The sequence below is a fragment of the Tachysurus vachellii genome, chromosome 10 (assembly GCF_030014155.1).
Source record: "Tachysurus vachellii isolate PV-2020 chromosome 10, HZAU_Pvac_v1, whole genome shotgun sequence".
NCBI lineage: Eukaryota > Metazoa > Chordata > Actinopteri > Siluriformes > Bagridae > Tachysurus > Tachysurus vachellii.
In genome coordinates, this window is record NC_083469.1 from 19,766,149 (window position 1) to 19,910,327 (window position 144,179).

At 39.1% G+C, this 144,179-nt stretch overlaps 6 protein-coding genes across 8 annotated transcripts; 3 read left to right on the forward strand and 3 right to left on the reverse strand.

The window, feature by feature from the left end:
* Positions 1-6,558: 6,558 nt before the first annotated feature.
* cep170ba (centrosomal protein 170Ba) lies at positions 6,559-37,544 on the forward strand. Its single transcript, XM_060880172.1, has 19 exons — positions 6,559-6,812; positions 8,042-8,179; positions 11,816-11,905; positions 16,551-16,629; positions 17,055-17,113; positions 17,578-17,716; positions 22,336-22,449; positions 23,975-24,451; positions 25,866-26,719; positions 27,763-27,939; positions 28,949-29,078; positions 29,173-30,705; positions 31,196-31,424; positions 31,957-32,083; positions 32,336-32,458; positions 32,577-32,665; positions 34,302-34,395; positions 34,476-34,527; positions 35,765-37,544. Exons 2-19 carry the CDS (start codon positions 8,075-8,077, stop codon positions 35,959-35,961), a joined length of 4,668 nt encoding a protein of 1,555 aa, XP_060736155.1. The 5' UTR covers positions 6,559-6,812; positions 8,042-8,074; the 3' UTR covers positions 35,962-37,544.
* Positions 36,792-44,158, forward strand: LOC132852760 (5'-3' exonuclease PLD4). The gene is made up of 12 exons (XM_060880173.1): positions 36,792-36,925; positions 37,856-38,078; positions 38,180-38,264; positions 38,356-38,540; positions 38,771-38,954; positions 39,942-40,062; positions 40,174-40,301; positions 40,401-40,601; positions 42,747-42,886; positions 42,990-43,155; positions 43,317-43,410; positions 43,626-44,158. The coding sequence occupies exons 2-12, from the start codon at positions 38,071-38,073 to the stop codon at positions 43,823-43,825; spliced, it is 1,512 nt and encodes a 503-aa protein (XP_060736156.1). The 5' UTR covers positions 36,792-36,925; positions 37,856-38,070; the 3' UTR covers positions 43,826-44,158.
* Positions 44,159-46,066: 1,908 nt separating this feature from the next.
* On the forward strand, positions 46,067-50,014 carry srp14 (signal recognition particle 14). Its single transcript, XM_060880177.1, has 5 exons — positions 46,067-46,225; positions 47,737-47,809; positions 48,328-48,440; positions 48,616-48,648; positions 49,207-50,014. Exons 1-5 carry the CDS (start codon positions 46,202-46,204, stop codon positions 49,294-49,296), a joined length of 333 nt encoding a protein of 110 aa, XP_060736160.1. The 5' UTR covers positions 46,067-46,201; the 3' UTR covers positions 49,297-50,014.
* A 176-nt stretch (positions 50,015-50,190) lies between these two features.
* On the reverse strand, positions 50,191-67,489 carry xgb (x globin). Its single transcript, XM_060880176.1, has 5 exons — positions 67,179-67,489; positions 55,187-55,294; positions 53,996-54,116; positions 53,732-53,812; positions 50,191-50,330 (listed from the first exon to the last, which is right to left on the reverse strand). Exons 1-5 carry the CDS (start codon positions 67,328-67,330, stop codon positions 50,205-50,207), a joined length of 588 nt encoding a protein of 195 aa, XP_060736159.1. The 5' UTR covers positions 67,331-67,489; the 3' UTR covers positions 50,191-50,204.
* A 4,266-nt stretch (positions 67,490-71,755) lies between these two features.
* LOC132852767 (pleckstrin homology domain-containing family G member 3) lies at positions 71,756-118,522 on the reverse strand. Of its 3 annotated transcripts, none has more exons than XM_060880181.1 (19): positions 118,330-118,522; positions 109,873-109,940; positions 94,164-94,654; positions 88,484-88,584; positions 87,769-87,838; positions 87,625-87,671; positions 85,644-85,794; positions 84,860-84,991; positions 82,123-82,305; positions 81,593-81,685; positions 81,393-81,479; positions 81,276-81,309; positions 81,070-81,156; positions 80,535-80,576; positions 79,292-79,302; positions 78,750-79,040; positions 76,745-76,828; positions 74,690-76,175; positions 71,756-73,068 (listed from the first exon to the last, which is right to left on the reverse strand). In XM_060880181.1, the coding sequence occupies exons 2-19, from the start codon at positions 109,919-109,921 to the stop codon at positions 72,341-72,343; spliced, it is 4,167 nt and encodes a 1,388-aa protein (XP_060736164.1). In that variant the 5' UTR covers positions 109,922-109,940; positions 118,330-118,522; the 3' UTR covers positions 71,756-72,340. The 3 variants fall into 3 exon arrangements, with proteins under 3 accessions (XP_060736164.1, XP_060736162.1, XP_060736163.1); XM_060880179.1 differs by having other exon boundaries at positions 78,663-79,040; XM_060880180.1 differs by lacking the exon at positions 118,330-118,522 and adding an exon at positions 116,948-117,093 and having other exon boundaries at positions 78,663-79,040.
* A 3,088-nt stretch (positions 118,523-121,610) lies between these two features.
* spint1a (serine peptidase inhibitor, Kunitz type 1 a) lies at positions 121,611-137,695 on the reverse strand. Its single transcript, XM_060880186.1, has 11 exons — positions 137,471-137,695; positions 136,775-137,224; positions 135,735-135,892; positions 135,360-135,501; positions 128,141-128,311; positions 127,886-127,933; positions 127,521-127,652; positions 126,594-126,641; positions 126,295-126,477; positions 124,527-124,586; positions 121,611-123,294 (listed from the first exon to the last, which is right to left on the reverse strand). The coding sequence occupies exons 2-11, from the start codon at positions 137,169-137,171 to the stop codon at positions 123,104-123,106; spliced, it is 1,530 nt and encodes a 509-aa protein (XP_060736169.1). The 5' UTR covers positions 137,172-137,224; positions 137,471-137,695; the 3' UTR covers positions 121,611-123,103.
* Between the last annotated feature and the right edge of the window lie 6,484 nt (positions 137,696-144,179).

A 144,179-nucleotide genomic window follows, 5' to 3' on the forward strand; every position in this document is an offset into this window, starting at 1 on the left:
ATGAATTCTTGAATCTGATTGGTCAAAAAGTGTTGATTAAAGTTCTACAGCAGATGTGACCAAATCACAGTTTTATATCCATGTGCTTTTTTTCTAATGTTATTGTGTCTGTAGTAACTCTGTGATTTAATAATAACCTAATTAAAAATGTTTAATTTAACAAAGCAAAATCAATTGACATGGTCAAAGCCTTCTGTAAGGAGGCTATTAATTTTGATAATGAAAAAAGTCTCCAGTTTTAACAATATTGGCAGAAACCTCAGAATGGTGAAATTTGTGTTTTCCAATTTCAATTTAAAAAAAAGAAGCTTTTTTTTTTTTTTTGTCATTTCAAGCATATATAGCTGGCAGAGTACACATTAAAACAAAACACCTTTCCTCCAGGAGCAACTAATTACACTACAAAGACCTACACTGTACTACATAAAGGGCATGTATGCAAACAGTACAGTACAATGCAGGACCCCTTGTTGGCACCGGTGCTGAGTGCAGTGGTGTTAGATAAGCTGTTCCCTATCCAGACTGACTGAACCACCAAAGGACCAGAGATGGCAGAATCTCCCAGTCAGGAAGTCTAGAATCCAGTTCCAGAGGGTGGTGTTGGGGCCCAGTTTCCAGTCGGATGCTGAGGAATGATCATGTTGAATGTTGAACTCAATTCGTTCTTATGTGTCCTTTTTTTTGTCCAGATGGCTAACTGGAGGAAATTTCTGCAAGACAGAAAAATGTTCCACAACATCAATGACTATTGAAAAAGGATAGAAATTTTGTAAATAGTGATGTGTAAATAAGATCCAGGGAATTTTCACCATATCTCTGATGCTAAAAACAGTCCTAAATTGAGTCACCACTAATAATAAAGTAATGCTATGAGTACCTCCGATTCTGAACATTTACCTTTATGTCATTTAGCAGTGCCAGCAGTGTTTTTTTTTTAATAGTGCTAATGCTAATTGCTAATTAGCACTAATGCTAGTGCTAATTGACGTTTGTGTTTGCAGACAAGCACCGACTCAGATAAAACACAAGCTGGGCTGCTACATTTTTGGCTTTGTTATGACAAGCATGAATGTTTTAAATCTGGTTCAGGCAGCTACAGGAAGTCACTGGAGTGAACCTAACAATGTGGTGACTTGAAAGTTTGCAGATTACATCCTTCATTAAATGGACATGTTTAATATGCACTGTTCATCGGTAAACCAAAAGAATTGCACTTTTCTGTTTGTTATTTGCTCTGCTATAATAGGAATTAAACACTTTGGGGCTTTCTCTCATTAATACATTTCTTATAATAGCATTTCATTTCAATTTTCTTTTACTGTTTCTTTGGAAAACTTCATAGCTTTTACATCCTACCCAGAAAAACCACCAAAGGACCAGAGATGACAATGTTATTTGTTTGTTGGATCATTTTAAGCACAGATATGGTAGTGGAATGTTAGTGTGTTGAACAGGTCACTTCATTACCCACTCCTTACCTTATGTATCCCCTTTGTATTGGTATTCTATGCACAAGTATTTATTCTTCCTCCACCCTTCACAACTGTCAGGTTTCTCAACACCGTGCCTGATCCATTTGATGACTTGATACCAGCTGATTATACAACTGGAACTGGGTGTGTTCCTGCCTGCTTGGTGAGAAATCTAATGCTTTGTGGAAAAGTTCGCATAGCCCTGGTAAACAATAATGACACTGCTGCCTGTTTAACAAAGCCCTGTTGGTAAAACTGGACTTGCTGGTGGCTTGCAAGCAGCCCCAAGCATTATTCTGATTATTCTGGTAATATAAATTACAAAATCATTATATTATTTACATAATCCAAGCCCTCTAGAAAATATGTTTAAGAAAATTGTTTTTCCAAAAAAAAAAAAAAAACACTTGATTTACCCGCTTGAGTACAGAAATTCCTTGTTCTACTTCATCCATACTATGAGGATGCTATTTTCTAACACTTTATTTTCATGTTGGTATTTGGTGGGGAATTTGGTTGCATACATGTTTGTATTGGTGGGGTATTTGGTTGCTTACATGTTGGTATTGGTGGGGTATTTGGTGGCTTACATGTTGGTATTTGGTGGGGTATTTGGTTGCTTACATGTTGGTACTTGGTGGGGTATTTGGTTGCTTACATGTTGGTATTGATCGGGTATTTGGTTGCTTACATGTTGGTATTGGTGGGGTATTTGGTGGCTTACATGTTGGTATTTGGTGGGGTATTTGGTTGCTTACATGTTGGTACTTGGTGGGGTATTTGGTTGCTTACATGTTGGTATTGATGGGGTATTTGGTTGCTTACATGTTGGTATTGGTGGGGTATTTGGTTGCTTACATGTTGGTATTTAGTGGGGTATTTGGTTGCTTACATGTTGGTATTTGGTAGGGTATTTGGTTGCTTACATGTTGGTATTTGGTGGGGTATTTGGTTGCTTACATGTTGGTATTGGTGGGGTATTTGGTTGCTTACATGTTGGTATTTGGTGGGGTATTTGGTTGCTTACATGTTGGTATTTGGTGGGGTATTTGGTTGCTTACATGTTGGTATTGGTGGGGTATTTGGTTGCTTACATGTTGGTATTTGATTGGGTATTTGGTTGCTTACATTCTGGTATTTGGTGGGGTATTTGGTTGCTTACATGTTAGTATTTGGTGGGGTATTTGGTTGCTTCTTCACTCATCATAATCTCTGTCAACTTACACACACTCACACAAGGTGAAGAGGGCACCTGCAAACATCAGGGTTGTTTCACTGCTTTATTACCTCAAGAGAAGTTTGTTAGATGATTGAGCGATAGATTCAACATGGATGTAAATTTCAGGATCTTTGTGATCTGAAATAAATGGACACAGCTTTTTATAAATATAAGTCAAAAAGATGACTTTATAGTATATATATAGTATACTTTTTTCTTATAATATACAACATGATGTCAGGGGTGTTTGCTGTTGTACGTGATTGTGAAAAATACTATTTTAGTCTTCTGAAGGCTTGTACTGTATATGACCATACAGCTTTCTGTTCCCTGTCTGTTTTAGTCCTTACATATGTTATCTGGGCACTAGTTTGGGCACTTACTCTTGTACTTATTAAACACACTGCATAAGTCTGAATGCATAAATATTAACTACACAAACTCAGATAATCACCTCATGCTCACCTCAAGTTATACATTATACTTACTTAATTATGTATTGTTCTTGTAGATATGACTGTACACCATTTGGAGGCCTTTGTTTGCAAATTTGAAGTGTACGACTCCAGTAGTGAATCATTGTGTGGGTTGAATCACCTTGGATCACTGTGAGGGTTTTTTTTTTGTACTTTCTTAGTTACTTCTAGTTCCCAAAATGAAAACAAATGTCATTTTAAACCATAACAACTATGACTGTGATAAAGGCGATAGGATAAAGGTGAATGAATGAACGCATCAGAAGGTGCCACATAATCATCTGGTACACTTCACCATGTTGATTAACATAGCATGCATTTTGTGCCACATCACCCCAATTGTCCATCCCCATCAAACCAGTGTGCATTAGTTTCATATAACAGCATGGAAATAATCAGTTGTGTATTATTCCTTATATCTGAAATATTTATTTTTAGAGTTAGCACTTTCCAATTTTTCTTGTCAGTAAACAACGGTTTAAGCCTTATTAATGAAACTTATGTCACGGATGTTCCACACTATTAAATGTAAATATAAACATAATGTGTGTTCCTGTGGGTTGTGTTGTAAGCCTATTGGACATTTTGGTCTTGTTAACGGATGTTAAAGATTCATTGTCTCATGTCTTGTACATTATTGTCTGTCATGCACTGACACTTTTTTCTTATAATGTGCTACATGCTGTCAGGGGTGTTTGTTGTTGTACGTGATTGTGAAAAATACTATTTTAGTCTTCTGAAGTCTTGTATATGACCATACAGCTTTCTGTTCCCTGTCTGTTTTAGTCCTTACATATGTTATCTGGGCACTAGTTTGGGCACTTCCATACAATCCAAATTTTGGATTACATGAAGTGAAGAGGTATGACACATTAAAACACTGAAGATGTGACTGGGATGTGTATATTGCATGTGAAGCTCACATTAGGTGCTAATATAGGTGGTAATAACAGGTGATAATAACACTTGATCAGTCTAAGTGTCTTTGAGACACATTTCGAGAGCACTTTCTACACTTTCCTCATGGTCATATACTTGAAATAACAGGAGGAAAAGTTAATATAAGATAGAGTTCTACGTCTTTACAAATAAACAGAACAAAAACACAGACAAACTTTTTTATTGACAAATTATTGTGTCCTGTATTGTCATATTTGTTGTTCATGTCTCTATTACTTCCTATAAATACCAGCTCGGTCAGACTACATTTCCAGCTTGTATTTGGACGTGAATGAATGGACAAGTGTGAAACCCCAGAGGTTAAAAGCCTCTGTTCTCTCTCTCTCTCGGATCTGGATTTTCCTGCTTTTGGTCCCACATTGACAAGTACCTCAGTATGTTTCGGTGACGTCATCAGGAGCGACCTGCCAAGGTGGAGAATAGGGTTGCCAGATTGGTCAGATAATAATGAGTTTTTCTTCCGCTTTCTAACCCTGAATAAAGTTGTGTTGATTCTGTTTATTATTATTATTATTATTGTTGTTGTTGTTGTTGTTGCTAATAATAATAATAATAATTATTATTATTATTAGTAAAGAGCAATAAAATATTTTATTATTGTTTGTTTATTATTGTTGTTATAATGAGTATTCTTATTATTTTAATTATTATTATAACAACAGGGGGAACGGTGGCTTAGTTGTTAGCACGTTCGCCTCACACCTCCAGGGTCGGGGTTCGATTCCCGCCTCCACCTTGTGTGTGTGGAGTTTGCATGTTCTCCCCGTGCCTCGGGGGTTTCCTCCAGGTTCTCCGGTTTCCTCCCCCGGTCCAAAGACATGCATGGTAGGTTGATTGGCATCTCTGGAAAATTGTCCGTAGTGTGTGTGATTGTGTGAGTGAATGAGGGTGTGTGTGTGTGTGTGTGCCCTGCGATGGGTTGGCACTCCGTCCAGGGTGTATCCTGCCTTGATGCCCGATGACGCCTGAGATAGGCACAGGCTCCCCGTGACCCGAGGTAGTTCGGATAAGCGGTAGAAGATGAATGAATGAATGAATTATAACAACAATAATAAAATATTTTATTGCTCTTTACAATACAGATATTGCAATGAGTACCTATTTAATGCTAATGACTCTGAAGCGTCATAGACCCTTTATCTTTTGCTCTGTGTGTTGATTGTTGCCATGTGCAGTAAACTCTTTTAGCTGAGTTTAATGTTTAAGATGTTACGTTAACTTTAATAAAGAGCATGAGACTGGATGACCTGAGTAGTGTATCAGAACAGAACAGTATCAGCGAGTAATAATTGCATCTTGACTCGCACTTGTGCACACACTGAAGAAAATCACCAAGCTGCTCCTTCTATGCCCTTGTGCAAGGCCCTTAACTCTCGACTGCTCAGATTTATACATGAAATAAATGTAAGTTGCTCTACACAAGGATGTCATTGTATGCATCTAATTTACGCAACCTTTCAATCATTTTAGTGACTATGCTCATTGTTAAAGCTTTGCGAATTCATATCAGCTGCCCTTGTGATCTCTATAAATGATAATGTTTAAAGTCCATAGGATTATTTAATCAGGTTAAATGTATTGTAGGAAGATGCTGCAGTACAACCTCTTAATGATGGATCTCAATACTGCTACTACTACCACCACCACCTTCTCCTTCTCCTTCTCAGTTTTTTCTACGAGAGATATTCGACAATTGATAAAATGGTGGCCAGAAGGAATGAGTTATTAATAACTACCTTTATACCAAATTATTTCATATTACTGTTGGTTTAATTGACATGAAATGTTCAATGATACACACCTAATCATGGTCATGTTAGCATGTTGGTCTTTAGAAAGCTATGCTGTATCTAAAAAAAATGTGTTATTTGGCCAATATATATATCAAAATAGTTATTGTACTGTATGCCTTTAGCATTTTGTTACTGGTTTTGTAACAGAGTATTAATGTAAATGTTGTGTATGGTGAAATAAACGTGGTTTTTATGGCTGGTTCATTTGGTTAAGTTACAGCCTGAGGGAATTGTTTACACTATTTACACATCATACTGCACCTTTAAGGACACTTTAAGGACAATCTTTAAAAAACCATACACATTTATGCATACGTATATTTATGCATATGTATATTCATTATTTCTCCACTTATATTTTTATATTTTATATAGTTTTTTTAATATAGTTTATACTTTTTTATTTATCCATCTCATTTTGGTTTTGGTTTATTTATTTATTTTTTATCCTAAATTGCATTCCCTTATTTATGCTTATATACCGGGCAGTTGCAAAAAAGCATTTCACTGCATGTCGTACTCTGTATGTATGTGTGTGTATGCGACAAATAAAATTTGATTTGATTTGATTTGAATTTTTTTTTTTAGAGATTTGTAAATCTGGCAACCTTAGAGATAGGGCAGAGTGGTGGAGCTGGGAAGGAAGGAAGGGAGTGTGTGTGTTAGTTTGATCCACCTGGATGACAGCGGCTTTTGAACTGTACGTTTATTTATTTAATTGACCGAATAAAATGACTCGGTATTTGACGTGTAACAGCGTATAATGGGACACCAGTGCTAAAGCGGTTGCTTTTGACTTTTTCGAATGTCAAAGTCAGCGTCGTCTTGGAGACGCGTTTATTCATTTCCTGTTGCTGAACCTTAGCAACTTCACTTCCCGTCCTCGTTTTGGGTAAGTAGTATAGCGTGGTCTAGCGTGTAGACAGCAATAACGTTGCTTTGAACCCGTTAACAGGATAAACTGTGAGGAAATCTTGGTGTTCTGTTCATTTCTGTTTTTTGGAAGCTAAGCTAAGCTACGCTAGCTGTATGAACCTAGCCGTCCCTTATACCGACAGCTGCCTGGTTTATCTGTCAGAAAAACACACAGGATTTAACTTCCAAAGGAAAGTCACTAGTTCCTCTGAAACAATCCGCTTCGGTAATAGTGTGTTAGAAGAGAAGAGACTTTGCGCCCCAGAGCAACTTCCTCTGGATTCAAAGCAGATAATCAAATTGGAAAACCAGGATGTTCTCACATATACACAGATGATTAGGCTTCGTCCTAAACCGCGTTATCCAATACTAAATAGTGTGGAGCAAATATGACGTCATCTACGGCTTCCACCTGTTCTAGCGTGATGATGTGTAGAAGTGGTTAGTGCGATAGTGTGCGGTTTAGGACACGGCCCGTGTCCACTACTGACTTCTGCAGAAGTACAGATAACATCAGGGGTTTACTTCAGGTTTTTTTTTTTTTATTTGTTGTTATTGCTAGGTTTAGGCTACATGTTAAGGTAAAATAAAATAGGAAAGACCTTCTCTGAAATGTTGAAAAAGGTAAAAAAAAAATAAAAATAAAAAATGCTGAGATGCTTGAACTGGTAGAGAGAGAGAGAGAGAGAGAGAGAGAGAGAGTAAAATAGAGAGAGAGAATGTCAGAGAAAAAGTAAAACAGAGAGAGTAAGAGAGAGAATGTGCAAGAGAGTAAAATAGTGTGCGTCAATCAATTAATGAAGTCATCTGTCTATTATATGTGTCTTATATATGACAACAAACTAATTTAAACACATCAAACTTTTAATAATCAACTTTGTGATGTAATGAGGAAGCTGGAAGACCTTCTTGTAACAATGGTCTACCAGTTTGATGTGTGTTTTGGAGGCTGGTAGCCTGTCAGAGTAAGCCGGAGAGGTTTTTTTGATTGAAAGTCTGTACTGATGTTTAACAGGAATGAATCTGAAATACTCAAATCAAGAGAAATAAATGACCTCTTCTGTCCTCTTCAGGCCTCATGTGAACTGTTAAGGATCTACGGGAATTACTTGCTTTTGTACCCGTAACAATTGCAAGTACTTTGTATGTAATATCTGGTGTTTGTCCTTTAAAGGTTTACTGTAGTTATTTGTCTTTGCTGTGTAGGATGTTAAATAGTATTTGGCAACGTGTGTGAAGATGAGTGTGACCTCGTGGTTTCTGGTGAGCAGCTCGGGGACACGGCACCGTCTGCCACGTGAGATGATTTTTGTTGGCCGAGAGGACTGTGAGCTGATGCTGCAGGTGAGACCCTACACACACACACACTATACTGTTCTCAATGGAACTGGTAGAAAACACAACCCACCATCTGTGACAAACAGCACAACACTGCTTCTCCGTCATCTTCATCATCTGACACGATGCAGACGTACACTGCTGAGTTTTAAACACAAAACACCAAATCTCCCTCCAGTTTGTTTCAATTTAACACCAAGATGACAATTTTGTGTTAATTGACGTACAGTTTGCCATAAAGCTGGAACGCAGAAGGATAAGAGCTCCGAGGGTTTTGTGGCAAACTCCGAGGTTTAATGATGTGATCATAATACATTTTAAAATAGAATTTCTATTTTAAACCTCCCAACGAAGCCACATGGTTTAAGATGAAGTGCTAGTTGTTAAAACGAAAAGATTTGCATCATGACCTGTTATTACATGCTGCCTCGACATCAACAGGATTCATCGTAGATGCTAGATCATAAACAAAAAAAAATGGCAGAATGCCAACGTCTGAGTCGGCTGGAATAAAGTTTGGACACAGAAGATAAAACTCTAGCCAAAGAGGACACTTTAGAAATGAACTGGCTGATTTTCGTTCATTCTGTAAACAAATGAAAGCAAATGTCTCGAACGATCACATTCACTCAGTGCTCAGTGGCTCAAATCCACCTTTAAGCAGGCGATCATGATGTGGACCTTTATTTTGTCACATATTCATTACAGCACAATGAAATCCTTTCTTCTTATATCCCAACTTTGGAGGTTGAGGTCAGAGCTCAGGGTCAGCCATGATACAGCAACTGGAGCAGTGAGGGTTAAGGGACTTTCTCAAGGCTTGAACCCAGATACTTTGATCAACACTCCAAAGAACTTCATCACTTGAGCCACCACTACCCCACTTACTGCAGTGTCTTCAGGATTTATTGGTGAAATGAATGCAAAATCAATCAAACTCCACGATATTCTGAGGAGCTTGCAATTTAAAAAAGAATTTCCACAGATTTGCCTCCAGGTTTTATGACGTCATTACAACACAAATTTATCCAAAGCCCTCTTCAGTTCATGTGTGTCGAACAAGAATACGGTTATCATCGGTATCATATTGATCGAGTAGTTTTCAACAACAACAGCTACAGAAACACAGAAATCCTGCAGGCACTGCTTATTGTATCCACTGTAGCTGTCGTGATGACAGAAGAAGTACAGTAGCTCCACAGTTTACATCATCAGTCAGAATTCAGTTTCTTTATTTTAATTGCACATTTATTGCTTGAGTACATTGTTTTCATGATATTGTATGTTTTGCCTTTATACCAGTTTCAGTAGGTTTAGATTATAGACCTAGATATTCCAATCAGTAATAGACCTAAACCTCTTTTTTGCTCTTTATTTCTACACACTTTCTCTCTCAAGCTGTCTCTTTTACACACACTGTCTATCTGCCTCTCTATTTTACTCTGTCTCTTTTACACACACTGTCTATCTGCCTCTCTATTTTACTGTCTCTTTTACACACACTGTCTATCTGCCTCTCTATTTTACTCTGTCTCTTTTACACACACTGCCTATCTGCCTCTCTATTTTACTGTCTCTTTTACACACACAAAAACTCTGTCTCTCTCTCTCTTACACACACACTCTGTCTCTCTCTTACACTATCTCTCTCTCTCTCTCTTTCTCTCTCTCTCTCTCTCTCTCTCTCTCTCGCTATTTTACTCTCTTACTCTCTCTATTTTAGTCTCTAGTCTCTCCTACACACTCTCTTTTTCTCTTGCTCTCAATTGTACTCTCTCTCACACACACAAACGCTCTATTTTACTCTCTTGCACATTTTCTCTCTCTCTCTCTCTCTCTCTCTCTCTCTCTCTCTCTCTCTCTCTCTCTCTCTCTCTCACCCCCTCTCCCTCTCCCCTTTTCCTTTGTCTTTGTATTCCACACTGGAAACTGCTCTGGCTTTAAAACTGTTTATTCACTTTATTTTTTTATTTTTTTCCTCTCTCTGTGGTTAGATGAGAAAGTGTTCCTCATTACAGAGGTTAGCTGAATTTAAAACACACCTGATCTTTTTTACACACAGGGAACGCCTGTGCTCACTGCTACACAAACCTCAGCCTCTCCATTGTTTGTTTATTTTTTTACATGCTTATTCCTTATGCTCAGGTGAACACTGGTATGTTCCTAGCATGCCTCCTAGCCACAAGCCTCTGGTTGTGCTAAATCATGTCAACATATGAAACAATGCCCCAGAACTCTAACAGCAACTGTGGTTTAGATCCATGTAACATGAAGCTCCTGTTTGTTTTTAGTGACAAGTTGAAATGTCTTGAATGGTTGTTTGAGTTAAATTAGACTAAATTGCTCGACTTGGCTATAAAATGTCTACACAGTGTTTTTTTTTTTTTTTGTAAAACATATATATATATATATATATATATATATATATATATATATATATATATATATATATATATATTTTTTTTTTGCTGTGTACTGCGCAATTGGGCAATTAGTTGATATATATATATATATCAATATATATATATATATATTTTTTGCTGTGTACTGCGCAATTGGGCAATTAGTTGATATATATATATATATATATATATATATATATATATATATATATATATATATATATATATATATATATATATATATTAGATATAGATATAGATATAGATACATGTAAATATATATGTACCTGCACCTACTGGTAACTTGTTTGCCATGTAGCAATAAAAAATATACTAAAAACCTGGATTATTCTGGTTAGTCACATTGTACTGCTATTATTTTGAACAATACTGTAAGTACTATATAAGTGGGGCATTGGTGGCTCAAGTGGTTAAGGCTCTGGGTTTTTGATTGGAGGATCATGGTTCAAGCCTTGGCACTGACAAGCTGCCACTGTTGGGCCCTTGATTAAGGCCCTGAACCCTCTCTGCTCCTACTTTGACCCCAGCCACCAAGGTTGCGATATAAGAAGAAAGAATTTCACAATGCTGTAATGTGTATGTGACAAAATAAAGGCTTCTATTCTACTTATACTTGGTTCCCATTGAGCCCTGGTCTGCCAGTTCACAAGCCTGCTACACTATATGGCTAAAGTTTGTACACCTGTCAGTAACACACGTGCACATTTGTGGTTCTTCCCCAGCATTTTGCCCCAAAGCTGTAAGTACACAATTGTTAGGTATGCATTTGTATGCCATAGCATTAAGATTTCCCGTTACGCTTATTAAGAGGCCCTTATCAGCACGACAATGCCTCCGTGCACAAAGCGAGCTCCACAAAGACCAGCCCCGGCCTCAGACCTCAACCCCATCGAACACCTCTGGCATGAACTGGCACACCAGACTTTCCCGTTCAACATCAGTGCTTGACCTCACTAACACTCGCATGACTGAATGAGCACTGATCCCTACAGCTATTTTCCAGTTTCAAGTGGAAAGCTATTTCAGAAGCTTGACATGAGGTAAGGGGATTAAATCTCATATGGGATGTTGGTGTGGTGCGTGCGCACACACACACACACACACACCTGGTCGTATATTATCTATTGAATGTCTTTTGTGTTTTGCAATTAGTTCCTGGGGGATATTTAAAATATGGCAAGTTACTAAACCCTGTGTGTGTGTTTTGTTTTTTCCATAGTCTCGCAGTGTGGACAAACAGCATGCTGTAATCAACTATGACCCGGTCAGAGATGAGCACCTTGTTAAAGACCTGGGCAGTCTGAATGGGGTGAGTTCATGTGGAAGCCACACATCATTTGCCTTTTCTTTGTGTGTGTGTGAATGTGTGTGTGTGTGTGTGTGTGTGTATTTCATTAAATAGTTAAATGAATTAGTTAACCCATCATACATGTGGAACCTCCAGTGTATGTGCCAAGTCCCATATTCTGGCTAGTCGGAAGCCTAACTGACTACGGAAAAGAAAAGTGCTAGCTGATGTAATATAATAACGTGTGATGAAATCATTTACGTTACATTTACAGCATTTGGCAGACGTCTTTATCCAGAGCGACGTACAGAAGTGCTTAAGTCTCTATCATTGGATACATTAACTCTGGTTCACTAGGTTACATACTTAAGATACAATGAGTCTAAAACACTGTTCAAGGTTTTTTTAAGTGCTAGTTGAAGTGTTTCCTGAATAAGAAAGTCTTCAACCGTCATTTGAAAATAGCCAGTGACTCAGCTGTCCGGACCCCTAGGGGAATTTCATACCACCACCTCGGTGCCAGAACAGAAGAGAGTCTTGTAGTATACCCACCTCTTACCCTGAGAGATGGTGGGACCAGTCGAGCAGTGCTGGTAGATCAGAGGTAAGAGGGAGCTGGTGGGAGCTTTGAGATAAGAGGGAGCTGGTCCGTTTTTGGCTTTGTAGGCAAGCCAGTGGAGGGATCGCAGCAGCGGGGTGGTATGCGAGAACTTAGGGAGGTCGAAAACAAGCCATGCAGCTGCATTTTGGATCATTTGCAGAGGACGAAATCCACAAATAACATACATAACATTTTTTTTTTTAGTCACATCTTTTTCATCATGTTTTCATTGTTGATAAAATCTCAGCAAGATGTTGGCCAACATTTCAGTCCTGAGTTCTAGAGTGTTCATCAACACATACTAAAGATATTCTTCATTCCTGCTAGCATCTTTCTCATCTCTCAGTATGTTTGACTGTAAGGTGACTGCATGATGTGCTAGAAGATCAGTTAGCAAGCCAGTGGATTTTTGACCTGCAGCTTAGTTTGCCTTTTTCATGCCTTATCATTGTTTCCATGTAATCTCTGTGGCTAGGAACAAGACGGTGCACAGTAAAGTTGGTAAAAAAGTCGGTATTGTTTTTTTCTTACTCTTTCTCAGGTTATTTGAACCTGTTAGAAAATTAGACTCACATAAATCTGTCTGTTGCTTGTGCTGGTGATTTGTTCAGTCCTGGGATTTGAACTGTGTACTTCAGGATACATCACAAATGTTGTAGCTGTGTTTTATCTCTGCGCCTGAAGTAGCTCATTATTGATTGATTGATTAGTGCTGAGTGTTTAGTATGTGGAAGAAGTCAGTTAGAGTTTTTTTTTTTTTACTGTTGTCTATGATCTCCTGGTAATGGGAGAGTTGAACCTTATGTTTGGAGCTACACTTACACTGAATCTGTGCTGTTTTTTTTCTTTGTGTAATACGTATTACAAACACATTTATGGCATAGAAACGGTTTTTGTTTTTGCTGCAGCTTGTTCATAAAAATGACTGAAATCATTTGTAAGAAATAGAACATGATATATATATATCATATATCTATCTATCTATCTATATATATCTATATCTACCATTAGATGCATGTGCTTTTTATGAATTATCTATATTAAACATTTTATATACATGTATATAGTCTCTGTTAATGCTTCTGCATTTGTGTGTCTGAGAATAACCCCCATTTATTTATTTATTGTTTTAACAATTGCATGAACTTCCAATTGCATTTTGCAATTTTTTTTACCGTTCCCAATATGCTTTCAGTGTGTTTTATCAGATACTCTTTAGATTCATTCTGAAGCTCCTATGTAAATGTGTACAGACGGCAGGTCTCCATGCGTCAAAGTAGATTTGAAGGCTTCAAAGCTTCATTTGGCAGTCTATCATTACGTATTCTACAGAGAGGGCTTGGTAGACATTACATCTACATTTGCACCATTTGGCAGACACCCTCATCCAGAGCAATGTACAACAGTGCTTTTAAGTCTCTATCGATTAATACATTAACACTGGATCACTAGGTTACAGACTTATGATACCATTAGCCTAAAACTCATCACCCGCCGGAGATGCAGTGACGCTGTAGGCATGTGGTTCTGTAAAGGACACAACAGAAAGCACCTATAACACTTCTTTCTTGTCAATATTATTTTAAAACTTTAAGAAAGTCAATAAGCAGCAGTTAATATCTTGCTTTTTTTTTTTTCTCCGCTCCTTTCTGACCGCCTTTATTAAACTGGCAAACACTGTGATTAACACCTTAATGAATGCCGCAATTTAACTTTCACTGGAACAAAGGCTAACAAACGTTGCACACCCGGCTTTAAAGCCTGCCGAGGCTCCATTAAGTGTTTACCTCACCTCCTATTATACTGTTTCCTGCATGATGACACAACCTTAAATGCAGGCTTCTGTTGTTTTGTTAGGTGTTTGGTTGACAAGTTAAACTACTAGTCAGTGATTCTTCCCCTCACACACACACACACACACACACACACACACACACACACACAGCATCTTATTTTCCGTTAAATTATTTTTGACTTTTCTGAGGTAAGTAATATAATATACCCTTCACCAGTCATAAGTGGCTCCCTCAGATCTACCAGCATGGCTCGACTGCTGGCTCACCATCTCTCAAGGATTTTTTTTTCCAGCCCACACCGAACATTCACGCAGACAGTGACGACGTGTCCGTGTCAATTTTTAATCACTGATTTTACAAAATTTCTCAGAAGTTAATGGACAATCAAATGTTTGTGTTTAGGTTCTAAGTAATTGTTCTAACTTTGAATGATGTTGCTGATAAGAGGAGAACGAGTGTATCCACCACTTCAGGCTTGAGTAGAGTAGGAGAATGAGTGGTGGTGATAACAGCTGACTGTCCTGACTGGCATCACAAAGTCTCAGCTGAATGGTGGCTTTTTAGGTGATGCCTAAAAAACAAAAACAAAAAAACGATGTAATACTTTTACAAATCATTTGTGAAATGTCCATTTTTAAGAAGAATAAGAAAACAGCATATTTAATGACTTTCTTATCATCAGCATCTATTTATTTAATCAAAATTTTCATCCCATTTTTTTCTTTTGACCCGAAACTGAAAGCCATTTCATATCAAAAGATTTCGATAGCTTTCCTAATAAACCTTGTTAACTGATGTTAACTATATGCTAATGTTAGTCAAGTTCTAAATACACGACGCAAGTGTTGTGTGAGCTGGAAGGAGGGGGCGGGGCTTCCAAGGCCAAGAGCGTTCAAAGACACCTTCACAGATATATTTATGTCCGTTTGTCTGTTCACTCCTTTTTCTTTTTATTCTGAATGTGCTCTTTTGTCATTTTTTTTAGCAGGTTTTAATGTTCCTAATATGCTTTCAGGGTGTTTTATCAGATACTCTTTAGATTCCTTCTGAAGCTCCTGTGTAAATGTGTACAGACGGCAGGTCTCCATGCGTCAAAGTAGATTTGAAGGCTTCAGAGCTTCATTTGACAGTATATCATTACGTATTCTACAGAGACGGCTTATGATAACATCAGCCTAAAACTCTGTTCAGGGCTCAACAAACAGGGAAAAAGTGCTAGTTTAAGTATTTTAGGAAGACGTAGGTCTTCACCCGTTGTTTGAAGATCTCAAACATTTAAGGGAAGTCCATTCCACCACCTTGGTGCCAGAACAGAAAAGAGTCTTTCTGTATACCTGCTTCTTACCCTGAGAGATGGTGGGATCAGTCGAGCAGTGCTGGTAGATCAGAGGAAGAATCGTGTAGTGTGAGGAGTGATAAAAGCTAAGAGAAGTGATAAGGACAGAATCACCTGTCAGAATAAACCTGTACTTTAATTCAGACTTCTGATATTTTCTATAAAATGTATTGAATAGCTTTCTCTTTCTTGGCAGTCGTAGGCTCTTCTGCTGTCTCATCACTTGGCCTTTCGATAGCTAAGGAAGTAGCTCTCCAAAGACGTTTGTGTTTCACTCATTTTAGCTAGCTTGTAGGCTTAATTTTTGGTATCACATGACTGATAATGGAATGTGTCGAGCGTGTCAAAAGGAACAGACAGATGTTATTAAAAGAGAATTAGATTTTTGAAAATTCAACATCTTTCACAGTGTGATGATAAAAATTCATTATTTATTCTTTCTTTCCGACTCAGAACCAATTGACTCACAGATCGGTGCCGGTGTCCGGTGGCTGGAGACCACTGATATAATCTAATCAAAGTTAACGTTACTAGATATTGTAGCAGTGTAATATTGTAAAAAAAAATCTTGTTGTTCATACAAATGGAAAAAATGGCTTAACTGGATGTTTTGTGGAGTTTGATTGAAAGTTTTTGGTAAACAGCAGTAGCTTTTTTGTTCACTATGATTTCTATTTGGAAGAGAAAAGACCCAGTTATGAGTCAGACATACATAAAACCCAAAACAATTGCAAGTTGTCTGTTTTTGATGAAACAACATACTATAAAGTTCTGCATAATGTTTTTTATAATAATAATTAATAATAACGTCAAGCTACTGATGGGGTAATACCAATATTTGTAGCTCTACCATTCAATAATGCAAACTTAAGCATTTTTATATAACATCTGTGTGTGTGTGTGTGTGTGTTTCATCCTTTTCCTACTCTATAGACATTTGTGAATGATCTTCGCATCCCCGACCAGACCTACATCACCCTGAAGCTCTCCGATGTCGTTCGTTTTGGATACGATATCCTTTTGTCCTTTTAGCGCAAGTGCAATAGAGCTGTTCCCATTTAAAAAACTAAACAAATCTCTCTTAATGTTAATCCTCGCTTTGATATTCTGCTAAGATAAGAAAATCTCCTTAATGCAGTTGCGCTTAAAGAAAATAAATAAATAAAGGCTGAGCATGCAAGAAATTCTGTTTAGGCAACAGCAAGTGTAGCACCTTTCTTCATAATGAGCAGATTTCTCTCTGGCCAGTTTGCACAGCCAAGGGTAAAATTGTACAAGAGACAGCTTTATTCTGCAAAAGTCATGGTATAGAAAATAGAAATGTCAAAGAAACAAAGAAAAGCTTTCTCTTTATTTGTTGATTTAATCCTGTAGCTCGGTGCTGCTGCTCTTTGCTGTCTCATACTATGGCCTGAGTGCTATCTTAACTCTCCTCACATTCTCATGTTTATATCATGGAGCGAAGCCAACACAAAGTCCCAGAGGAGGCTCTCAAGGTATGTGCGAGTGTGTAAGTGTGGGAGCCCGAGAGTGATTGTGTGGGCGCCCGAGAGAGGGTGTGTGGGCGCCCGAGAGAGGGTGTGTGGGCGCCCGAGAGAGGGTGTGTGGGCGCCCGAGAGAGGGTGTGTGGGCGCCCGAGAGAGGGTGTGTGGGCGCCCGAGAGAGAGTGTGTGGGCGCCCGAGAGAGGGTGTGTGGGCGCCCGAGAGAGAGTGTGTGGGCGCCCGAGAGAGAGTGTGTGGGCGCCCGAGAGCGGGTGTGTGGGCGCCCGAGAGCGGGTGTGTGGGCGCCCGAGAGAGAGTGTGTGGGCACCCGAGAGAGAGAGTGTGAGTTTGAGAGAATGTGTGTTTGTGTGAGTGTACAGTATGCGAATGTGTATGTGTGCTTGCTTCCAGCTTATGAAGCACTATGTCATACACTTGCACACTTCAGTTTTGCTGTTGTGTGTTTTTTGGATGTCAGCATGAGAAGTACACGAGTCAGCTGCAGGTGGGTGTAAATCCTCTGGAGCTCAGGAAGACCGAGCAGGTGGATGAGAAGAGCAGCGCTGCAGAGATGTCGCTCTCCAAACAGGAAAAGAACGAACGCAGACCCAATACAGGTAACATCCACTACCTGACTTCTCTTTTCCATTTCCCCTCAATCTGGTGATCAGGAGGCAGCATGTGCTGTTACTGCATTATCATACTTTACTTCTTCAAATATCATACTATGTACTCTAGGGTCTAGTGTGTACATTTTAGAAGGGTAGTATGGTCTCCAATCGAGGCACCATTATCAACGAGTACTCTAAATGCATTGCACTGTGGTGCAGTGAAAATACACCAACATGTTTGTTAAATAAACCAAAAATTCTGACTTCAACTCTTTTGCCCTAATAAAGATGCCGTTTTTTACAAACGCTAACATGCAAGTTATTCCAAAGACTTAGCATAAAATACTGAGCGGCAAAACTAGCTTAGCTACCCAGCTACTCTAACACAGCACTGTCCTAATGTTAGCCAGGTAGAACTGCTTATTAGTTAACTTGATGTCCCTAGAATATTAGTCTGGGTTGGTTTACGGATCAGTTTACATACCAAACTGAGCACTCATATCTTTAACAAAATCTATAGCAGCTGCCCAGTTATTAATTGTTGGAGATGTTGCATTATGAAGTCAGGCTGTGGCACATTCCAAAATTAAAATATGTAAAAAGTAGGAGTGGCAGACAGATGGTCGGTGGATTCGTGGATCAAACCAACCTTTCCAAATTGGAGGCAGTCTTTTCTCTGCTGTAATCTAAGCTTTCTACCTGATCATCTATTAACAAAAATAAACCTAGGGATAAAGGCGTATCCACCATTAACAGTATGGAAAGAATATTTATCTCACACTTCCAAAAATACACATTTGGGATTGGATCGTTTCATCACGTAGGCTTTGCACATGTTAAGCAAATTTGATGGGCCAGACTTTTTGGCTTATAGAGTCGATTGTGATCTTTAACGTTACCTGACTGATGCCTTTGCTTAACTCTATCCACTCACTGTTTGGAAGGAAAAAAAAAGACCTCAGCTCATTCTTTATGAATTCACAGTAAATAATTTGCTTCTGTGCTTCACATGACTTTGGTTGCTTAGCCGGTCTTACTCTGAGGATTATTTGAATGTGGCTAGTCATCTGGAGGAAGCTCTGCGGGCTGCTTGCTGGATCTGTGAAAGGTGACGGAAGAACACTGGTCTAAAGGAGAACATGACCTTACCGTGCATTGTAGAATAGTGCAGCAGTGTTTGAAAGGAGTTGCTATGGGAGTGGATTTGGATTTGTGACCGCTTTCCTGATCAGAAAAGACGATTACTGTTAATCTGTGAAACCAAGAATGGTTCGTCTCAATGCTACAATCTACGAGCTTGTTAGATTTAATGATGAAATTTGTCCATAGTATTTATAGTGGCTTTGTTTAAACCCTGAAGAAATTATCTTTCCTTGCAATGTGTATGCTGATATTTCAGTATATGGTGTGTTAGCGATATTTGTAATGACCTTATGAACATTAGTATGTGGTTTATCAAGGAGGGAAAAACTGTCCCACACAGAGCCCTGACTTGAACACCTATGGGATGAACTAAACGCCAGAATGAACCCCAGACCTTCTCACATCAGTGTCTGACCTCACACATGCTCTTCTGGCTTAATCACCCCAAATCATGCTTTAAAATCTAGTAGAAAGCCTTTCAAGAAGAACTGAGGTTGTATTATAGCTGCACTGGGGACCAAATTCTGGATTGCGATAGGGTTAGGGTTAGACAATCTAATGCTCTGTAATGTTTCCTCAAGTCCACCAGATCCTTTCTTCCTCTTGGTGTCCTGTTGTGTAGAATGGGATTTTGCTTTCACGGCACATATTTTGGCTGTCTGTTTGAGTTTTTACAATATAGTTCCACTTATACCGTTTTTTTTTTAATGTGAGGAACAATGAGTATGTGTAGAACCAATTCTATTTATCTTTAATCATTAGCTTGATAGCTAAACTATTGTTTAACTTCACTTATAGATACTTGAGCGCTTGAGAGAAAAAAAGGAGAGTGATTCTAGACTCTGACTTATGGGGACACTACATATATCTACAATGTATACACACAGCAAACGTCCAGGAGCATATTGTTTTGGGAGAATATGAAAGGTGTTTCCTTTCCCTGTTTTGTGAGATCTGTCATTGTTTTACATCCTGTAATCTTTTCATTTCAACTGAATGAAGTTAGGCATGTCCTGAATTGAAATATATTTCTCTTCTGCAGCGGTTTTACATTTTAATACCTGTATATTAATGAAACGGGAGAAAATTCCATTAGTTCAGCAGCTTCATGGACATTTTGACACACTGATTTAAAGGTAGGGTCTCCGATTTTTGAATGCTTCAGAAAGCTGAGTCGGGCCGAAAACTAAACAAAAATCAAAACAAACGTGTAGCCAATGGGGCGGGTCTTGTCAATATGTGCGGAGAGAGTGTTCAGTGCGTGTGTGACATTAGCAGAAAGCGGTTTTAGCATTGACATGGTGGATAAAAACAAAGAAAGAAATCGAAGAAAGGCTTACGATAAGGCAAGAAGTAGGACGTGTTAATATAGGATCAGCTTTCCAGCGCTGGAGAGAACTGAAGGAGCAGGAAGTTGGCACATATTCACAGATTGGAGTTTCCCAAGTCAATAATTCCTGAGCTAAACGCTGTTACTACACAAATAACACCTCTTTTCTATCGTAGTAATGTAGAGACGCAGCTACAACCGTGTTTTGTAGTAACAGTGTTTAGCTCAGGAGTTATTGACTCAGGAAACTCCAATCTGTGAATATTGGCGCCAAGGCGCTTTTTTCCTTCTCGATAGGTGAGTAACGTTGGTTTTGCTTTGTTTCACAGAACTAATATATGCCGTCCTTTGCATGATTATGCTTGTGTGTCATTTTTGCTTGTTTGTTTATCTGCAATCGTATTGTTCTTCCCTTCAGCTATGATAGACACATTTCTTTCCATTAGTTGCCTGGGTTACGTATGTATGTGTGGGCGGAGCTATCAATACAGAGGTGGGACCCATTTGGGTTAGGGGCGTGTTTGTTTCGGTGATTTTATATGTCAACATTGGCTTTCAAAAATCGGAGACCCTGCCTTTAAGTCTTCAGTAAGCGTACTATGAATTAAGAGATCCTCCCACTGGTTGCCATAGTAGTAACGTTCTCAGTGGTTGGCGCAACTAGTATTCCACTCGACAACAAAACTGTTTTCTTGCAGCTTAAAAAACCCAATTCTGGATGGATATTTGGTGTTTGTGTATAAAATTCACCAGTGTATATCTGCATGAAATGTTACGAGATGAAGGAGAAGCAGGATGTGTTCTTTGCTCTACTGTCTGCACTCCTATTGGTAGTTGCTGCACCAAGTCACTTCATTTTAACTGGACACATCACTGGACACGCCCACATCTAGTCACCAATGGTCGCTGTCACTCTTTGCTGGAAGTCAACAGTTCTTACTTAAAATGAATGATCTCCTGTCGCTGACTTGCTGCGAACCGCTGTGTGTTGTGTAAATGTAGAATTAGGCATATGTCTGTTTTGCGAGTAAATTGTGTTTGGTAAGGTTTTGGACATCAAGGTTTTGGCAGATGCAGTGTTTGCTTGTTTTCTTAAACCATTGCATTTCCTTATCAGGAACCTGTACTTGGCAAGTCTAACCAGTCAGAAAAGTTTTTCCATGCTGTATTGGCAATATATATTCATGGTTTCTTAAAATTTAGCCATCAAATCATATTATAGGGAGAAAATCGCTATAAAACGTTTTTTTTTTCTTTTTGTCTTTTCTTGACATCCTGAGGATTTTCAGAGACTGTCATACAAATTCAATAGGAGTTTTAGAAAGTTTTCTTCAAGGCTTGTCTTTCCACCGGACTGTATCTAAGTTATTTTACATCCAAGTTTAAACAGATATGTTCTAGTCTTAAAGCCTGGCAAAAAAGTACTCCTAGTACCAGTTTGGGTAACATATGGCGCAGACACAGTGCTGACTCACACTCGGGTGTTGCCCAACCCTGCCCAAGTTCTCGCACTGGATAGATTGCAAACATACCTCAGTCCATTTCTGAATGAAATGTGCCAGCTCAGTGTTTATTAAAAAACTTCACGGTATCTGATTGCAGAACATGAAATAAAATAATAGTTTAAATTGGTGCTATGTACATCTATGGACCACGTGGACTTTTTGTCTGTGTCGAAGGTCCTCTTCGTCATGCTTCATGGTGTCACTGTGTTAGTCTGTTGTTTGTAACTGCTGAGTCATCTAAAGCAGCTTGTGTCTTTCTGTGTAGCTTCTTTCCACAGAGAGAAGATTCCACAGGGAGATACAAGGGCTACGTCATCATTCTGCTTTTAACTTGGTCACGCAGGATGCCATTGCAGTGCGGGTCTAGGCAGCATTTGTGTACACGCTGTAGATTCTTATCATTTAACTACTGTACAATGTACAAATCTTTTAATATATAAGGAGCATTCTTTGTTTTGGTCAGTTACTCAAGTTGTACCTGGATTAAACTCAAGCAGCTTATGGCCCTGCTGCAACCAGTAACAAAGTTTATGGGCTGCAGCGTTTTAGAGAGCGTTTAAGTGATTTAACCTCCATGGTGAAGGTTTCTATAAATATGTTCGCCCCTGGTTCTTACATAATCTCTCTTTTCTGTCTGTCACTCACAGAGCCAGCAGTCTTTAAGCCCACTCCGTTGTATGGCCAGCCCTCATGGTGGGGTGATGTTGATGAAGACCACAAGGGAGAGTCTGCTAAATCAAGCTACAGTCACAATAGTACAGGTCTGTAATTTTCTAACTACACATCCAAGCCTTAGGGATTTTGGTGCTAAACACTGAGCCGCTAGAAAAAAAAACCCTGGCGAATTCTGGAGTGTAAAGAAAGGCTTATTGATTAAAGACTGCTCTGTTAACAGCGAGCCTTAGTCTTGTGATGGATTAGCAGCTGTCTAAGCTGTAGCAAATTGAGGGGGCATTGTTTTCTTCTGACACAGGATCCAAATTGGCCTTCTCTGGTTTTATAGCTTAACCTCGTACACTGACGGATTTCAGCAGAGTTTGAGTGTACAGGAAACAGCTGGAGAACATACATTCACAATCCATGTATCTTAACAATGAAACAGGAGTTTCTATTTTTAGCACGTCAATATTAATCTAATACTTATACTAGATGCCTCCAAAATACAGCTAGTCCCTGAGTTACGAAGGAGATGCTTTCTGATAACCCCATCGTAACTAGAATATATCGCAAGTCAAACCATAACCTAGCCTAGCCTAGTATACTATAATAATTGTGGTTGTATACTATAATAATTGGGGTAGTATACTGTAATTTGTTAATAATCGAACAAATTGCAGCACATTTAGTTAATGCATTTTAATAGGAAATGAATATTACCGAGATTCTGTCCAACGTCTGTATACTTGAACAACATAGCATTTTTCTCTTCCTACAATTAACACAGAGACAACTGCACTTTGTCAATCGCTAGGCAGACTGAGGCGAGGTGGTAGCCCAACATATCATACCACAAAAGACTGCAACGATTGCCTGCTGCACGGTCTTTAAAATAGTTTTGCAATTTTGTTGTAGCGCTATTGTCCATCTTATCATAAGTTCGAAAAGTGGAACTATCGTAACTCGGGGAGTATCTCTACAAATTCAGCTATGGGAATTATAATGGTCTGCATCAATGATCTTTCTATAATACATTAATAATTCCGAGGTCTTGTTTACAGTTTACTATTATTTCACTTGATTAATTTAGCTACTTTTTGTACTAGGTAAGAGTTACTTTTATTTTTCCCCAATAAAATAAAATACTTTTATTTTAGTGTCCCGGGTAGAAGTGTCCAACTGTAGCACAAACATTTCACTGTGTAAAGATGCACATGAACTTGAAACCTGAAACTTGATACACTGCATGGCCAAATGTTTGTGGACACCTGACCATCTCTAATGCTTTTGTGGTTGAATAGGCAAATCCCCTCAGACATGTTCCAAAGTCTAGTGGAAAGCAGGGGAAGAGCAGGGGTTGTTATAACAGCAAAGGGGAACAAAATTTTTTAATGAGATATACAAAAGGCACATACAAGTGTGATGGTTAGGTCTCCTATGTACTTTTAGCCATATAGTGTATTTAGGGCATTCCTGTCTAATTTTATTACTATGCAAACAGGACTATGGACATAGCGTTTGGGCAAGGTCTATATATTTCAGTTAGCATGGACTGAAATGCAAAATATACTAGCAGGTCAGAGAGGCTAGTTTCCAGATTTGTGTTTATATGCTAATGTATTTGCACAGAGAAACTGAAGGAAGACTCCAGACAAGAGGTTAACGGACAGTCCCCTGAACATCAAGGAAAGACCATTTACTCCAGTCGAAGGGACGCAAGTTACTTTGAAATTACTGCCAAGGAATTGCAATTAAGGGCTAAAACTACAGAGCAAGAGGTCCAGGTGATCCCAACAAAGGACACAGTGAATAAAGTACCACCTACCCCCCCTGTAGTGCAAAGCCATGCCTCTTTCACTATCGAGTTTGACGATTGCACTCCTGGAAAGATTAAAATCAAAGACCACGTTACAAAATTCTCCTTCCGCCAACGCAAGAACCCCAGCAAGGAGTCACTCGTCACTCCGACGGAGGTGATGTCATCAGAGAGCAAGGTGGCCGATTGGCTGGTGCAGACCGACACAAGCGTGATGAGGAGAAGTTCCAGATCAGATGATCTCTACACCACTAAGAGTGACCTTTCCACAAGCAAAAATACTCTGAAAGGTAAGTAAATATTCCTGACAGTGAATTATGTACACAATTATGAAATTTGCCTTCATTAATATAGATAAACACTTAAGCTCTGCCATACAAATCACTTAAAAAAAAATCATTCGTTTTTAAGTCTTCACTATATGGAGTAGTGTGTAGGGCAGCAGTGAGTGAGAAACCACACTGAACTCTGAATACACATGCTTGAAGTCGGGCTCACACACTGCAATTTTGTCCACGATTTTGGTCGTCTGAGACAAATTTTGAAAATTCTAAAAGATGTCTAGAATCCTAGGGTAAGATCTGTAGTCTTTGACATGGTCACAGACAGCCGAATAATGGCCGTTGAGATCGTTTTTTTTCCTCTAATGAAGTTCTGGCAGTCAGAATATTTCAGACACTTACCTGCAGTGTGACATCTCCTACGACGAGCATCAAAAGAACCAGTAGGAGCTCCGAAACGGATGACGCACTTCGTGCAACAACTCCAAAACACCTCAGGAAAGTCATGTCAAAATGAGTCAGGTAGACGGTACAGCAAAATTAACGCTACAGAAAAAGACTTCTTGTGTGTGCATCTGATTTTGACGCATCTTAACTGTCGTACAGTCTGATATGAGGACAAGTGAGATCCTACAGTGTGACATGGGGAACATGTTCGCACAACCTGACAAGCAACAATTACGAAGGATTATGAAACATCGCGGTGTGAGTCAGGCTTTAGAGTCAGGTATGCAGAATGAAGTCAGGGAGTCTTTAACTTCAGAAGCACCTGAGATCACCAACCATCCTGCATCTCATGAGACCATCTAGAAAAATGACTGTGGGTTACACGTCCTCTTTAATTTATTTATACTTCATTGAGTGCTTTATCCTGGTCAGGTTTCTACGTAAATGTTTTGTTTTTTTATTTAAAAAAAATTCTTTTTTTTGAAAATATACGTTAGTCTATAGAAACAGCGCATTTAATTTTATGTGTATTTTAAATTATGTTTCACTCCAATAACTGATTGTATGCTAGAAAAAATGAAGACAAAACCATGGCTGTACTTGGCATTAAAGTGGAATCATTCCCAACAGTAGAGGGCGTAAATTCTCCCTTTGCTAGCTCTGTAAATCTCTATATTTTTGTTGTGGGTGGATTCAGTAGCTCTACGTGCTCACATTTATGAGGTTGGCTGGTCTGGTGTTCAGGTTACCAAAAATAAACCACTGGCAAATAAAGTATGCCCGAAATCAAGTAAAAAAATTAAACCTAATTATCTCCAATTTTAACAATTCTAATTATCCCCCATACTAGATATTTTAGCTAAGCAATTAAACCACCATGTTGACTAAATCTTTTTGGCTTAGGGATGTGTTTAGAATTTGTTGTCACACTGAGAGTAACCCCTGTGAGTCATGCTGATGCAACTGTCTTTCTTAGATGGACACCATCATTTGGATGGAACACAAAATGATTCTGAAGATCCTGTCTCAAGTCAGCAGGACCTCTCAAGAGAGTTGACACAACAAGAACCTTTCACTCCTCCAGAGAGGGAGGAACCTCCCGTGACCTCCACACCACGGTGTCAAACACAGTCTAAAACTGACCCCTATCAAGCATTTGCCATTAATTTCCTTGAAGATCACATTCCCAGAAGTCGCTCTCAGTCCTTTAACAATAACATCACTCCAGCGGAAACCCACGTGGCCCACAAAAGAAGAACAGAGAAGCCTATAGGATCTGTCCAATCTGGAGAGAGTTTACCTTCCTCAGCATTACCAAACACACCAACTCAGCGAAGTATTGTTCCTCTCAAAGGTTCTGATGGTTCTTCAAGAGCAGGATTACTGAGAAGAGAGAAGAGCGATCTTCTCGGCAGTACTTCAAACTTTTCTTCTCGCTCAGCTTCCTCAAAACCATTTGCAAGCGTTGGTCGCAAGTCCAGAATGGCACTGGATTTTATGACCGAGATTCTTAAGGGGTCAAAATCGAATTCCACAGCTAAATCAGAGAAATCACGCTCAAAAACCTCCAGCATAGTCTCTGTGGTAGCAGATCAATCTAGCCAATCTCAGCCCTCAGCCATGGATCAGACCCATGTCTTATCACCTTCCCAACAGCTAGACCCTTCAGAACCCCTAGTTACATCCACATCTATCAGTTGCACAGATGGGAAGACCCTTAAAGGTTCTAAGCAAGAGGAGGAGGACACCTTGAGTGATGCTGGGACCTACACCATTGAGACAGAGGGGCATGATAAAGAGGTGGAGGAGGCACGTAACATGATTGATCAGGTATGTTCCTTTTAAATCCACTGCTTAGTTGGAAGTGCCAGTGCCTATCAAATCCCCCAAATCCTCACCCCATATCCATACCCCCAAATGTTTCTCAGCTTATAAGGTAAAACCATTAGAGACATTTTACTCACCCTTATACATACATACATACATAATTTGTTCACACAGTTCCTTCTGCGCTGACGCTAAAATGCATGTGCACTTTAACCTGCTTGTTTGCGGATTTGCTTTAGTCAAATCAAAAATGTTCGTTTGCAGACCTGCGCTCTTGTACTGGCATTTCCTTCTTCTTGCACTCAGATTTTTGGTGCAGCAATTTGTTGACCTTGCAGAAAAGGTTACTGTGACATTACTCGTTATTCCGATGCCATATTGGTAATGCTTCCTGACAGTTATAGACTTAAATAACTTAATTCTTAATTAGATTCGCTTGTTATACGTAACTGAAGATGCTATCTTGGCAATAAAACTCCATTAGACACGCATGTTCATTTAAATTTGTAACTTTTAACAATAAACGTCACACAGCAGTTTTACAAAAATCCACATTTAGATTGATATCCATAATGCGCATTAACTTGCTGAAATGACACGAGGAAGGAACCTTGAGAGGAGCCAGACTCAAGAGAACCCATCCTCTTCCTCATCTGCAAACTAGAAAGTCAGTGAAGTTCTTGCAAAATGAATCAATTAAAATATTAAATTATAAATGAAATATTAAATAATTACATGTTTCTTTCTAAAATGGGTTGATTTGGGAGTATTCATGTGATCATGGGGACTTTTCTGTTTAAACACATTAAAATCCTACAAAATGATCCTTAATAATTTAATAGATAAGGTCTCGAAAAGATTATTGTTATTTTGCTCCAATGAGCTATTTTTTTCCGATCTATAAAAATATAAAAATATTTTTTTTTGATTTGGAGCTTTTTACAGACTGCTGGCATTCTCATATTTACTGACGTTTTCAATCAGAGTTTTGTCAGATTTTACATTTTGTTCTCCTCAAGCCATTTGCTATCCTTTGTTCCTGACAGGTGTTTGGTGTTCTTGAGTGTCCTGAACACAGCAGTCTGCCTTCAGCAGCATCAGAGTATAGGTCTGTAGAGGGTGACAGGGAGGCCCAGGATAGCCTTCCACTTAGAGAGAATAGTCCCAGCCCAACAATGGGTCATAATCCAGGCTGTAGGGACCCGGACATTGGTCCAGCACAGGTAACATTACACCTGGGCTCTAAATATTAATCATATGGGTCCATCTGTCAAAAACCCAATCAGCCATTGGCTTAATCTTCCACTGATTTTTTTTTTTCATGATTAAAGGGGGTCAAGCATCTATTAAATATGTTGATTGCCTTTATAAAGTGCTTGATTTGCTCTGATAAAATTCATTCTAACACATTTTTTCACTTATACTTAACATGGTCAATCCTTCAGATTCTTTAGTTTTGCATTGGCACTTCAAGACTAATATTGCAGTCTTTAAACAGGAGAAGTAGAAGTCGTCTTTCACACAATCAATTTTCAAAATCAATCCCCCAAATCAATTTGTGATCATAAAAACTTAAAAATAAATAATTCCATGTCATACAGTAAGTGACTTCATATTGTTTAGGTCTTTGAGCAATTCTAGGAGTTATCTCATGAAACAATAATGGCATGAAACAGATTTATTGAGTGTGATGTTTTTTAGTAAAATAAAAAATGAAAACTTTTAAACCTTTAACCTTTTTCCTGTTACTTTGTTGGGGAAACAGTGCAGCAGGGCAAAGATCTGAGCAATATTCTTTGCATTTTCTTTTTTTTTTTTTTTTTTTTCTTTTTTAATTATATACAGTTATTATTATCAGTATTGATAATATAACAAGACATGAATATTTTTAGGTGCTCGGCCTCCATTAATGCTTTTTGCAGCCGCATTTACTTTTATTTTCTTCTGGGATCTCAGAGTAATTTCTGTGATTTGGTGGTAGACTCTGCTTCTTTCCTTCATGTGGATTAGTTGGTGATGGGTTACATAAGTCAGAGACTAAATACCGTCAAGTTGGAATCTTTTTATTGACTGTGTGTAGAGAGCATGGTGATATAAATCAGTATACATTTTGATTCAGACTAATTCAGGATGCCTGACATTGATGGTAAATATTAATCAATTAACAGTTACAACATTTTGCCGGATCCAAGTTTATTGTAACTGTGTAGTCATTTTTGCCCCATTTCACAGGTGGGATCAGTGGTATTGACTACAGGAGAAACTAAATGGGCTTCACGTTGGGCTAGTTTAGCTGACAGCTATTCTGACTCTAGACCAATTTCCACACAAATCAATATGTCTACGCAGATGGAGCTTTCAGGTAGCAGTAAGATGTTCTTATTCGTGCTCATTTTTACATCAGCACACTTTGTTCAGAGCAATAATTTGAATCATTATTTTAACCTGTTGTTCAGGAGTCGAGCAAATTAACCCTCACTCGATGCATAACCGAACCAACGAGAGTCTGGGGGCAGAGGATGGCCAGACTTTCAGAGCACGACGAATTCTACCTCAGTTGCCTACAAGAGGGGAGGGTCAAGTGCCTCCACCTAGTATTCATGTGGATTCAGAATCTTACCTGACGTATGAAAGTGTGGAGAGAAACATAGAAGGTTCACTTGAAAAAGATGATCAGAAACTGTGTGTCACGGATGATCTAGATCCAGACAGTCTAAGTGATGCTAGCAAGTCAGATGATGGTTCCATCATAGAGCTGGGTAGAAGTACTAGCACTGGGAAACCAGACAGGACTTTGGAGGTTAATGTTGAAGCATCATCTAAGAAAGATTCAACTGCAGACAAAGTGGTAAAGGATCTGGATTGTTCCACAAAGTTCTCTACAGCCACCATAACTAGACAGCATGGCAGCTGGAAGTCTGGCGATTCCAGTCTTTCTCCACCTTGCAAGGATGCCTCTGCAGGCATGGAAAATGCTGTGTCCCTCATCAGACAAGAGAGCTTTACCAAACATCGGTCCAGCGACGACATTCACTTTATGAAATTGCCCCATATCTCAAGTCCGGAATCTGGCAATGATACAAATGCATTCGAAGGTGTGTGCAACCAGGACACTCAGTCTTACCTTAAAGAGACAGAGAATGCGCTTGCTGTTTTAGAGGCCAAACTCCATGTGCAGAAGCCCAACCATGCCCCTTGCCCTAAGGAGGACTCCCTTTCTGGAGAATCGGATGTAGACACGTCCAGTACAGTCAGTCAGCGTAGCAGTAAAAATTCTGGTACTTCTGCCCCTAAAAAGCCAGTGATCCTCACTGAGCTACTGAAAGGGAAAAGAACTCCTTGTCAGCGTGCTCAAGAGAATAACTTATCTGGAGATCCACAGTCCAGGAAGAACAGAGTTAGTTTAACAGACAGTAACTATAAAGAATCGACTTCTCGGGGCTCCATCTCACGTCAATGGTCTGATGCTGTTTCTGACCAGGAGTTCAGCTCCCAGCCTGTTCATAGAAAGTACACCGTACCGCTTCAGAATGAAAGCTCTAGGAGATCCAGCAAAAGCTCAGTGGCCCAAGCACTAATTCGCACTGCCAGCCTTAGTGCACCGAAGCCTACTAGGACGTCCATGCTGCGCCGCGCACGCCTAGGTGATGCTTCCGACAACGATGGTACAGAGACTGACCGCACCTCCCAGAACTCGGATTCCAATCCGTCTTCCACCAGAACCCAGGAGAGCAAGAAGCTTTCTCGTTTGGACATACTAGCAATGCCAAGAAGGAGAACCAGCTCTTTTAATACCCCCAGTGATACAGAGTCCTCGGCTGGTAGGACTGGCTTTGTTCACCGCTCAGAGGTCGAGTCTGGTTTTTCAGCACGTAAGGTTTCAGTACCTGACCCCAAGACTGGTACACAGAGGAGTTCTGGGACAACAGGCAGGCAACCAATCATCCGTGGGAGATCCAGCAGTGCAAAATATGTCAGCAGTACAGCCAGTGAGTATGACACCAGCATTTCAGTTAATAAATTATCAACAGAATGTTTTCATACTCTGTACAATTTCCAGATAGAAAACAAAGTGCTAATGTACTTCTTGTTATTCATGGAATTACTCTCAAATTTAAGACTTTGTGTTTTAGTCTTCATTTATTAATACCTGCATTACTACATAACAGTTTATTGAGGGGTTATTTAAAGGTTTTAAGGTCTCTGTCCTAGTGATTTTTTTTTTGCTAGGCCAGTAACTAACAGGGTTTTTAACTCCTACTCAAGTTTTCTATTTGATTGGGTTTCTATTACTAATTAAACTTTGTGGTCATTTTAATGCCCTTTTCCCCCCCAGTGTAACCTGGCGTTCTAATATTTTGGGTTTTCTTCTTACATATTTGTTCTCTTTCTTTCCTTCTTTATTTGTATCTTCTTTTACTACTTCTACTTGCCTTGGTGTTCCTCTCTTCCCTTGAAAATGAAATTCCTTGGGGCAAGGCTCCAGGAGGCGTCAGAAGGGCTCAGACTACGCCTCCACTTCAGAGGACGAGTATGAATCTAAACATAGCATCACTAAACATAAACGCTCCCACCATTCAGGAGCCTCGCACAGAACCCAGACTCTCGAACAGGTTCGGCCTCAGTCCAGAAGCAGAGACTCTGAAACGGAGGGACACGAGAGTGACAATTACCAAAACTGGACAACTCATAGTGCGGAAATCGCCAGGTAACAAAAGCACTTAAACACTTCAGCAACCAAGGATTACGCAGTATGTAAATATATTCATTTAAATATCATCAGTTGTATACTTTGATACATCAAATTATTCATCTTTATTTAATCGGTTACTATGCTTCGTGATGACTCATGAGCATTTTTGAGAATGTATGACGGTTGGTTTCATGCATTGCCTTGGAGGAGGAATGTTTTAGCCTCAACTTCCTCGGCTGGATAAGGGAGGGTTAAATGTTTAGGAAAAATAATGATTAGGATTTGTAGACAAATTAAATGGATTGCATAAACACCAGTATGACTTTAAGTACTTTAAGATTTTTAGAATATATATATATATATATATATTTTTTTTACGCACAGTGACTTTGTAAATTCTGAATGATGCAATAATTGCTCACATTATTGAATACTTGATTCGGCAAATTATTCCTGATAATATGAAGTATTAGAGCAAATGGTGCTGTAATGGTGTATAGTTTAGAGTTAATCATTTATTTACTTTAAGCCATGTTTATTCTGTTAGGCTGAGTCAGGACCTGGCTAAAGACTTGGCCATCCTGGCCCAGGAAATTCATAATGTTGCTGGTGATGGTGAATCTCAAAGTACTGCCTCTTCTGATGCTGTGGAGTCTGTATCTGCTAACAAGGAGGTAACCACTTGTTCTTCTGCATCTCTTCCATTTTTCTTTTTAGAACTGTTTCTTGTTTGTTTAAGATGCTTATGTTGTACGCTTCGGTTTTACTCCTTTCCTCCGTGTTGTCTCTTAAAAAGCATGGTTTGAACACTGGCACTTCCTGGTGTAAATACAAGAAATGAAGCTTTAACTCTGTTACTATCTACCAGTTGTGTGTATTTCACTTATTATAGAGGTTATTACATATCATACTTTACTGGCTTACAGTTACGTCAACAGATTCCTGAGACCAGCATGCGAAAAGTTCTACAAAGTTCAGCTATGGACAGAAATCCTGAACAGACTATTAATGATCAAGGGTTCAAGCACCAAAGCTGGAAACAGGAACAGGTTTTGATTTTTTTTTTCTTTTTCTTTCCCCAAACCATCATTTTCCCCCGCTGTCTGTTCTTTTGTTCCACATTCTTTGTCTGTAGGCATGCACTTAATTCCTTCTGTTTGGTTTCAGGTTGCTCTGGACAATTCCATGCTGAACCCTGTGTCCCAGCTATCCATGGCTATACGAGAAAACACTGACCAACTGACTGAGAAGATTAAGTACGTTATTCAAGTTTGGTTGCACATCTGATAAGCAGGAATACATGTTTAGCTTTAAAAAAAAAAACAATATATTTAAAAAAAAAAAAAAAAAAAATAAAAAAAAATATCATTCCTCCTATACCACATCAGTTGACCAGTGATTACAATGTTTAAGTTATTAATAAACACTAAAGTTGCACATTAAGTTGGTTTCATATCATAACTTTAATCTCTTTCTTTCTCTCTCTCTCTCTCTCTCTCTCTCTCTCTCTCTAAATGTGATAAGAATAATATTCACAGATAACGGTGACATAACAATATATATTTTTATATAGGAAAAATAATAATTGACTGAATATGTGCCTTAGGTTTCTATATCCAGTTGATTTAAAACATTCATCATTATAAAAGGGGGGGCAAGGTGACTTAGTGGTTAGCACGTTCGCCTCACACCTCCAGGGTTTGGGGTTCGATTCCCGCCTTCGCCTTGTTTGTGTGGAGTTTGCATGTTCTCCCCGTGCCTCAGGGGTTTCCTCCGGGTACTCCGGTTTCCTCCCCCGGTCCAAAGACGCACGGTAGGTTGATTGGCATCTCTGGAAAATTGTCCATAGTGTGTGAGTGCGTGAGTGAATGAGTGTGTGTGTGTCCTGTGTTGGGTTGGCACTCCGTCCAGGGTGTATCCTGCCTTGATGCCCGATGACGCCTGAGATAGGCACAGGCTCCCCGTGACCCGAGGTAGTTCGGATAAGCGGAAGAAGATGAATGAATGAATGAATGAATCATTATAAAAGTAAAATAACTGAATCCGTATGACAGTGTTTGAATGATTCTTAACAGCATATAATAAAGCTAAAGGGACGTTGTAAGTTAAGGTGTTGGACAACTGATCGGAAGGTCATGAGTTCAAATCCCAGGTCCTCCCAGGTCCACCAAGCTGCCACTGCTGGGCCCCTGAGCAAGGCCCTTAACCCTCAATTGCTCTGTTGTATAAATTGTAAGTCTCTCTGGTTAAGGGTGTCGGCTAAATGCTGTAAATGTAAAGCTGTGCATTAGGATGTAACTCTGTCTATGGGTGACATGACTGTTCCGTAGCTGAGCTGTCAGTCATGCAATTCCATGTGGCTTCAGATTTCAGAACTCAATCCTGATAACTAAAAGATTTATGTAGCCTAGACAAGCAAGGACATATAGGAGTATATAGGAGTGTGTTTATAGGAGCGGTATATAGGAGTGTGTTTGTGTGTGTATGTGCTTATTGGAGTGTGTTGGTGTGTGTTTTTGAGTGTGTGTGTGTGTATTAAGTTTGTGGTATTTACACGCATTTGGCACACTGCAGCATTTCAGTACGTCACTCAATGGCTTCCAGTATCTTACTAGATACTAACAAGATCCAATATTACAGTGCAAGTGGCTTCCTCAAACTAATAATAATCATGAAAGTCACACTGTCGAATGATTATACATCACATTCGTGACATTGCTTCTGCCATTTTTGTCCATTTTTGTCTACTTTTAATAGCCACCTTGTTGAGAATGATAAGCCTGTTAAATACACATGAGTGAGTGACAAAAACAGGTCCCTGGAATGCATCTGCTGTGTTTTATTATAGGTCTGAGTAACATTTCAGTCAATTCTCATTCTGTTTGCATCCAGGCTTTTGTTCCATAATAAGACCGAGGTGTGGGAGAGAGTAGAAACAATGCTCGATGCTGATGATGATTCTCCACCTTTGGAAAGTCCCAACAAGGTTTGTTTGCGTGTCTGTTTACTTTCTGTAGATGTATCCATGTTCCCTAAATTTTCATAACACACTACTTCTCTATTTAGGAAATAATGTCTATTATTCGAGATCTCCGGGGAATACAGAAGCGGCTAGAAGGTCAGTAAATCATGTGCTTTACGTCACACCATAGTACTTTTTTCGGGCATGACTTGGGCAGTCTGTTAAAGACTGTGATCTGTAAGGAATAAAAAACAATGGGATATGCTGATATAGGAATAAGTTCATGATGGGGTAGTGTGATCAGGGCGTATTTTCCTTTAACTTTATGTCCCTAAATGGTATATTCCTCTTATATAACACATTTACATTTACATTTACAGCATTTGGCAGACGCCCTTATCCAGAGCGACGTACATAAGTGCTTAAATCTCTAACATTGAATACATTAATGCTGGATCACTAAGTTACATACTTAAGATACCATGAGTTTAAAACATTTGTTCAAAGTTACAATGAAAAAGTGTCAAAGGTGGATTTTTTTTTTTTTTTTTTTTTTTTTTTTTTAAATGCGAAAGATAAGGAAAGAAGTGCTAGTTGAAGTGTTTCCTGAATAAGTAGGTCTTCAACCGCCGCTTGAAAATATCCAGTGACTCAGCTGTCCGGACCTCTAGGGGAAGTTCATTCCACCACCTTGGTGCCAACACTTTGTCAAAGATTGCAATTTTTATTTATTTGTTAACACTTTTATGCTTTTTTTCCTATTTGTAGTTACATTTAATGTTGTGTAACATTAAAAGAAAAGTTAGTTCACAAACTCTTCTCTCCTGAAAACCTTGTGGTGGAAACTTGCTGACCGTTAAAGTGCGCTCGAGGTCCGTTTTTTAAATGCGAAATATTCGAATCAAATCAAAATTTGATCTACATTTTCTGCTGTAAAATAGCAAACAAATTTTATACACACACGTATAGTCTGCTATTCAAGTTCCTGTGTAAGAGTTGTTACAACACTTTCACATTATAACACATTCTGACCAAAAGATTGGAGAATTCAGCAGCACTGTACTCAGTCTCTCCAGGATTTCACATTTTTCTCTTCACAGAAATGAACACAAAATCAAGCAAAATCGGGGTCATTTGGATGAGATTGCAATTTTTCAAAATTAATGCAGATTTGGGCCAAGACATGTCATGTGACATAATTGCAATGTGCATTACACAAAATCCCTTTACTGGTGAAAGACTTTTCTGCAAACACACTTTTTGCACACCAGTCTAAAAAAAAAATAATAATAATAATCTCCACGCAATCCTGGATTGACTGTGTAGTGTAGTACAAATCCAACAATCCAAATTATTGTTAGGTAAACTGCAATAACATCTGTTTTCTCTACAGTCATCAACACGGTCATTGAACCCAGTGGAAATGTAAATCCGGTCAAGTCTTCATCGGTATCAAGCAACTCATCAGCAGGTCAAATCAGCCTCAGAGATTCTCCCAGAGACTGGAGAGCCTCTGCTTCCCAGCGGTCTGCAGCATCCACAGCCAGTGCTCGACGCTTTGGTAGGGGGAATGATGGTAGGGTTCTGTAGCACGAGAGTAAGGACGTTGTTCGTCTACTGCCATGTCTATTAAAGCTGCTCATTTGTACACAATGGTGTAAGAATCAGTTCTTGGCGTGGCCTTAAGACTGGGGTCTGGTATTAATGTGCGCATTTATACTTGAGCGTGTTTATGAGCATGCGTGTACACTATATGCATGCTTGTGTGTGTGAGTGAAAGAGCACATCTTGCATAGCAATACAGGGCTGAGAATATTAAGCTAGTTCTTGCTTGAGTGCTAGGAGATCAGGTACAGTCACATCTGTGGGTGCCACGCTTGTACTGTATAATATTTATTATAACAACACTGTATTTCACTTGAATTATTTTGTTAAACAATCAGTGATTGAAACAAGGTGAAAATTATTTAAAAAAGCATTCAGCATTATTTAGGGTGTTTTATATGATGGGATTCAATAATAAAGTATGTATTACGTAAGTGGATTTGTTTTTCTTTACCACATCGTCACAAATAGTGAAGTATGCACTTTGATTCTTTTGTTAAACGCTAAAAAGCCAGTTTGTTTTAAAAACACCAAACCAGTTGATTTGTAATTCCTCCCTTCTGTTTTTGCAAGACATTCCTTGTTCTTTAAATCACTGTGTGCCTGTTGGTTTTAAAGCTGAAATATATTTATATGTGAAATTGATGAAACTATTGTATACTTATGACCATCACCAAAGTGTTCATGTACAATAGCAACACCCCGTGTCCCTCTGTATCTACCAAAACTTGTTCCCTGGTACTGTGTTTAAACAGAGTAAATACTTGGTGGGTTTCATTTTACCGAGAAATATAAAATGCACTGGGAAAGAGAAACTGAAACTTAGAAATCAAAGCAATAAGGAAACTATGCCACCAGAATTCCAGTAATATCTTGTAGGATCCTTCACCGATATCAGCTTATGATTGTTATTGTGATTAAAGACAAGCTCACTGACCACCTTTATTAGGTATGTATCATACACTATGTACATATATGCAATGATGGTTGTGTGCCTGGACAGTGTGAGTGTTGTGTTCTGGTTCTCTGTTTGAAAGTGAACACAAGACACTTCATTTACTGAATGTATTTAAAACTTTATACTCACTGTTGGTTAAGATGTGGTGGATATGAGGAGAAGAAATTTGACAAAGTTTCAGAATTTAGCCAGCAATTTTGTTTACTGAGACCTGCATTAATCAGTCTCAATATAAATTGCGTCATTGGTACAGGAGTTACAGGAGAAACGGATAATCGTACAAATAAAAGGGCTACTTATGGTTATGTGCCTGCTGACATGACCACAGATTTGCTAAATTTTCTAAATTGTCAGATATGAAAAGTATCCAGATATATAATGTTTTTGTTAAGCCAAAATACAGCAAAAATGGATGTTTTGTCATTCTAGTACTACAATTTTCAAATTTATGCAATGGTTTGATGTAAAAGCCTTTCCTAGCAGCTCTGTAAAAATGTACGGTCATCATACTGATATATATATATAATTATTTTTTTAATGATTTTGTATATATTGTAAATTTGTGGATTTTTTTTGTTCTTTTTCACAAATTAAACTGAAATTAAAAACATTTGTGTTTGCGAGTTTGCTAACTTTTATTACTTTATCACAGAACAGAAGTGTCACTGAATCTGATAGCCTTCTTGTCTGATATGCAGTAGATTTACTTTGGGGCTTTTAGGGACTTTTCCCCCTCAATAAAATGACAAATTGAGAGTCCACAAATTACAGCTGTAATGTGGTCTTTGGAAAGTCCAGAGAATTTTAATGAATTTCCCATAAAATAGAATATAAAGGCATCCCAAAAACAAACCAATGAAACCGTACATCTATGTGCTTTATAAAATGTAGACTTATAAAACATGAACATGTGTGTTTAAGGTATGCCGTGGTGATGGATGTAAGAGCTTAAATAGAAAAATGGAACAGCTGTACTGACCCCAGATGTATTATTGGCATGTTGGATGTTTGACATCGGCGAAAAACAGAACCGAAAAGAGGAAGAGTAACTAGAGAATCTGGTGCTTTAATTATTACATTATTGCTTGTGACTGATTCAGAGACGAGGACCGGCGCACAAGACCTCTGCTGTTATCATGTACTCGTAAGTCCTCTGTTTATTTTATTATTTGGAGAAAATCTAGAAAACACTTCCAAAGTGTTTTTGATGTTACGTTGATTTGGATCAATTTCAAATTTCTACAGATCATTCGAATCTACTTTTAAAGAGACCCATGAATTGTCCTCTCCATACACATCTTTACATGACAATTATGTTCCCAAAAAGCCGGTACGTAGAGTATTACTATTGTTTCAGGTTTTTTTTTTTTTTTTTTTTTCTACTCTTACTGTACCTTTATCTGTGGTCGTATCTTTTACAGCGTATGAGTGGACTTAAAACCTTGCTATTGGCCACAGGATGTGTGACGATCCTCGGGTGTTTACTCGCCATTGCTGTGATAGAGGTGATGAAAAATGAGGAAAATATTAACAAAGCTTTGAATCAGAGCACCACACATCAGCCAGAGCTACATTATGAACGACGTGATCATGTGGACGAGTGCAGGTAGGGTTACATCCCTGAAGAAATCATCCAACTCTCTATCTGGGGAGGTTCAGTCTTCAGGCAAAGTAAACAAAGTAGAATGTTGTTAGAAGGAACTTGTTCATCAGAAAACTTCACTGCAGATGAATATATACAAACCTTTGCTTTTAAAGTTATATAAAGGGCTATTTTTTCCAGTTGAGGTTTCTTCATGTTCTTCGATCTTTATTCACGTGACTCTGATTGGACAGGACTGTTGTGGTTGAGAGCATTCCTTTATGGATGGATTATGGAGCCAATGCCAGTTTTGGAGTGCCTCTGTACGAGGCGTGGAAAGACCTTCTGTCTACAGCGAGCAAGCAAATCGATATAGCCTCGTTCTATTGGATTCTTACTGGAGAAGACATCGGTGTCAAGTCCATCACTGACATGTTTGTGAGTAGTGACTCAGCTATATACTGTCAGTCTTTAACTGGATAAATGTAGCTCATGGAAATTGAATTCTTTATTGTAAAATAAAGCCAATGATGTTTATGCTGTCATGTAGCTGTTCATGACTAAAGAAGAAATGGGATATATTACAAATATCTACACATAACTGTCCTAAACATAATTATCTCCCCCCCATGACAAATATACATTTCATCCATTTACTTTTAATGTTATGCAACGGGGTCACGGTGGCTTAGTGGTTAGCACGTTCGCCTCACACCTCCAGGGTCGGGGTTCGATTCCCGCCTTCGCCTTGTGTGTGTGGAGTTTGCATGTTCTCCCCGTGCCTCGGGGGTTTCCTCCGGGTACTCCGGTTTCCTCCCCCGGTCCAAAGACATGCATGGTAGGTTTATTGGCATCTCTGGAAAAATTGTCCGTAGTGTGAGAGTGTGTGTGTGTGTGCCCTGTGATGGGTTGGCACTCCGTCCAGGGTGTATCCTGCCTTGATGCCCGATGACGCCTGAGATAGGCACAGGCTCCCCGTGACCCGAGGTAGTTTGGATAAGCGGTATGAATGTATGTTATGCAACAACTGCAAATCAAGTTTGTTCTTGTTCTAAAGAAGGCTTAAGTGACAGTGTTCATTGTTAAAAGCGCTTCACAATAAATAATAAATAAATAGATAAAAAAATCTGGTTGATATTAAGGCAAAAATGCAGCTTGCCGTATGACCAAGGAGACTCGTTTGTGTCAGAAAACTTAAATTTACAACTTTTGATACTGGAGACTCCTTCCTAAAAAACTTTGTTTTTTAAGAAATTTATTTTTTATTAATATGTGTGAATCATCTGCCTTACAAGTCCTCCTTTAAAAAAGAACTTGTTTTATACAATAATGCCTTGATATAAATCTACCTTACTATAACATCTGTTATTTAAATTGTGAATGTAAATGAATGTGTTGTTCATTCAGTGTATGTTTACGCTACAGGGTAGAGACATACTGGAAGAATTAAAAGCGCTGCCAAAAAAAAACGTGTCCGTGAGAGCTGTGAGCAGCATCCCTTCCGTGACGAGGAACTCCACAGACCTGGACATTCTGAGAGAACATGGTCATGATTCCTACATTCACATGTGGCTCTGCATTGAGTCTGTAATGAGACGTTAGCTTCATGCATTGTGTCTGTAATGAGGTTCTAGGTTCTCGCTGCTTCGTTTTGTAGGAGTCCATGTGAGACGAGTTAACTTTGGCAAACTGACCCGAGGAATTCTTCACAGTAAGTTCTGGATTGTGGACAAGCGACATATCTACATCGGCAGCGCCAACATGGACTGGAGAGCATTGACGCAGGTATAGAAGCCGAATCAGGGGATCAGCTCTGTGTTTGGTGGCATGTTTATAGACAGCTAACCCGTTTTACATTTATTTTTTATCTCTTTTTAATTGAAGGTGAAGGAACTCGGAGTGGTGATTTACAACTGCACCAGTCTGGCCACAGACCTCCATAAGATCTTCCAATCCTACTGGGATATGGGACACAGCAATGCTACGATCCCTGATCCCTGGCCCTCTTCTTATGACACGTCCATCAATATGGACCAGCCTCTTCATGTGAACCTTAGTGGTGTTCCAAGTAGAGTCTACATCTCGGTACATATTCTATGGCTTTGATTTTTTTTTTTTAACCGTGTGTGTGTGTGTGTGTGTGTGTGTGTGTGTGTGTGTGTGTGTGTGTTGGCTTAGCTACTTAGAAGTAGGTGTTCTAACTGAGCCATGTTTTTTTAATTTATTTATTTATTTATTTTTACATACTTGGGTACATACTGTAAGTAAGAACTAGGGATAGTCACTGATATTCAGATATTTGAATATCTTCAATTCATCTTAGCATTCGTTTAATTATTGAACGCTTAATAAAATGAAAAGACTTGTGCCTGAGTGTAATTTATAGTTCAGTTCACTGAGAGTGTGATCATAGAGAATGTCAGGCACCTGATTGCAGCTCACATTGAGCAATATGGCAATGATTATACATAAGGTTGTCTTATGATAATATTACTCAATAGCTGAGTGCTACTGTAGATAATCAGGACCACATTGTTCAGTTGTTTTTAAGGCAGTTACCAGCTAGTATTTTGTATTTGAGCTTAGCTCTAGCTCAACACTTTTGTTTTCAGGTGCTTTTTTTGATTATGCTAATGCAAAATATTTTAAAGAGAATGACAGATTTATTTTTCATATGTACTGTAAGTTTTAAATCTAGTCAAGTCAAGAAGCTTTTATTGTCATTTCAACCATATATAGCTGTTGCAGTACACAGTGAAATGAGACAACGTTTCTCCAGGATCGTGGTGCTACATAAAACAAAGAGCTAAGGACTTGTAAGTAGTCCTAGCCACATAAAGTGCAACTGTGCAACCTGGTGCAAACAGTGCAGGACAAGACAGACAAGACAGTGCAGGACAAAAGACAGTGCAGACGAAAAGTTACAAGACAATACAAAAAGTACAAAAAATACAATACATAAACGACAATAAAACCGTAAATAAAACCTTAATAAAACGTAAATAGCACCGCATTGAATCCGGAGTGGCCGCTGTGTGCTACTGCCGTGCCGCCATCCTGCCATCCTGCCATCCTGCTACATGTATCCCTAATGAACATGCAGGGGATTCTTCCCTTGATACGAAGGAGATTATTCAGATGATATGAGAACGAAACCTTGAGAGGAAGCAGACTCAAAAGGGAACCCATCCTCATCTAGGGAAATCCCCACAGCCTCCTTAGAACATCTACTGGAAAGCAGCCCCAGAAGATTGGAGGTTATTATAACAGCAAAACTGGAATGGGATTCAATTCACTTCAGTTTATTTGTACAGTGTTTTGAACTATGAACATTGTCTCAAAGCAGCTTTACAGAAATGTATAAAACAGAGTAAAAATGACAAATTTTCTAATGAAATGAATATTAATTTCTAATATTTATCCCTAATGAGCAGGTCTGAGGTGTCCGTGGAGAGGAAAAACTACCTTAGATAATATGAGGAAGAAACCTTGAGAGGAACCGGCGATCAGAAGGAAACCCCTCCTCATTTGGGTGACACTGGACTGTAAATAACTGATTATGGTCAAGTGGAATTTTGCAACCAAGAGCTCCTGAGCAACTTAGAGCTGTAATTTGAGTTCATTATAGATTTAACAGGGGGGCACGATGGCTTAGGGGTTAGCACGTTTGCCTCACACCTCCAGGGTTGGGGGTTCGATTCCCGCCTCCGCCTTGTGTGTATGGAGTTTGCATGTTCTCCCTGTGCCTCGGGGTTTCCTCCGGGTACTCCGGTTTCCTTCCCCGGTCCAAAGACATACATGGTAGGTTGATTGGCATCTCTGGAAAATTGTCCGTAGTGTGTGATTGCGTGAGTGAATGAGAGTGTGTGTGCCCTGTGATGGGTTGGCACTCCGTCCAGGGTGTATCCTGTCTTGATGCCCGATGACGCCTGAGATAGGCACAGGCTCCCCGTGACCCGAGGTAGTTCGGATAAGCGGTAGAAAATGAGTGAGTGAGTGAGTAAAGATTTAACACTAATTTCCTCCAAGGTCTTCAAATGTTCTCTGATGAAGAGCTAAACACAAAGCTGGCCACCGCAACAGCAGTTCAAACACAGTGCCAATTGGATTTTGATATGATTTAATTAGAATATTGGCCAAAAAAGAAACATTAAAACATTAAAAATATTTTGTATTGTGGCCTTTATTTTGTCACCTCATATGACAGTTCCTTTCTTCCCTTTAACTCAGAATTCCCCTCCTGCCTTCTGTCCGGACTCACGCACCAAGGACCTAGATGCCATTTTGTCCGTGTTCAGCCAGGCGGAGCGTTTCATTCATGTAGCAGTTATGGAATATTTTCCTGCCTTCAAGTTCTACTATCGTCACAAGTAAACCTTGATTACATTGTAATGGATCTTGTTTTTGTCTTTTTTTTTTTTTTTTTGTATAAAAAAAGAAGGTTTGCATGCTTTTTCTTTTTTGCCTGTGTAGATACTGGCCAGTTATTGAAAATGCACTAATACAGGCAGTGTTTGAGCGGAATGTTACAGTGCGTCTCATGATCAGCTGTGGCCGTGACAGCGACCCCTCTGTATTCCCCTTCCTCAAGTCCATCAATGCCCTGAAGTCCACATCTGACAACATCAGGATAGAAGTGGTAAGATAAGAAGGAGCTTCAGTGGAGACTATTGCTTTCTATCAGATACTGTACATTCAATGTAGATCAGTATATTATGTAGTATATTCAGAATTTGAATGAATTTTCAGCTCTTATTAGGGCTACAGTCAATGTGAATGCAATATTATCTCATCCTACAGAGACTCTACATTGTTCCAATGGGTAACGAGACTATTCCCTACACCAGAATAAATCACAACAAATATATGGTGACAGATAACGTGGCATACATAGGTGAGTTACGGACTTCCGAGATGTTTCGTTTAGTTTCATTTAGTTTGAAATGTCGCATTGTCAATCAGTGACAAAACAATCCAAAACAGCACAGTATCTATTTATTAATCAACGTAATGAATTATAATCTCGATTAAATCATAAATATATTATCGTTACCAAACATACACAATGTTGTACTCTCCAAATCTAGACTGAATACGTTTGTTTCACAGGAACTTCTAACTGGTCTGCCGACTACTTCAACACCACCGCTGGTGTCGGGTTGGTGGTTTCTCAAGACGGTTTGCATTCACCTGGAGACACATTAGTGGGGCAGCTGAGTGCTGTGTTTGAGCGAGACTGGGACTCCAAATTTGCTGTGCCACTTGAAAAACTGGGCCACAACCCTGACTGTGCTTTTTCTAAAGCATAAATAGACAATATCAGTATTAGTATTAAAAGGTTTTACTACACAAGGTGAAATGAACTGTAATGATACAATGAAATGCTGCACATTATATAATGCTTGTCTGTAAGTTACATTTTATGGGGATTTATTAATTTTAAATTACCAGTAACAGTCATTTCATGCAGGTGAGAAAGGATGAGGTGAGGACTGACACAGTTTAACATCAAAATGAACAGGCTCGATATAGCAGCCTTGACTGAATAAAGCAATAGACGTTTAGAGAGAAAATAAATCAGATGAATATTGTAAATCATGTAGCATGTAAATATTAAATATCACTGATGTCAAAAATTAAAATCATTGTTTTCAGAGTGGATTACTTGAAGCAGAGACAGAGGGTCCATGATGTTTGGAACCCACCTTCCTGAATTATACGTTGACACTCAATTTGATAAGCGCACAAAACTAAATAAATAGACCTATAAATAATATCTGCGTGGATTTAATATGTTCCTTAATATACTTGTGTATATATGTGCCTAAAAATAACTAGCCAGAATATTATTGTTCATGGATTCATCTTTAGTAAGCAATTTATCCTGGGCTTCAGGATTTAGTATCCACCATGACCCTGTCCCATTTGCACAAAGTGGGAGAAATAATGGCTTTACCAATCATCCATTCATTCATAATCATATTCTCTCTCTCACTCACACTCACACTCACACTCACACACACACACACACACACACACACACACACACACAGTCTTGCTCTTAGTAACTCACTATTACATTTTCTCTGAATTACAAGACACTCCAATCTGCATGTTTTTATACAGTGGTAGAAAGCCCACTGAAGGAGAAAATACGCAAAATGCCACATGTTCTAACAAATATAAATAAAGAATATTGGAATATTACAATACTTGAATTAGCTGGACTTTGAGTCATCAGCTGGACTTCCTTCTTGTTAGGTTGAAACATTTTACTACTCATCCGTTCAGCTTCTTCAGTCAGAAGGAAATTTCCAGGGTTCCAAGCAATTACGTCCTCCAGGGTTAAGGATCTTCTCTTGCCTGTATCGTAAGATCCTTGAATAGAGAAACTTTACAACCTAACAAAGAAAGAAGTCTAGCTGACATGACTCAACTTCCAGATCACCTTTCCTGGATAACCGAGAATCTTTATAGACACAGTCACCCAAATGAGGATGGGTTCACCCGTATGAGGATGGGTTCACCCGTATGAGGATGGGTTCACTCTAATGAGGATGGGTTCACCCGTATGAGGATGTGTTCACCTGTATGAGGATGGGTTCACCCGTATGAGGATGGGTTCACTCTAATGAGGATGGGTTCACTCTAATGAGGATGGGTTCACTCTAATGAGGATGGGTTCACCTGTATGAGCATGGGTTCACTCTAATGAGGATGGGTTCACCCGTATGAGGATGTGTTCACCCGTATGAGGATGGGTTCACCCGTATGAGGATGGGTTCACATGTATGAGGATGGGTTCACCTGTATGAGCATGGGTTCACTCTAATGAGGATGGGTTCACCCGTATGAGGATGTGTTCACCCGTATGAGGATGTGTTCACCCAGATGAGGATGAGGTTCACCCGTATGAGAATGAGGTTCACCTGTATGAGCATGGGTTCACTCTAATGAGGATGTGTTCACCCGTATGAGGATGAGGTTCACCCATTTGAGGAGGTGTTCACCCGTATGAGGATGAGGTTCACCCGTATGAGGATGGGTTCACCCGTATGAGGATGAGGGTCACCCGTATGAGGATGGGTTCACCCGTATGAGGATGAGGGTCACCCGTATGAGGATGGGTTCACCCGTATGAGGATGAGGGTCACCCGTATGAGGATGAAGTTCCCCATTGAGTCTGGTTCCTCTCAAGGTTTCTTCCTCTTCCATTCAAGGGAGTTTTTCCTGCCCACAGTCACCTGAGTCACCTCAGACTTGCTCATTGGAGCTACATACAAACACATTCAAATATATCTAATAGTAATCTTTATATTATTCTTTATAATAACCTTTTGTTCTATGTTTATGTTCAGTAAAGCTGCTTTGAGACGAAGTCAATTGTTAAAAGCGCTATACAAATAAATTTGAATTGAATTGAATTGAACATTAAGGTGGATTGGATTAGGGTCATGAAAAAGATCAATGCTGAGGTGGTGCATGTGATTTATTTTAACGTTTAATTGCTTCCTGGCTGCAGAAAGCCTTAAGAAACCTTGTTGACGATCACTTGTCTTATCTGGAGGGCACCGACAGGGGGCAGTAACGATTTTATTACTCAGTCTGAGGGACCGCAAAAGCGACGTGTGCTTTCAGTGGAGCTGTTCGGCTTCGAGTGAACTGCTCTGTTTGTACAGAACAACATGGTGCTGTTAGAAAACGACGCGGTAAGAAAAGGTTTAAATTGCGTTTATGAGGTCAGTTTGGTGTTAAATTATGATTCGGAGATTTAACAGCTTTAGTATAAAGTTCAGAGTGCATGTAAAGCTGAGGTGAGTTAGCATGGAAGCTAATTACCTCAGAGGTTTGGCCACTAACATGGGCTCATTTCCAGTTAAACTAATAAAATACTTCTTTTTATTTATCAGCAGCAGAGTTTAGAGTTATATAATATAATATAATATAACATAATATAATATAACGTAGTTCAGGTAATATCCCTCCTGTAGATGTTGGTAGATGCTGATAATGTGAACTTAATTTATTTACTTTAGTAACAAAATGCAGAACCCTTTATTTATTTATTTATTTATTTATTTTTATATATATTAATAAATGAAGCTTAAAGTACAAAAGATTAACAGATTTTTGCTCGACAAGCTGTTACATCTCATCCTTGTCTTTCCTTATGTATAATTAAATAAAAAAAAGCTTGTATTTTTTATGTTTATTTAGGGAAGATACTATGCTTATTTTTTTTTCACTCTGAAATAATCTAACAAATTTGTTTACATTTATTATTGTCATTACAGAAGATCATGCAGATCCAGTTTAAGAGCTTCAGGGGATGTTTACAGCAAACATCAGAATGGGTTGAAAATGTTAAAATAAATTTAAAAAAAAAAAAACTGATTTTAAATTTTAGTGTCAAATGGGCTGGTTTGAGTATTTAGGAACTGCTGATCTACGTGACTTTTCACACACAGCAGTCTTTATCTTTAGTCTTTGCTCTGTATTTGCTTGCAGCTTGAACTAATGTCGTCATTTTCCTGAGACGTTTTAAGGTGTCCACCGACAGAACTTGTTGCTTGCTTGTTTTTTCTGTATAATCTTTAGAGACTGTTGTGTGTGAAAACTTCAAGTGATCAGAAGCTTGTGACCCACTCAAACCAGCGCATCTCCTACCAACAACCGCGTCACACAGATCATGTCACACAGATCATGTTTTCATCCATTCTGACGTCCGGCGTAAACATTAACTGAAGCTCTTGATTTGTATGTGCATGTCTGTATGCGTTGTGCTACGGCCACATGCTGGGTTGCATAGATAATGTGTGTAAAACTGTACATTCTTTCATATTTGTGATGTTCAAGTGCAGTGAGGCAATACATACTATATATATGTATTTATGTATGTGTATATATGTATATGCAGTGTTACTTTGTTTTATTTCGGTCATCAGTCCCCTGTTCTTCTGTCAGTTCCTTCACATTGGTGTATGATTTAAAATTATGATTATATTAGTAGTGAAACCAGAGGTAACGATGTAACATTTACAACGATGAGAACTGTTTTAAACAAATGACCTAAAGAGTAATAGGTAAAATAAAATGCTTTTTTTATTATGAAACCCCTAGTCTGAAAGATGTAGATTAGTGTGTGTGTTAAATCAGGACTGTGTGTGTGGCCATTTGACTTGGCTTTATTGTGATGCTGTGTCTCTTGGCTTTCCTGCAGTTTCTCACTGAACTCACGCGCCTCTTCCAGAAGTGCAGGACCAGCGGCAGCGTGGTGATCACCTTAAAGAAATGTAAGTGCTTAACAACTTTGACGCATCCTACCGCAATCCTCTCGTGTCCAAGTCAGATCTGAAGAAGGTGCTGTTTAGTGGACAACACAGTGTGAATATGGGGCAAAGATTACACCTGAAATGATGCAAAAAACTGTTCAGATGAGATGCACAGGGGTTAAGGTTACACAATTGAAGCAATTCTGAGGCGCTTTAACAGATCAAATTGACCTGCCAGCAAGAGGATGAAGACAGCAACACAACCTGCTGCACCCTAGTGCCACTTTAATATGCAAGTTATTGTAGAATATCTATATTAATATATTTAGAAATGTCGATGCACACTTCTAAACAAATAACTTTGGTTGGTCTTTATTATGCCATAAAGGTATGCACACATTTGCTGACAAACATTGAGGCCATTTAGGAATCTGTCAGACTGTGTTCTTGTGTTCCTCTCAAAATGATCCCGTTTAGTACACATGCCTCAGTCGTCAATAAACACACGCAATCATCAGACCATTTCTGTTTGTATTCAGATGACGGAAGAACAAAGCCGGTGCCAAGAAAAGGCCACCCAGAGACATTCGATCCAGCCGACAATAAATGTCTCATCCGGGCATCAGATGGCAAGAAGAAAATTAGCACAGTGGTGAGTTTGAGGTTTAAACCCTAAATCAGTGCACATTAATGACCTAAAGTGTGGAAAGATGAGAGAGGAAAGTGTGTGAGAGCGCGTGTGTGTTCGTAAGACGCTTACTGGCTGTTCCTGACTTAATGTGATATGTAACGTGTATTTAAGACACATCTCACTTTACATTTTTCAGGTGAGCACTAAAGAAGTAATAAAATTTCAGATGGTGAGTATGTTTCCTCCTCCTCATGTTTAAGTTTGACTAAGAAGGTTTCAAGAATTGCCATATATGATACACATAAAATTTATATAAAAACAGACCAAAGGCATGAAGCTGTAAATGTTTAATGCGGCATCTAATATTTCCTTAAAATAAATATTTCTATGGATCCAGCAAATTTTCAAAATTTTCATTTTTTCTTTTGTGGAAATGACAAACTACAACAAAATGTGTAACCTACATGACACATTATACAAAGTGCAAAATTTATTTGTAATTCCTTTTTATTTCAGCATTTATAAATGCTTTAAATTTGTAAATATTAAGCAACAATTTCTTTTTCTCTTTTGCTGTAATGGAAGCAAACACTGTGCATGTGGGTTGTGGGTTGTAGTACATCTCTTTTGGATTGTGCGCACAACAGGATTATCTTTTTTTTTTTTTCTTCTCGAGTATTGCATCTGTAGACTGAAATCAAACCAAGCTGACATCCATCTTTATGCATTACACTTGGTTCTATGTCATAATCTTAGTCTTAAAGATTGTTCTCTTTCATCGGCGCAGGCGTACTCCAATTTATTGAGAGCACACATGGACGGCTTAAAGAAGAAAGACAAGAAGAGTAAAAGTAAGAAGACTAAAGCTACACAGTGAATGAAAAAAAAAAATCCCAAGTAGAGAGAGGAGCTGTTCATTCAGCCAGACCACCTGACATCCAGTACTCACCCGTGCCCTGACCTCGACAGCTTCATGGCAGCTGTGTGGCACTCTAAAGGAACCAAAGGAGTGGACGTTGTTTTATCTGCCCGAATATTATCTTGACATCGTCCCTGTTTGGAACTGTTTGCTCGGTCAAGATTTTGCCACAATCATCGGGTATAAGTCGGTGGTGCCATATGATGTTGCTGTCTTTGATTTCAAGCTACTTCTTCCTTTTTAAATTTTTTTTTAAATAAACTTTCGTTGTTTTTTTTTTTATTCGTCTTAAAACAATCACTAGCATCTGCTCCTTGTGTCATACGTTTGTCTATAAATGTCCAGGATACAACGTACAGATTTGTTTTTGACTTGAGTATTTACAATACTGTAAATACTCTTGACTTGAGTATTTACATTTTTATGCTGCGAGATACTTTTGTTTATTACTAGAGTTTTCCCTAAATAATTTGTCCCAATCGATATTTGTGCCTTGATGACACTTTTTGCTCCCTTTTCTGCGTTTTGTCACAAACCAAGGCAACAAAATGGATTTCTAGGTTTACAGTTTATGTAGTTTCTGTTGTTGGCCCAAACCGTGCAATGAGAAGCATCACAATGTTTAGATGAGCTGTTAACTTATTTTGAGTTCAAATTAAATAAATATCCCAGTCCAGCACTGGCTGATGCTTTTTTTTCCTTTGGATTATTTGTCAGGCTAATTTACCTTTGGGTCATTTATTTGCTGTTAATATCAGTGACCAGATCAGACACATCTTCCAAGAAACATTATTCAGTGTAAAATCAGTACATTACAACATTATGTACACAACTAAGTAACATAAAACAAGTTTAAAGCTGAACTTTTAAAGTGCCGTGTTCCTCTTGTCGGGCCGCTCTCTGCTTGAGCCCACCGTGTTGCTTCGTTTGGCTTCCTCTTCTTCCTCCGTGTAACCCTGACGCATCAGCCGAGTCACGTACTGGAACAGAGTCTGGAAATCAAATACAAGAACAAGACGTCGGTACGCAGTTCATATCCTTACTCCGTATACTGCACGTCACACATTATGCATTTGTATGATGCTCGTGATTGGTTCTTTGGGACCGTTTATCATGTACCTCTTTTTTGTAGTGTTACAGATTCTAACTGAAATGATCATAACCATGAACGTTACCATTTAATATACACTCAATAAAAAAAGTACAAAGAATTTGTTGGTTGCAGTAAGAAATTGCTCAGCTCCTGATTTCCTACTTGATAAAACCAACTTAATTATCTTGTGCATCTCATTTTTATTTGTTTATTTATTTATTTTTGTTCGTGAGTGCACAGCAGTTTTAAGGCTCGTGACAGTGAATCAGACGGAGTTTGTTCAGGTTTGTGACACTGAACCACTCCGCTGTAGCTCTGGCAGCACGTTGAGTCTCATGTTGAACAGTGAATCTGTAAACTGATGCTTAGACTCTCACAGGTTTTCTTCTAAAACAGCCCTGTATTCAACGCTGATGAACATCGTCACATCACGATGCTGCTACTACCATGTTTCACTGTTGGCCGGTGATCTTAGTGTGATGAGCAGGTTTCTGCTAAAAGTGTCTTGAGTTCTGCCTGTCGTGTCGATAACATTTCCGGTCTGACCTGTCGATCCCTTCAGCATCTTCAGGGTTGCATTTAGTCATGGTTGGTCCTGGTAGATGTTGTAGCTCTGCCAAATTATTTCCCTTATTAAATACCAGAGTTAATGGCATGCTGCACAATGTTTAAAGTTGACAACTAATTTAGGCATTTCACAGCACCATGGGTGAAAATTTTATTGATTATTTACCAATAAAAAAAAATTTGGTTGGGTTTTCTCCAAATCTAATGGCTCTTTTAAAATAGCTAATTGCCCCAAAAAATGGTAGATTCAAGATTTCACGTCAGTTTTAATGTCAATCAAATCCCGTTCACCAAAAGATGCAAAGCAGAACAAATTTACGAAGCATCTGAATTAAAAAAATAAATAAATAAATGTTTCCAGATTGTAATATGACAAAGGGAGGGGAATGATTGTTATTTTATGATGCCTGATGTTGCTCAAGCCAGCATAATATACACACTATATAACACAGTTAACATGAGGAGTAAAACGCGTCTGGAGCTGCATAACTTTCCAGTGACATTATTAAGTGTCGAATATCCTCTTCATTTTACTCCAAAAATGATTTGCTTCAAGCCTTTGACAGCACAGGACAGTAATGCAAACACACTCCTGCTCCAGCTCATGGACACTTCTGCTTAGGTTTTAACAGCTAGAGATGAAACACTAATTTCAGAGAAGGCTTCTGCATTCACTGATGTGCAAAAATAAAACATCTCCCTTTATAAAGCAGCTTATTAGCAAGTCAATTAATATTAAACATCGGGATCTGTTTAATGAATAGGAATTATTTGTGGGGCAACGACGAGGAAGACGAGTGGCAGCTTTACAGAACATAAGGAATATTGCAAAAAGTACAAAAGGGTTAACATTATACAAAGATTAAAGATTAATACTAGACACATTTAAATGTGTTTGTATTTATCCCCAATGAACAAGCCTGAGGTGAGAAAAAACTCCCTTAGATGGAAGAGGAAGAAACCTTGATAGGAACCAGACTCAAAAGGGAACCTCATCCTCATTTGGGTGACACTGGAGGGTTCGATTATAAACTGTTATAAACATCAGAGAGTGTTGATATGAATAATGTTCTTTCTACACTCAGATACAATTGTGTATCGATTAGGAAACAATAAATGAAGCTACGTATTGTATTGTATTATTACGTTTTAATGTTATTTAGCTCTATACATTCTCCAGCTTATGATGAGGTAGACTGGAGCCAGAAAGCTGAGAAGCTTTTGCTTTATGTCGAGGCAGATTAGATGCAACGTGTTAAACAATACTGAAAAATAAGGTTGAGGTAGTAGCTTCCTTCGAGGGATCGTGACCATGTAAACTCTACATATTTAATGCAGAAGGAATAAAGTAACTAATAAACCCCTGTAAGAGGCATTGATTTATACAGGTCAAATCCCAGAAAATGAACTTTTCAGGCCTTCTCTTCTGCTGTTCAGCTCAGTGTTGTGATGCTGTGGACCACTAATGAAAGTGAAATGCAGTGCAGTGTGGAATTATATATTTGTCTTTTGACTGCCACAATGTTAAGGCTTAAAATTGCTGATAAAGTGATATTTCTTTTCGGTGTGATGGGTTGCCGTCATCATACAAAGTGCTAAAACACTGATCTGAAACGTTTCATAGTTCAGTGTGACTGCTTTTCGTTTTCTATTTAACAGACCATGGCTAGGTTTTTTTCTCCTAAATGGTCATGATTTTAAAACCTTTTTCCCACAGTGTTTAGAAAGGCATATGGCCTGACTGTAGCCTTTAGGATCAGTAAAGTGTCAGTGAAGTGCAGTGAAGTGCAAACACACTGCAACACCCCAGCTCCTTTCCTATGTGTGAGAAAGAGGGATGATAATTAGCTTCCCCCCCAATCAAAGGTCACCTGTCATCATGACCCTTTGTTTCTGTTCTCAACAGTAGACGTTAGGATTCTGTATTAATGTAGACTCCAGCGCATGAAAGTCCAATCTGATTGACCTCACCCGAGTCTACTGAAAGCCAAGATCAACTGATTAAACCCCTGCTCATGGGCTGAAAGTACGTGACACCTGAGCATCACATCCTAGATATAATCCCACTCTGATGTTATCTCCTTCACTCTTCGGGGAAGGTTTTCCTATAGGGTTTGGAGATTTGTCTTGATTTAGCCTCAAGAGCATTATTGAAGTCAGGCACTGATGCTGAACAAAAAAGATCTGACACAAAGTCAGCGTTTCAGTTTATCTCAAAGCTGTTCAGAGGGGTTAAGGTCAGGGCTCAGTTTGTTTCAGGAAACTTCAGTTCTTCCGGTCCAACATTAACACATCATGAGCTCTCTTTGTGCACAGCTTCCAGTGAAGAGAACGCGTAATGCTATAGGATAGAAAAACTTTCGTTAAAATAGTGTGGCAACAGTTTGAGGAAGAACCACGTACAGGTGTGATGGTCAGATTTCCTAATCACTTCTTTAGTGAAAGCAATGTTAAGGATTTTTTTTAAGAATTAAGGTAGTCTGCATTTGGCATGTTTGTAATATTTGTGAGTTTAGTCATGAAATAATTGATTAAATAATAGATTAGAAGTGTCTCATTAGCGCAAATAAATAAAATCAATGCAAAGATAAAGGCATGGAGGGGGAAAAAAAAACATTGAATCATTTTTGAGCCTTATTTTCCTTCACAATCTATTATGAAGCGTCTGGAAATTTTTTGCTGTGAAAAACGAATCTCTTGAAAGTTCTGTTTCAACACTTTCTATGCACTCACCCTCCATGCCTTCTCCAGTTCAGGGGTCCATTTGTCCTGCAGAATTGGCCGAACTGCGCAGATGAACTCTGATCCTACGTACTGAGAATACAAACCACAATTAATTCTAATTAACAATCCATTCAGTCAATATTTATATGATTAAAATAGCCTGTATAATTCTAGCCAATTCTCATTGGTTACATTAATACAGGAAACTCTTAGTGAACGTGGGATACTTGGTGGTCACAGACAGTAGTGCAAGAGTTAATTTTATGTTCTCACCCCGTAGTATTTAGGAGGTGCTGAGTATCGGTAGTGGCTTCTGCCGAGCTCAATAGCCAGCGAGTCCAACCGCTCTAACTGATCAAGCCTGGCCACACTCTTCTCAATGAAAGACATCACTCTGTTCAAAAAGAGCAAACAAAAATAATTTCACTGAGCACAACAACTTTTTTAAACAGAGTTTAGTGTTTTACCTGCTTTAACAAAGCCATTTTAAGGACCGGCTTAATAGTTTATTATTATATAGTGTGACATGGGTGTCTGCACTGGGACGGCTCAAAGTGGCGTTGTAACCTAATTTACTGAAGAGAGGGAGAGAAATCTGCACTGTGCTAATACATATTTTTTGACAATCATATGTTGATTGCACACTCTTCATATTTCTGGCTCAAGAGCAGATTATACTGCGACTGGATTGGAAGCAGTGTTAGCACTTGTGCACACAAGAGATACAGTACTGGAGTGTTACTGCCAAATTCATTCATTCATTTTCTACCGCTTATCCGAACTACCTCGGGTCACGGGGAGCCTGTGCCTATCTCAGGCGTCATCGGGCATCAAGGCAGGATACACCCTGGACAGAGTGCCAACCCATCGCAGGGCACACACACACACACACACACACACACACACTCTCATTCACTCACGCAATCACACACTACGGACAATTTTCCAGAGATGCCAATCAACCTACCATGCATGTCTTTGGACCGGGGGAGGAAACCGGAGTACCCGGAGGAAACCCCCGAGGCACGGGGAGAACATGCAAACTCCACACACACAAGGAGGAGGTGGGAATCGAACCCCGACCCTGGAGGTGTGAGGCGAACGTGCTAACCACTAAGCCATCGTGCCCCCTTTACTGCCAAATTATTGAAACTAAAATAGTAGCTATAATATAATAGCCATATTTACTGTTGGCTGTGTGGTATTTTCGTACCAAGTCCATGAATGAGGTTGAAGAAATTTTTATTTTAAAATTTTCGAGGGAATCAAAAAGGAAGAAAAAAATACAATACAATAAACAGTGAATCTGAGTAGAAGAAAGTGTGTGCATTTTTCATAGCAAGCCAATTATACCAAGCCAATTCTAATTGTTATTATTCAGTTATTTGGCAGTACAATAAGAGCCCTGTAAATATTTCACTGCTGGATGCTGTGAAAAGCGGAGAGTAGGCAGAGAGTACTGACCGGAGACCATGGGCTCGAAGCTCCTTGCTAGTGCGCAACCTTTCCAAGTCCTCCACATCACGGAACAAGAAGAAGACATCTTTGCACTCCGGGTGAGTCTCGAACAACCTGTTACCAAAAAACAAAATAGATTCCATGAACACGTATGATATATTAGGTGGCACTGGACCTCAGTAACCCTTCTCACATATTCTGAGGGCAAATAATTATTGGGACTTTTTTTTGTTATTTAAAATTCTTATATGCAAATATCCACGTCACGGTATCATATGCCTGTAATGTTGTACTTAGATATGAACAAAAAAGTATGTGTTCAAAAGCATAAACAATATGTTTAAAAGCACCATGGAAAACACTATTAAAATGATATACACCAGTCAGTCATAACACTAAAATCACTGACAGTGAATAAGTTACAGTGGCACCTGTCAAGAGGTGGGATTTATTTGGCACCAAGTGAACAGTCTGTTATCAAAAGCAGTGTTCAGTGTTGAAAGCAGTAAAAATGAGAGCGTGTAAGAATCTAAATGACTTTGACAAGGTCTAAATTGTGATGGCTAGACGACTGGTTCATGGGGTCTCCAAAACAGCACGTCTTGTAGGATGTTTACATTATGCAGTGGTTAGTACCTGTACATGGACACTCAAGGCTTGTTGATACACAGGAGAAACAAAGACTAGCATGTCTATTCCAATCCACAGATATGCTACTGTAGAACAAAATGCTGGCAATGATAGAAAGGTGTCAGAATAACAGTGAAACACAGCGTGCTGTGTAGGGGGCTACAGTACATAGTCGCAGATCTGTCAGGTGGCAGATGGTCTAATGGCACTGGCCATCAAGGTGTTGATTTGCCTCCAAATGTCCCAGATCTGCAATCGATCAAGCAACTGTGGGATGTGCTGGACAGACAAGTCCGATCCATGGAGGCTCCATCTCACAACTTACAGGACTTAAAGGATCTGCTACTAACGTCTTGGTGCCAGATACCACAGTACACCCTCAAAGGGCCAGTGGAGGTGGAGCAGTCTACCTCTGACTTTAACGGGAAAAAATCAATGCAGTTAAAATGAATGTTCCGCCCAAGTTTCTTTATTTTTTTCAATCGCTTTCATTATTTTTACCTAAGTATTTTTTTTGATTCTTTAGATAGAATCATTAATTCTTTTCTTTGGGGTGGAAAACCTCCCAGAATCCGTAAGACTATTGCAGAGATGTAGGCTCAGTGGTGGGCTTGCTTTGCCCAATTTCCAAATATACTACTGGGCTGCACGTATCCAAAAACTAAACTCCTGGACCAATTCAACGGAATCCACTTGGTGCCAATCTGGAGCTACTGTCTTGTAGATCATCCTCTGTATCTGCTCTGCTTTGCTCACCCCTTCCGATCAAACCATCTCAATATACTGACAATCCAGTCGTACTGAACACACTTAAGATTTGGTTTCAGTTTAGGCGTCACTTTAAATTTAGAGCTCTATCAGCACTGGGCCCCCTGAATAAAAATCATTTGTTTCCCGTGTCTATTTTAGATTCAGCTTTCTCACTATGGCACGAAAAAGGCATCAAGCAACTTTATAATTTGTACGAAGATGGCATCTTTAGCCTGTCCTTGGAGTATGGGCTGCCTTCAGCTCATTTTTTTCGATATCTCCAAGTCCGCAGCTTTGTATCTACTGTAAATGCCTTCCCAATTTTCCATCTGTACCACCCAAGCAACCCTGGGAGAGTTTAGTCATGTTCACTCCACACCAGCGTAGTTTGATTTCCCGGATATACGGTTTCATTTTATCTCTCAATAGCTGTAATACAGATAAAACCAGGACCGCTTGGGAGGAGGAGTTAGGGCTGCAGTTTGGCGACGAACGGTGGGAGAAAGCCGCAGATAGGATACGGTCTACCACTTCCTGTGCCCGCCTTAGTCTCATTCAGTTTAAGGTTTTGTACAGAATTCATCTTTCCAAATCTAAACAGGCAAAAATCTATCCTGGGGTTGAGGACAGATGTGACAGATGTTATGCTTCCCCTTCCCTTGTCATTTACAGTAAGTCATATGTTTTTTCTGTGCCCAAAATTACATGCATTCTGAACAGGTTTTTTCGGCATTATGTCCTCCATATTTGAAGTGCAATTGATGCCATGCCCACTGATCGCTATATTTGGTATTACCAATGAGTCAGTATCACTGAGTTCTGTACACAAAGATGTTTTAGCCTTCTCATCTTTGTTGGCCAGACGTTGTATACTTCTACACTGGAAAGCAATAAGATGTTCCTCCATCTCTCAGTGGTTTAAGGCAAGGCAAGGCAAGTTTATTTGTATAGCACATTTCATACACAGAGGTCATTCAAAGTGCTTTACATAGAAATTAGAAAACAGTTTATAAGAGAGAAAAAAAAATGTATGTAAAAATAAGAGACACGATAAAATCATAATAAAAACGAACAATAAAAAAAATAAATGTGATTTTGATAAAAACAGTTTAAAATATGTTAAAAAGAATAAAACAGGAGTAAAAGTGATTTGGATAAAAAGTGCAGTCATTGTGAAGCAGCACAGTGCTCATTTAGTAAATGCAGAGTTAAACAGATGTGTTTTTAATCTTGATTTAAAAGTGTCTACTGTTGAAGCACATCTGATCTCTTCTGGAAGCTGATTCCAGTTATAGGTGGCGTAATAACTAAATGCTGACGCACGTTGTTTTGAGTGAACCCTTGGTATCTCTAACTGACCTGATCCTAATGATCTGAGTAGTCTGCTTGGTTTATATTCAATTAGCATATCTGTAATGTATTTCGGTCCTAAGCCATGAAGTGATTTATAAACGAGTAACAATACTTTAAAATCTATTCTAAATGTAACTGGAAGCCAGTGTAAGGATTTAAGAATTTGATGTTTTTTTCTTAAGTTGGCGAAGATAAAATATACACTGAGGGGTTCTACTGACACCTTTTTTTGCAAGTGGCAACCTGTTATTTCTTATTTTAGGAGACTACAGGTGTTACCTGATTAAAGTTCTAATTCGGTCAAAAATTGGACTGTATGCATAACCTTTCTTCTGTTTCTTCCGTTGTTTTAACAGGGGGATGTGGGGTCTTTGTGTGTGCGCGTGTGTGTATGCGAGTGTCTTTGTCTGGGGGTTTTGGGTGGCGGGGTGGGGGTGCTTGCTTTTTGTTGTTTGAAAAAGGAAAATGGAGAATTTCTGTATACATTCTTGTATTTGTGATTGTTGATTTTTCAATAAAAAAATTAAAAATAAATAAATAACTGTAACAAAATAAATAAATAAATAAATAAATAAAGGGCCAGTGGAGTCCAGGCCTTGAGCAGGTCTTGGCTGTTTTAGCAGCACAAACGGAATCTACCCAATTTTAGGCAGGTGGTTTTAATGCTATAGCTGCAGCAGGTGTCAGTATAAAAGACATTGGTTAGGAAAATCTTTCATCTTTCATCTTCTACCGCTTATCCGAACTACCTCGGGTCACGGGGAGCCTGTGCCTATCTCAGGCGACATCGGGCATCAAGGCAGGATACACCCTGGACGGAGTGCCAACCCATCGCAGGGCACACACACACACACTCATTCAATCACACACTAGGGACAATTTTCCAGAGATGCCAATCAACCTAGCATGTCTTTGGACCGGGGGAGGAAACCGGAGTACCCGGAGGAAACCCCCGAGGCACGGGGAGAACATGCAAACTCCACACACACAAGGTGGAGGCGGGAATCGAACCCCGACCCTGGAGGTGTGAGGCGAACGTGCTAACCACTAAGCCACCCCCCGTTAGGAAAATCACATAAATAAATAGAAATCATGGTAAAGGTAAAGAAGCTATATTATTAACAAAACAATTGAATGGAAAAGGTTACACGGCCATAGAAAAGACTTAAAAATCATAGGCAGTACAACTGCTTTCATAATACACAGATCAGTCCACAACTGAGCATCCCTGGTTAGGTGCAAGCTAATGATAAGGATGATAAAAGAGAAACCAGAAGTCACTATACTTACCTGTATAGATTGTTAGGCATCAGCTAGCTCTTTATACAGGATTCTGAACTACCGAGTAAACTATTGGGTGGTATTGCCAATGAGTTTGGAAATACAGTGAAAACAAATTGCGACTCATCAGATAATAAAGTACTTTTACCATTGCTCAGGGGTCCTTGATTTGTGCTTCTCGCAACACCATCTTTGCACATTGACCTTTGATATGACAAAGTTATGAATCCTTGTTATGAATTCCAGCTCATTCAGTTCTGTAGCTGTTTTTTTGTGTGTATTTTAGGCCCTTAGCAACTATCCTGTAAAATGTCTCTGTCAGTGTGCTTTGACTGTAAACCGCTCTTCCTCTTTGTTAATGCTGTTTGTCCATGTTTGACACATCCTGTTTCCCTTGAAACAATCATTTCCAGTTCCAGCTGCAATTATGGAACCCGATATTTGGCCTCATTAGGTCTCCCAGCTAGGCTTAGATATAAAAATGTTGATTGTCAAGCCACTTTTATAGCTGATACTTGCTATTAGTTAACAATCAATTCAATGTAGTTCACCTAAGCTGCTGTGTCCGTAACTGTGATTTAGCCAGTATCCTTTTTCCTACTGTGATTTTTTTCACTCACTCACTCACTCATCTTCTACCGCTTATCCGAACTACCTCGGGTCACGGGGAGCCTGTGCCTATCTCAGGCGTCATCGGGCATCAAGGTAGGATACACCTTGGACGGAGTGCCAACCCATCGCAGGGCACACACACACTCTCGTTCACTCACACACTCACACACTATGGACAATTTTCCAGAGATGCCAATCAACCTACCATGCATGTCTTTGGACCGTTACATATAGAATGGGGCTTGTATTCCTTGTAAGAACAGGATCTCTCTCTCTTTTCCCCCCTCAAATACATTACGCTAATGATTTTGGTCTGAAGCCTACACAAAATCTCGACCGTGGTTCCTGTAACCGGTTCACAAACATTGAATTTAAGGCTTAACAGTCTTTACTGCACATTCTCCTGAACAGAAGCAATGATTCTGGCTTTGACTGAAGGTCAGACTCAAGTTTATACGAATAGAATATTCATTTAAACGCCTGTGACTAAGGCTTCATTTGCAATGGATCCCAGCAGCAACATCAACAACAGTGATTATTTTCAAAAGCTTTCTTACACACCCTTAATATGATTTTAAAAAGACTTCAAGAACTAGAGTAATATTACATTTAGACAATATATTACACTCTGAATGAAAAATATAATTGAAAAGACAGTATGATACAACAGGGAATAATTTTTATAAACAATACATGAATTACAGCGCCTCTCATCTACCTATTATTTCAAATTGTCCTGAATTTCATCTAGCTGTCACAGTCGTGTGCTTAGGAAGAGCCTGAGATTTGGGATGTGGTGTAAACTGCCTAGGGGGAGTATTTGGGATTTCTTGTTGGAAACAACTTTGCTTTGAGGAGCCAAGGCTTTGAATCAGCGTGCAAATCAGCTATAGCATTAAAGCTACATGGAATATAAAGACACTTGTGGATGCTGTACTAAATACCAGGCAAGATGACAAAGAAATGTCATAAGGATTAATTAATGTTATTTTTCTGTCTATTACAGTACATGCCTGCATTGCCCCAGCTTACTGAGTCATAATCAGTTTAGTAGACCAATAACAACACATTACAAAATGGGAAAGGTTCAGGGGGGTGAACACATGCAGTGATACAACATCTACAACTTTAATTTGGATAATACACTAAATTTGTATCTGCTTCATGAAGAATTAAGTTCTGTGACATTAGCATGTTTTATTATTAGCCTTTATTGGACTAACTCTTTTTTCAAAAATTTCAATTCAGTCCTTCAATGTAAGTTAGAAAACAGATGGTGGGTTTTGTAGATTAGTAGATAAGTCATTTGGTTTGGTAGATTAGAAGCTGGTCATGATCTTTAAGCCTCTTTTCACAAGTTATGGGAAAGGATTTTTGGGTTTTTATACATGAGCAAAGGCAACATACATACACAATTGTACAAAATGAACAAACTTAACATTAGAATTAGCAATGCACATAGTTTGTGTTAAGAAGATTAGGAAGTTAAAGAGATTAAATCTAGGTGGTTTGTTCTCTTATTGCTGCCTTCTTGACTTGAATAGTCTGGTGTACAGAGCTTCAGAAGGATGATGGCAAAGTAGACAGTAAAATATCCCTCTTTTTGTTTTCTTCTTCACCTCATCTACTTTTCCTATCTCTAGCCCTCCATCTTTGTTTTGATGTCACTATCTCCCTTATCCATCGTGCTAATAATAACCCTTATTTGACATAAGCATGCGTAAGCCACAGCAGGGCAGTGTCAAGTGAAACCTTATCATGGAGAGGGAGGCATATGTGACCACAGCAACCCACTGTATAATTGCCATGAAAAGTCTTACCCAGATGAAGAATTTATGTATTTCACGCTACCTCATAATAACATAAAATAAGACCTACATCTACATATTTCTGGATGAGCTATTCACATATCAAAAGCATGTGTATATCTATAATGCAGAAATAGAACTGGTTCGATGCATTTAGAAAAGCAGTTCAGTATGTAAAAAACTCTCATTTAGATCTATTTAAAAAAGAAATGATTCAATACTTTGTTTGAAACGCTTTGCCAGCAAATACAGCCTTAAATCTTCTTGTATTGGTCTTATCTTACAAATGTGGGACACTTGGATTTGTGGATCTCTTCTTTGCAGAACTTTGCATTCCTCATTAAGGTTAGAGCGAGCGCACTGCTGTTTACAGATCTCTCCAGATGTGTTCAATCAGATCTAGATGGACCATTAAGGACATTCCCAGACTTGCCACAAAAAACGGTCTTGGTTGTGCTTTGTGATGTGTTAAAAACTGAATCTTTGCTCCACTGTGATGTCCTGAATGCTCTTTTCCTTAAGCATGTCTTTGTACATGGAACATTTCATCTTTTGTCCTTTCCATATGCTGACACCACCATGCCTCATTATCACATTTGAGATGGAAATAACAAAATACATGGTTTCCATCAGGTGTAACAAGTGGCATTTAAGATACGATTATTGGTTTCATCATACCATTGAATATTGTTTGTCAGGGCTTGGAAGTCCCCAAGGTACCTATTGGCCAAGAAATACAAAGCCATGTAATGTGCAATTTTGCACCTTTCTTATACCCAAAGTTGTCATTACAAACAAAAGGGAAAATAAGTAGTAAATAAAAACACAAAAAACTGGCTAGCAAGGTCCTTCAAAAATGATAATACATGTAATCAAAATGAGCTGACCTCAATGGCCTCCCACTGATTATGAACTTTGGCCATGGCCCAAACAGCTCACACGGTCGGAATGGCACCGAGCACAATCGTTGCAATCACCATGCTTGAGCTGCATAAAATACCAGACAATTCTAGCACAAAGATTCTAGTAGCCCTGAGACAACTCAGACAGTGTGAAGAAGCAAAACAGTGCACAAGGAGTAGATTTCCTTGCCATTGAAGGTATCAACACAAACAAATTGTCCAATGGACATGAACATCAATCCACATGAAACAGCAAAACTTGAAAACATTTTGGCTCAAACTCGGGTCTGAATAAAAAATAATAACCTTGAAGAAGAATAAAAAACAAAGACAAATGTGCAGACAAACTAAACACGTGATGCTTCTGCATACTGGCTGCAGCTGGTTCTGTGCTGTGTTCTTTTATGAGTGGTAGAGACCAAGTGACTTCTCATTACACCCCTCTTTCTGATGGGTTTCTTGGTGCTGTGGGAAAGCAGAGCATAAGTTGTGAATACATCCTGGATGGGACAATGCAGAGGGAAACCCACATGAACATGAGAAGAAAAGAATTCAATCTAACTGGAGTACAATGATGACCATTAGGATTATTTAGAGTATAACATGTAAGTTGATTTGGGGTATTTAAGGTATGTTCCATGGCTGTTTTTTTAAGGTCTCTATCTATCTAGGGTTACTATCCAATAGAACAAATCTTTTCTGTTCAAAAGCATAAGTGATATCTTTATAAACATTTCTTTGAGGTCCCACAAAATGAACTTTCCTAAGGCCACGCTCTAGAGTGTTAAATTGGAAAACTGTGTTTAGCTATGTATGTTTTAACTAGCAGTCTCTGTAGGAGTTGTATGGAAGTGATGATTTGTTGAGTATATGAAAGTGTCCACACAGTACAGCACTTCCACACAGCCATTCTATCAATGTTACTTCCTGCTTTGGAGAGCTTTGGCAGTCTCTGACCTACAAGGTGCCAGTTAGCCTTTAAATCTTTAGTTTCCTATAGACCTTTAGCACTGGTGACCCATTTGGATGTATTCTGACAGTGCTGCCCTTTTCAGGTGGTGACAACACACAATATCAACACACAAACGAATAAATAAAAGTGTCCCGTTAAACAAAATGTGCACAAAACCCACAAGTGCATTTATCGCATGTCCGTAGTTGATCAATCCTTCACATTCTAAATGACTCAGCCATAGCTATTTAAATAAAGATACGCCACCAAATCTCTAATCCAAACTTCCATTTAAAATGTCCAGTAGCCTGCTCATAGTGGCAAAATATCCAAAAAAGACACAGAAGATGAACTTCGGTGACATTAATACTGTAGAGTGATATAAAAAAAGTCTTGTTGTTGTTGTCATTTCTGCTGCTGTGTTTAGAAATGTATTGTGTATTGCAGAATGAGTGAATGCATGTACTGTAAGTCATGTTATTATTCAGCTCACAGATGCTCAGTAAATACCAGACCTATCGAACTTCTTGATGAAATGTTACTATGGATATAAAAATAAACAGCTAGATTTTTATATCAGCTAAACTGCATTGGACAAATGTATTTGAGTGCTACAGGTTAGCTCTCTCACCATCGTCAGCAAAGAGGTCCCTGTGCTTCTTAGAAACATGTTTGCTGAAGAAAGCATTATGTACCAAATCCTCACACTAAGGCATTGACTTTTACACATTTTTATCTGTTATGTGTCTGTAAAGCTCCTTATAATCATTTGAGCAGATATGACATTTCTTCTACCACTGGTTTACACATGGTTGTAAACTGAGATCACTGGTGTTATCGTATCATGCTGCCACCCATTTAGTTGTGACTATAATGAATCACCATTTCAATATGCAGAACAAGACATCAGAGCAAAGTACAGTATGTTTTTCAAGACATTCATTTGATTTATTTGGAGGTACACAGGTGTGGAGCCCTGGGTAACATACAGTAGTTCAGCCATTCACCAGAGTTATGTTGGCTTTGTGTGACATGTCTCATTCCTCTCCTTTAGGTCATATATTTCCTGAAAATTAGTAATGACCATTCAATCATGATTAAGATGAGAAAATATTTTCCATCAGAGAGAGAGAGAGAGAGAGAGAGAGAGAGAGAGAGAGAGAGGGACAGACAGAGAGAGACAGCCAGAGAGGGAGGGAGAGAGAGAGAGAGGGACAGACAGAGAGAGACAGCCAGAGAGGGAGGGAGAGAGAGAGAGAGAGAGAGAGAGAGAGAGAGAGAGAGAGAGAGAGAGAGAGAGAGAGAGAGACAGAGACAGAGAGAGAGACAGAGACAGACAGAGAGAGACAGCCAGAGAGGGGGAGAGAGAGAGAGAGAGAGAGAGAGAGAGAGAGAGAGAGAGAGAGAGAGAGAGAGAGAGACAGACAGAGAGAGACAGCCAGAGAGAGAGAGAAAGAGAGAGAGAGAGAGAGAGAGAGAGAGAGAGAGACAGAGACAGAGAGAGAGAGACAGAGACAGACAGAGAGAGACAGCCAGAGAGAGAGAGAGAGAGAGAGAGAGAGAGAGAGAGAGAGAGAGAGAGAGAGAGAGAGAGAGAGAGAGAGAGAGAGAGAGAGAGAGAGAGAGAGAGAGAGAGAGATAGAGAGAGCGTGAGAGAGAGAGAGCCAGAGAGGGAGAGAGAGAGAGAGAGAGAGAGAGAGAGAGAGAGAGAGAGAGAGAGAGAGAGAGAGAGCCAGAGAGGGAGAGAGAGAGAGAGAGAGAGAGAGAGAGAGAGAGAGAGAGAGAGAGAGAGCCAGAGAGGGAGAGAGAGAGAGAGTGAGAGAGAGAGAGAGAGAGAGAGCCAGAGAGGGAGAGGGAGAGGGAGAGACTTTGTCTTTTGAAATTTTTACAGTATGACAACAAAAACCAAAAAGAAACAAAAAGATAAAATCCATTTATCATTATCGTTTACTAGAAATATAAGCTTCAGAAAAAAGGGGGTGTTAAAAAACAAACAAACAAACAAACAGGCATAGCAGTGCTTAATCATCTGATTATAGGTAGTGACAAAGCCATTAAATCCCAAATCTTACTTGTTTCACTGACCCTCATCTTATTGTGCAAGGATCATGGATTTGTTTCCTATGTTTAAAAATGGGAGACACCTCATGTCTTATTGATCAGATGCTTTTAAATGGGGGTATTTCATGCCATTCATGAATCAGTCTTGGTGTTAACTTGTTTATGAATTTGGAAAGGGCACGAAGCAAGAAGCAGTATTACTGTTTTTTTAAAAAAAAAAAAAAAAAAAAAAAGAAAAATCCTGAATGTGGCATTACAAAAGACAAAGTATATGCAAAGGAAGTAAGTACTAATTGATCTCGCTAATGGGATATAAGGATTTTTAATTCTAAACCTGAAGGAGTCCTAGAGACACAGACCAACAACAATTTGGGCATTGATTTGGTTATTTGTCAATCAAAACATCATGCGAGAATGTTCAGGTTATAAAGTGAATATAATTCACCAGACAGAGACTCAGTCATAGTAAACTGTAACATGTCTCCTGCCTACAAGTGTGGTATAATTGTAAAATAGAGGTGCAAAAAAGAACGAAAGCATAATTTAAGATTTTGTTGATCATTCTTGGAGCTATTTTCAGCTTATTCCTCTAGACAGTGCAAATTTAAAACATACCTGTGACATGTAGTTTTGTATAGGTCCTATGTTTCCTAGCTATAATACCAGACATTTATGTTAATAATACTGATAATAATGAGTGTTATGTAGAGTAATACATCACAATATGCATCCAAAGATGCTTATAATAAGATCACTCTTTGAATATACAGTTTAACGTGGCAGAAGAGTATTATGAGCTGTCTGGTGTCACGCAAGGGGCACGGTGGCTTAGTGGTTAGCACGCTCGCCTCACACCTTCAGGGTTGGGCATCTCTGGAAAATTGTCCGTAGTGTGTGATTGCGCGAGTGAATGAGAGTGTGCCTATCTCAGGCGTCATTGGGCATCAAGGCAGGATACACCCTGGACGGAGTGCCAACCCATCGCAGGACACGCACACTCTCATTCACTCACGCAATCACACACTACGGACAATTTTTCAGAGATGCCAATCAACCTACCATGCATGTCTTTGGACCGGGGAGGAAACCAGAGTACCCGGAGGAAACCCCCGAGGCACGGGGAGAACATGCAAACTCCACACACACAAGGTGGAGGCGGGAATCGAACCCTGACCCTGGAGGTGTGAGGCGAACGTGCTAACCACTAAGCCACCGTGCCTCCGTCATAACTTCTCATGGAGTTTTGCCTTGCTCTTTAATAATAAATCTAAATCTACATCCAGATATTTTTAAAGCTGCTTTGTGGCATTGCCCATTGCTAAAAGTGCTGTATAAATAAAACAGTGCCAAAGTGAAGTGCATGTAAAGCTTCACTGTTTCAAACACACTCCTCAGAAGCAAGCTGTTTTAAGATCTATACATATATAAGTATATAAAGAGATTTAAACTGAAACTCATAGCTGTAAACTGTTTTAAACAACACTGAATAAAAAAGGCAGTTTACTGTAAAGCAAAGACTATTGTGTGTGTGTCTACAATAATCTTTTTGGTTTTACAGATTATTATTGTTACTTCTTGGTGTATTTTTTGGGAGAATTACTTTTTTCTCACAGTATGAAATTATTTTAGAGGAAATTATAGGTTATCACCTGACAAAGACGATTATCCCAACTTTGGCAATATCCTCCTGAATAACTTTCCACGACTCCTTGATCATGTCGATCTGCTCGCTGCTGAGATCCTGTGCGTCTTCGCTCGTTTTTCTGGGTGCCAAACCCAGCCCTGAGATCGCACATCCCATCCTAAACAACCAGTAAAAGCTCTACAAAAAAAAAAGAGCTATGTGATGCTGTGGCTGCTGCTTCTTTGAGATGTACTAAATTTGGGACGAAGCTGCGTGTCTGTTATAATCTACTGCCCACGGACAAGCAGCCGCGCTTCTGGACAGACATCATCTCTCCAAACGCGCATTTGAGCTCTGAGTAAAGCAGACGCACGCACACACACACACACACACACACACACACACACACACACACACACACACACACACACGCACACAACATGCAGCCTGCTTCATTCACATGGGAGGAGTCTGGCACAATGTGAACACGAAGCAGATATTAATACACGTACTTCCGAGATGTAGCTACTTGTTTTCCTGCGAAGTTACACACATACGTAATACAACTGATGCTTGTATAACGACTAATTAATGAAGGCACTAATACACTGATTATGTTACACAGGAAGCCTGTAGCCTAGCCCAGGCGACTCAGTGGGGGGTCACCATGGACGGGCTCCCAAGCCATCATAGGGTTCAGTCTAACACTCACACACACACACAGACGCGCGCACACACACAAACACACACTCTCTCACGCACACACGTGCACACACACACAAACTATGGACAGTTTAGAGATATCAATCAGCCTGATGCACATGATTCTGGACTGGAAACCCCTGAAGCATGCAACAGGGAAGACATGTAAACGCCACATTTAATAAAGGAGGGAATCATATAATCGACTCCAATGTGAGGCAAACATGCTAACCACTAAGCCAGCAGCATGCACTACACTTTAAACAAAAACACACGAAAAGTATATCTTATAAATTACCTGGACAGATTCTTCATAAGTTAAATGATCTTCATTAACATTGCAGGTTATTATATTAATTGACAAAATGAGATTGTTAATACTTAGTTTGTATTAATGGCTATTTATACACTTGGCTTCTCAATTAATTAAAACTAAAAACACAAAAATCTGATCATTTGATGTTCAAATGTAAAATAATAGCCATTTTTACTGTGAAAAAATAAGTTTTTTTTACAGACGTTTGATGGTATACAAATTATTTACTGTTCAATAAACAAAATATGGGATGTTAAAACCTAAATCTAAGATAGATCCAACAGTAATCAATATTTTTGAGAAATTCCTTTAATATCTAATTAGGAAGAGAGTAAAATATAGTGGGAGAAATATTGCCTGGTCTTTTCTACAACTGTCTAGTTTCAGTTTCAGTGATGTGCCCATAATAGCCTCAGATTCTTTAGCTCACCGACTCTCCATTCTCCTCTGACGTCTCTTAGCATCTAGGCATTTTTGCCTGCAGAACTGGACGTCAAAGCCACAGACCTTTCCCACTTTCTCCCTTTCTCCCTTTCCCACCTTTCCCACTTTCTCCACATTCTGATATTTGACGTGAACATTTACAAAAACTATTGAGATCTATCAACATGATTAAAGGCACTGCACTGCTGCTGATTGGATTTTGACTAAAGATCGCATGACTTAGCAGGTGTATACCTATTAAAGTGGCCAGCACTTTGCAGGGATATATGGCATGACAAGTGGCTATAGCTTAAAGCAATCAGAGATTTGAATTTTTTTTTTTACTACAGTAAAGAAGACATAAATGTGACATAAAAGACAGTTTTGAGGTGGTTGTGGAAAATAGGGAACTCAATAAACTCCAAGCTCAGAAAAGCACAGGAGGTTGTTTGTACCAACAGCTAATCACTGTGCCTTACACTATTGTGCATTGAGACAGCCTTAGGATAAGCTCAATGGACAATAGTTGTATTTCATTACCATGATATACTGTCACTTTACTCCTATTCATTTTCAATCTCTGTTCATTTTACTTCTGTTTACACTGTACTACCAGTTGAAATTCACTCGTCTTTTGCTTATATCTACAATGTTTACACCCACTGCACTACTACACTGCACCCTTACACTGTATTCTTTATTTATTCTCACTTCATTGATAATGTAAAATTACTTTTAGTATACATCCAGCTACTAAACTACCTACAGTATGCTAAAGAAGTTCATAAGCAACCCTGCCCCACCAATTTGTCCACATCCGTTATAATACAAATACTAAAGCATAAAATACTAACTACTGCTATTTAAGATAAAAGAAACATTCTAATTGATCCCAATATGACACTTAAACATATACACCCAGAATTGCCATTGATGAGATTATATCTCACCAGTGGTTCTCAACTTTTTGTTAGACCCTGTGCTGATCCTAAAACCCCCACCAGTACTGCTGACCTGCATGAACAAATAACATTGCACTCTTGGAGCACATGATGGGACTGATTCACTGAAACAGTACAGCTAACTCCTTTAGTTGTAAAGAGAATGTTATGTATATACTGTATACACTTAGAAATATTTGCAGTCCAGTCGGGTTTCAGAGGTAGTGCAGCTCCTCCAGGATAGCACATCCTTATATCCCATTGCCCAAAGTGATTTGGTGTGTCTCCCAGCACAATTCCATGGAGCATGGAGGAGCTACAAGGAAGTGGGTCAGACAGACCACAGTAGACGTTACGGTACAGTAGATAGACAACAGTACCCTTACTGCTGTAAGTACCGAGATAAAATCCACTGTCAAATACATCATCAAGCCATTGGCAGCCCTTACACTGGTACAGTGGGTCCTTGAGCTCACTGAGCCTCCTGACACCGTCACCATCACAGCAGGAGCATGCCCAGATCTTGTGTGTGTACCACTTTTACATTGGGCCAAATTACAAAAAAAGCACAAAAAAGTAAAAACAATTAAACATTAAAAACATTATGTAGATAAAATCTGAGATTTTTCTGATAACCTTTTGGTCACTCCTGGATTATTGCAGTGCTCTTTTCATCTAAAACACTCCACATAACAACACAGTTCTTTGCTACATTCTCTTTAGCTTACACTGATTACCCATCTCATAATGCACTATATAGACAAAAGTACTGACATCTGACCATCACAACCATGCATAGTTCTTCCCCAAACTTTTGACTCAAGATTAAATGCACAAATTTTCTAGAGATGCAAACCTGTTCCAGCATGCACAGCAATCAACTATGAAATCAACTATGACGTGGTTTGACAAGGTTGGAGTGGAAGAACCTGAGTGTCCCACAAAGAGACTTCACCTTAACCCTGCTGAACACCTTTGGGATGAACTGGAATACTGACTGAACCCCAGAAATCCTTACACAACCTCAGTGCCATCAGTGCCTTACCTGCTCTTGAGTAGAGGCGATTGTAACCTGGCACAGCAAGTTACACGGTATGTTCAACAAGCGCATGTGTGTGACTAGTGTGTGCACATACAGTACTTTTGACCTTCCAGTGTATAATTTAGTGCAAAATGAACTAACCTGGGATTAGATTTACCTTCATGGGTGAAATGTGCTCTGCTCTTCATCATACATGATCTTTTTCTGTTCGTCACCTTTTAACACACTTTGATTCTGTTGCTTTTCCCCATTATTTACTAGGAACTGGGAGATGCTCACACTTACGTATACAGTGACACAGCAGCAAAGCAACCATTCTTTCATTATCAGTGAGAACTTCCATTAACATGAGTGACAATAAGTGTTGGTTACTAGATGTTGCTGAGTCCAGGGACATGACAAAATTGAGAAAAGTTTAACTTTATGCAAATATAGAGCGACTTTGTGCAGCAACTAACATTTGGAGTGATACAGTACAGAGCGCACGTGATCTGTGGCAAAGCGCGCACACTGCTTCTCCTTCATCTTGTATGATATAATGCATATATACACTGCTGAATTTTATATACAAGCACCAAGTCTCCCTCCAAAAGGTTTCATTAAAGCAGGAAGAACACAGATTTGTTTTCAAGTGAAACGCTAGTTGTACTGTCCACTGATAAACATGAATTATTATTGCAACCGTGCATATTGCTGGCTACTTCATACTACAGTGACTGGAGACCCGCAGCTCTGAATGTAGCATCAGACAGTCACATATATATACGAATACACAAGTCCAAGGCAATAAATAAAAAAGGGAAGCATGAGTTTAGCTCGCTGGTCTTATGTACCACAATCTTATATACATATATTTTTATTTAATACATAATGAATGTTCATTAATGTAACTGTATATGAAAGTTGAACACAATGATTGCATGTCACATTTTCTAAAGCAACACTGAATTTAATGTAAAATAAAATGCCCCTGTTATGAGTAATCGTAAAATTAAAACAAAATGAAAACTGCCTATTCATGCAGTATGCAATATTTAAATAAATCAAAGATTATACACAAAATTACAGTAGATTTTATCACAGGAATATTTCAGATAAAAACAAAAACAACCGCATGTCTGGGATCGAAGTGCATCCATCCCCAATTCTGTCCACTAATGATTAATTGGAACCAACACTTTGTTGATTTATTGTTACTGAGAAGTAAAAGCTTAATGAAAATTTACAACAAGTTCAATTCTACTGCATGTGTCCAATGTTACAAAACATCATCCATACCTATAGGCCATATAATTGACCCTAGTCCCAACTATATACTTGCACAATTGCTGTGAAGGTTCAGCTACTGAAAAAGGAAATTCTAACAATGATACACATTTTATCAGAGGTACATTTATCCTGAGTAAGCTTACCAGTGTCATGATATGTAGGCAGTAACCAAAAGCTTTTGTACATATATAAACTCACAAAAATGCAAATATACACTAAATTGTACAACATAATGTCAATTTCATAAATATTTTAGGGGAGGTCTGACTTTAGAAATGTTCATTTTACCTTAATTCAATTAATACAGCATAATCATGTAAATGTGCTGGTTTATGCACTATTCTTAACAACATACATCTATATAATGAGCATGTGTGGTATATTGCCACAATGCCATAAGACTTTATGCTTCCATATCTTTGTAGAAAAACACTGGGCCTCTGTGTGTATTAATGTACAATAGTAGAAAATCTGAAAGCACTTTACAAGAACATTTACATGTAGGAACTAAGGTTTTGAAACTTCTCTCGCAGGTTTTTGACTAAACCATATTGGCTGTTCTCTGTTTTTTCAAATGTCCCCGGTCTACATGTTTCATCACTGTCCAGACACTTTAGTTGGTCTTCATGAAGCTCTGCATTTTTCTCTTCACCTGCTGCCAGACCATTACTTTCTGTCTTAATTCTTTCCACTATAATGATCTTGTTTTCATTGGGCAGGCTGGCCTGGCCAGATATGTAGTAGTTCCTTGAGATGTCTGTATGGTTTGTTTGCTGTTTTAAATGAAGTGGTCCCATCATGTGGTCCAAAGAACTGCTTTTGCACATTTTACCCACACCCTGTCCTGCAGGTTCCTTGTCCATGGAGTGGGTAGTGTTTATAGCTGGTGTTGTGTGGGGGTCCATACGGTCACAGACTGGACTGGCACTGGAGAAGGTTCGTCGGGATGTGGGAGCATTCCGTCCAACCTCAAGTATTTGCTCTGGGACTGAGCAACTGCGATTAATTGAGACTAACTGAGGATTTGGTCGTGAGTATTTGGAACGCAGCTCTCTCACGTCTGGCCAATTAAAGCTCTCAGTGTAGACTGGACTTTGTAAATCCAGAGCAGGTGGTCTGAAAGTGGTCTGAAGTTGAGGACTGCCAAGGGAGCAGGGGCTCAGTGATGAACTGGAGTCTGTGTGCTCACATGAACCGATTGATAGAACCAAGCTCTGCATACCTATACATATTTACAAAAAGTGTTTAATTAATTAACCGTTACAAATAAAAAAGGAACTTTGTAATTAAAATTAAATTAACAAATACAAGTGGCATAAAAATAGAAATCTTCATGAATATAGATATACATGGACGTATGCATGGACAAAATTGTTGGTACCCTTCTATTAAAGAAAGAAAAACCCAAAATGGTCACTGAAATACTTTGAAACTGACAAAAGTAATAATAAAATAAAAATGTACTGAAAATTTACTAATTTATCAGGCATTGTTTTTTTAAATGCCTCGGTTGAACCACAATTCAAAAGCAAACTAATGACAATGGCCTGGACAAAAATGATGGAAACTTTTTAAGGCAATAACTGCAATCAAGATCTTTCTATAACTCTTAATGAAACTTCTGCACCTGTCGACAGGTATTTTGGCCCACGCCTCATGGGTCAACTGCTCCAGCTGTCACAGGTTTGAACGGTGCCTTCACCAGACTGCATGTTTCCTGTCTTTCCACAGATGTTCAATAGGATATAGATCAGGGCTCATAGAAGGCCACTTCAGAATAGTGCAACATTTTGTTCTTACCCATTCTTGCGTCTTTTTATCTGTGTGTTTTGGGTCCATTTTCCTTTTGGAGGACCAATAACTTTGGGCAGCACATTTTGCTCCAGAGTATCTTGATAGTCTTGAGATTTCATTGTACCCTGCATAGATTCAAGACACCCTGTGACAGATGCAGCAAAGCAGCCCCAGTAACAAAACCAAGCCTCCTCAAAGTTTCACAGTAGGTCTTGTGTTCTTTTCTTTGTAGGCTTTATGTCTGTAAACACAGAGCTGATGTGAATTGTCAAAAAGCACTTCTCCCAGAAGCTTTGTGGCTTGTCAATATGCATTTCGGCAAATTCCAGTCTCGATTTTTTATGATTTGATTTTAACAGTGGAGTCCTCCTCTGTTGTCTTCCATTACGTCCATGCTGGCTCAAACAGAGACGGATGATGTGATCCGACACTGATGTACCTTGACCTTGGAGTTCACCTCTAATCTCTTTAGATGTTGTTGTGGGCTTTTTCACCATTACCATTTGTTACCATTCGTATTATCTGTCTCTTCAATTTGTCATCTATTTTCATGTTGCGTCCATGTCCAGGGAAGTTGGCTACAGTCCTGTGGACCTTAAACTTCTGAATAACACAGGAACATCAAGCTGCTTGGAGATGGTCTTATAGCCTTTACCTTTAACATGCTAACTAATTCTAATCTCCTGAGTTAACTCTGTCCTTAACCTTATGTTCAGTGTGGTCCACAGCATGATACCAAACAGCACAGTGACTACTTTTCACCCTTTAACTAGGCAGACTGACAACGAATACATTTGAGGACACCTGTGATGCTAATTACAGGATAGGACTTTAGTCAGCGGTACCATCCTTTTGTTTCCAGGCCAGTTTCATTAGTTTTTTTTAAAATGCTTCTGTTAAACCACAATTCAAAAGCAATGTCTGATTTTCATTAGTCGGTTGTCAGAAAATTTTTATTTAGTGGTGTTTTTCTTTAGATATCATATCTACAGATATTGAAAATGTTTTTGCAAGTTATGTTGAAACTAAAATAAAATAAAAATACTTACCCATGTCATTCTCAGGACTTTTATCTTCCATAACAGAGGAAAGCGTTCTGTGGCCAAAGTTGCTTTCTGACACCTTTGTTCTCGGTCTCACCACAGGCCTGTTGTTCTTAATACGCTGGCTGTATTGCCTAGCTAGATGGAACACTTTGTTCTTCATCTTATCCGTATCTTGCAACATTAGGTCGTCTTCTGAATCTAACCTCAGGGAGACAATCCTGGGTAGAGGAGCATGTCTGATCTTCTGGGTCTCTTGGAGCTTCTGATCACTGGATAAGCTTCCCAGTGGTGAAGGAGTTGATGTCCCATATCCAGCCTCGCTGTTGTGAAATTCATCTAACATTAGTAGAGGTTCACCAAGGTCACTATAAGAACTCTCCTGTCCCTTTTGTTCCTGGGTAGGATTGGCAACTGTGCCATCCATGTTCTCTTTAGAAGCTTCTTGAGGCACATCAGAAGTGCCACTGATTTCAACCTCAATGTCTTGCCAATCCCTTATCATTTCAGAGGAGGATCGGTAATCCTCATCTTCATCAACTGCCTGAACAATTACCGGAGGCCCATACCTAGTTTCTGTGTCTATATTAGACAGAGTTTCTGTGTCCATGATCTCTTCAGAACTCTTCTCTTTCTCCAGACCTGGAAGATCAAAAACTGCCCAAGAAGTTGGCCTTGTCATTTTTGAGGCCTTACTATGATTTGCTGCAGCTTCTTCATTGGGAAGGCTGTTGAGCTGCTGGCTGAGATTGCGGACCAGCCCCGGAGGAATGTAAGAGAGGCTTTCCCTGCGTTTGATGCTGAAATTAGCATCCTGTTCCTCAGCATGCTCATAGTATTGTTTAATTTTATGGATGAGCATTCTGTCCTTTTTGGACAGAGTATCTGGTTTTGTCTGTTGTCTTTGGTCTGGTGTGAACAGTTGTGGACCTGGTGTGGCTGAAGCTAAAAATTCAGGTACAGTTTTAAAAGTAACTGGGTCAGGGGAGGAACAGTTTATCTCTTGAGTCTTTTCTTTGTCCAGCGGCTCAGCATTGAGGCTAAACACGCTACTTCTCCTACTACCTGTCTGAGATGATGGGTAACCTAGAGAGATCACGTCATCAGCTGCCACACTGCTTTGCCGAGAGTGGCTCCTAGTACAGTGTAAAGCAATAACACTGGCTTTGTCTAGAACAGATGCTGGCAAGATGCTCCTAGGTTCAGTTCTTGATGACATGTCTTCCTCTTCTTCTTCGCAATCTTCTTCCTCCTCCCCCAGGTCCTCAACATTGTTTAAAAGGTTTGCCCTGGTTTGAGTGTTCTTGTCCTCTAGTTGGCTCTCATTTGGGACTAGGGACAGTGACTCTATCCTTCCCACCACAACCTCTTCACCCATTCTGCCCTTGTCCTGAGGGACAATGTGAGACTGCTGTTGTCCTGCTTCTTCTCCTTCCTCATCTTCTTCTACAGGCAGAGAAATAACTTGTGAACGATGATCCTCAGAAGAGTCCTAGTGCGCAAAAGGAAAATCAATTACTGTGTATGAAAGGGACTCATTGGATTAGGACAAAAAGATAGGAAAATATGTTGTCAATATTCATCATTTGTAATTAGCTTGACAATCCCCACGAGATAAAAATTATTTGTACAACAGTACTGTAGGTAATTCATTCATCAGCGGTAACCAGTTTATATTGGTCAGGTTTGCAGTGGAGTCAGATCTTATCCCATGAATATCTGGAGCAAACCTATAATACACCCTGAATGAGACATCAGTCTGTTGCCATGTGTTTCAAACACATTTGTACCCAGGAGTTCTCGTATCTACCAATTTGGGGGAAAAATGTTCTCAGGATTGATCAGGGATCCCTGGAGCTGTGAGATGCTACCAGTACCAACTGCAGTAGCAATAGTGTTTTTGCAGGATTGGAGGCTGTTTTTCAGTAAGTGTCACATCCATTAAAGTAATAATGTTGTTAATGATAATAATAATAATAATGATAACAATAATAAAATCTTCACTTATAAAAAGTGTTTATGCTAGCTATGTAATGTAGTTAATCGTGTCTATTCACATACCGTTGAATTCTCTGCCTGGTCTTCTTCAGAAGGAGATGGTTTCACTAATTCCTTGTCCTCCATAGTCTGTTCCCCATCTCTATTCTTAAATGTGAAAGACAAGCATCAAAAATACAAGAAGAGTCAAATATTATTCTCCGAGACCTATTTGAATGTGGTTTAACTGAGCATGTTCCTTCCCATCTGATCTGGAGTGTATGCTCTTTGAGCACAATTTCATCCATTACAAACGGCTGCGATTCATATAAAAGCTTCAGTGCCTTTTGTTGACCTTTAGAAACGGCCTTTGTGATGGGCTACAATCAAATATATAACAAAATCCTTTGGTGACACTGATTATGGGAAGCTAAGAGCTAGTCTGTATACAGCCTGGACCTCCCCTCGTCTCCCACCGCCAAAAAATTTGACAGTGAAATTTTCCTTTGAAGTCAAACTTCAATCACAGAATCTAATTCGTATGTACTGAAAGTGTTATTAGAAATTCAGACCGAGCGCTGTTATGACCTGACGCTATAATAATCATTCAAAGTTCTTATGAGAATAGTTCTTATAAGAGCGCTGTTGAATTGTCTAATCGGATTGCTCAGATGATGTTGATTCATTTTATTTAACAGCAGCTTGGGCACAAGGTCCACATTCAAATGACAAGTTCCCGTATGTCATAGTTTCTATAATAGCTACTCCTTCGTAGGAACTTGTTGCCAGATCCACTACGTCTGATGATAAACAGATAAAAAAAAGTCTTATTTGATAATGAATACTTATTGAGGTTTTAAGTGACATTTTCTGTAATTTTCGGTACTGTGTTGAGATTTTGTCTTATTAAATTCACGAGCGAGAAAAACATACAAAGCCTGTTGACTTTTATTATGTAAATGATAAAGTAATTTATCACTGTATAACTATACTTAAGAAAAAAAAACCACAAGCAAAATTCACTGTGGGAAAATGTTTAGCAAATGCTTTTGTAGGAAAATAATCCCCTTTGCAGTGTCTCATGATGGGCTGCATCATCACCCCGTCTAATTATTTTTCTATGACAGCATGACCTGTCATGATCAATTAGTTTTTATCAAGCAATAACTTGAAGAAAAAAAGCACACCCTCAAGCAACAAGTTCACACACCAGGACAAAACCCTATAAGCAGTCGAATAACTGTGCAGATAATTTAATCATCATTAGAGCAGAGTGTTATCTAATGCTGTTCCAGGGGTTTGTGTAAACAACCCAAACAAGTTGCCAGAGGAATGAATCATGCTGCAGACACACACACAGACAGTACTGACCACATACCCTTGTGTTTCATGTGACATCACAATGTGAGGACAGAAGACTGCCTGACTGCATCAATGTTTTTGTGTCTGTGCTTCATTAAAAAGCATTCGTTTGGTTTTTTTTCACATCTTCAGCAAAACCAACAATGCAGAGCTTAGCTATGTTATGAGAAACCTGGAAAGTTTATCTCAGAGGCAAGCATTGCTATCATACTTCTCTTAATGAAAAACAAGTTTGTGATGCTTTACCCAGCCAGACGTGAAGAGCTGGTAAGTGGAATTTGCAGATTAGGGGACGTTCTATTGAAAGCTCTATTGAATTATAGTTTATTCTTATCTGAGTAAAGTGAGTGAGTTTTAACAATATGGCAACCGTGTGACAGGGTATGTATATGCCCCTGAAAATACACTAGAGATGTTTTCTAAACCCTTATGTGATTAAAAACATGCACAGAGCCATGCAACCTCCAAGCTTCTAGCCATGCAAGTGCCTTCCAATAGTAGACATGCAGAACGCAAGAGAGAGAGAGAGAGAGAGAGAGAAGGAATTTGGCTGGAATGACTGTTTAGCACACAGCAGTGGTGTGACAATGCCTAGCAGAGGGAAAAAGTAAAAAAAGCAGATAGTCACAGTGAGCCTCACCGTTGCGACCCGTGTAAAAAGCAAAGCTCTGGCCTTATAGCGCCAGCAGGAGATGGCAGCCAACACTGAGCTGGCAAAGTCAGCTACCTGCTCAACTTTCACCACAATCTCTTCATCTTCTTCACTATGTCTCTGCACTTTCTTCAGCACCCCCTCCTTCTCCTCGGTCTCTCTATGGAATGGCATTTCTAGCTGACAAGTTTTGAGGCCGTTCACGTTCATCCAGTTCAGGGAAAGCCATCCGCTCGTGCTCTCTTCAGAGACGGGTCTCTCTGTCTCCGCTTCATCCACGGAGGAACACAAGGTGGAAGCGCTAGCTGCAGCCTGCAGGGAACTCCGGCTGCTGTCTGACAGCAGAGTACCCATGCTGTCAGCATGCTGGAGTGTAAAGACACAGTTACAGGGGTGCACAAATGTTGCTGGTACATGCTCTGGGGTTCGAACTAAAGGTGAATGCAAGTAGTATGGGCAAATCCATATATGGGGTTCAAAACTATACCTTTTCAAATCACATATGGATCAATAATTAAAAAACAACAAGAAAACCATTAACCTTATCTATTCTAAAGGCCTTTTTTTTATAAAAAAATAAAAACAATATATAATAATTCAATTGAGTGAAGGCTTACCTTAAGCGTATCTACAGCACGACATGAAGAACGGAGATGATAACAGGGTAATGCAAATAAAAGAGAAAGAAAAAAAGAAAATCATTTAAAATGGCTCAAAAGCAATGCTGTTTTTATTTTGAGCACCAAGTTCAGGTATCAATGATGTCTACATAGATGTAATCAAATCAGCTTTGTATTGGGGGAAAAAAGACTGGTATGAACTCAACACTTGAAGGAGGAGGAGGAGGAAGAAGAAGAAGAAGAAGAAGAAGAAGAAGAAGAAGAAGAAGAAGAAGAAGAAGAAGAAGAAGAAGAAGAAGAAGAAGAAGAAGAAGAAGAAGAAGAAGAAGAAGAAGAAGAAGAAGAAGAAGAAGAAGAAGAAGAAGAAGAAGAAGAAGAAGAAGAAGAAGAAGGAGGAAGAAGAAGAAGGAGGAGGAGGAGGAGGAGGAAGAAGAAGAAGAAGAAGAAGGAGGAGGAGGAAGAAGAAGGAGGAGGAGGAAGAAGAAGAAGGAGGAGGAAGAAGAAGAAGAAGGGAGGAGGAGGAGGCGGAGGAGGAAGAAGAAGAAGAAGAAGAAGAAGAAGAAAAGGAGGACGCGGAGGGGGAAGAAGAAGAAGAAGAAGAAGAAGAAGAAAAGGAGGAGGAGGTGGAAGAAGAAGAAGAAGAAGAAGAAGAAATGACTAAACAAAACTTTTTTTTTTATTATCTGCAAATTAAAATACATAACAGGGAAACCAGTGATCTAAGGCCAGAACAAGCCCACAATTGAAAGGAGTCGATGCAAGACAAAGCCCCTGGCTGATGGGCTCCATAATTAACATCATTATGTGCGAGGCAGGGGGATGGGGGACGTGCTCTTTGATCTAACAGAGAGACCACTTGGATACTGTAAGGCTTTGAAGCCAAGCAGACAAGAGGAAGACAGCAAGGGGTGAGCATGTATCTCCTGATGACAACGGGCAAGTATGGTGGCTCTACAGGGTTTATGCACTAACAATAAAGAATGAAGGACTTCTATTTTTGACCTTCTTTTGTTTTGTTCACTAATGACTAACTGACTGGAAACTCCTGGTACCATCACTCTGTTCTCAGGCTGGGCTGTGATATTTATAGTGAGGATCCCTAAAACCTGTACAATATGAAATACCCCATGGATTCATGTTAAATATTTGAATTACAGAAACGTCTGATTCTTAGAAGTGTACTTGAAATATTCCCTAAGAGGTCATTTCACCACGGAGGGGGGAAATAAGGCAAAATTACCTTTTGTTGTCCGCATGTTCTGCTTAACTCTGTTAAATGGCTCTATTAGAGAAAAAATATATAAAATGAGCAGATAGTTTATTCATAATTTGCCCACAATACTGTCTGTCTGTCTGCATAATAAAAGAAACACAGCATACTACTAGCAATGGGATGCTAATGCATTAAGGGCTTTAATGAATGAATAAATACAATAATACAAAAAGAAGCAGGAAGAAAATGCTGTGAAATAATTAGACTAGAACTATCAAACCGGAATGTAGACTAAAAATGATATACACAGCACAATTAACATTGAACAAGACACTTATACTGATATCAGACTGGAGTTTAATATAAAAAAAATATCCCATAAAAAAAAAGACCCCGGTGAGTTAACAGGGTGAAGCAAACAAAACAATAACAAAAGCACATTCAGAACAAGCATGTGCTGACATCTGTAAATCATCTCCAAGACAAATCCGGACAATGCTATTGAACAAATCTGAACAAATCTGCAGGACTGGCAAAATCATGTGAGAATTCAAAGTCTTACCTGAACGCCTTCGTTCTTTCAGTCCTGCCATTAGAAGGTCCTCGGACTTGTTTTGTCTTTCAGGACTGTAGCGATACTTCACTGGGCCTAAAGCACCAAGCAAACAGACATAAAATGGTTCAAAACATGATTTACATTTCATGTACGTATACTGTACATAAACTGTAGGTTTAAATCCTACATTCAGAAAAATAGCCACCACTCACAGTCAGATCTCATGTCCAGAATGGCATCTTTGGCCTAAAACAAATAAGAGTACAAGATACATATGAGAGATCATATATAATGAATCGTTACACATTTCTACCATTCAGGTTACCTACTTTCTGTGGAATGATGGCATGATGGTTCTCCAGAATCAGCCGCTTGATGTGATGAGCCCACAGTTTTTTCTCCTCCACAGTTTTGGCCTGTGAAAAGACAAATGGGAAATTACCCAAACCAAATCAGAGCTGTAATGAGAAAGAAAGAAATTCTGCTTATTCATTGGTGGAGAGTTTAATACAGGAAGAGTCCCACAGACCTGTACTGTGTGAGGTTGTTTAGGATGCTTGTAGTGTGTCACACTGAAGCGAAGAGAGTCCTTGGCACTTTCAATCAGCATTAAAGTGGAGCACTGAAGAGAAAACATAAAACATGTAAATAGCTAACACCTTTCATGTGCACTTTATATTTTACCTGAGAGCTCTTACCCTGGAATCTCCTAACTTTTAAGCTTTCTATGAGCCTTAGGATCAGAAAAAAAGTGTTGTTTTTTTGCAGTGAATTGGAAAATGAGGATGTTAATAGGAAATGAGAGGAAACTGCTTAACCGTAATTAATCTGTGGAGTACATAAGCAGATACGATCTCCAGCTGGAAGGAAGAAAAGCCTTTTCAAACATTTCTCACGTTGCACTATGCCACCAGAGAAACACATGAAAACAGATTTTCTAGAATCAGATTTGTTTACCTTTTCTGTAGAGGAGAAAGCTACTACACTAGGGTTTGTTCTAAAAATCATAGCAGGAATAAAAAGAAAACAGACCACATGCAATTACAGACTGCCAAGTACCATTATATGGGTCTTGTAGACGTAATGCTCTCCTCTCTTCTTGGTGATGAGAAGCAATTTATCAAAAAGGAACAGCGTTCTTTCGTTCTTCGCACGGTGTACGTGGAAGGTTCCTTCGAGGACAAGCTCACCGTATGTAGTGAGGTCGGGCCCTTTCCAGTTGATGAGGAGGGACTGAATCTCCTGAAGAAAATAAAACACAAGGTCCCTTTAGAATGCATAATGTATTGTAACACCAGGCACGAGTCCATGAACAGAAGTCAAAGCTACACTTTAAACATTGCATGCTGGTAACTTGTCAAATTATTATAGATAGCAATATGGATTATTGATCCTACAGTGGAACAATGAAGTGTGTATGTCACCGCACAGGTCACCCACCCTCACACTCTCTGTTAAAAGGTATTGTTTAAACACCATAACATCTTAAAACTCAGAATGTGGAGCTCATTCCCAGCATAACACAGCGTGAACTAACAGAAACAGAACTAAATAAAATATCCTAGGACAGCAGTGGGGATAAAATCTAATTATGGGTTCTGATCTTCTGATTCACTTCCTTTTGCATCTGGAACAAAAAAAACAACAAAAAAAAACAAACAAAAAAAAAACAACTACTGGAACATCTGTTCTGCACAGAAATAAAATCCCAATGTATACACCATTGTTGAATCCACCATGATGGCCCTGCATGGATAAAGCTTGTGTCCTTTTCTAATCAACCATTTATTTAATCTGCTTAGAGATCAAATCAGTGGCTGCATTTCCTCATAATTCTGTTTGTAATTATGTGTAATTATCTGTAATGAACCACTAATGGACACAAGATCCAACCCGACCCCAAGTCCAATTGGGTCCTACTGTTGCCAACTGAGCAGATAGAACAAATATACAACTGGAGCCTCGAGTATGGTTTATCGTCTGGTTCGGAGAAATGTTTAAAGCAAACTTCCTGAATGCTCCTGAGGGCTCATAGCCTTTCACAGAAGTTCAGTTCATCATATTTAAGAGTCTGTGACTCTTTTAACTGAATTAAGGATGATACTAACATGGCATGGAGCTGCTGGACTGAATGATGAAGGTTGTACTCATCATCACAGTCCATTAAAAATCACTGAGTGTGATGCAGGACATTTTTTATTTATTTATTTTTAGAATTGTACTTATTGTAGAACCAAATAAATCAATAGTTTTAGAAAAGTGAAGCATTTGTCTCTGCTATATTTTTTTTACTACACTTTGAAATGTTTATTGTTCTTTTAATGGCAATCAATCAATGGCTATTTTCATGGCAGAATCAAGGCAGGTAAAGTGAGATATTTTAGATTTTTCATAGTATTACGCCAATATGATCTTACAGTATTTCAACTGTGTCAACAACAGCAGCTATATAAAGTCTTTCACTTCTTTCAACCCTCAGTAAGATCTCCAGGATTTTCCTTGGTAAGACATTTGGGAGGTCCTGTAAATACGTATTTTCTGATTAAAAGCATTGCTAATTAAGTCGTTAAGAGCATAACAGTCCGTTACTAATTAATAAGTGCTTAATGGTTATTCTTGTTTTACAGAGATCCCATGTTGGGATTCTTCTAAGTAGGAAAGCATGTGCAAGTCTGTATGCGAGTGTTCAGTACGGCTTCGTGTTTACATGATCTGATCACGTCTGGATTTAAAGGGGAAGCTGAGAACTTGTCTTTCATTTAAAACAGGATTAATTTAGTGTAGTTTGCTATGAATGCATCGGTCCAACTCCGTGTGCCACGTTTGAGATGAATTCTCCTTATTGGTTTGAAGTCTGATGTCGGGATTTGGATCTCTGATTCTATTTTTGAGGGCTTCCTTAGCAGCAATGTCTGCTTGTTTATTGCTATGTAGCCCCATATGGCATGGTTTCTATTATAGTAGAGAAGGATGTCTACTATTCAACAATGTCTGACTGTTTGGAGTGAAGTTGGTGTCGAACACTCCCAGTCAGAGCTCCCAAAGATTTCCTAGTAAGCACAGTCCAGTTTATCCAGTCCAGTATGTTCTACACTGAAAAAAGGAACTGGGATTTAAAAATTGTCAGCATTTTTCTCCCTATCCGGAATCCTGCTCCTGGACCTGGGAGCCTGTCAGAACAGTAAAATCTAATCTAAAGATGTCTCTCAGTCTAATAAATAGATCACACAGTCTAATAAAACACCCAGCATCAAAATGCTGAACCCCAGTGGCGTAAAACTAGAGTTTTATACACGGGGTGGCCAAGACAACTAGCACAAATGTCAACGTAATGTACAGTAAATTATGGCTAAACTGGGGAACGAACCGATCTCTCTTGTCTGATTAATCTGTTAATAGTGTCTAACATCAATTTATATAGTGACGTAACTTTCAAAATATTTTTCCGGAAAACTAAATCCTGATGTTTAATCTCAAAACTTGCCGAAATTTGATGTTTTAGTATTCTTCTCCACCTCTCAACTCTTTCTTGTCATTAATTGATAGATTTGAAATGTTGAGCGGCGCCGCGATAAAACGTCAAACAAAGACTTCCTTTTGTAGGTGAGATGAGATGTCAATCAGCATCAAACCTCCAATGCTATCAAATAAAAATTCGGGGTGGCACCTGGGGTGGCCAATCAGATGTCAGGGGTGTTCAGTGCCACCCTGGACACCCCTCTGGCTCTGCCACTGCTGAACCCCAAATGAATTTCCTGTAGTGTATCTCTAATCAGTGAGTAATACAATAGCTCACCTGCAGCCTCACAGCATGCTCATGTTTCCTCTTCATGTCGTTGATGTACCAAGCCACTCCTGTCATGGTGACTATAGCGTCTTCCACTATATCATAGCCCTCCTCCTCAGGGTCAAAATGTTTGGCGATTTCCTAAAACAAGAAAGCAGCAGAAATAAATACAGTCAGAAATGAGTCAGACTGGTTACTGAAACAGTCTGAGATGTACAGTATATCCCTTAAAATGACACGAGAAAGTTTCTAGCTTTTTTTCTGTCATAACTCTATGATATTTTAGGACTTATTTCATTAGGATTTTGTCAGGTCATGGATTCATGCAGATTTAACAGACTGCTGTAGTGTGAAGTGGCATCCTGAGAGAATCTGTTTGCTTCCCTTTGTGGACTGTTGATGATGACTATCTGGCTAAGCTGATACAAATGAGGCAAAAATTACCCATACATCTAGGCTAAAGATATTCCAGCTCAGCCAAGCCCACACATCGTAAATACATTTTTTTTTTTAGAAACAATTAGATTAGAGACTAGAGTTAGAGATTAGAGTATTTTATTTTTAATTCATTAAAATCTGAATTCCAGCGAGTCAACAGTTTACAGTCACCAAGTGGCAGTGGCAGCTTGTCAGTGCCAAAGCTTGAACCCTGAACCTCCGATCAATAATCCAAAGCCTTAATCGGCCACTTAATAAACGCTAACATACAGTATAGTCTTAACTGTAAAGTTCATTTGAGCACTGCTGTCTGTGTAAAAAGCCCTCCTATGTCAGGACATGAAGGGGTACGTGCCTGTAATAGGAGATGATATTTCAAAATCCTCTGCACAGGCTTCAGCAGGTAGGCACCTAAAGGAAGGGAATGCTGGAGAGATGCCTGACGATCCCTGAAGAACTTAGCCAGCGTCTTGTTCCTCATGCACTCTGTAAGTGTAGCTACTGAGCTGAAAAGGAAGTCAAAAGAGAGGATAAAGATTAGCAAAGGGAAATGAAATGCACATACAGTTGCCAGACTGCTTGCTACTCTAATTTAAACCCTTGTGTTTTCTTGCTTTGGTGTGATTTGTTTGAGCAGGTGTGAACACAGCAGTCACACTTGGGTACAGACCAAACCAATCCATCCTATATGGTATGTGTAAGTAGGTCTCGGTCAGGTTCGAGCAAACACTAGTGTGGTTCACTTGCAGTGAGGAAAAGCTGGCATAATCAATTCAATTCAATGTGTGTGTATAGTGCTTTACAGAAGGCAAATCTAATTTATTTTATTAAGTTAATATGTAAGGCATTACAGAATGACACAATCATCATAGTTCTTAATATCGTATATTGTTCCCTTTAGCATCAAAGCTTGCATGCAGTCTTTTGTAATAATTGTGCATGTTCTTAATTCTTTCAGGTTGTATAGCTGCCCTTTCTTCTTGGCAAAATGCCTCCAGTTCCTGTAATTTTTTTTCCAAGAGCATCCCATGTGCAGTTTTCGTGCTGTAATGCAAATTGTCTGCTGTATTTTCTGATAACATGCTGCATTCATCTTGCCATCAATTTTTACTAACTTTCCTGTGCCACTGGAGCTCAGCGCCATGCTTTACTGTGGGGAACTTGTTGACTCCTCTCCATACTGTAGGGTTTATGGTTGTGACTATAATGTTCAGTTTTGGTTTCATCACTGCAGAGGACTCCAGAAGCTGTGAGGCTTGTCTAGATGCTGTATGACATACTAAAGGAGGGCCTTTTTGTGGCATGGATGCAGTAACAGCTTTCTCCTGGCAACTCAACTATACAGGTCATTTGTGTTCAATTCCGTCCTTATTGTGCTCCTTGAAACAACACCACCGCTTTTTTCCAGAGCAGCCTGTAGTTCTCTAAAAGTGGTTTGTGGGTTTTTCTTTGCATCCCGAACCATTCTTCTTTCTGGCAGTAGTTGGTGAAATCTTTCTTTGTCTAATTGACTGTGGCTTAATATCAACAGAACCACTTATTTTCTACTTCTTTATCAGAGTTTGAACAGTACTGACTGGCATTTTCAAGTGTTGAGATCTTTTTATATCCTTTTCCTGCTTTATAAAGCTCAACTACCTTATTACGCAGGTCCATTGACAGTTCTTTTGTCTTCCCCTTGGTGCAGTATCCAGCCAAGTCAGTGCATCACCTCACGAGCTGAGAAACTCACTGTCTATTTATGCACGGACACTAATTACAATTACAATGAGTCACATGTGTAGAAACCTCCCTTTAATAGCCGTTTAAACCTCTGTGTGTCAACATGTGTGTTTATAATGTAACCAAACCTTCCAGGATATCTAAAATTTTGATCAGGGATTTTTAGGTTATTTCAGTTATCATTAGGTTTTAAAATAGAGTCAATCAACTATGTGAAATGTGATCATGTGACCACTATCCTACACACAACACTATGTTACATAACTGGACAAATGTAATGTCACAAAATATGAAACGCATCGTCAGATATTGGCTAAATGCACAAACAAGGACACATGACTGTCTGTGCGGTTTAAATAGTGTGACCTAAACTGGACAGTAGCATAGCAATAATATGGCTAACTTAGCCAAAGCCATAATTGTCAGATTATCTCTGAATATTTAAATCAAATCTCACAATGTCACTAAAAATCTGTCTTTTTTTATTTAGCCACAAACAAAAAATGAACGAATTAAAGACCACCAAAGGGATGAGTGCAGGCCACTGACATTATATATGACCACTCATACTGTATAGCATCGCTTAGGATGAAAAATCTCTCTTGGCCACTTACTTGGGGTAGTTTGTGCAGTATTGAGTGTAGATGTCAAAATATTCACTCTGCAAATGGAAGAAAAAATATATATATAACGTGAGAAACCAGGATGTGACGAGTGTAACAGTAAATAAAATGTATGAATGGAATTTAACTTTATACCTTCTCCACAAAGCAACATGCAATGGCCACCGGGTAGCTGTCGCACATTTCTAGAGACTGTAGTAACTCGCTGCAGAGAGAAAGAGACAAATAAAACAGATTTTAAGACATATTTAGTGAAGTACAGCCTTATTTTAGTCTTTATATCTGTGGATCTTAATTATATATTAGCGATAAAGTAATGCTAAACTAAATAACATTTAATGTAAAGAGGGACAGATCATAGGATGAATTTAATACTATATATGTGGCTTTATGCTCACTGTGAGAAAAAAAAAAAAAAAAAAAAAAAAAAAAAAAAAAAAAAAAAAGATTTATTTGATGATAAAATTTTGTGGTTTTTTTCTTTAAATTTTTTTATCCAATACACTGGTATTTATTTTGCTTCCTTAATTCATTGTTATCTATGTTACCCATAATGCTATGTGACTACCTGCTGAGAGAAAGAGAGAGAGAGAGAGAGAGAGAGAGAGAGAGAGAGAGAGAGAGAGAGAGAGAGAGAGAGAGAGAGAGAGAGAGAGAGAGAGCAAATTTTAGACCAAAAAGTGTGCTTGCATTACAGGAATTTTTTTTTAATTATTTTTAACTTTTAATTAATTTTCTTTATTCACAGCCTCGTCACACTATGGATGGTCTTCCAGAAAGCAGAAGCCAAGCGTTTTATTTTTTTATTTCTCAGTTCTACTGTCACATTATATATGAGGTTGGTTCTGACCTGTTGAACTCGTAGATGACTTCGATGTTGCCGAACAGGGAAGAGACTTGTTCAGGCTTAATGGGTAAATGACTGGTGTCTATAATATGAGCCAGATAATCCTGAAAAAAAAAACAACAAACAAAACCAAACAGACTTTAAGGTCAGCTTTTATGTCATTCATACTTTTTTCAATTTCCATACAGTTTCATTTATATGTTCTATCAGTCTGTGGTGACGAGCACCATCTACTGTTCTGCAGTCTGCTGAGGGAACTGCATCGGTGTCAGCTGCATCCTTGTGAATGAGGTTATTAATCCTGATGCCATCACGATCACTGAACAGATCATTTGAGTCAGCTCTGCATCATGGACAGTCCATCAAACCTCCTTCATGACAGACTACAGAGACAGCAGAGCTAAATCAGCTCCGCTGCTATGAAGAACGTTTTGGGAGAAATCATTCTTACCATTCAGCTCATCTGTGTGTGTGAGAGAGCAACACACTACTGCACACATCTGTACACACTGAGTGTCATCTGGATGTAGTCTGTCTGTCTATCTATCCATCTATCTATCCATCTCTTCATACATCTATCTATCTATGCATGTATCTACCTGAAAATCAGTGCATCTCTCTCTCTCTCTCTCTCTCTCTAACTCGGTCTCTTTCTCTATCCCTTCACTCTATCTATTAATCTGAACATCCGTGTAACTTTCTTTGTCCATCTCTCTCTCCCTCTCCATTTCATCCATCGATCCATGCATCTATCTATCTATCTACCTTTTTATCCATGTATCTACCTATCCATCTCGCTCTCCCTGCCTTCATCCATCAATCTATCCATTCATCTGTCTATGCATCTATGTATCCGAACATCCATGTGGCTCTCTCTTGCGCTCTCTCTCTCCACCTCTACATCCATCCATCCATCCATCCATCTACATAGACATGTCTTTTGTTATGGCTGGGAATTTACAGGCAAATTACACAAATAAGGATGCCTTGGAGAGTGCACATGTAAAAGAATATAAAACCTCACACAAACAAAAATAAAAATGGATAATTTACAAAAATCTGAATAAATTTAAGAAATTTTTAAGGAAGTAAACTACCATAACATATCTGACTAATGAAAAGCTGAAAAGGTCTGTCGTGCTGCTAATAGAAGTGTAAAAATGTTTACACCCCTCTCTCTGTTTACGATACTAATCTCTCTCTGCAAAACGCCAATACAAACTGTACTCTGGTCAGCGCTAGAATTTTTTTTTGTTGTATTTGTCCTGTAGCATATTGTATTGTTGGCACTGTCTATCTTACACTAGATTGCATCCTATGCACACTTTACCTTCAAGTCCTTAGCTCTGTGTTGTTTTATGTATCTCTGTGTTATCTTATGTATCCCCTGTTGTTTTGTGTAGCACCGAGTACTGTGTCGGCTATAAACGGTTAAAAAGACAATGAAAGCTTTTTGATTCTCGATTTGTATACAAGTGTAATTCCTGAAACACGTCAACGGAGGGCAGTAGTATACTTCTGCACAGGAGAGGTTTGTAACTGTTCACATGAGCATATTTAAACGTTGTCTTGCTGGCACACTTTCTGTTGTGTGTCATCTTGCTTCTTACCATTCGAAACTGTGCACTTAAAAGTCACATGCTCCTACAGTCTGGGCGTTAACAGAATCAGGAATCTGATGTCTGATCTGAAATTACATTTCCACACCAGTCAGCCACGTAACTGTACGAAGATTTTCATTTGCTTTATAATGTGCTACAACACAAATGTATCTGGTTTCATCTCAGACAGCTTGGGAAGCACTTTGCTTGTACAGCTGATGAAGGAATTTTGTATGAATGGTCCTTTTTCTTTGCAAACCTTTCCCAACATTTAGTATTAGTTATGATATATCAATTTTTCTTTTAGTTACCAAAGCAAACACGAGTGCATGAAACAATAAATCCCATCACAGTCAGTTCTGGGGAATTCCACTGGTGTGAAGACTCTGACTGGGCCACATGTCAGGACAAACTACTGCTCAAACATTTAGCATTCAGCCTACGATGTTTTTAAATGATGTGGCTGTTACAGTATCATTCTTTTAGCTATAGACCCCATAAAAAACCTAGTGCACTCAACTAGGGCTGCATGATAACAGTTAATCACCACAAAATTGTTCCTAAAGACAAATCATTTTTAGATGTGGGAAGCTGTTATATCCTTGGAAAAAAAACTTACTACTTGCTGCAGTAGTGTATTAAGCAGTAGGTTAGTTACTAAAGAAATGATCAAATGAAGGGATTACGAAGTAGGCATTCAGCCCTTTGAAAACATATAGATGAAGAGAAATCTTAAAAAGAAAGAAAAATCTTTAGAAAACGGAATAAGCAGACAAAATAAAAATAAAAAAATAAAAATCAATAGCATAAATCTTTTCAAATTATACAATTATACAAATTATATGAAAAACTATTTCAAATAATATTGCCAAATATTTCCAATTACAATGTTTTGTTAATAAGTATGAACAACCAATTCAAGCTCTGCATATCAAAGGCATTATAAGTGCTCTTAGCGGAACATGTAGTGGCATTAATCCCCTCTTATATAGGTTCTTGCTATAAGCGAACAGGAGAAAAAAGGATCAGAGCTGCGTTCCATTGCTTCCTTTGAGAAACATATACATGTTTAGCGACACTGAGATAAACCCAGTGATGTCACATGGGGGTGTGTCTATGTTGAAGATCAAAGAGCACCATGTTTGGGCAGTTTGCAATGGACCGTGTGTCTCCCGGCAAGTCCAAAAGCAGACCAGTCTCATGAGCGGCTTAACACGACTTTTAACCAATGAGAACTCAGAACTGTGGGGAGAGCTCCAGCTAAATAAACATTTACGCACTGCTTAACAATGAACACAGTGAGCAGAGCCTGGACATTACACAGTCTAATTTGCTATACAAATCCTAGCCAAATCCTCTTTGGAAGGGGAGATAGTGGGGTCTGTCTCTACTGCATGGTTCAAGTCAAGTTGCTGTTCTCCTCGAAGTAGACTCCTTACATGATCATAAGCTGATGTGTACAGAGAGAAGCTGAAAACGCTGAAGTTGTGCTTTTTATTTATTTAAAAAAAAATAATAATAATAATTATGACTCAACCTGTACTATTGTTGTATTCCTCAAATTAAATGCATTTTACAAATTCCACTTGTGTGCCAGGCAGTTTTCAGCAGTGACGCACGTTCAGACTAATCGAGAACATGATTTAGTCCTTATACATCATCTGTGCTTCTCATGAGTAAGAGCTAGTCTGATGTTATCTGCCATTCAGACATGCCATATGCCTCTAGGTGATGAACCTGAAGTGGTTTCATCCTCAACATCAATCTGAACAGCCTGAACGTTTATGTCCTCAGAAACTACGGACGTGAAGATAACAGTGAGAAATCCTTTAGCTGAGAATAAAAGCGTTCACTGTTTAACGTACTTAATGAGTTTTCTAAGCAACTATGTTAGTTTCCGGCAGAAGTGTGATATCTCCCGAACACTTGTGTTGGTTTTAATCGGGTGAGTGCTCGTTACTCTGTCTTCCTGTTTCAAAAGGATGCATGTAAAAAAAATGTGGAATCAAATGATGGCTCAAACAATTTCATGTGAATTTTAAATAAAAAAAAAAAACAAAAAAAAACAAACAAACAAAAAAAAAAAACACCTATCATAAGTTACACAGTCTTCTATACAAGGCATCTAGAGAATAATTTAGACGAACCATGGTTCAGAAAATGAGTTTAATCTGAAATGGTTAGCAATTGTGTCGGTAATGTCAGAGCTCTGTCCAAACTCCAAATGTGTTGTTCTGTTGTAGCTTTGTACCTGGGTAAAATCCAGACAGGTGGACATAGTAGTCAAGATTTACTATAATGAAGCAGGATTTAGTCCAGCCCATCATTACCTTCATCTGTGGTCCAGACCAAATGGGAAACAATGCACAATGCAAGTCTGTGAGCGAAAGCCATAATGATTTAAGGCAGCTGTGAACCCTGAAAGTGTAGGCACATTCCTCACAGAGGCTGCCACACCTGTGGAAACCGAAGTACGGCCAAAAGTCCTTTAATTTTCAGGAGGAAACAGCTTCAGCTGGCACAGCCATCAGTCCCAGTTATTTATGTGGTAAAAACTGAAACGGTCGTGAAAGATTGGGAAACGCTGTTGACGAGCAAGAGCATGACTCAACGTGATTCACTCCTAGACAGGTAGTGGTTTGTTGAGGGCAATTATAATTGCTACATTGTGCATAAAAACAAAGATTAACCCTGGGTTACACTTTGTAGGACAATTTGTATCCCACTGTGCTAAGAGAAGGTGGCTATAGAAAGCCATGAACTTCTAGTATAGTGTTGGACCAGTATAATGAAACGACCCGTTGCTTTTGGTGTATAATGATGTTACTTATTCTTACCTATTTGTTAATTGCAAACCCGGGGAGAACAATTCAAACACATGTTTCCTCTGAGATGTGTTACACCAGCCAGAACATCCTTGCAGTCTAACAGAATAGCAGAAGATGCTTTAAGCTGATGCCAGTAATCTATTTCTGTAAATGCGTGCTCAAAGGATCTTAAGACTGACTAGGTCCGTCGTTGTTGTCCTTAATTTCCTGGACGTGTCCTCGCAAGAAGATAGTTCACAGCTAATTATGTTCTTTTAGATTTTCCAGTCATGGATGAATATAACACAAGCTGAAACTTGTGCATGCGTACAGCCTTTGGCATTGTTGTGATACTGCAATTGTGTTCGGATCGGGTGGCCTTGCTTACTTCTGCTTGATTCATCCTGATGTTTTACTTCTGTATAACATTTCTGAACTTGTGACTCACCCTCTGATGCTGAAGACAATACCACGTTTAAACACTTCCCAAAAACAGTTTAAACGCAATTCTCACTTCTGATTCAGTACACAATACAGTATCACCTGAATAGTTTCAATTTGTGTCTCATTAATACTGCTTGTCAAAACTGAACATTATCTCAAAGTACACGTGTGTTATTTTATTTCAATTAAGGCATGGGGTAATGATTTATAACCCCACTATTCAGTGTCACCAAGTCATAAAAGAGCTTGTCCATGCCAATGGGTTGCTCGTTTGGTACTGAAATATAAATCTATCTGTTGTTAAATTTTCTATACAAATAATTGAACTGAAATGATTGGTTTAATACTTATTAAATAATGCACCTCTGTATTAGGAATGTAATTCCACAGGGTACAAATAGTTTTCCACAATTACAGAAACAAAACCACCAAAAGAGCAGCTCCGTGCCCAAAACCAGATTTTAGCCCAAAACCAGATTTTAGCCCAAAGATCTAGCAACAGTAAAACTGTTCAGAAATGAGTAAAGGTAACCACACTGGCTGAAGGAAGAACAATGGACTTATAACCTGTCTCAGCACAACAACCAACATTCTTACATAGTGAAAGATTAAACAGCTGAATATGAAATAGAAAAAGAAAAAAACTCAAATTTGAAGACTTTAGAAATGAACGCTCGCTAAAATCCACCTACATTCCTAAAGACTAAAGACAGCTAATAACTGATAACTGGTACAAGTCAAACACCACCATGTCATATCATCATGTAACTGTCAGATTTCATCACACAAGCATCACACAAGTGACTAGTAGAAAACATTTCCTGTACTCACCTCCACAATACTTTGCAAGTCCATTACATACGTCCTTTCGGTCTCGATAATCTCCATGACCACACGGTCCACATAGGTTAGTTGAGAACTCGGTGCCATCACTACAGTGGCGTCAGGCGACGGTCCGTCCAGGCTCGGTGGCAGCGTGATGTCTCCAGTGGTGTTTGCGTTGTTGTTAAACTGGCCTGCAGCAAGGTCCTGCCCTGGTCTCTTGGTTGCAGGCCTCAGTAGGAGTGAGGGTTCATTAGGTTCCTCAGGTGGGCTGAGCTCCAGGTTGATGTCTGCTTCCTTTGAAAGGGAGGGTAAGGACTGGGGACAATGGGACACACTGAACAGGCTGCTCTGGCCCTCTCCGGAGGAGCCTGATGAGACAGTGGACACGGTGCTCACTGGCCTCTCGTTATCAGAGTGTTCGACAGACAGCGAGCAGTAGTCAGCCAGGACAGGGTCATGGCTGCTCAAGGAGGAGTCCGTGGACAAGCGAGGAGATTCTGTTGTGGTGAAGGCAAAGGAGAAAACAGACATGGATGAAGTCATGCACACTGTGTGTTTTATTTACTCTTATACATTTCAAAATCTCCCCTACTCTAAAGGTTTAAATTTTAAAAGCCTTTGAATTCCTAATTATGAATTTTTATTTGTTTATAACAGTAAATAAAATCAAAACTACTGAAATACTTTAACTACTTCACATAGACCAGTCTTACTGATACTTTAAAGCTCTGTTAAATAAACAAAATAAAAATAAAATTCCTTTATAGCCAGGAACATATTCTTTTCACCATTGGCTTTTCACCATCACTGACTTTTCACCATTGGTCTTTACATACAGCATGAACAAGTATGATTTCTAATTTCCTTTGGGATGTTCTCCAGAGCTCGGAGTGATGGACAAGACCAACGCTTGCACTGTAAACAGACGATTGTGCTTTTGACGGTTTATTTCAATAGGAATATATAGAGACGATGTAAATGATGAACAATTTTAAACTGCATTCTGCTTGCTTTTTTGCAAATAAATAAATAAAACATAGAAATATAACAAATATACTGCCATTAGGTTTTAAATCCTTCCGCAACCTTCTTAATAATGAAATTTAAATTGTCCAAAATTAAAAAAAAAAAAACCATCTGGATTTGGTTTGCTTAGAATAAATGTCACTAAAATTTAAAAAATACCTTTATGTGTAGAAAATAAATTACAAAAAAAAAACAAAAAAAAAAAAAAAAAAGATTTTTTTTTTAAATATAATAAAATAATTTTTTAAAAAAAATCACTTTTTTCTCAATTGTTTACAAAATCAGATGAAATGATGATTTATATCTTAAAAAAATGTATTCAGGTTCTTTATTTCAGTGTTCACATTCACTCTGTTTCAGTTTGCAAAATTCACTTTGAAAAAAAAAATAATAATAATAATAATTAAATATCCAGACTACACAGAGACAAACAACCATCACACCCATAATGAGACTCTGACGGGCTAGATATTGAATTTGAGGCGCAGTTAGATTCAGGTTTGTATGTGGATCTCTGAATAAAACTTCAAGGAATTTCTTTCAAATCTTGCTTTGTTAAATAATTCAATCTAAAATTCAAAAATGTCAAAACTCTCTTCTTTGCTACTATTTGCTTCTTATTTCCTTCACCGTGTAATACATGTCCTCTATGCTTTATCATCACTAAATCCTTCAGTAAATCTTGTGTTACTGAACCAAAATCCAATAAATTTGGTGTTTTCATTATTTGTATATTTTATAAAAGTCAAATGAAACAGTTCTTATTAATGGAACAAACTTGCTAAGTGCAGCTCATTTACAATACTCTAATTTTATTTTAATAACCTTTTAAAAGTCACAGGAATGACACTTTTGATTTTGTTCTAACAAAGAAATCTTTCAGTCTGAAGAGAGAATCTAGAGGAAGTGGTATGCCCAATGTCCAACCTTTCCAAAACCAAATTTTCCCCTACAGAGGCTTTCACCCTCTGAAATCCCACTAGCTAAATAAGCCTTGACACTTCAGAGTGAAGTGGTTTCCAGTGATGATTACTGACAAAGCCTAATTTCCATTTCCTCCCCACATATGGACCGATACCAGTTTAACCCGAGAGGGAGGAAAAGGCTTTGGGACTGAGTGGATGGTGGGGATTTCAGTGTCATGTTTGTGTATAGAGTATAAACCAGTGCTCGAGTCCATGATAAACAGAGTGAGGTCATCAACTTGGTGTTAGCATGAATGGAAAACGTAGAGGCCCGTCACTTGATCTGAGCTTGTCTAATATCCTTCTTTATTCAACCTTCCTAAGGCTTCAGAATACTTAATGTGGACATCACGTCTGCGAGGATTCTGCAAAACCTAAAAGCTCAGACTTGCAGTTTTTGTACTGGCTGTCGTGCACACATGCTATTAAGTTTTCATGATCTCCATTACAACAAGAAAAAGCTTATACGTCTTAGAATGAATTGGCTTTGCACGGCTTGTTTGTAATCAGCGATCAAAAGCCTGGTTTTTTAGTGCATTCATCCTTGGGAGTTCACCCAGCTGCCATGTGCCATGTGAATAACACACCACGTCCGCTTGAACCGCAATTATATCGAATGTAGGCTCCCATAAGAAGTATGCTGGGCTAAACCGCCAACCCTGCATTTAAGGTGGATTTCATACTAGGCATGTTTGCTGTGTTCTGAATCTGAGTGTGTGTGTGTGTGTGTGAGATTGTGCATGTGTATGTGTGTGTGTGTATAGCTTGCAAACTCTTTTAGAAATGTCAAGACTTCTGCATAAATATTACCAAAACCGCACCAGATTTTCTAAAGTCCTAAAAGTAGACAAGGTGAACCCGAACAAACATATCAGCCAAATATATTAAAATTGGTCATTTTTTTTTATTCAGGAAATAAATTTTTTTATTTTATTTTTAGTCACGTGACAAAAGTATGTAATACTCTGGGATCGGTATCTAATTTGAAGGTCAAATTAGAGTCCATTAGAGTTTTCAATCAATGGAATGGGATGGCAATCAGAGGTCAGGGAGTGCTCCCTTTTAGTTATGCTGTTTAACCCAAGGCCTATTTTTGAGCCTCCAGCTTAAAAACAACATAATACGTGGGTTAATTAAAAAGGTCTCTTTTTGGCTACAGAGTGCTTATCTTTATACAATTGGAATCTTTTGTAACGTGTAATGGCTGATTGCTTGTATCAACACATTTATTTCTGTTTTTAGGGTTTCTAAACTTTCAAGCGAAACTTGTATATAAAATTGTGCCACAGTTCCAGTGAAACCGAACTAACGGTGTGCTTCTTGGTCCACACAACAGTCACATTACCAATTTTTCAGCTGAACCAAGTTCGGTTTCATGCTAAGCTGCTAGTGTGAAAGCCTCTTATTTATTGAAACAGTATTGAATTACTGTTGTGTCAAACCATCACATTCAAAGCATGTGGCATGTTGGAAATTTGTTCAAGAGAGGAAATACCAAAGAAACACATCTGACATTACACTGGCTCACTTTCCACCTAACTCCCTGTTGCTCCAGCAGTGCTGTTCAGACTTGCACAGAGATTACATCAACACGATGTTACCGTACATCCAGTCTGTTTACAAGTGCACAGGTTAGCAGGCTGACTCAAGCCTTTGCATGATCACCGGGAGGACAAACCCCTGCTCCACGCTCAGATGCTATGACTCAGGTGTGAGCTCAGTTTCAGGAAGCTGCCAGTCATCTACAATCTAATATTGAACTACACATAAATCCTCATAAATAATCCAGTATTTCACTTCAGAAAGGTCTTAAACCAGATTACAATGAATGCACAATATCGGTGTTGCGTTCTGCTTGTTACAAAGAAACAAGGTTCAACTTTTAGTTTCCTTCCTGCATTTGGCAATGTTCAGAGTGGTGGATGGGGTGAGGCAGGAACACGCCTTACCACTGTGGTGAGAAAATGCTGAATCACACACACACACACGCACGCACACGCACACTTTGCCTATGCACATCTGTGGTATGTTACACATTGCTACATAAATATGTTAAAAAATACTAAGGTGTGTGGTCTGGACATATGACAGCAGTAATTTAACAGCAGTAACAAAGACACAAGCTTCTCGTTTCTATCAATTTACCCAATTCTGAAGAACGTCTATAAAGTTTCTTGTTTCATCACTAGAAACCTGCTGTGCTTCCCACCACCAAGCGATCCAGCTGTTCAGTTTCATCTGCTCCATATAGGCTCAGGCATGCAGTCTGACACAGTAAACACACATCAGAAGTGATAACGCTGTCTGAGAGTTGAACACCGGTCACTAGTTAAATAATAACTAAAAGCAGAACAACAACCAAAACAAGCAAAGACTCAAAGAATAGTGATATATAGTGAACAAAAGACGATAAGAATAACACCATACTGTTTAAACACTCTAGTCCTAATTATTTGTGATATTTTGACAATAATGATATGTGATAGAATAGTGATATATAGTGAAAGAATAGTGATATATAGTGAACAAAACACGATAAGAATAACACCATATTGTTTAAACACTCTGGTCCTAGTTATTTGTGATATTTTAACAATAATGATATGTGATATGTGATATAAAGTAAATTTATTAATTTACTTTAGTGTGTTTTTTTTTTTTTGCTCTAAACTGAAGACATCTGTTTTTGAGCTTAGATAAAAACAACACAAAAAAAATCCAAACTTCAGCATTTATTACCTGATTTATTACCTGTTATCTTGAGGTGTTAAACGATTGGGCTTAAGGTCAAAGGCAGGGAATATTTGGTTGCATATCCTTTCTGTAAGTGCAGCAGGATCATCAGCAAACTTCTTTCACTCATTTGTTTTGGGGGTTTCTCCCATAGGTGAATCTATCTCTCTGCTCAGTTGGGTTATGGTCTGGTTCAGTTTAATTGATGATGCTAGATTTGACTCAGTAAGGCAAGACATACACTAATAGTCATAGTTTTCCTTCCTGTACAGTTAAATAATATTTTATTGCAATTCTATTCATACAGTAGTGTATTTTTATTATGCAGACATTGTGTGTATGGCTGTGTATGTGACAAAGACACACAGTCACACTGACAGACAGACATACACACAGTCACACTGACAGACAGACCGACACGCACAGTCAGATGAACAGAGACAGACAGACAGACATGTATACCCAAGAGAGTGTACAATGTCTGTAGTCTAAATACCGTGTTACTTTTTGATGTGCATCATACATTGTTATATCTTCTTCCCAAATTGAATCGTTCCTTTCTTTACATCCCTACTAATCTTTATTTGATATGCTACTGTACTACTACGGCATTGGTATTTAATCTCTGTGTAGTTTGCATTATCAGAAGCCACAAAAAAGACAAAGCAAATTCTCTACCCACAGGAGAGTTATGCAATGTTCTACCTCTTCTTTATCTATTAAAATTTTGGTGGATGGTTTTCCAGACACACACAACCCCTACAAGCAGGCTAAACTGATCTGCTGTGCCGTACGTATGGGTAACGGATCTGTAGAGGCTTCTTCCTCTACAGTTATTATTAAAAGTGCTGTGTACTTAGTCTCTGGATTCTTCTTCAAATTTGCAACGGATTTTCTGCAACCCAAAACAAAACAAAAAACAGGCACGGTACTGTTAAGAAGTGTCTAATGATTAGCTGACGTGTTTTGAACATGGCCTTCTTAGCACGTGGCCACATTCCATCTGAGGCCAAAAACAAAATTCCTCACATCTGACAGAGGACCAATTCACATTCTTTCACAGCGAGGATGCTTTTCAGAACCTTGAGATGAAATTTTTTTTCATCTCCTCACATGAACGTCACATACAGTAATACTGAGACGGGGCAAAAAAAAATAAAATAAAATAAGAGTAGGTCAAAGCGGGAAAAGAAGAACAATAAGCAATTCTGTCCAGACATCATCAGACGGGCAAAGCTGATGTTTACTAACATGAGAAGGAAGTAGACATTGTCAGAGAAATAGACTCGCTGTATTCCAACCTGAAGGAGTATGTTTCATTGCACAAAGTCCACTGATAGCTGAGAAAGGTTCATTTCCGGTTATGGGAAGCCTTCTGACTTTCAATGGCATTTACAGACAAAATGTATGCTAAGACCGGATACTCAGGAGGTAGTAAATCTCTATATGTGAAAACATTGCAGTTTTCATTGCAGTGAGGTTCATAAATCTCAACCTCTTTGTGGAAACCTTAAGCTCATTTTAACCTCATTTCACTGCAACGTGAAATTTGAATCCTTATCACATCTTTCCTCAGTGAGCACGGAAGAAACGACTTTATCACCACGACGATCTTAGGAGGAAAAAAAAAACAAAAAACTTCCACACAACTCATTAATTATCAACTCAAGTGAAGCCAGTGTAGTATTTTGAAAGTTGAACACGTGCTTAAGCTTATATTATAGATAGATAGATGGATAGATGGATACTATATTGATCCCAAAGAATCCAGTTCGTAGATTTAAGCATCCAGTAGCAACAAACAGAGACACAGTAAAACCACCCAGACACGTGCAAATGAGGTATTTTTTTTATGTTAAATGTCCAGTAGCAGCAAGTAAATACGAGTAAACACAGATGAACGACTAAGATACTGAGTCACTACTCAGTTTTTAAGTTTCCACTTGGCCATACCTGAAAGATGTTGTACAGTCTAATAGCCAGGAGTTCCTCAATACATATAGTGAGAGAAGTGTGTTTACAATGAAAATCCCAATTAGTAGTGAATTTCAAGAACCCGGATGATGAATTTATCTGAAAATAACTGGAATTAAAAAATAAATAAATAAAAACAATAAGTGTGGAATGTTGGACACTTCATGCACTCAACAATTGTAGCTTTGCTTACGTAGTGTCTGAGGGGCAGAGCTACCAGGAGCTGACACAGGAAGAGTAAATCGGTCATAACCAACGATACTCCAGTGGACAAAACGTAAGATATAGGTGGACACCTTTTTTTTTTTTTTTTTAAAAATCAACCTACTTGTGTGATTTATGTATTTATTTCAATTCACTGTGTTCTACTAAAGCTAGCAATACAAAACAAAATGCAACAACAACAACAAAAAAACAAATGTACTGTATTCGTTTATTTGTCAGGGACAATACTCATTAATAACCAGAGAGTAAACCGTAAATGAGAGAGTTAGCCCTAATTTTCATTCCTTGTCCCTGTCCAGTGGCAACCTAGAGTTAAAATGAACTCAAGATTTAAAAAAAAAAAACAAATGACAAATTTAATTCCTACTGTTTCTGTGAAATGATTGTGTATTTTAATTTTGTTACTCATGTACAATATGCATTTCTTGAGTTCTTGTAGAAACCTTCCACAGTTATTGTAATTTGTAGGTCGGGGGGACGGGGGGGTTTACAGTACAAGTTCTCCTTTTATCCCTTTATTCTTTGCCATAAGTGTCTAGGCAATACTGTTGTACCTGCTACTGTACATTCACCTTGACTATAGTATAAACCTACAGTTATCACATTGGTGGTACAGTACATGTATGCTTTCTTTAAGAAAATGAAACTAAAGAGATTTAAAAACAAACAAACAAAAAAAACGAAAAGTACATAACCAGGTCAATAAATTAATGTTGAGTTCTCCAAGAGCCTTTTTTTTGGCTTTAATACATTAAATGAAACAAAAGATTTTCCTTTCTGTTGAATAAGACAACAGTCTGACTATATGAGATGAAATATATTCCATGAGATTTATAATCTAATATATTTTGAGATATTTTCATGAGATTAGCAAGACAACAAATCTAGCTGACAAAACACAACATAATGCAATGCATGTAAACTTTCCATGTAACTTTACCATAACAACTATTAGTTAGCTATTTAGCATGATACAGGAAAAGCAATTTGTTTATTCTAATCTATCTAACTGCACAGAATTGCACTGCGACATTTATCATAGCTGGGAGCCGTTAATTAAATTAAAACAAAAATTAATTAAAAAAGAAAAAAAAAAAAAAAAACATCCTTCATTTTAAAGCTTATTAGTTATTAACAATTGCTGGGCCTGTATCCTAAATACTCTAGATTTTGGCAGCTCAGTGGTTGAACTAATCCTAATGAGTTCAAATCCTAAGAACAGCAAGCTGCCACTTCTGGGCCCCTGAGCAAACCATCAGCTCTATAAATTAGATAAATGTAAGTTAGTCTGGATAACGGAGTCTGCCAAATGGCATAAAAAAAATGTGTAATCGTGCCATTACAAGTAAAACGTCTTTCATTTATTTCTTACCTGGTTGCCAGGTATTAGTTAAATCTACCAAAGCTGCAACTCCACTGTTCTTCTGCATGTAATATACAGCAGATTAACAATTTCGATAATTTTATTATTAATTTTCTTAAATAAATCCACTGTGTTAAAATATAAACAAGTCATGCAGCCAAAAAAGATCATGAAGATCACATTTTTTGGCTTTCCCCTGAATGGATCCTGGCTGTTTAGCTGTGAACATGCATCGAGCTTACAGTAAGAGCATGCCATGCAAATTTCATCTAGACGTGAAGGCCGGTTTTGTTCGTCTCGCCCAAATTTTCCCACACAGTCAAAACAGTAACCATGGAGCCTTCACGGAGGTCAAACGCGGAAACATCACCGGAAAACCTTGAGTAAATGATAAGGTCGCTTTAAAGAACAAATAAATAATCCAGCATCTGTTAGGATGGTGGCATAACGTACAACATCTGAAAGTTTTAGTGATCAAAAAAAAGTAGTTATTGGCCCTATAGCCTGCAGATGAAACTCTGCGTATTTAAGTATAGACAACACATTTAGACATGGATGCCAAAAATATAGAATAGCACTGGAGGAAAAAGACATTAACATACCTAGAGAGTGAGGTGAATGGAAAGAAATCTGTCTCTCTCAGGTATTAACTGTTACAGGTGAGAAATTCCAAATGTCTAACTTTAGACATGTGTAGAAGAAAAATTTCATCTTAAATATTTCCAAAAAAGGTTCTCTTTGTAAGTTACGAGTCAACTCCCAAACTTCACAGCATGAGCTATAATCTGACTAATATGTGCTGATAGAGGAGATAGTCTTGGGGAGTGGCATGATCGAGACACTCCTTTGGCACACCATTAAAACATCCCCTATAACGTCATACGTCCTCATCAAAGCTTAGACTCCGAGGCTATACAAGCTGCCACATAAAACGTATCGCTATGAAAAATTAGCCTTACCTTAGACTAGACTGCTGAAGCTGCACTCAATCCACAGACATACTTTAGCAGTAGAAACTTACTGCCCCAGACTTAGCTTTTGGATAATGCAAAAAACGTGCAAAAATCCTCATGATCTTTTCTGCAGGAAACAGGAACCCTGGGCATAGTTAACATGCACTTACAGGGAAATTTAAAGCCAGGGCATTGGCCTCATGCAAATCTCTTCCTAGCAGAGAACAGACAGTTGAGGGAACAGAGGCGGGTGCTGTCACTGTGACGGTACGGTCAACTTTCATGATGTTCTCAATGATATCTTTTACACTGATTGCTTTCCATAAGCGGGAGTCTCAAAGTATGAATTATTCTGCTAATTCCATTATGACTTTTCACATGAGAAGGAAAGGTGGAAAAATGCAGGATAGGAATAAATATAACACTTGGCTTCCATCTATCCATCCATCCATCCATCCATCCATCTTCTATACGTTTATATTTCCGCCATTTGGCAGACGCTCATAAAGAGTGACGTACAAAAGTGCTTTGAAGTCTCTATCAATGAATATATTAACACTCGTTCACTAGGTTACAGACTTACGATACCATCAACCTAAAACTTTCAGGTTTTCTTCATATACACATAATATAAGCAGGGAAAATAAGCATTAGTTGTGAGTCATCATGTATTTCAAGTATTTTCAAGTCATCCACGAAAACCCCAAACAAGCCTGTGAAAGGATAAACAACAGAAGCAACTTGACCAAAGGAAAGTAAGGGAGAAACAAACAAGAAAATGTATAGATCCCTATACAATCCGTAAATCGTATCGGTACAGAAGGTTGTCCATTGGAGGAATTAAATCCTCTTCTAAAATGTACAGGAGAGCAAATACAAAAGAGTAGCCAGCAGATATGATAGATCTGTGACACACACAATGCACTAAACTAAAAAAAAAGATTCATCTTACACAAAGAACCTGGACTCTATCCCTCAAGGCAGGGTACACCATAGACAGGGTGTCAAACCATCACAAGGCACAATTGGCAAACACACTTTCACACACACGACAGACAATTTAGAGGGTACAAGTCAAACTACAAGGCATGCCATTGGTTTGGAATGAACCCCCCAACCCTGGAGATGAGAGGCAAATGTGCTTGGGCTTCTTATGTAAAAAAAAAAAAAAAAAAAATTGTCACAGTTTAGCTGTAGCAGACCGATGGTGTGAGCAGACATTATACACACACCCAGTTTCATAAGGACAATCATTTAGCAGTCAATTTAGTAGTCATGGTATTTGGAATCTTCGAAATTTTGTACGAAAAAAGTCAACAGACGGAACCCAAACCTTCGTTGTCTTAGGCACAAACCTAATGTTTTTTTTTAAAAAAAATTGCTTTATTTAATTCAGTATGCTCATGGGCTCTGAGCTGCACCGCACCTCCGTCTAAATAAACTTGACAAAAGCTTCATAAACTACAGTAGATAAATATGGAGAACAGCAAAGAGTTTGAAAGACTCTATTAAAGAGACGTGTAAGGATTCTCACTGCTCTCTTCACTCATAGTATGGCTGATACTCTACACAATAAAATGCCATATCTTTCCTAAACCACATATCATGTTACTAGATTAACCCAAGACTAGCACTAAATGAGGCAGTTTTTTTTAAAAATTCAACTGTCTGTGTGTGAGGGCACGGTGGCTTAGCACATTCGCCTCACAACTCCAGGGTTGGGGGTTCGATTCCCGCCTCCGCCTTGTGTGTGTGGAGTTTGCATGTTCTCCCCGTGCCTCGGGGGTTTCCTCCGGGTACTCTGGTTTCCTCCCCCGGTCCAAAGACATGCAGATTGGCATCTCTGGAAAATTGTCTGTAGTGTGAGAGTGTGTGAGTGAATGAGAGTGTGTGTGTGCCCTGCGATGGGTTGGCACTCCGTCAACGGTGTATCCTGCCTTGATGCCCGATGACGCCAGAGATAGGCACAGGCTCCCCGTGACCCAAGGTAGTTCGGATAAGCGGTAGAAAATGAGTGAATGAGTGAACTGTCTGTGTCCATAAAAATTGGAATTGGAACAAAAAGCTCTAAAATACCCAATTTTATTTGAGGGGCATTTTTAATATCATATCTCATTCATTTATTCATACATTACATACATTCATACAGGAATTGGAAGTCATACTTAGGATTGTATTCCGATTTGGTATGTCAGTGCAATTCAGCCTTAATTACAGCTCGCTTTCAGACAAGAGCTTTATCTGAATTATCTGGTTAGAATTAAGAGGAAAAAGTGATGTGACCCAATTTGTCATTCATCAAGTTCATAATTTAGAGACTATACATGTCTAGGACTAAGGACAGCCGGGGCTAAGCACATATATTAGGCAGACATTCCTACGGACATCGGCCCATCAAAGAGCAATTATCGTAGACTTGCATAACATGCTTAGAAGTGAAAGAAACTAGTCTGGACATTCCATCCCATGTGCTTGCCATATGTCCCTCAAGACCACAAGTGTATCTCACTCTTTTTAAACAAACCGAGTTCACAGACCATCAAATGCCATCAATGCTAGCTCCAACTTTGACCTAGCTTTCAGTTCATTACACCACAGAACCAAATATATCTTATCTCGTTGTTATCTTCTCTGCGCAATCCCCACAATTTAAAACCGCTTAGTGTTTGCGTCTTTTCTTCTAACTTATAATTTAAAAAGATTGCAGGGCTCAGGGAGGAACAGAGCCAAATACAAGGATAGCAACAGATGGAAAATTGATGACAACAGCCAAGGGATATACATAATCTCCGAAACATCACAGAAAAACTGTGATTAGCCTGAAGGATAATTAAAAACTGTATCTTCAAATTACGTTGAGATAACCATACTGTACGTGTCATTGATAAGATGCAAGCTATTTCCCCTCACAACATGACCGGAACCCCAACCCCTCAAACAGTCCACAAAAAACACGGGTTGCCATAGCTTAATTCCTAAAAAAAAAAAAAAAAACCCCAAAACATGGTAGATTCCTTCAAGTTTCAATGCAGAATTCCAGCACAATCAGCCTAACTTTTCATAAGAACAGCAGGAGCCTATAGAGCCAATTAACCCCAATGGTATTACACAGACCTTCCTGCCCCCTTCTGAAGTACCTCTATTCAAATCTCCATTTCCTTCCAACAACATAAGCCATCTGTCAGGTGCAGAGGATGTAGAGGTGTAAGCTCATTGCAAAATGTTACCAGTGAGGCTGAAAATCCACATAAGATCCTCAGCCTGAAAGATACACCGTGCAAAGCCAGACGAGAAGTTCTGTACATTTGACCTTTTAGACACTCCACAACTTGGTCAAGGCCGCTCTCCTTAGGTTAAAAGGGTAAGTTGGACGAAATCTCCATGGCTACATGGAATGCCTCATTAAGCTAATGTTCACAATAAGTGCCTTCCCTCTCACAATAACCACCCCCAGCGTTATCAATAGCTCCTTTGCTGCGGACAAACTAGCCGGTCCTAACAAAAGTGCAATGGACTGACAGAAAGTCAAAAGCTAATCAGACTAATCCACTGTAAAGAAATGCGAGCTATTGTGATGTGGGGGGAAAAAAGTGAGAATATAATGAGAGAAGGACGGGCTGTGAGTCGGTGCAATAAAAAAAAGACAGTAAATTCCTGTCCAAAGCCCTCTTTTATTTATCATTTGTCTTTGCCAGACTGCAGCATTCATGCATGGACCATATGCTATTCTTCTCTGGTCAAAGCTGAATAGAGGAGATTTTAGGAGACCCTGAGCCTAAAGATATCCTGAGGCAGGAATGTGGTTAAAGGCTTTGGATCTTTATCATTCTGCTAAAGACATCGTCTAGATCTGGGGTCAAGTTTACTGGTGCTGAAAGGCATGGAGAAAAGTTCTATTTATCAGAAGCATCAAGATAAACCATGGTTTCGGAATATGTTGTTCAATTTCACACACACACACACACACACACACACACACACACAGAGAGAGAGAGAGAGAGAGAGAGAGAGAGAGAGAGAGAGAGAGAGAGAGAGAGAGAGAGAGAGAGAGAGGGGGAGAGAGGAAGAGAGAGAGAGGAAGAGAGAGAGAGAGAGAAAGAGAGAGGAAGAGAGAGAGAGAGAGAGAGAGAGAGAGAGGAAGAGAGAGAGAGCGCGAGAGAGAGAGAGAGAGAGAGAGAGAGAGAGAGAGAGCGAGAGAGAGAGAGCGAGAGAGGAAGAAGAGAGAGAGAGAGAGAGAGAGAGAGAGAGAGAGGGAGGAAGAGAGAGAGAGAGAGAGAGCGAGGAAGAGAGAGAGAGAGAGAGAGAGAGAGAGAGAGAGGAAGAGAGAGAGAGCGCGAGAGAGAGAGCGAGAGAGAGAGAGGAAGAGAGAGAGGGAGGGTGAGAGAGAGAGAGAGAGAGAGAGAGAGAGAGAGAGAGAGAGAGAGAGAGAGAGAGAGAGAGAGAGAGAGAGAGAGAGAGAGAGAGAGAGAGAGAGAGAGAGAGAGAGAGAGAGAGAGAGAGAGAGAGAGAGAGAGAGAGAGAGGAAGAAAGAGAGAGAGAGAGAGAGAGAGAGAGGGAGGAAGAGAGAGAGAGAGAGAGGGAGGAAGAGAAAGAGAGCGCGAGAGAGAGAGGAAGAGAGAGAGAGCGCGAGAGAGAGAGCGAGAGAGAGAGAGAGAGAGAGAGAGAGAGAGAGAGAGAGAGAGAGAGAGAGAGAGGGAGAGGGAGAGAGAGGGAGGAAGAGAGAGAGAGCACGAGAGAGAGAGAGAGAGAGCGCGAGAGAGAGAGCGAGAGAGAGAGCGAGAGAGAGAGAGGAAGAGAGAGAGAGCGAGAGCGAGAGAGAGAGAGAGAGAGAGAGAGAGAGAGAGAGAGAGAGAGAGAGAGAGAGAGAGAGAGGGAGAGAGAGGGAGGGTGAGAGAGAGAGAGAGAGAGAGAGAGAGAGAGAGATAGAGGAAGAGAGAGAGAGAGAGAGGGAGGAAGAGAGAGAGAGCGCGAGAGAGAGGAAGAGAGAGAGAGCGCGAGAGAGAGAGCGAGAGAGAGAGAGGAAGAGAGAGAGAGCGAGAGAGCGAGAGAGAGCGAGAGAGAGCGAGAGAGAGAGAGAGAGAGGGAGGAAGAGAGAGAGAGAGAGAGAGAAGCCACTTTCATTACTTTACCATAACTACACTAATCTAGTATACACTATATGCTCTACAGATTAGACAAGGCTACCTGGACTAAAAGCTCATCTATTCAACATAACTGCTAAAAACTATGAATCAGTCTGATCAGGAACTTTTTTCCTTCATTTTAACCAAAGGCAAATATCTGCATTCTTTCTTCAGCGTCTTTCCCGAAGCCCAGCATTTCCATCTACCATCTCAACCTGTCATTTATTAATCCGAGAACAATGCCTGGTGAATTCAGAGATGGTGCTGAATGACCCTCTCTTCACTCTCTGATCCCAGGCTCTTCTCGACCCCTGCTGATGGAACAGGAGAGAGGAGATGGAGCAGGTGACATACAGTACTGTATTGGCATTCTTCTACAAGTGGTACAACAGTACCGGTGCCAAGCACATTCAGGAGCCAGCCAAAAGAAAGACTTACTGATGGATGCTATCCGACAAGTAAAAAAGGCTGGGTCCATTAATATTTCCACTCCAAAAAGAAAATTCCACTCTGGCGGTAGAACCTGGTATTCAGACATTGTTGTACTCTGAATGTGGAGATTAATCAGTGCATTCAAAGCCACAAATGCGAAAGCACGCCAGACTTCTAGCTTTTCCTACATAATCAGATGCTTCATGGTCAGTAAACCTTGTCAGAACTGCCCATTTTCAGTTTGACTGACAAAATGCTTTTTTTTACTGTGATTATATACAGGTTTAAGAAGCTCACTGTGTCAGTGTTCAAAACTTTGTTGTTTTCATTCAGAGAATGGACCTTCAAACACATCCAGAATAGCTGAGGCTGGGATTATACAGTAAGGGTTTACAGTTTAGTCGGAAACAGAGCATGGATTTCATGAAATCTTGATCATATTTACACGGTCATGTGGACAAGAAAGCAATAGTTTCAACAACACGCGTGTAACATGAGTTGCAGGGGAATATGTGAGACACACAAGAGCTGAAGCATCTTATTCAGATATGGGGAGAAGAACAAATATTAAACAACACTGAGAAGGATGGAGATGTATAATAGAACCAAAAAAAAAACTTAAATAAATAACAAAAAAATATAGTTGTGTTATGTTCTCCAAGAGTGTTTGTGATGATGTAAGATGCACACAAATGCACCAGGGTTCGACAGAATCAAACGCTCTAATGTGACCAATGGGAACCGAGAACAATCCCATTTGGAGGATTAGGTTCAGAGCAAACGTGCCGAGTGTGAAAGCCACCCCCGTGCTATAGATTTGCTATATTCTATGAGGCTTATACTGTCATTAGTATTAATGGTGTCAATCTTTAAAAAAAAAAAAAACATAAAAATGTTAGAACTTATAATACAAGAACTTACCTTCACCCATTGAGACCTGATGATGGCTGTGATGAGACTCCTCTGGCATGTCCCTCAGGCTTTAGGCACTGCAACATGAAAAAACATAAATGAAAACTTGTTTTTTTTAGACAGATGTTTGAAGATGCTATCTGGCACCTGGAGTCATAACAAGACAAGACAAAAACGACAGGAATCTGAGGAGAACGTCACTAGTGTGAGTCAGAGGTGAATCAGCTTTGCTGTTGTTGCGAGTGATTTGGCCAATCGTTTTATTACAGACCAAATCAGGTGATAGTATCCATACTGGTACCAGAAAGCCCATACTTGTTTAGGGTCCCGGTAACAGTAAGCAAGCAATCCAATGATCCTAGAGATCCACAGACTATAGGAGTTTGCACACTAAAGGCATGTTTATCTGCACAAATGTACCTTCGATTTGGTCTGGAGTGTAATAGGCTTTCCCAATCTTGCCTGAACGGTACCATGATCTGTCCCGGCAAGTCACAGTATCTTCATAATATACGACCTCACCCTAGAAGCTACAGTACATAATAATAAACACTAGCAAGTTTTTCTTCTCTTCCATCCAAAACTTTTAATGCAACTTCAATCGAAGAATTTGGACAAGATTAGTCCTTCCATGCAGACCTTATTTCATGGCTCAAGCACTCAGATCCATGAAGTTAACCCAGAGCCATGCATTCCAGCTGCCCCCTGCTTTTGCCCTCCGTTCTGAGGGAAATGGCTATGGAGTGTTATCGGCCTGGGAGAGGGGAAATTCCTGCCATTCCAGTGCAACAGAATAAATCAGTGTTCTGTGTAAGCTTGTGCCAGCCACTTGCCACCTCACTGTATATATGCCAGTGGGCAGAGAAAAGCCAGTGGGCTGGACTGAATAGATCAGTGGTGGTGTGCAGATTCGAACAAAAGCTGAAGCAAAGAAAGTAATGCTTCCTCATATAGACTTGCATTGATAACATGTATAGCACAGTCCTTGATTTAAAAATAAATAAATAAATAAAAAATTAACTCACAGGAGAATCCTGGCTATTGACCGAAACGTACACTTCTGAAGCGTGTATTAATTATTAACTAAATCTCACCTTGAAAGCTACAACAACATAGAAAAACACAAAACCTTTCAGACAAGCTATGAACAACGTTCATAATGTTAACAATGTTAGTATGGATGAGCTGGAATAAGAACGCACACACGGATGAATGGATAACGGATACAAATATAAATAAATAAATAAATAAATCATTCCGAATGCAAGCTCTAAATGTTAATCAGACTGTGGAGTATCACGCTGTGTAAACAGCCAAAGTTAAATGTACGTATCTAATCTTAACGTATCTTTGGCAAAACAAAAAAAAAAAAGCAGCTCCAAAACAGAAAGTCTCAATGTCAAAGGCAGGAAATGAAAGTTTCTGCATTTTCCACATCAATAATGAACCTTAATAATGAAAACAAATTAGTTGTTTGAATGAAGTTAGATTAATTACTTAGAAAGGGCTCACATACGCCTTTCCTGTTTTTCCGGTGAGCCTCTGCCTTTCGAACGGGAACGAGTTCAAAGACCACAGCAGCAAGAATTCTTCAGGGATTAAGTTCGGCATTGTTCCTCAGTGTAATCACCCAGCTCGACAACCTGCTGCACCAAAACCATGGGCCACGAGAGGGTCAGCAATTATCTCTCAGTGGCTGAGTGGAGCTCTCTGTGTGTGTGTGTGTGTGTGTGTGTGTGTGTGTGTGTTTTACACTCATCAATACCAAACACATTCAGGTAAATGGCTAAACTACATACATTCACCTTACACTAACAGATTGAAGTAGAGCTTCTACATCTCAGTAACTTGTATAGTAATCAGACTAGACTTTGAAATAGTGCAGAAAAGGAGCTGAAGTCCCTTTAAATGGTGTTTACGGCCTGACCCCAGGACAACTCCTCCATAAATATGCAGGGGGCAGGTCACAATGTGTCCAGGGCTATTTATGCTATTGTGAAACATGCACAAAAAGGGAACGACTAGTTTTTATTGCTACTCAAAAGTGTAGCTTTAAGTTTCACTAGTGAAACTTTTCATTTCTAATAATAATTTTGTTATTTAAAGATTATATAAACTATAATGAACTACTTAGCAGTTATTGCTCGCACTCTCCCTCACCCGCGCACACTCTCCCTCACCCGCGCACACTCTCCCTCACCCGCGCACACTCTCCCTCACCCGCGCACACTCTCCCTCACCCGCGCACACTCTCCCTCACCCGCGCACACTCTCCCTCACCCGCGCACACTCTCCCTCACCCGCGCACACTCTCCCTCGCTTGCGCACACTCTCCCTCGCTTGCGCACACTCTCCCTCGCTTGCGCACACTCTCCCTCGCTTGCGCACACTCTCCCTCGCTTGCGCACACTCTCCCTCGCTTGCGCACACTCTCCCTCGCTTGCGCTCACTCTCGCTCGCGCTCACTCACTCGCGCTCACTCACTCGCGCTCACTCACTCGCGCTCACTCACTCGCGCTCACTCACTCGCGCTCACTCACTCGCGCTCACTCAAAAATAATGTCAAATTCTGACAGGAAACAAGTCAACTATAGTGAAGAGGAAACAGTTTTATTGTTACAGTTATGGTCAGAAAAGTCGGCTCAGGACAAGCTGGATGGCACAGTCAGAAATAATAAGCGTATTTAAGGAAATAACTAATTAATGAAAGCTGTTCATCAACAAACGCCTGGTCAAATACATGACAAACAAAGAGGCCAAGGAGGATTTATGTGGTAAACGTGTCACAAAAGCATGAGGCAAGCGTGAGACAAGTCTGCACTTAAACCCGATGGTATTCTATGTTTATCCAAACACGGATATGAAAGATTCGTGGGATAGATTATGAAAAACTAGGATTCTTTGGTAAAGTATGAGCTTTTTTTTCTTTTGAAAAGAATAGAAAATATTAAACTATATTAAATATCTGATCAAACATGTATTATATTATATTATAAATAACAACAATGAAGCGGTCACTGCTCATAAACATCTCTCTCCTGGTAAAAACTCTCTCCATTAAAAGCCAAGATTCAACTCAATACGTCTCAATCAGCTCAGTTCAGTAGTCAGAGCACTGATCAGGGGCTGTCTGTCTGTCTGTCTGTCGGTCGGCCCGGGCCGGCCCGTCCCTCCCTTTCGGCCGGCCCGTCCCTCCCTGTCTCTCTGTCGGCCTGCCTGTGTCCGTCTCTCTCTGTCGGCCTGCCTGTGTCCGTCTCTCTCTGTCGGCCTGCCTGTGTCCGTCTCTCTCTGTCGGCCTGCCTGTGTCCGTCTCTCTCTGTCGGCCTGCCTGTGTCCGTCTCTCTCTGTCGGCGGGCCTGTGTCCGTCTCTCTCTGTCGGCCTGTGTCCGTCTCTCTCTGTCGGCCTGTGTCCGTCTCTCTCTGTCGGCCTGCCTGTGTCCGTCTCTCTCTGTCGGCCTGCCTGTGTCCGTCTCTCTCTGTCGGCCTGCCTGTGTCCGTCTCTCTCTGTCGGCCTGCCTGTGTCCGTCTCTCTCTGTCGGCCTGCCTGTGTCCGTCTCTCTCTGTCGGCCGGCCTGTGTCCGTCTCTCTCTGTCGGCCGGCCTGTGTCCGTCTCTCTCTGTCGGCCGGCCTGTGTCCGTCTCTCTCTGTCGGCCGGCCTGTGTCCGTCTCTCTCTGTCGGCCGGCCTGTGTCCGTCTCTCTCTGTCGGCCTGCCTGTGTCCGTCTCTCTCTGTCGGCCTGCCTGTGTCCGTCTCTCTCTGTCGGCCTGTGTCCGTCTCTCTCTGTCGGCCTGTGTCCGTCTCTCTCTGTCGGCCTGTGTCCGTCTCTCTCTGTCGGCCTGTGTCCGTCTCTCTCTGTCGGTCTGCCTGTGTCCGTCTCTCTCTGTCGGTCTGCCTGTGTCCGTCTCTCTCTGTCGGTCTGAATCGCAAATACCTTTCAGCTCATTGCAACATTGACTCTGCTAAAAAAAAAAAAAATCCCACAATGCACCAATGAACTCTAAGCCAATTTCGTCTACAAATGTAAGCAGCTTGTTATGGTTGTTATAGCGCTCAAATGATTACTCACTTCAGTCGTTTTGCAACTTTATTTCATATTCTGCATTCAGGTTTGTTTCCCTTTAATGGCCTTTAAGTTTTAGGGGCAAAAAAAGTCTTCAGTGTCTCAATGTGTAGTGAGCCAGAGTCCTTAATGGTGCCTGTGTGTAGATGATGTACTGGTTCACAACCAAGAGTTGATTGAGACGCACCCTAGGAAAACACCACATTGCACACACACACACACACACACAACTACCCAGCTGGCACCTAGTCAACTGCAGCTAGGGAGCATTTGTTCCTCCAGCTGATAAAACATGCTAGCCACTACATGACCTGTGAAACGAAAGCCATAAAAAACACAACTAAGCTCGTGGATATCAAGGACATGTTTTCTAATTAGAGACAGATGAAGTAACTGATCTCTTCTACAGGTTGTAACAGTTGTTTCTCCCGATTTCTAAGCAGCTTCGACAGAAACAGTTGCCGTTTTTCAATCAGCTCATCAGATAATCCTTCAGTATGACAATAAGAAAAGCACCAGATATGATGGGTTTGTTTACTGAGCCTGGACAAATCAGACCTAAAGAGACCTTATTCTTCTGCTATTAAGGTTTGTGACATGCTGGTATTAAGGTTTGTGACATGCTGTTCCTGGAGCAATAAAAGCTTCCCAAAAGAGCAAGAATGAGCTCTGCAAAATAGTCGATCCTAATTATCTGCCTAACATGAGAAGAATGTTAAGTATCTGCCTTTGTTGCCCAAGTCTGAGCATTTGTGAAAGAAAGACTCCCAAGGGAGCTTTTTATCTACAAAGAAATGTTTTAGATAAGAAATCAGACATACGGTGTTGAAGAAAACATAAGTAAAATTATGGAAATATATCAAGAAAGGAATGATGTTCATCATGTTGGGTAACTATGCTGAAATATTTTGTTTTGCTTGTGAAGGTCCGTGAAGGAAGGAAGTGACATCACAACACGACCATAAAAAAATAAATAAATACATTTAAAAATCGCAAGCCTGATAAAAAGGTACATGGTGATTAATGAACGAATCAAAATCAAGTGAATCATCTTAAGGCAGGTCATAGAGAAACCCACGTATAGTGTATGCAAATTGTCATTTATTAGAGTTAAAAACACACTAAGTAACACTAGAAAGCTTCTCTCGGAAAGCGAGCGACAATTACTTCCTCAATTAAAACACGTCAGACAGCCAAACAAACCCAGCATCTGTGCCGCACCAAAAATAGCCCTTTTGACAGACTCATTTCTTCCGCTTTACCGAGGACACAAGTGGACCCATGGGATCAGTGGCGTACTCCACAGGTCTCTGAGGATAACACAAACCCGGTCACATAATCACCCATCTCTAGAGAAGCACCACAACGAGATCTCGTTCAAAGTCGTTTATAGTCCATTTTGACCTTGTTCTTACTTCAGACATCAGACCCTCTTTTTCACCAGAGAAAATTCCTCTTCCCACACAGTTACACAATATAAGAGGAGTGTCCGTTTTCTCACATTTTCTCTTTGGCAGCTCGACTCCGACACAGCTCAGCTGCTCGCCGTCTGTCCAAACTCGGAGGGAAGTGACAAAACCCGCCATCAAACACTCCCAACCACACTTTTTCTCACACACACACACTATGGCTCCAATCACACTAGCACATACAGTAAGTTCCCTTTCAGGCTTCAGCACAACACAAACCAAACAACCCAATGCAAACACTGCCTAATTAATCCATCGCCTGAAGCACAAGGACAAATACAAGACAGACCAATCAAGATATACAATGTCCTAGGAACTTTTTCAGACCATGTGACACAATTGGGAAAAATTTTGTTTTCACAAAAAAATCCATACAATCCTATAGACAAACAGCAACAATGGCTACACAACACACACTCCTGCAACCTGGGCTGTATTCTCTAATGGGTTAATGATCATTTCCTGCTGTGATCTTCGAGATTAAAACCCTGCAGCACAATCTGAAATAGTCCCAGAACCATTAGGCCTTGCCGGCATGGTTAAGGCTGGAAAGTCTATTAAAAGATACCTTACAGAAATGTTGGCACATCATGCATGCAAAAGAAAGGAACTGACCTTGAGCTCAGTCCAGCATACCACAGGCATTTCAGCCTATTTTCTGTAGACGTTTTGCTTTCTTTCAAGAAAAGTCTATATACATTTATAGATATTTCTATATTTAAAGCCAGAATGTAGATGTAAAAGTCTACATCACTTAACACGATGGTTAAAACTGATTTTTACTTTTTTAATTAGGATTTTTTTTTACTCATTGCATGAAAAGAAGGCGCAAATACTAAACCTAAACCTTTATTTTTAGTCCAAATCAAGCGCAAAAATGTCCACTATAGACCAAAGTGCAGTGTATAAACACAAACACTGACACTAAAATCGTTTCACGGTAAATTCTGATCTCAATCCTGGACTTTCAAACATGTGTTCTACACGGTTTCATTTTCGACCACAACTCTGGCAAGGAAACAGTATTTCAGACCTGTGAAGCCAGGGGAATTTTAAGGTAGACAAGGTCAAAGCAAAAACACTCGGTCTGCAGTTTTTCTTTGTTTTGTTTTTTTTGTAACAGCTGGGTCCAATTACACTCGTTTTAACCAGCAGAACTCACATCTACAAATCTTCCGTCTGTCAAAACTAGAAGACAGAAAACACACAATGAGTGTAAAATGAAAACAAATTAATCAGTTAGGAAGATCTCTCTCTCTCTCTCTCTCTCTCTCTCTCTGTCTCTCTCTCTCTCTCTCTCTGTCTGTCACTCTCTGTCTGTCTGTCACGCCGCAATATAGAGTTCATTGTGGAGAATGATCACATTCTATAACCGTTTGTGTTACTGTCAAGTCTTTCCATAAAAAGCATGAAGCAGAGAAGCATGTGCCATTTTCTGCAAGGTACAGAAGAATAATCTCAATACAACAACACATTTCTATTGTAATCCGGGAACAGGGAGGAGTATATAATCGTTGTAACTGCTAAGTCTAAAGTAAATAAAAGGCTACCAGACCTGCCACATTAATCCAAGGCCGTGAACGAAGGCATTTATCCCACATCCTATAAACCATACCAAAGAAATTCCTTCCTATGGACTAATTAAACATCTGTTCAAACTTAGTGAAAGTTTTAAACACTATAAAAAAAAAAGCTTGTTTAAGTTCTTCACCTTACTGGAATCCCAATGAAAAAAAAAAAAAACGCATTGCTTTTGTGGAGGAGTAAGTGAAAGAGTGACAAGCTAAGGATGTTTGGTATGTGTATGCTGGGATTTATATAGCAAATCAATACGTGTAAACTCTGATCCAGACCAAAGTTCTGCAGTAAGAGAAACTGCAAAGTAAACATATCAGTTCCGTCACTCCCGTCATTGCCAAATGTGTGTGAATGTTCTCTAGAGTCTGGGTTCCGTGTCTGATAACGCATGTGAGATGAAACCTTGGTTTTTGTTAAACATTTTTTATTTAAGTTAATGACACCACACTACAGTGAGCTTCTCGTCAGCATGCAGCAGGGATACTTTCACCCTGATGCTGCAAGTATACACACACAGTGAAGTAACAAGGATCACACCAGGATTTGTGGATTTGTAGCATATCTACATCATGCAGTCTGATGCTGGGGATGTTAAGCCTAGTGGTTAAGATGTTAGATTACTGTTCAGAAGGTCATGAGTTTGAATCCCAGATCCACCAAGCTGCCACTGCTGGACCCCTGAACAAGGCCCTTAACCCTCAATTGTATAAATTGAAATAAATTACCATCTGAATCTAAATGGCAGAAATGTAAATGCTATGTGATCATCCTTTTCCCACAAAGCAAAATAAACATGCACATCACTGAAAAAAGTCTTGTGTTATCTTATCATAACAGTATCTTAGGTATTAGCTTCATATACGGGCAGCATGTTGAAGACAAAAAGTCACACAATGCTTATATGTTTAAAACAAACAAAACAAACAAACAAACAAACAAAAACACTAATGTGTCCCAGGATGAAAAAGAACTAAACTGCTGTAATTTTTTTTTGCATCTTTTATCCTGTGTATCTATTAACTAGAAAGGTGTGCACTTGGTTACAGGTATATTGTAGCAGCTGGTATTAAGGTTTACAGGACAAAGTAAACACAAAGGTCTCGCGCTGTTCTGCTGTTCTGTGTAGTTTTGACGTTTTGTTGTCATTTGCAAAAAGTATGAAAGGTTGTAAAAGTTTTGGCGTAAAGAAGAAGAAACAACAACAACAACAACAACAATATTTCCTTTGGGGAAACTTTCAAACAAGTTTGTGTAGCTTAAGGAAGCAGGTCGCGCACATTCATTAACTGTCCTTAATTAGTTAGTTAGTTAATTAATTAATTAATTAATTACTTAATGAACGCAGTGTAACACACTTACCGCACACACGTCGGGTTCTTCACACTAAACACACTGGATCTTATTCAGGACGGATCTCTGCGCAGAAATGCATCACTTCAGATCCGTTCGGCAGGAAATCGACGACTACATCCCGCATGTGGAGGACAACACAACTTCACTATAACACCGCTTCACTTCCCTTCACTACACTACACACTTCTGTAATTACTCAAGGCGCAGGATACAGAAAGCCCCGCCCACACATGACGTCACCGCGCAGCTTAGCCTGGAAAGGGGGCGTGTCAATCAGAGAGCGCGTTTACACGCCAAAGACATTCCTCGCTTTCCGCTAGCTATTGTTCATTATTCCATGTGGCAAGATCATTTGTTCTAAGTTGTTGAAAGTAAATACTAAACAGCATTTATTTCGTATTATCAGGCTTTCACACGTGGTTTTACGTTTCATGTCTGTGCATATTATTATAACGGTGTCCTGGAGAGTTTCATCTGGTGCAGTGAGAAAAAACCTTCCCATATTTTCCTCATATGATTAAATATTACTCACATCATCACAGGAGGACCCAATATATATATATATATATTATATATTATATATATATATATATATATATATATATATATACACACACACACACACACACACACACACACACTCACACGAAATGAAAATCCTGGAAATTGTCAGGGGTTCCTAAACTTTTGCATACGACTGTGTGTATATGTGTGTGTACACATATACACACAGTCGTATGCAAAAGTTTAGGAACCCCTGACAATTTCCAGGATTTTCATTTATAAATATTTGGGCGTTTAGATCAGCAATTTCATTTTGATCTATCAAAGAACTGAAGGACACAGTAATATTTCAGTAGAGAAATAAGGTTTATTGGATTAACAAAAAAATGTGCAATATGCATCAAAACGAAATTAGACAGGTGCATAAATTTGGGCACCCCAACAGAAAAATCACATCAATATTTAGTAGAGCCTCCTTTAGCAGAAATAACAGCCTCTAGACGCTTCCTATAGCCTGTAATGAGTGTCTGGATTCTGGATGAATGTATTTTGGACCATTCCTCCTTACAAAACATCTCCAGTACAGTTAGGTTTGATGGTTGCCGAGCACGAACAGCCCGCTTCAGATCACCCCACAGATGTTCAGTGATGTTCAGGTTGGCCAGGTTGGACTGGGATGGCCATTCCATAACATTGTACTTGTTCCTCTGCATAAATGCCTGAGTAGATTTTGAGCAGTGTTTTAGGTCGTTGTCTTGTTGAAATATCCAGGTATTCAAATCAACTTAATGGCAAGGGTGCCCAAATTTATGCACCTGTCTAATTTCATTTTGATGCATATTGCACATTTTCTGTTAATCCAATAAAGCTCATTTCACTAATATGTGTAATATTACTGTGTCCTTCAGTTCTTTGATAGATCAAAATGAAATTGCTGATCCAAACACCCAAATATTTATAAATGAAATTCATGGAAATTGTCAGGGGTTCCTAAACGTTTGCATACGACTGTAATAGATCACATTGTTCTGTACGGTGAATATGCAATAGAATAGAGTTTGTTTTTATTACATGTATGATTGGTGTGCATGGTTTCTATGTTATTGTAAACATATACACATTTATGTAATAGCAGCAGTTGGATGAGGTGTTGAAATGTGATGTGCAAAACAGCAATTAAAAGCTAATTTAAAGGTAATGACAGTAGGGGGTCAGTTCTCTCCTAATCAGGGGACACAGATATGTGTGCATACAATAACTGTAATCCTATTGACTGTAGGCAAAAAAAATACAATGTGAAAACGACCTACATCTCATGTAATATAAGTAGATCAAACGCGCCCTCTGCTGGTGAAACCACAAAATTGCAATAGTTTTACATTTAAAAAACAACAACAAAACAAACAAACAAAAAAACAAAAAAACAAAACAAAACAAAAAAAAATACAGGACTTTGCTTTTAATAATGTTTCCCACATCGACACTGGCCTTAATTTATTTCCCAATTGCTCCTGTCAGCCAAGAGCAAGAATCTGAGATCATGAGACTCAGAATTTTTTAAAAATACATTTAGATACATGATTTTCCCAAATGTTTGTACCAGTTTACAAGCCTCAAGCTGCCATATTGTTTTTGGAGAGAAGGGCCTTATTCATAGGCATGCTTCAATGAAAGCCATACTTGTTCATTCTTTTTTCATGTTGTCATTTGATGGATACAAGCCAATGTTCCACTCAGTTGCTTGCACAATTGTGGGACAGCATTGCCCTGTTTCGCTCCATTATAGGAGCTATTGCACCTAGTGGTCAACATGACAACAAGCGTTAATAGAGGCTTACTGGGGCAAGAATCATGAAGAAGAAACAGACAAGACTGTTATTGACCAGGTTACCAGGGTGGGATGATTAAATAAAATACAGCATCCACTACAATCTTGTTTTATAGCAAATGATCAGAATTTAACCTATTAAATGTCCACAAATGTAGGCAAAGTACAAGTGTAGAGAGAGTGTCTCTGATATACAGAACCACAAGATATATTGGAAAGATAAGGAGAAGGAATAGGGTGATTTTGCAGTGGATAATGTATATAGGATGTATATACAACAGACTGACCCTCACTTTTCCATTGCCCAATTTTCTGGGCTAATTTTAAAAGCTTTCATGTGCTTTTTGAGAACTGGTTGGGATGAAATCTGAATCCTGGCAACCCTAGTTAAAGCTATTAGCTTTGTGCTTCTCACACGTTAGCAACAGAAAGCGCACATGGCATTTGAAACACCTTTCAACAAAGGTACAGTTGGGGTCAGGTTTAAATTTACGAAAACCATGTACATGTTAATAATATAAAAATAATAACGACTTAACAGATAACGATAATATGATATAAAGATAACAGATGTTTACGTACAGTCCACAATTCACAATAACTGAATTTAGACAGTTAAGCTTGATTCTTAATACTGTGTTGCTACCTGGATGATGAGTTACTGTTTTTATGTGTTGTGATAGTTTGTCCTGAGCCGTTAGACTTCCAACTGATTAAGAGATAGATCTCCAAAGCAGTTCCCTAAATCAGATTAAATGTTTAACAGTGGTATGCTGTGTGTGTTTCAGTGATTTCAGTTTTGACCTTAGTTCCTTATGTTGGCGAAGCTGAAAATGGTGACCATTTGGGCTGTAAATCTCAGTTTGATGATGTAATAAAATAAGTCTGCATCTCTCTCTTCACTGTTCCTCTTTAGTCATTATGCCCTACCAATCAAACACAAGGTCACATCATATACATCATATCTTTTATTGAAGCTTTAAAAACAGGTGAAGACATTTCAAACTTATATTTATAGATATTTACAAAAAGAAGTGAGCAAGTTTTTCACATATGATTGTTTTAGCTTAAACTATTAAAATCTGATTTATGGAAATGTTTTACTGTTTTCTTAAATCATTAATCTATATGCATTCTTGATGTATCTCAGATGAAGTATCCTTGAAGTCAGTGATGAAAGCAAAAGGCTAAATTCCCAATAAAATTTTACTATGTGGTTAATTAATTACATGTTTACATTTTGTAACCTCTTCAAACTCTTTAGGCCAAATCTTGTAAGAATATAAACCTTTTGGGACGGTTTTAGTCTAGGTCCGACGAACCGATTCTCTTCTAGAAGCAGATCTGAATATTTATATCATAACTTTAAACCCTGAGTAGTGAGATGCTAATTAAGGAATAGTATAATGCAGAACATACAAAAAAAAACACAGTTTTAGTTTTAATGTCCAGAATATAGTTAGCAAACAAAAAGAAATATATATATATATATATATATATATATATATATATATATATATATATATATATATATATATATATATATATATATGACCTCCTCTAAAGAAACATGTTCAGACCAAGTGGATTACCAAATAAAATTAACTATTTAAAAAAATACAAAATAAAAAAATAAAATCAAGGAGTCATTTAAAAGCATCCACGAGGTTTTTACAGGAGTTGAGTACTTGTGTATGAGTTCAGATGAAGTGGTTCCAGTCTCAGTCATCCCTGCACATGCTCACGTCTTCCCCGATTTCCTAGCTGAAAGGCTGAGTTAGTGGATAGTCTGAATTTGCTGCTAGCGCAAGGTCAACTCTAAACAGTGTTTTTCCAGTATTGGTGTAGAGCTTCGTTCTTTTTAATTCCAGTCTTGGGATCTTCATTTATTGCACATTTTTGACATTTTCCCAGCATTTGAATCTTCCTGTTATTGAAAGTGTTTACACGTTGCTATTTTATTTACTAGATGAATATGCCAGTGGTGGTTCTTACTTGATGTTTGTCTGCGTTCATGTAAAACATTATTGCATTTCTTTATAATCGTCAGTAGAACTGAAGTGGGTGATAATCCACTATATATAATCCATTCTCAAGTAAACATCTCAAACTATAAAACCTATATTATATATATATATATATATATATATATATATATATATATATATATATATATATATATATATATATAAAAAAAAAACATGCACAATTATGTAGGCTGTTGCCTGTTTATAAGGATCAGTTAAGGAAATCAAAGGTGTCAAAAATTGTCCTATATACTTCACAGAGGTCTAACAAAAATCTTTCCAAGATGGTATTTACAGTAATTCTGTTATTTTGTAAATCGTGAACGTATTACACATTATAATTATTAAACACTTAAATGAGCAGATTTGGGTGGTTTACCACAGAAAAAGCACTGCAGTAACTGGACAAAGAAGGAGGGAATCAGATGGGTTTTGTGGTGCTGTTGTAGACAAGTTTCTCAGTGTCGTCCATATGAAGTATGTGTGTACCATTTGCAGAAATGTGCTGGTGCCTTGACTGCTTCTTCTTCTTGTCCTTTAGGAAGCAGTAACCAAGCACAACCAGCAAGATCAGGATAGCCAAGCCTAGTGCAACAGCAATGGCAATGGAAACTGAGGGAAAAAATACAAAGAAATTGGGGAAATTGAGGACCGGGGAAGACACACATTGAATGGAGATGTGACAGGACAGACAGTGATGATGGACAGACTTTTTCACATTGCTCCAAACTCAGGATTATCATCTCATTAAACCTCAGCTAGAGGAACGTCTCACACTTGTAATTTAGAATCAGAGTTAGCATTGCTTTTGACCCAGGGTCATGAAAGCCTGCTCTGAAGCCTACTCAGCACTAGCTCTTTAGAGTTAACCTTGCGCTGGTGCGCCAAACATGTACAGTGTGAAATTATGTGGCGTTAGAACTCAGCTAGATGTTTAGCGATGGACACCCAATCAAAAAAAAACAAACAGCGCGTGCAAAAGGTTTATAACACGTTTTGTACAGTCTCTGTAACTCCGTGTCTTGTGTAAACAGTAGTCACAGAGTTTAACAATAAAACCATCTCCTTTTCACTACAGTTCCATTGGACACACTTTTTTGTTTTCCTGTTACAGATATGGTCTGAAAAGTCTGTTCGAGACAAGCTGAACGGCACGGTCAGTAATAAGAAGAGTATTTAAGGAACTGACTGAAAATTAGTGAAAGCTGGATATCTATGAAGGCCTGATCAACAAACAATTTGTTTAATCAAAACATCAGACCTCCCCTCACTGACGCAAGATAAGTCTTTAGGTGCTGATGCAATAAGATTAGAGTTTATGAATGTACAGTGTGAAATGTCATCGTTGACCCTGGGAAAAGTATGAACAGTGAAATGAGACAAAATAACCCAGGATTCAGTTTACCTGGAATTTACAACGATTCAGCGTTCAAGTGATTACAAGTTTTCATCACTTTAATGTAATGAAAAGCCTTTACATCTATACAAACTTTCGAAAATCTTGAAAGTATTATTTTGATGTCATCACCAAGCAGGCTGCCTAAGCATACATCATAATATACAACAACAATGGAACAAAATGAAACAGTAACATTTCTGGTATTTGGCAGATGCCCTTATCCAGAATTACATTTTTATCACATTTTAAACAAATTGACAATTAAGGGCCTTGCTCAGGGACCCATCAGTGGCAAAACCTATGATTTGAACTCACAACCTTCCAAACAATAGCCAAACACCTTATCCACTAGTCTATCACATCCCCAAAGGATCAACAAACGATCTGTATAGCTTTTAAATGCAAGCATCATTTTTCTTAAGAAGTTGAACAGCAGTGTAATTACCTGATTGACTGTCTTGTGTCTGCTTCTCAAAGTTTGCCCGATTGGCGAAAGCATCTTTCTCTGTAAAAGAGTCAGAGAAAAATAATTGATAAACTTATACTTACTATATATAAAGTACGCCTCAGAGAGTAGTTCTAGCTGTAGGAAAACTCCTGTAGAATTTATTCTGCTAAATAATATAACCAAGATATATAAATAAATAAGATACAACCATTAAAGTGAGGTGAAGATGTTCATTTAACAATTATGCAAGGAGTCTCAAGTGTCAGCGCTCACAGTGGCACGAAATATAAGTAACATTTCCAGATGATATAGAAACAAGCCACTTTGGGGTGGCATCATACCACCCTGGCATGGATTATTGCACAGTAATATGTACTTCCTCACCTACTGTTAGATTGTTTTGTTCCATTCTAGAGATTCTCAGTCTTTACCTTAGTAACAATCTGAAGAAAATGAATATTAAGGTTTAATATTAAAAGGCAAATATCACGTTGGTTTTGGCCTTCATGTTTCATGTTATGGATGGGTTTGTGGATTTCATGTCTTTTACTTTGCAACCTGTCTTGTAATGTTTGTGTTATGCTTCCATTGCCCTCATGTTCTCTGGCCTAGTGTATGTATCATGTTCTGATTGGATGTTGTTTGTCTTTTGTTCCTGTTCTCATCTGTCATTGGTTCCCTGTATGTATTTAACCCTGAGTGTTCCCAAAGTTTTTTGTCGGTTGTTGTCCTTTATGACTGTTTTGTGTGCTCATGTTTCTCATCCTGTTTGTCATTGCCCTTCCCTGGATTACTTTGTGTTTTTGTTTAATAAATCTTCTACCTGCACCTGGATCCTCTGCCTCATCGTTCAGCGCACGTTACAGAACAACAGACCTTGCTATGCATCCTGCAGTGAGGATTTTATGCCTTCGTCAGGGGTTATTGAGGATTTTGTGGAGGAATTCTGTGAACTCTCTCAAGGACATTTTCCGGTTAGGTTTATCGAATGAAATTTCATGGTTAGCGCCATCACATAACCCTCGCTGGACTCTAGAGCAATACATACTGCAGACTTTGCTTCGAGGTTGAGTGGATCTGCGTTCACTGTGGGTGTCGCGGAGGAGGAAAAAGGTGCTAATCTCAAGCCTGCGCACGTCATGCCTGCCGAGTCAGTACCTGCTCACGTCATGCCTGCCGGGTCAGTGGACCTCCATCCCACCCCAATACTGCCGTCACCGTTCCACCACCCTACCAGACCTTTTGTTGTATTGGGTGCAGGATAAATCTTCTACCTGCACTTGGATCCTCTGCCTCATCGTTCAACACACGTTACAGCAAGCTTGACTATAATCAATATATTTTTACTTTTTTGAATATCATCATTTCAATTTATTTGAAGACGAGCGAGTCCTCCGGGATTTCCTGCAGGTTTTTAACTGCAGAGTTGGTTTTTTTTGACTTGGCAAAAAATGACAAAACAGCAAAAACAGGATTCTCTTACACAGTGAAGACACACATGTAATTACACTCTATGATATGTTTTTGACTCACACAAACCGAAGAGTGTTCTGATGACATTACAAGACGCATCTTGAACTAAACCTGCAGAAAATCTGTGGTAATTGTGAAAATTTGCAAGCTCCTGAGAATATTGCAGAGCTTGCTTGCTTTTGTGTTCTGAGAATATCTGAAATCGCAACAAAAAACCACAAAATTCTGTAGGGGCTGATTAGCTAGGTCTTATTAGTGAGAGTAAGTAGTGCGTCCAATAGCTGAAACTCACCAGTGACTTTACTGCAAAACTTGATGCAATTTTCCTCAGTATCAAATTGGTTATCGTTGCCCTGGCAACCACCGTAGTTGAAGCGGCTGCATTTCTGCTCATATGGGTTGTAGTGCCACATGGTATTGCTGCCTCGGCAGGGTCCTGTGACAGGAGGTTGTGTGCAGTGGCTGGCTGCAATGCCTTAATGTTGATAGTGGAAGAAAAGAGTTTAAAATAAGAACGAATCATTGACACAATTCTCCAGAATACAACAGTGCATTTTTTAAATAATAAAAATCATAGTTGATGGTGCAAACCCTTGTCATCTTCGTTTAGGTCAAGCAATCGACGAAACTTTTTGTCCACTGTGCAGAAACAGAAAAAAAAAATTCATTTGCAAAAATAATAATAATTAGAAGATTGCAAAAATAATTCAATTATTTTCAAATATCCAGGGGGGTTGGGGGGTAGAGCGCACTCGTTTTCTATATATTTATCACAGTTAAAAGCTTTAGGTATCAGAATTCTTAGTGGCACAATTTACATAACTTAAATTATGTAAAATAGTTAACATATCTAATGTCAGAGAATCACCAAGAAAAAACTATAATCAAGCATTTATTGCTATCTGGGCCAGAAAGCAGAAGCGAAACAAAAAAAGAAAACATCAGAAGGAAAATAAAGCTAATTAAAAGTCCATTTGTCTGTGTTCTTGATTTCGTTGGAATAAAGAATGTTAATGGCTGACCCGCTAGTATTTGGAGCATCTACAATTATGCCATTTGGCAGACACCCTTATCCAGACTTTTTTAATCTCATTTTATACAACTGAGCAATTGAGGGCTTGCTCAGTGGCCCAGCGATAGCAGCTTGGTGGACCTGGGATTCAAACACGCAACCTTCCGATTGGTAGTCCAACACTAGACTACCACATCCCAGTATGAAGCGTAAGGCTATGTAGCTCGCTTGTCAGTACTGGCTTTGACAACAGCTGTTCAAACTCCAATTACATGCTACAGTGCTTACTAGAGCTATAGCAAGTCAGAGATCACAAACGACTAAGAAATTATTTTGCTTGCAAAAGTTTAACAAAGCAAAAGGATGCAGAAGCAGTCTAGAATGTGAGCTAATGATTTTAAACAATATATCATGATTCTGCAAGACTAGCAACATAGCAAGACTAAATGAAGGTATAAAAGGTCAGAAAGCATTTTCTGTTGAGCAACATGGACCTTGATACCTACTATTGGCACACTGCTCTTCATCTGAGCCATCGCTGCATTGCTTCTCCTGATCACATTCAAGTTCTTTATCTATGCAACATCCATTAGCACAAGTAAACATCTCTGGTCCACATGAAGCCCCACACTTTTCATCTAAAAGACAGACCAACTTTGTGAGTTCAGCATACAAAAGAATTTTTAGACCGATATAAACATCATAAATAATTCAACATAAGACTGAAGGCACAAGTTCAAAATTTCAGTACTTAGTGATGGCCTGTAAAAAGTTTCTGAAACCTTACAGCTGACTTGGTAATACATATAGTTTTACTGCTTGTATTCGTTTAGATAAGGCAGACATTAAGATAACGGCTTCAAGGACTTACTTGGAAGCTCAATTCGGCCATGTCTTCCTGATGACGAAGACGTATTGACTGCATCAGAGAGATGAACAAACAAATTAGTAGCAAGCATTTGAAGTAGCATTCCAGACAAGACCAAGATCTAGCCATGCTTCTGCTTGTCTAAACATTTAAGATCTTGTTTAAGGTGCCAACTTATACAACGGAGTGATAAATCTGTCACTTGACCACATAACAATATTAACATTCATATTCGTGTTTTACAAACAAGAATGCTACCTGAAACTTGATCGCAGGCTTGGATGCATTCCGCCTGCGACAGATAGTTATTGCGGTTTGGATTGCAGCCACCAAAAGTGAACTTCTCACACTTCTCCGTCAGTGCATTGTAGTGCCAGCGAACGAATGAACCACGGCATGGTCCTACCTTCTTAGGCACCAGACAGTGGTCTAGAAAAAAGATCAAATAAAACAGACAAAAATGAAAAAACGTAATTGCAGACGAGTGATGTACATATTTACATTTTCACATTGGCAGGAACTGATGGGGCAGAACCCAACCATTGATTTCCTCAGCCATCAACACATGTTAACTTGATTATTGTTAACCATTTACAACTTCCATTTTAAATTCACTTTAAAGGCTAAAAAAAACTGTTATGCTCATGTAGTCGTTATTAATTAACATGCCAAAAAAATAGAACTTTGACAGACTCTAATAGAGGCCCATATAGGCAAAAAATCCCTTATAACATCCATCCGGTCATCCATCCCTCCTCCCTCTTTTACTTATCTGGGTAAATTTTGCAGGGTAAACAGTCTAAGCAGAGCTGAGATGCACAGACCTCTCTCTCCTAGCTCCTTCATGGAGATACCCATAATCTCTCAAAAGCCCTGGGGATTCTCCCTGTTGGACATGCCCAAAAAACCTCCACAGTAACACGTTCAGGGAACATCCTTTCCAGATGCCTCCCCCTGGCATTTCAATAACATACAGGATATTTATTGCAAAGATAAAGAGAAAAAGATGAGAATTGAACAAATGTCCATAAATCAGGGGGAAAAGCAAATTTCTTGAGAAGATGAAAAGAATTTTGGGTTGCCTTTTGTGTAGTTGTTGAGATGTAGTTGGATCAACAATTTTGCTGAAACCTGTAAACCCTGGTTAAATACATTACCTCATACACAGTTGCGAGCGTGGTGTGAGAAAGCTTCATTTTGCTTGAGGTTGTGCCATTATGCAATGCCATCCTGCCCCAACAATATCTTGATTTTATCTAATATTTTATACCATGGGTGTCCAAAATAAGTACAGGCTGGTCCAAGAGCATTACACTCCAACTCTACACTTTTGTGAAAAGGGGATTACTACAAAGCTACTGTCTACCTTACAGCTACTGTATGTACAGAGATGTTGATAGCAACAGAGAGACAGATGAAATAATAATTAGCTTGGTAGGCTTTAATTGATAAATGATAAACATACTGGTCATGCAGTAGTAAAAAATCTAAACAGTCTGTACACATCAGATCCAGTACAAAAATGTACAGTGAAGCACTCCTGACATTTCACAAGCCAAGCCAAGTAGCTTTTATTGTCATTTCAACCATATATAGGTGATGCAGTACATATTGAAATGAAATTTCTCCAGGACCATGGTGCTACATAACAGAACACAGAGCTAAATAAAACGGCACAAAGCCAAGGACTTACAGAAGATAAGTAAGTTAGTTAGTTCCACTAAACGAGTTCATGAGTAGGTGATGTTTCTCAGTACAATCAACGGCAAACATGTTTCTCCGAAATTCACATCTGACAAAGGTTCCTAATTCTGTTGTCTAGTTTCTACTGCATATTTGCTTTGTCTGTAGACTTGACAGCCATGTACTAACTAACTAAATCATTAACCATTAAACAGAAATGAAAAAGGAAGGATTTCCTTATTGCAGGAGAATTATAGCCATGTGCTCTTATTGCCCCTTTTCCACCGAGGCAGTTTGAGTGCTGGTTCGGAGCCAGAGCCTAATTTAGAACCAGTTCTTTCTGTTTTGACAGCCAAAGCACCGGCTCTGAACCAGGAAAAGTGGTTCTAGAGTAGCACCAAAACGTTGCTGGTCTAGACTTAAGAACCGCTTGTGTCAGGGGCTGTGGGCGGGGCTACTGTTAGCGCATGTGATAATGTGCCTTAAGTATACTAATGTTTAATACACTTTTACTTTACCGCGATATGATACATTATCAGCACACATGTTGTGTAGTTAGCTACATGCTAAGGCTAACTTTTTTCTGTGTTAATGATAAAATAACGTTATGTACTTTCTCGATTACAACCTCCATTTATACAAATTACATGGAGCTGCACGTACACGTTTTATTCGCCGCGTTTGGATGTTAATGTAGGTTCACAAAGCCATGAGCATTAACAGTAAAGCAACATCCGCCATTGTTGATGTATTTCTGTTTGCCGCTGCTGCGCTAAAGTTGCTGGGACACGTGAGACGTATACAGTGACGTCACACTCGGCGCTGTGATGGCTCTCTAGCCGGTGGAAAGACAAACCGGTTTTTAGAAGGTTCGCCAGTGGAACCAACTTTGAACCAGCACCAGCGCTAGCTCTGAACCAGCACCCGGTTCTTTCTGGTGGAAAAGAGGCATATATGGCCAAACACATGTACACACCCATATGTGTGGCCTCCCTATACTGACGGCACAAAGTTTAAGCACACAGTTGTATAGAATGCCTTTGTATACTGTAGCATTATGATTTCCCTTACCATTGGATCAAAGAGGCCTAAACCTGTTTGAGAAGGACAATGCTGCTGAGCTCAATTAGAGCTCCATGAAGACATGGTTTGCCAAGGTTGACATGGACCAACTTAAGTGATCTGAGCCTTGAACTTACCTGATTCCAATGAACACCATTTGGGGTGAATTGGAGAGTCGGCTGAGCACCAGGCCTTCTCACATTACATCTTTATTACTTAATGCCGAACTCACTAATGCTTTAGTGATTGAATGAAGCTAAATTCCAAGATCTAGTTGAAACCTTTACTAGAATAGAAGGCTGTTATAACAGCAAACTGGATGGTGGTGGGGTAATTACTTTTTAAAATTGTACCAAACCTTAACACACACAGGGGTCCATGTCTGAGAATGGGTGTACTTCTGTTTATCATTCGTTTTTCATATAACATGAAGGTTTTCATTACAAATGATCAACTTGAAAAATTTCTTGTTATTTGGTATATCCTCGTTTTGAATTACTGACCTTGTGCACTTGAACTGGCATAGACTCTGCGAGTGTGCGTAAAACCTTATGATCTAGAGCTTTGAACACCATCAACTGCAGATCCAGCTCTTTCAGCAGAGAGCACAGAGTCGTGCCAAGGCTATAAACGAGGGCAGGAGAAGTGAGGCTAAAGCTAAACCAACACTGACCGTTTCTCCCAAGCCTTTTTAATACAACTGTACAACCAATTGTTGAACCATTAGACCACACCTCTCATTCCATAGTTCTCATTCGTGAGAAATTAACGCAAAAATATGCCAAGCATGTGATGACTGAGCCATAGCTATTAACTGAACTGCATAAGAAAGGAGGTAGAGCATACATCGGAAACCGCACCAGGTTTTTTTTTTTTTTTTATATTTCTAAAGAAAACTTGCTAAATAACTAAAAATAACAAGGCTTTTATGATTAACCATTAATTTTTAAGGAGACCCAAATAATTCTCACTGGATTATTCACATCACCATATGCCATCTGACAGCTAACAATGTTTATAGTGACAACCGCCAAGAGCAAAAAAAAAAACAATACAATCAGCAACAAGAGAGGGGAGAAAAACAAATATGGGAACAGAATACAGATACAGATAGTAGGCTACAATCTGGATTACAAACATTATTCAAATTCTATTCTATATGTCTTTGACGGCTGCCAGTTAGGCTCAATTTAAAGTGTTTGATGCCTCGTTCCATCGTTTCTTTTCTGATTTCTCAAGTTCATTCAACATCATCCAAACTCTCCTGATAAATAAGTGTAGAATGTAGCTTGACACCTCCATGATCTCCATGAAGGTGACAGACTTCTTGTGAGACAGACGTCAGTTCATGCAGCTGGGGTGCTGCCTGTCTGAGAGGCTGTTGTCGTCACTGTTCCTTTTCACCCTGTACACCACAGACGTCCAAGTACAAGTCAGACCTCAGTCACCTATTCTGTGGTTAAGCTCATCCGGGCTTGACAGGGAGAAGAGTATTAGGACCTAGTAGCCAAATGTGTTGACCGGTGTGGCAAGAACCCTCTACTCTTCAATGTGGCAAATATGATAGTGGTTGACTTGAAGAAGGCAAAGGACCACAAGTAGACCAATAAACATCATGGGACAGAATGTTGAGTTGGTTGAAACCTGTAAATACCTTGATGACAACCGGCTGGACTGGAAGGAAGACTCTAAAGGACCTCAGTAGACTCTAAAGGACCTCAGGATATATTTAGAGCAACCTTAATGTTTACAGCAAGATGCTGGATATACAAAGATCTGTTGTTGTGAATGCAGTCGACTTTGTGGCAGTATGCTTGGGGCAGGTGCAGCTTGAGCACATGAGAAACACGGATGTTCAGTAAACTGATAAAGAAGGTTGACGCTGTCTTGGATGCTCTCTGGACAGCTTCGTTGTGCTCATAGAAAGGCCCTCTATCCTCAATAATGAATCACATCCTCTCCATGATTTATTGATCAAACAGTGGAGAACATTCAGCAACGACGTTTCTACCAACAGCGATCACCCTGCACAATAATTCACTGTGCCAGGAAATGATCAACCACTAGAGCCTTCCGTTCTAGACAGCAAGCACGGTTTCGTTTTTGTACATTTTACTGCAATGTTGATAAATGTATCTATTGTTAGATGTTACTTTGCTCCTTATCTGTTACTGCTTGTACTTTCACATTTAGATTAATGTTTCTTATAGCTTATTAATACTACTTATAATAATAATGTACATTATATAATAGATACTCTATTTTTATTATACTTGATTATCTCATCTGATACACAGTTTACTTCACGCTACCGCTGTCATGTGTGAATTTCCTTCTGGGATTAATGAAGGGAGCTAAAGAAAAAGTCGAAAGTATTTTATTTATTTAAAAAAAAAAAAATGACTTGACGTGAAGTACAGCTAACTCATCATAGATTATTCACTGAATCTCACGCACAGGAAACCAAATGATGTATAGCTTCTCTTTCTCTGCGTGTGAAACTCGAAATGAAAACAAGCTCAACCAGTTTCGCAGCCTCAAAGACGAAAGCGTTGCACAAACCAAGACTCATTTCCGCTTTCTCGCGTACGTTAGATCACTTTTTCCTTTTCTACTCCTGAAGTCCCTTGGGTTTTTTTAAAGGTAGGGATTTTGTTAAAGAAAATCACAATCAAAGTGTCTTTAGTAAGCTTTAAATTCAATCATTGGTGCTAGGAAACTCCAAATTAAACAAGGCAATTATTAAAAAACAAAAAAAACAAACAAAAAAAGGACAAGTAAAATGAAAGGACATGATGTAAGCAACGTGTAACATGGCCAAAGATTCTTAAGCAATCAGAAAGCTGTTAATCTAGACAACCATCAAGATTAGTAACTGAATTTGAACAATTCAACTATACACAAAATTGACTGGTTCTTCTATTATACACGCAATGAGCACTTTATTAGAAACTCTTGTACACCCACTCATTCAAACAGTTACCCAATTAGTGGCAGTGCAATGCATAGAAGCATGCCGACAGGTCCCACCGTCTCAGAGTTAGGTATACAGCAAGCTTTTGTTCCTCTAGATGTCTGAACAGCTTAGTCACTGGCTATCTTCAAACGACAGGTGAAGACATGGCGTAATGGTGAAATGTAAAAATGATACTCGACAGGAACTTCAAGTGATGTTCAAACCAACCACAAGAACGGTGAAAAATATAATCTCTAATCAGAATTTTTACCATGGCGTAGTTGTTGGTACCAGACGTTCTGGTTTGAACTGGACATTTCATACACGTCAGTCACTAGAGTTTACACAAAATAGTGTGAAAAACTACAGAAATCCTGTGAACGGAGGCAGAGTAACTCGGATGATCACTGTGTACAACCGAGCAAAAAAGCATCTCAGAATGCAGAACCTTGAGGCAGATGGGCTACAACAGCAAGTGACCGCATCAGATACTGTCTGTCTGAGGCTGCAGTGGGCGCAGGCTCCCCCAAACTGGATAATGGACAGCAGACTGGAAAAACATTTCTGACATGCCAGATGGTGCAATAAGGTTCTCTTCACACACTTTGTCACCAATTATCAAGTAAATGCAACAGCCTATTTGACCACATGAATCCATTCATAGCCACAATTTACCATCTTCTAATGGTTAGCTCCAAGATGAAAATGCACCCAGTCACAATACAAAAGCCATTTGAAACCAGTTTCATGAACATGACAATGAGCTCAGGGTCTTCAGCGGTCTTTACAGTCACCGGATATGAATCTAATACGCCAGCGATGTGTTAAAACAAGGGATACACAGCATGAAACTGTGCTAGCCAACATCATGTGGAATTCATGCCATGAAGAACTGAGGCTGTATTGAGAGGGAGACCGTACCCAGTACTGGTAAAGGATTTCTAATAGTGTTCAGTGAGTGCATATGGACAGTATGTAAGAATTTTAGTTCCTTATTACCATTAAAATAAAAACTTTTAAATAATCCAATTTATGTGTTTTTAGGCTCTGTTGTAATTAAAAAAAAATTACAGAATTTCCAAACACTAGTCAACACACCTTTGTTCTTCATTAGCGTGTGGAATAAAAAGATTCCTCGCTCATGAAACCATCCAGAATCGATCAAGTAAGACATTTTTTCAACTGCTTTCAAATCATATATTAAAGCACTTGACATTCTAGCAGACCTTCTGATCTTTTACTAGAAAAATAAAGTTATTGACTTCCCATTATTCAAATTACTCATTACTAATTTTGACTAAACTGTTGATTGATTTAAATATTAATTTGACTAAAGGAACAAAACAGCAAATGTTACATGTGTAATATTAAAGCATTTGTTTCATGTTGATTACATTTACTCATTGTTGGTAATGATCAATCAGGTAGATCCAAGAAACCACCAATCACCCTTGATGGGACACCATTAAATCCCATCACACCATAAATACACACATTCACACCTTTTAGTTTAGCCAATCTGCCCACGTGCATGTTTTTGGATTAAGGGGGTGGGAATAAGATCCCGAAAACCCCACAAACACAGGGAAACCATCATATCATATTCATCTCAATATTTATCTCAATCAATAATAATATTGGCGAACAGAACACACTGCATATGAGATATGGTCATTAACATGGTATATAAATACTGAGAGAACTCGCGTCTTAGCAGCGTCAGCATCAAACCGCGCTGACAGCTTATAGTAGGTTTGTGGTAAAACAAATACTCACGGTGTGACTGTTCAGGTGTGAGGACCAAGATAGTGACCTCTGCTGAGTCAGACTGGCCAGCGTTGTCCATGACGGTGAGCCTGAACTTATACACTCCAGCAGACAGACCAGACACCTTCACTTCATCTTTAAAAGTGGTTTTCTGAAAGCAATGGACACAATGAGCTGTACTTCAAAATCCAAATCTATAACTGTGTGAGATGAAGGTGAACATGGGGTAAATGTTATGTAAAAATCTTAATGAGTTTATCTTAGAGTTTACAAAATGTGGAATGCTCTTTAACAAGTCTACAGCCTTTTGAAAACCACAAGCAGTTCCTGTCTTTCTACTAAAGCAGAAGTAGAACCTGGAGCCTGATAAGAGATTTCACACACCTCGAGGACAGCTGTGTTGCTTCCAGACACCCGCTCCCACTTGTAATCCACAATTTCACCATCATCCTTACACTCAACGCCATTGAGGATCACAACGTCATGAGGCTGCACCACTCTGTCCTGTCCTGCCATTGCCCTCGGAGGATGATCCTTTTTTTCTGCCCAAGACAAGACAGCAAATTGTAAACATGATCACATTTTATAAACAGCGGTGAGAGCAGATTGTCACGGTCCACAAACGTGTCTTAACAGGTCTGAGGCATGTACGCATACGTGCGCTCTTTATGAGTATTTCAACAGAAAGGACAGGGGGAATCTTGAATTACAGGAACTGTTTTCCAAGTAAAGATATGGTTTAAGGATGAAAACAAAGCAAAAGAAAAAAATAATAATAAAATACATAACACGGATGATCACTGAAGTGATTCCACATCTGAGACCACTCAAGAGGTTCGCTTTGACAAGACGGGATTAGATCTTGGATTATTTTTAACGAAAACTGATTACATAAAACACATTATATAGAGATTTTGAAGCTGCACTGTCACATGCTTTTTAAGTCGAATTGAACTGTAGGCTATTTAGCAAAAGCGTAAGAACTTATTTTACATTAACCTGATTAAACAGAAACAACATAAAAACAGATCTAATCCCAAATTAGTAATGAATTCTGTTTTACGGAAGTTTTACGTAATATTTGGATACTAATCTCGAATAGTAGACTAGATGACCTAAACCACGTGAATGTAATGAAGATTACAATGGTAAAAACATATAAAAATTAGATATATATTAAAAAATAAATACAAAAATCAGCATAGCATTTTATATGTGTATTTAATTAATATTTTAAGTTTATTAAAAAAAAAATCCTGAGTTTATATATTTCTGTAAAGCTACTCGGTGACAATGTCAACTGTTAAAAGCTCTACAGAAATAGAATTAAATTACGCACTGATACTGAACACAATATTGTAATCTCAGTTCTGACCTTTTTCTCCACTAACTAAATAATTCAAAACATTGTTATTCTCTTTTACCTGGATCATATTTCTCCAAGTAGTTGCCAAAGTCAGAGGTCATTAAATAGTTGCTGAAACCCATCTTACGGATAAAGCGACACACTTTCTTCTGCTTATACAAACAGTTGAAGAGGAAGCAGGACTTGATGGTCCCTTCTTGAGCTCCATTTTCCATTAAAGCCAGGTTACATTTGGGCTCTTTGCAGCACGCATACACACAATCTTTGGGTACGGAGACCTGTGTAGGAGATCCGAGGAACTCGGCACCATCCTTCACAGACTCGTCCGTGTCTAAAACGAAGTCTTCCTTTCCTTTTGTGAACTTGCTAAAGCATTGTTCTCCAGGGTTCTGTGCCAGGAGCAGAGTTTGCATCAGAGACGTGGTCAGAACGAACACCCAGATCCGAGGAGGCATGATCGTGATCGTGATCGTGATCGTCCGGTCTCCTGTTTTCACTTTGAAGTGCTCTGAAAAAAAAAATCCACAAACAAATCCAAAAGGCTTCTTGTTATCACACAGAGCAGACCTGACTTTCCACAAAAGTTCAGAACAGGATGTAAAGTAAAGTAAACAACTAATAAATACCCAACAAACTGTAGAAATACTGTATAACCCATACCCCTCCTCCTCCTCCCCCACACCACCCCTCTGATATACCCTCTATACGCCTTTGTAGGCCTTTAAACCTAAACAACAAAGTGACCCAGTCTTACCGGTTAAAACTTAATCTTCCAGACGTCTTCCTGAACTTCTTTAATCGACGAGGCTTCCCTTTTTTGTTCCCTCTAAGGTTTTTTCAGTCCATATTACTCTTTACAGTGAAAAAAGATCCGAACATTACAAGTTTCGGTGAGCAAATGACGTCCTCTTTCCACGGCAGGTGTGTCCGATACCTGCGAACCAGGAAGTGAAATTTGACGCCCCACACACACACAGTCTAGGAGCGCACCTGAGTACTAACAGTGTAGGAGGGTTTATACACTGTTACAGCCTGTGTGTTGTGTTGTGTTGTGTTGTGTTGTGTTGTTTCTACTCTTTACTACTTTGTCTTCACACACAACCAGTGATACGTGATCTGGGCCACTCCTCTCTTACACTCATACTAGTTTATTAATAGGAAAAATACCCAAGAACACTGTGCAAACAAAAAAGTAAACAAACATGTTTCAGGCTACTTGAAGAAAGGATTATTAAAAGTGTTTAAAAAAAAAAAAAAGGAAAAAGAAAAGAATTATTTTAAATACTTCCACGAAACAATTGACTATTTATGCTGTTATCATTTCGTGACTTTTCATTTGATTTATTTATATAACCTCTAAGAAACAGCATAGTCATGAGGGATTAGCATGTGACTAGAAACACAGGCAAAAAATAAAAGGCCACAAGGTGGCAGTCTTGTGCAAACATGGAGCTGACAAAGAAAAAAACAAACATAAAATAAATAAAATAAAATAAAAAAACTTTCAAGCTGGGTTCCTGGTTAGCATGTATTGTATCTAGCTTCAGTAAAAATAATAATAAACATGAACCTTATACGTTTTGGGTTAAATTAGATTTTGTTCACATTCATGTATCAGGACTTTGGAATTACAATTCTGATATTTGAGCCACAGAGTGTTTTATCAGGTGACATGAGATACAACTTTTCCATTTCATTATTTAACGAATTATTATTTCCATCGCTCCATCACTCCATCCATCTATTAATTTATCTTTTGGAACTATTTTACCTTGGTGAGTGTTGTGGTAGATTGGGAGCCTCTTCCAGGAACACACACACACACACACACACACATTTACATCTAGATGCAAAGTGACATCCCTAGGCTACTAACCCACATGTTTATGGGAGGTGGAAGGAAACCAGAAAACCCTCAGCAGGAAACACACACACACACACACACACACACACACACACACCAGACCATCACACATTTGGTGCTACTTGAAATGGACATCCCAAGTTTTAAAGCACATCTCAAGTTCTACAGTAAACTTTTCCATAAAGCCAAGGCTTTATCTCTTGCTTTATCTTTATCTTCTTGATATTCTGCACAAATGTACTGGTTCCTGAAGACCCAGGCTGAATGAGATCTGGCTTAATTCTTTTTAATGCTCTGCACTGCCATTTGTGTCCAACATTGATCCTGGATCCTGGTTTGTGCCTTAGGCTGGATTATCAGTATTGCAAAATCCAGAGCTGCATGAAAACACAGACACTGTTTAAACTTGCTACTGGAGTTCAGTCCCACTTATTTCCACTATATAAATTAAATATTTATAATTAAAATGGGAGGCACGGTGGCTTAGTGGTTAGCGCGTTTGCCTCACACCTCCATGGTTGGGGGTTCGATTCCCACCTCCGCCTTGTGTGTGTGGAGTTTGCATGTTCTCCCTGTGCCTCGGGGGTTTCCTCCTCCGGTCCAAAGACATGCATGGTAGGTTGATTGGCATCTCTGGAAAATTGTCCGTAGTGAATGAGAGTGTGTGTGCCCTGCGATGGGTTGGCACTCCGTCTAGTGTGTATCCTGCCATGATGCCCGATGACGCCTGAGATAGGCACAGGCTCCCTGTGACCCGAGGTAGTTTGGATAAGTGGTAGAAAATGAATGAATGAATAATTAAAATGCATGTAGCTGGATTTATAATTTACCATCATTGTAATTGTATAAATTTTCGAAATTGAAAATGGAAATGAATTTTAAATCATATTTCACTATGTGAGTAGGATGTGAAATACAATTAGTGCAACTCATTTATTATTCATTCTTCTTCAGTAGCTGCTTTATTTGTGCCATCTCTTCAAAGGAGTTAAAGATGCGTCAAGCGACAAACCTAAACTGCAGAAGATGCCACTGCTAATATGCACCTTTCTGATGCTTATTGCAATGTTTTTATTGTAGAAGCACAGCAGCTGGAAGAATTAAATATATGATTCTCTTATTTTTGAGGATAGTTTTGTGCATCTGAGATTCACTAGTGTATAATCTGGTTGTTGGTGTGTATTAAAAATGTTTTAATTTTGCTGCAGAATTTCTCCAGAAAAAGAGTTGCAGAAATCTACTTGAATTGGTGAAACTGCAAGCACTGGATTCTTCTCTTAAACTCCTACAACTGAAGCTACATATGTAATTACTTTCTATGCTGTACTCATGTTCGATGCATGTGAAAGGATGGTAGACACATGCATGATATATATTTGTGCAAGATAACATTCTGTCTGATATCTAAGAGCCTTGTTTAAAGGCAGGATCTCTGATTTTTGCAAAATGCTTCAAAAAACTGAGTCGGGCGACAACTAAACAAAAATCAAAACAAACGTGTAGCCAATGAGCAGAAAGGGGAGGGTCTTGTCAATATGGGTGGAGAGAGTGTTCAGTGCGCATGTGTGACATTAGCAAAAAGAGGTTTTAACATTGACATGGATGATAAAAACAAAGAAAGAAAGCGAAGAAAGGCTTACGATAAGGCAAGAAGTAGGACCGTGTTAATATAGGATCAGCTTTCCAGCGCTGGAGAGAACTGAAGTTGGCTGTATATTCAAAGATTGGAGTTTCCCGAGTCAATAACTCCTGAGCTAAACGCTGTTACTACACAAATAACACCTCTTTTCTATCGTAGTAATGTAGAGAGGCAGCTACAACAGTGTTTAGCTCAGGAGTTATTGACTCGGGAAACTCCAATCTGTGAATATGCGGCCAACTTTACTTAAGACGCCGAGGCACTTTTTTCCTTCTCGATAGGTGAGTAACGTTGGTTTTGCTTTGTTACACAGAACTAATATATGCCGTCCTTTGCATGATTATGCTTGTGTGTCATTTTTGCTTGTTTGTTTATCTGCAATCATATTGTTCTTCCCTTCAGCTATGATAAAGACACATTTCTTTCCATTATTTGCCTGGGTTACATACTGTATGTATGTGTGGGTGGAGCTATCAATACAGGGGTGGGACCCATTTGGGTTAGGGGCGTGTTTGTTTTGGTGATTTCAAATGTCAACATTGGATTTCAAAAATCAGAGACCCTACCTTTAATTTGTTTTTTTATTTTTGCATAAAATACAGCAAGAACCAGCATTCTGTACCAATAATTTTCTAATCCTCTCTGTCTCTATTCAGAATGCTCAAGATCAGACAGAAAAGCATTGGACCTTCTGTTGGACCATGTATTCCTGTTGAAGGACGCTTCAGAAGAACTGTGTGTTAGCACAAAAAAAAGAAGTAGCCATTTACTAATAGACAAAGATGAGCTGTAATGAAGCTTTCCGCTATTTAACTCTTGCAGCTTAAGGGATTTTAAGGATGTTGACATAAACACATAAAAGATACAGTAAATGACTAAAATCTGAGTTGATCATTTTAAGAAGTTCGACAGAAAATTGCTACCTGAAAATTGATCACAAGCTTGAATGAATTTGGATTGTAGACACCAAAGGTGAACTTCTCACACTACTCTGTTAGCATGCTGTAGTTCCAGCGAATGAAGGAACCATGGCATGGTACTACCTTCTTATGCACCAGACAATGGACAAGAAAAAAAAAGAATTCTGAATTTTAGTTATTTTTCACTGACAAATAAAAGTGAAAGGCCCTCTTCTATTCGAGCATGACTGTGCCCCAGTACACAATCCATGGTGTGGAAGAACCTGACTGGCCCTGACCTCAACCCCATCGGACACCTTTGAAATGAACTGGAACGGAGATTGTGACCCAGACCTTCTCATAAAACATCAATGCTTGACCTCACAAATGCTCTACTAAATGAATGGGCAAAAAGTCCCATAGAAACACACATCAGAATCTTGTGGAAAGCCTTCACAGAAGCTAGGCACCTGTTATAGCTGCAAATGGGGACCATCTCCACATCAGTGGCTGTTTATTTAGAATGATGTCATTAAAGATCTTGGTTTGATGTTCCAATACTTTTGTCTATATAGTGTACTGGACTAGTACTACACATCTCTTTTCTTTCAAGTGTTCTTTTCATCATCACATTTAGTGTGGGTTCTGCTTATCTTGCGCCGTAAGAAACACACCTAGTGGCAGCTTGTGCAAAGGGACAGACAGAACCCCAGCATATATATCTGTACTGTATACTGTAGCTGTTCCACAAATCTCATCTTTACTTTAATCTTCATAAAGTTTGTTGACATACTAATAAAATAATTGTCACAGAGATTACATTTTTCCCAATCTGATGTTTGATATGAACATTAATACATTAACTAGAGCTTGGCTCTAATTAATGTCTGTATGATATACTGCACTGCTGTAAAATGATATGTGTTTCTAATAGACTAACTAGGATAACTATCCACATTGCACAACTCATTTGGGCCAACAAAAAAAGCACTAATGCTTCATTAACTCTAATATTTGATCATTCATCTAAATGTATTGGTATATTCTTTATACAAAATTGAATATATCACAATCAAATCAGGCAAACAGACTGAAATTTATCACTCACTCATTCATTCATTTTCTACAGCTTATCCAAACTACCTCGGGTCACGGGGAGCCTGTGATCTCTGGTGTCATCGGGCATCAAGGCAGGATACACCCTGGACGGAGTGCCAACCCATCGCAGGGCACACACACACACACTCACACACACACACACACACACACACACACTCTCATCCACTCACGCAATCACACTCTACGGACAATTTTCCAGAGATGCCAATCAACCTACCATGCATGTCTTTGGACCGGGGGAGGAAACCAGAGTACCCGAAGGAAACCCCAGAGGCACGGGGAGAACATGCAAACTCCACACACACAAGGCGGAGGCGGGAATCGAACCCCCAACCCTGGAGGTGTGATGCGAACGTGCTAACCACTAAGCCACCGTGCCCCTCCACTGAAATTTATAACAAATAAAATCACCAAATTTCCAAATGATGGCTTTAACATATCCACAAACCAGGTACGTCAGTAGCATAGCATGTAAATCGAAGCTATTACACAAATAAAACAGCCAAGACCCAAATGAAAAGGCCTCATCAGACCAGCAGTGACCATGCATGTCATCAAAGTGGCTCTCCGCAAAAATGAAGAGAACGTCATTTGCAAGAAGACAAGCTAACTCATCAAATTCACGGTTATGCAACTAGACAAAAAGATGAGTGTCTGGCTTCCCATTCACTGCTTGTGAAACTCAAGCTGAAAACCAGCTCAACTAGTTTCACTGCCTTAAAGATGAAAGCATGTCGCAGACAGATTGTTTCTGCTTTCTTCTCACACACTAGATCACTTTTTACTAGCTTTTTTCTAACATTAGTAAAAATGGACAAGCTGTGATGCATGGTGTGTTGTGGCACCTCTATCATAGTCATGATGCTCTTCTGTGGAATCAGACCAGATAGGATATTCTTCACTCCCCATACGCATCAATAAGCCTTGAGTACTCAGACCCTGACTGATTCAGATCCTGCTTGCCCATTTTTCCTGCTTCTCAAGGAGTCAAGGAGAGGATAAAGATTAGCAAAAGGATATCAAATGCACAAACAAAAGTCTTGACTGCTTGCTGTGTTTATTCTTAATTTGAACCCTTGTATTTTCTTGCTTTGGTGTGATTTGTTTGAGCATGTGTGAACACAGCAGTCACACTTGGGTGCAGACCAAATCAATATGGTACAGTATGTGCAAGTAGGTCTCAATCAGGTTCGAGCAAACACTAGTGTGGTTCACTTGCAGTGAGGAAACAATTCAACCTTGAATTAAAACAACTTCAGGATGTGAAGCAAAGCTGGCATATTCAATTCAATTCATTTTGTGTGTATGATGCTTTTAACAATTCACAAAGTAGCTTTACATAATTAGAGAGACAGAATAAAAATGTTAAAGTTTAAAAGTAGGGGGGCACGGTGGCTTAGTGGTTAGCACGTTCGCCTCACACCTCCAGGGTTGGGGGTTCGATTCCCGCCTCCGCCTTGTGTGTGTGGAGTTTGCATGTTCTCCCCGTGCCTCGGGGGTTTCCTCCGGGTACTCCGGTTTCCTCCCCTGGTCCAAAGATATGCATGGTAGTTCGATTGGCATGTCTGGAAAAATTGTCCGTAGTGTGTGATGGCGTGAGTGAATGAGAGTGTGTGTGTGTGTGTGCCCTGTGATGGGTTGGCACTCCGTCCAGGGTGTATCTGATGACGCCTGAGATAGGCACAGGCTCCCCGTGACCTGAGGTAGTTCGGATAAGCGGTAGAAAATGAGTGAGTGAGAGTGAGTGAGTAAAGTTTAAAAGTTGTTACTATTTATTTTTGATAAGCAAGTCTGAGGTGTAGCAAGGAAAAACTCCCTGAGACGATATGAGGAAGAAACCTTGAGAGGAACAAGTCTGAGACATGTATTTCATCAGGAAGAGCAGAAGGAATCCTGACCTACAGGAAAATATATCTCATTACAGTTGAGCAGCACGATACAC

Bases quoted from the DNA above. Each gene is read 5' to 3' on its own strand.
- cep170ba (XM_060880172.1), top strand. From the start codon at position 8,075: ATGAGTGTGACCTCGTGGTTTCTGGTGAGCAGCTCGGGGACACGGCAC. The intron at 17,114-17,577 runs GTATGTGCGAGT...TTTGGATGTCAG, and splicing joins TCCCAGAGGAGGCTCTCAAG to CATGAGAAGTACACGAGTCA. The intron at 31,425-31,956 runs GTAACAAAAGCA...TTATTCTGTTAG, and splicing joins CATAGTGCGGAAATCGCCAG to GCTGAGTCAGGACCTGGCTA.
- LOC132852760 (XM_060880173.1), top strand. The intron at 38,541-38,770 runs GTAGGGTTACAT...CTGATTGGACAG, and splicing joins GATCATGTGGACGAGTGCAG to GACTGTTGTGGTTGAGAGCA. The intron at 40,602-42,746 runs GTACATATTCTA...CCTTTAACTCAG, and splicing joins CAAGTAGAGTCTACATCTCG to AATTCCCCTCCTGCCTTCTG.
- srp14 (XM_060880177.1), top strand. From the start codon at position 46,202: ATGGTGCTGTTAGAAAACGACGCG. The intron at 47,810-48,327 runs GTAAGTGCTTAA...GTTTGTATTCAG, and splicing joins GGTGATCACCTTAAAGAAAT to ATGACGGAAGAACAAAGCCG. The intron at 48,441-48,615 runs GTGAGTTTGAGG...TACATTTTTCAG, and splicing joins AGAAGAAAATTAGCACAGTG to GTGAGCACTAAAGAAGTAAT.
- xgb (XM_060880176.1), bottom strand. From the start codon at position 67,330: ATGGGATGTGCGATCTCAGGGCTGGGTTTGGCACCCAGAAAAACGAGC. The intron at 55,295-67,178 runs GTGATAACCTAT...TTTTGGTAACAG, and splicing joins GGGATAATCGTCTTTGTCAG to GTTGTTCGAGACTCACCCGG. The intron at 53,813-53,995 runs GTGAGAACATAA...TTGTATTCTCAG, and splicing joins CACCTCCTAAATACTACGGG to TACGTAGGATCAGAGTTCAT.
- LOC132852767 (XM_060880179.1), bottom strand. From the start codon at position 109,921: ATGCCAGAGGAGTCTCATCACAGCCATCATCAGGTCTCAATGGGTGAA. The intron at 84,992-85,643 runs GCACGTACCCCT...TTCTTGTTTTAG, and splicing joins AATATCATCTCCTATTACAG to GAAATCGCCAAACATTTTGA. The intron at 76,829-78,662 runs GTGAGGCTCACT...TTCACATTTAAG, and splicing joins TTTTTACACGGGTCGCAACG to AATAGAGATGGGGAACAGAC.
- spint1a (XM_060880186.1), bottom strand. From the start codon at position 137,171: ATGCCTCCTCGGATCTGGGTGTTCGTTCTGACCACGTCTCTGATGCAA. The intron at 127,934-128,140 runs GTAGCATTCTTG...TCTCTGATGCAG, and splicing joins AGCCTGCGATCAAGTTTCAG to TCAATACGTCTTCGTCATCA. The intron at 126,478-126,593 runs GTTTGCACCATC...ATCAACATTAAG, and splicing joins CCTAAACGAAGATGACAAGG to GCATTGCAGCCAGCCACTGC.